This window comes from Alternaria atra (assembly GCF_907166805.1).
Source record: "Alternaria atra isolate CS162 genome assembly, contig: 17, whole genome shotgun sequence".
NCBI lineage: Eukaryota > Fungi > Ascomycota > Dothideomycetes > Pleosporales > Pleosporaceae > Alternaria > Alternaria atra.
The window spans coordinates 1-109,201 of record NW_025091314.1 but is presented as its reverse complement, the minus strand read 5'-3'; the positions used below and the strand labels follow the sequence as shown (position 1 = coordinate 109,201).

The 109,201-nt window shown below is 50.8% G+C and overlaps 21 protein-coding genes across 21 annotated transcripts; 12 read left to right on the top strand and 9 right to left on the bottom strand.

The window, feature by feature from the left end:
- Positions 1-539: 539 nt before the first annotated feature.
- ALTATR162_LOCUS138 (uncharacterized protein) lies at positions 540-1,025 on the bottom strand (the record flags this gene model as incomplete). The annotated part of the gene is made up of 1 exon (XM_043307731.1): positions 540-1,025. One exon carries the CDS (start codon positions 1,023-1,025, stop codon positions 540-542), a length of 486 nt encoding a protein of 161 aa, XP_043163666.1.
- Positions 1,026-2,891: 1,866 nt separating this feature from the next.
- On the bottom strand, positions 2,892-3,686 carry ALTATR162_LOCUS137 (uncharacterized protein; the record flags this gene model as incomplete). The annotated part of the gene is made up of 1 exon (XM_043307730.1): positions 2,892-3,686. The coding sequence occupies one exon, from the start codon at positions 3,684-3,686 to the stop codon at positions 2,892-2,894; it is 795 nt and encodes a 264-aa protein (XP_043163665.1).
- A 3,276-nt stretch (positions 3,687-6,962) lies between these two features.
- On the top strand, positions 6,963-12,883 carry ALTATR162_LOCUS136 (uncharacterized protein; the record flags this gene model as incomplete). Its single annotated transcript, XM_043307729.1, has 8 exons — positions 6,963-7,931; positions 7,996-8,197; positions 8,258-8,655; positions 8,730-9,181; positions 11,405-11,755; positions 11,809-12,298; positions 12,353-12,433; positions 12,674-12,883. The coding sequence occupies 8 exons, from the start codon at positions 6,963-6,965 to the stop codon at positions 12,881-12,883; spliced, it is 3,153 nt and encodes a 1,050-aa protein (XP_043163664.1).
- A 912-nt stretch (positions 12,884-13,795) lies between these two features.
- ALTATR162_LOCUS135 (uncharacterized protein) lies at positions 13,796-17,238 on the top strand (the record flags this gene model as incomplete). The annotated part of the gene is made up of 4 exons (XM_043307728.1): positions 13,796-14,224; positions 14,284-14,476; positions 14,530-14,869; positions 14,931-17,238. The coding sequence occupies 4 exons, from the start codon at positions 13,796-13,798 to the stop codon at positions 17,236-17,238; spliced, it is 3,270 nt and encodes a 1,089-aa protein (XP_043163663.1).
- A 30,733-nt stretch (positions 17,239-47,971) lies between these two features.
- ALTATR162_LOCUS134 (uncharacterized protein) lies at positions 47,972-48,538 on the top strand (the record flags this gene model as incomplete). Its single annotated transcript, XM_043307727.1, has 1 exon — positions 47,972-48,538. One exon carries the CDS (start codon positions 47,972-47,974, stop codon positions 48,536-48,538), a length of 567 nt encoding a protein of 188 aa, XP_043163662.1.
- Positions 48,539-48,661: 123 nt separating this feature from the next.
- ALTATR162_LOCUS133 (uncharacterized protein) lies at positions 48,662-48,877 on the top strand (the record flags this gene model as incomplete). The annotated part of the gene is made up of 1 exon (XM_043307726.1): positions 48,662-48,877. The coding sequence occupies one exon, from the start codon at positions 48,662-48,664 to the stop codon at positions 48,875-48,877; it is 216 nt and encodes a 71-aa protein (XP_043163661.1).
- A 683-nt stretch (positions 48,878-49,560) lies between these two features.
- Positions 49,561-50,181, bottom strand: ALTATR162_LOCUS132 (uncharacterized protein; the record flags this gene model as incomplete). Its single annotated transcript, XM_043307725.1, has 3 exons — positions 49,561-49,595; positions 49,641-50,125; positions 50,174-50,181. The coding sequence occupies 3 exons, from the start codon at positions 50,179-50,181 to the stop codon at positions 49,561-49,563; spliced, it is 528 nt and encodes a 175-aa protein (XP_043163660.1).
- A 508-nt stretch (positions 50,182-50,689) lies between these two features.
- ALTATR162_LOCUS131 (uncharacterized protein) lies at positions 50,690-52,105 on the bottom strand (the record flags this gene model as incomplete). Its single annotated transcript, XM_043307724.1, has 1 exon — positions 50,690-52,105. The coding sequence occupies one exon, from the start codon at positions 52,103-52,105 to the stop codon at positions 50,690-50,692; it is 1,416 nt and encodes a 471-aa protein (XP_043163659.1).
- Positions 52,106-53,032: 927 nt separating this feature from the next.
- ALTATR162_LOCUS130 (uncharacterized protein) lies at positions 53,033-54,696 on the top strand (the record flags this gene model as incomplete). The annotated part of the gene is made up of 3 exons (XM_043307723.1): positions 53,033-53,521; positions 53,568-54,449; positions 54,496-54,696. 3 exons carry the CDS (start codon positions 53,033-53,035, stop codon positions 54,694-54,696), a joined length of 1,572 nt encoding a protein of 523 aa, XP_043163658.1.
- Positions 54,697-54,913: 217 nt separating this feature from the next.
- Positions 54,914-55,378, bottom strand: ALTATR162_LOCUS129 (uncharacterized protein; the record flags this gene model as incomplete). The annotated part of the gene is made up of 1 exon (XM_043307722.1): positions 54,914-55,378. One exon carries the CDS (start codon positions 55,376-55,378, stop codon positions 54,914-54,916), a length of 465 nt encoding a protein of 154 aa, XP_043163657.1.
- Positions 55,379-55,503: 125 nt separating this feature from the next.
- ALTATR162_LOCUS128 (uncharacterized protein) lies at positions 55,504-56,584 on the top strand (the record flags this gene model as incomplete). Its single annotated transcript, XM_043307721.1, has 4 exons — positions 55,504-56,019; positions 56,067-56,215; positions 56,270-56,396; positions 56,444-56,584. The coding sequence occupies 4 exons, from the start codon at positions 55,504-55,506 to the stop codon at positions 56,582-56,584; spliced, it is 933 nt and encodes a 310-aa protein (XP_043163656.1).
- Positions 56,585-56,634: 50 nt separating this feature from the next.
- ALTATR162_LOCUS127 (uncharacterized protein) lies at positions 56,635-57,240 on the bottom strand (the record flags this gene model as incomplete). Its single annotated transcript, XM_043307720.1, has 1 exon — positions 56,635-57,240. The coding sequence occupies one exon, from the start codon at positions 57,238-57,240 to the stop codon at positions 56,635-56,637; it is 606 nt and encodes a 201-aa protein (XP_043163655.1).
- A 1,049-nt stretch (positions 57,241-58,289) lies between these two features.
- ALTATR162_LOCUS126 (uncharacterized protein) lies at positions 58,290-58,766 on the top strand (the record flags this gene model as incomplete). The annotated part of the gene is made up of 1 exon (XM_043307719.1): positions 58,290-58,766. One exon carries the CDS (start codon positions 58,290-58,292, stop codon positions 58,764-58,766), a length of 477 nt encoding a protein of 158 aa, XP_043163654.1.
- Positions 58,767-59,415: 649 nt separating this feature from the next.
- ALTATR162_LOCUS125 (uncharacterized protein) lies at positions 59,416-62,504 on the bottom strand (the record flags this gene model as incomplete). The annotated part of the gene is made up of 7 exons (XM_043307718.1): positions 59,416-60,084; positions 60,163-60,367; positions 60,414-60,468; positions 60,519-60,694; positions 60,737-60,869; positions 60,924-61,481; positions 61,529-62,504. The coding sequence occupies 7 exons, from the start codon at positions 62,502-62,504 to the stop codon at positions 59,416-59,418; spliced, it is 2,772 nt and encodes a 923-aa protein (XP_043163653.1).
- A 485-nt stretch (positions 62,505-62,989) lies between these two features.
- Positions 62,990-64,209, top strand: ALTATR162_LOCUS124 (uncharacterized protein; the record flags this gene model as incomplete). The annotated part of the gene is made up of 2 exons (XM_043307717.1): positions 62,990-63,376; positions 63,424-64,209. The coding sequence occupies 2 exons, from the start codon at positions 62,990-62,992 to the stop codon at positions 64,207-64,209; spliced, it is 1,173 nt and encodes a 390-aa protein (XP_043163652.1).
- A 39-nt stretch (positions 64,210-64,248) lies between these two features.
- Positions 64,249-64,815, top strand: ALTATR162_LOCUS123 (uncharacterized protein; the record flags this gene model as incomplete). Its single annotated transcript, XM_043307716.1, has 1 exon — positions 64,249-64,815. One exon carries the CDS (start codon positions 64,249-64,251, stop codon positions 64,813-64,815), a length of 567 nt encoding a protein of 188 aa, XP_043163651.1.
- Positions 64,816-65,466: 651 nt separating this feature from the next.
- On the top strand, positions 65,467-65,943 carry ALTATR162_LOCUS122 (uncharacterized protein; the record flags this gene model as incomplete). Its single annotated transcript, XM_043307715.1, has 1 exon — positions 65,467-65,943. The coding sequence occupies one exon, from the start codon at positions 65,467-65,469 to the stop codon at positions 65,941-65,943; it is 477 nt and encodes a 158-aa protein (XP_043163650.1).
- A 140-nt stretch (positions 65,944-66,083) lies between these two features.
- Positions 66,084-70,335, bottom strand: ALTATR162_LOCUS121 (uncharacterized protein; the record flags this gene model as incomplete). Its single annotated transcript, XM_043307714.1, has 5 exons — positions 66,084-66,625; positions 66,674-67,207; positions 67,958-68,509; positions 68,560-70,136; positions 70,181-70,335. The coding sequence occupies 5 exons, from the start codon at positions 70,333-70,335 to the stop codon at positions 66,084-66,086; spliced, it is 3,360 nt and encodes a 1,119-aa protein (XP_043163649.1).
- Positions 70,336-70,734: 399 nt separating this feature from the next.
- On the top strand, positions 70,735-75,199 carry ALTATR162_LOCUS120 (uncharacterized protein; the record flags this gene model as incomplete). The annotated part of the gene is made up of 6 exons (XM_043307713.1): positions 70,735-70,782; positions 70,838-72,241; positions 72,281-73,092; positions 73,640-74,264; positions 74,758-74,868; positions 74,927-75,199. 6 exons carry the CDS (start codon positions 70,735-70,737, stop codon positions 75,197-75,199), a joined length of 3,273 nt encoding a protein of 1,090 aa, XP_043163648.1.
- A 5,095-nt stretch (positions 75,200-80,294) lies between these two features.
- Positions 80,295-81,443, bottom strand: ALTATR162_LOCUS119 (uncharacterized protein; the record flags this gene model as incomplete). Its single annotated transcript, XM_043307712.1, has 1 exon — positions 80,295-81,443. The coding sequence occupies one exon, from the start codon at positions 81,441-81,443 to the stop codon at positions 80,295-80,297; it is 1,149 nt and encodes a 382-aa protein (XP_043163647.1).
- A 272-nt stretch (positions 81,444-81,715) lies between these two features.
- On the top strand, positions 81,716-100,789 carry ALTATR162_LOCUS118 (uncharacterized protein; the record flags this gene model as incomplete). The annotated part of the gene is made up of 5 exons (XM_043307711.1): positions 81,716-81,963; positions 82,019-82,270; positions 82,318-82,700; positions 98,352-99,204; positions 99,256-100,789. 5 exons carry the CDS (start codon positions 81,716-81,718, stop codon positions 100,787-100,789), a joined length of 3,270 nt encoding a protein of 1,089 aa, XP_043163646.1.
- Positions 100,790-109,201: the final 8,412 nt, after the last annotated feature.

Genomic DNA, 109,201 nt, shown 5'->3' with positions numbered 1-109,201 from the left:
CTGCAGGGCTGCAAATTCGTGTTAACGTGCAACTTAGCGCTCTAATTAACATATCTAAATTTTAGAGCTATTGGCCTGCGGGAACCTAACTGGACTAGCCTGCGAAGTTTACTGGAATCAGCCTACGTGATGTCGCCTACGCAGGGAAATGTGTACATCTCAGCACCGAAATAACTGGAGTCAGCCCTGACTCCAGTTAGCGCCCTAGGATAGAGTTGTAGCCGACCTGCAACCCTTGGTTCCTTGGGCCTGTGAACGTGGTCGTGACGCTGGGGAAAGCCATTGTGCTGTATGTGACAGCGGCTGGGTTTGCGTGTTGTGGTAGGCTTTGCGAAGCGGCACAGCTGCCCCTACGCATGAGGCTGAGCTATGGAGGCTGAGGTTGGCGCATCAGCTGAACCATCATGGCGAACTATTACGGTCATCAGCGTATGACATACTAACACGAGCACCAATTCATATATATCTATCGCGAGACTGTCTTTCGGTACATGATCGGTTTTATGGTATTTATTGTCTAATAATGTTACATCAATACATTAATACATCGTCGCCACTGGTGCCCTCCATGGCGCTGGCTCCTGGACCCTGCTCTTTTTCGACGCTTTTTCCCTTGGCCTTGACGGGCCCGATTCTGTCTCTGGAGGTATCGGTACTTCCTCTTCTTCTTGTGCAGGTGTCTTGCGCTTTCGACCGCGCTTTCCTTTGCCCTTCTGATTTGCAGCCGTCTCTCTAGCAGCGCGTTCCGCTCGCACCCTCTGAAGGTCCTCCCAGCGCATCACCTTTCCCTCTCCCTTTCCGTCGCTGAGAACTAAGGAGCGCGTCGTTCGGCGGACCGTGGCTTCGTTGTTGATGTTGCATAGCAGGCGATTGTGGTCCTGGAGGAGGCTCTGTTTGGCAACAGATATCTTGGCGGCACTCACCAGCTTCTGTACACGCCTCTCCAGGCGCTGTTTGCTCGCCTCGTCAGGCGCACCAGCATCGCGTTGGATCAGGTCATGTAGCAATGTCAAGCCCTCTGCCATCACCGGTGTCACAGGAGTTACGGGTGTCAGCGGTACGTCGCTCTGGGAGGAGGATCCCACCTCATTAGCGGTCGAGACAACGAGGTCTGCAGGCGGCTTTGGTGTGTTACGAAGCACTCTCTCCGGGTTAAAGGGAAACAAGCCCGTAGCAGCCCATCCGGCAACGATGTTCCTCTTGGTTAATGCCCTTTCCCTTGCTGGCGCATACAGGTAAGTGAAATGCTCCTTGGCTATTGTGTGCATGCCGCCGCGGTTCAGTCGCTCAACCTGATCACGGTAGGCTGTCTTCAGGGGCGCAAAGACGGAGACATCACAGGGCTGCAGTTTGTGAGAGGTATGGGAAGGCAGACGGCACAGGACGTTGTTGTTCTCAAAGCAAAACTCCAGGACCTCCAGCGTCTCGTGGGTCCCGAAGCAGTTGAATTTAGCAGGCTTAATTGAATAAAGCTAGCTACTCTACGAGTATAAGTACTTGTAGACACGTGACATGTTACATATATGAAACAATGATCGTGAGATCTAACTAAAGCCGTCACAGATCAGTACTCGTGGCTTACCATTGGCTCGGGCTCTAGTTTCGACATCAAAAACACGCTTTAGCCATTCGAGACTTATCTTGGAATCGTTGTACCCATTCTTGGAAACTCCATAGTGCCACCCTGGGGTTGGGTGCGTGGTCCAGTTACTCCGGTGTGTCGCGGCCGGCCAGATAATTGGAGGTGGTAGCAACCTACCATCAGCACTAATGCACTCTATACCGGTAACCATGGTCCGCTTGACGCCCGCGCCTCTATGCCCCCGTACGTCATCTCTACCTACAAGAACCTTGACAGAGCCCAGCATGCTTAGCACGACACCTGTCTTATCTATGTTGTATACGTTTTCCGGCAGAATAGCCAGATCCTGTAGCACCTTGCCGATAACGTCGAACCACTCCGTGATCTTATCATATATGTGTATCTCATGGCGCCTCCAGTCTATGGATCTCACTCTCTTCGATTTGAGCTCGGGATGGCGTTTCCCGTAGGCTTGAGCCCAGTTCTTACCGGGAGGCTTATTCGGTCTACTCGCGGGGGATCGACGTCGGGCGATGCTGAAGGCTAGCGTTGGTATGTACTTGATGCGGACAGGCTGTCCAAAACTAGACATTAGTAGCAGGAACGCAACAAGAGCTTTCTCCTCTTCTACGGTAAGGTACTGTTGGCCTTCAGCCTTTTTCTGAATCGAGGGCCGCCCTCGCCAACGGTTGTATAGTGTGGTAATCGCGATGCCGCTGGAATCGGCCCGGGCAGCCCAGGTTCTATCGTCGTTTGGGGGAGCCTCTGCCAGTGCCTTGCTGGCAGCATCCATCTCGACGATCGTGGTGGTACCATAGTCACGAACGGACAACGAGCGAGGATGCCCTCCGCACCCCGCTCGAATGCTAAAAATAGCCCTCTGTCCGTAGATGCTTCTAGAAGAGCACCGCGCTTGTATTGCTTTGAAAATAGTTTAGAATACAGTACAGCGCAGCTAAGATTTCAGTGTCGCGCGGGCCGCCTCCACAGTTGGAAGGTCTGCATCGCAGCGGAACGGAGCGAAGCAAGAGGTTGTGGAGGATCAGGTCGCGGAGCGCGGTTACGGTAATTAGAGCAGCGTCGATCAGGGCAGACGCGGGAGGGCATGGCTGCCAGCCTGTTCCATCGATAGCGCGCTGCCCCACCCGCGCTCTACCTAGCGTAGAGTGTCCGTCCCTCATACAGTTGTTGTGAACGGCAAGAGTGTGTTCTCTATTGTTTTCTTATCGACAAGCATAGAGTGTTATTCTTCTATAGTTTATAAACCCTACATCACCCGATTACCATCCTGTGCCGCCCTTCACCAGCTTCAGCTGCCTCTCCCAAATGTAAACCCTGACATTGTACCAGAGTTGTGGCCCAGCTGAAGGCCCGTGTTTCCACTGCCCGAAAAGACGATGTGGTGCGACTTGCCAGCACTCTCCGCAGCCTTCGTGATAGCCTGCTCTAACAACTTGTCCTGGGCGGCGGCAATTTCTCTCAACACAGAGATGTCTTGACCTTCTCCCATGGTAGAGACTTCGATGTCGCAGAGCTCACGCTGGGACTGCTGAGTGGCGGGGAAAAGGTTGTCCAAGTCGTTGACCAACTCGGTGATGTCCTCAATCAGTCGTCTAAACTGCTTCTCTTGATACAATGCCCACTTGGCCTTTTGCCGTACGCCAGACCGGTTCTGGCGCTCGATGGCTAGCTGGCGCATTTTCTCGTGGAGCTTCGCCATCGCCGGATCCAGGTCGGTTTGCGGATCGTATACGGCAAGGCTGCCGTCCTGAGGCTCTGTCCGGCCCCTGTATCTATTCGACACGCCTTCAGCTTCCGCAAACAGTTCTACGATCTGGCCCAGCAAGGCTTCGGCGTGCTTTACGTTTGCCTCGGACCCAAAACGCCCATGAAGCGATACCGCATCTCGGACATCATTGTCCAGACTCAGAGACTTGCCCCACCGTGACAGGCGGAGTCTTGTGCTGTCGAGCTTGAGCTGACTTGTCTGGAAGTCTTTTCCAAATGTGCGGCCGAGCTGGACGAACTCGAAGCACTCGACTGTGTTGTTGAAGAGGCCAGCAAGGGCGACGACACCAACAACAAGACCGGCTGCCTCTGCCATGTCGTTCGCCAGAAATAGAGTGAGCTAGGAACGTCGGATTGTGGAAGATAGAAAGCGGATATCAGTACTGTATTTGACGTTGGAGGCAGCAGTGCCAGAGCATGAGAGATAAACGCAGCGCTATACTGTACTGTACATAGAATGTGCGGGAAGCTCAGCTGAAGCGCCTGCCCAGCCTTGACGACCCAGCCGTGACGGCTAAGCGTCGCGCGCCAGAGCAGCTGCCCGTTTGCACAAGGCTCTCCCTCTTACACAAACCAGATCGCTAATGTGTACGATGGCCTTACCTAGCACCAACATCACGTTCGCAGGTGATGGCAACCAGGGGCTGCAGATAGGACACAACTCGGGCGCTATCCACCTTGCTGCACCCGGCAAGTGCCCGCTCCCGCCTTGACCAGCGCTGCGCTAACTGTGCTTTGTCTCTGCAGAACGTCCGGAGACCCCACCACAGCCCTCGTGCTTCGTGCCGTTTCGCCGCGACCCTGACTTTGTTGCTCGTGGAACGCTGCTCGACCAGATCCGCGATCGATGCGCTGCGCCAGCATCGCGAGTAGCGCTGGTGGGCCTCGGCGGGGTGGGGTAAGTGCAGCGAAAGGGGCTAAGGTCGGCGCTCGCATCTAACGCAAGCACAGCAAGTCGCAGCTGGCCATCGAGCACTGCTACCGCACCGCTGAGCAGTCGCCGGACACGTGGGTGTTCTGGGCGCACGCCAGCAATACGGCGCGCCTTGAGCAGAGCTTCCGCGAGATAGCTGAGCAGGTCAAGGTTCGTGGGCGGAAGGACCCGCAAGCGGATGTGTTTAAGCTGGTGCACGACTGGCTGCGCGACGAGAAGAACAGGCCGTGGTTCTTAGTGCTGGACAACGCCGACGATGCTGCCGTTCTTTCCCCAACAGACGGCAGCGCTCTCCAACAGCATCTATCGAGATACATCCCCTCAAGCAGGCATGGCTCCGTCCTAGTGACGAGCCGGACAAAGCGCGCGGCGATGCAGGTCGTAGAGGACAGCGACATCATACCGATTGAGCCGATGCACGATGCAGCTGCACGCGCTCTACTCCGCAAGAAGCTGGGAGGCATAGACGAGGAAGACGACAGCATCGCCAAGCTAGCGACGACGCTCGATCACATGCCGCTTGCTCTCGTGCAGGCGGCGGCCTACATTCGCGAGCGAGCGCCGCGATGCTCGGTGCAGCAGTACCTCGAGGAGTACCGGCAGAGCGACAGCAGAAAGACAAGTCTGCTGAACCGGGAGGCGGGTCACCTTCGCCGAGATGCAGCAGCCAGCAACTCGGTCCTGATAACGTGGCAGATCACGTTCGACTATATACGGAGCACAAGACAGTCAGCAGCAGGCCTGCTGTCGCTGATGAGCTTCTTCGACCGACAGGGGATCCAAGAAGCTCTGCTCCGCCGCCCGAGCAGCACAGCGGACGACGGATTTGAGGACGACGTGGTGGCCCTCCGAGACTACTCGTTTGTTACTGTTACTAGAGATGCGAGCACGTTTGAGATGCACAGCCTGGTGCAGCTAGCGACGCGCACGTGGCTAGAGAGCGAAGGGCAGCTGGACAAGTGGAGAGAGCAGTTTATCTCGAACCTGTGCGCAGAGCTGCCGACGGGAGAACACGAGAACTGGGAGAAGTGCCAGGCGCTGTTTCCACACGCACAGGCGGCATTAGCGCAGCGGCCAAGGGATAGAGAGTCACTGAAAACGTGGGCGCTGTTGCTGTACAAGGCGGCATGGTACGCGTGGCAACGAGGGAGAGCCGGCGAGGCAGAAGAGATGGCGATGATGTCGATGGAGGTTAGGAGTGAGGTGCTTGGAGAAGACAATGCGGAGATGCTGAGCAGCATGGGGATGGTAGGGTTAGCTAGAGAGCTTGGGGGCAAGTATGAAGAGGCAGAGGCGATGCACAGACAGACGCTGGCGCGGTACGAGAATGTGCTCGGGCATGAGCATCCCGACACGCTGGCGAGCATGAACAACTTGGCGCAAGTGCTCAACAGCCAGGGCAAGTACGAAGAGGCGGAGGTGATGAACCGGCAGGAGCTAGAATGCACGAAGAAGGTGCTTGGACCTGAGCATCCCTTTACGCTGACGAGCATGAACAACTTGGCGGAAGTGCTTAACAGCCAGGGCAAGTACGAAGTGGCTGAGGCGATGCACAGACAGACACTGGCGCGGAGTGAGAAGGTGCTTGGGCATAAGCATCCACACACGCTGATGAGCATGAACAACTTGGCGGAAGTGCTCAACAGCCAGCGCAAGTACGAAGAGGCCGAGGCGATGCTCAGACAGACGCTGGCGCGCAGGGAGAAGGTGCTCGGGCATGAGCATCCGCACACGCTGACGAGCATGAACAACTTGGCGGAAGTGCTCAACAGCCAGCGCAAGTACGAAGAGGCGGAGGCGATGCACAAGCAGGAGCTAGCGATATGCGAGAAGGTGCTCGGGCACGAGCATCCCTCTACGCTGACGAGCATGAACAACTTGGCGCTAGTGCTCAACAGTCAGGGCAAGTACGAGGAGACGGAAGGGATGCACAGACAGACGCTGGCGCGCAGGGAGAAGGTGCTCGGGCATGAGCATCCTTCCACGCTGACGAGCATGAACAACTTGGCGCTAGTGCTCACCAGCCAGGGCAAGCACGAAGAGGCAGAGGTGATGCTCAGACAGATGCTGGCGCGGAGGGAGAAGGTGCTCGGGTATCAGCATCCTTCCACGCTGACGAGCATAAACAACTTGGCGCTAGTGCTCACCAGCCAGAGCAAGCACGAAGAGGCAGAGGCGATGCACAGACAGACGCTGGCGCGCAGGGAGAAGGTGCTCGGGCATCAGCATCCCTCTACGCTGGGGAGCATGAACAACTTGGCGCAAGTGCTCAACAGCCAGGGCAAGCACGAAGAGGCGGAGGCGATGCACAGACAGACGCTGGCGCGGTACGAGAAGGTGCTCGGGCATGAGCATCCTTCCACGCTGACGAGCATGAACAACTTGGCGCTAGTGCTGAACCGCCAGGGCAAGTACGAAGAGGCGGAGGCGATGCACAGACAGACACTGGCGCGGAGGGAGAAGGTGCTCGGGCATCAGCATCCAGACACGCTGATGAGCATGGCCAACCTGGCATTGACGTTACGGAACCAAGGTCGATTGAAGGAAGCCGAAGCGCTCGATGAAGCCAAAACAGCATCTACAGAACTTCAAAGCGCCTTCTGGTCAGATCAAACACGTTCCACAAATCCGTCTTCACTGTCACGAATTGCTGTGGATATGGAACAAATAACCGACAATCATTCGCCTACGATTTTCTACAGGTACAAGCCATCAGCAGATAATTTTGACCCTGACGAAAGAGATGGCGAAATACAGTCCGTCAGGTCTGTACCTGATGACATTGATTCCCTGGCAGAATCTGTTCAAGAGATGAGGGATTATCGACAGGCTGCCGTAAGTTACATCGTCAAGACATTCGTCGATGACTCGGAGCTCTTGTCTCTATATCAGGAGGCAATTCACTGCATGGACGAAGCAAGATTTGTGAATAATAATCGACGCTTGCTGAAGAGATTCTTTCTGGACCTACGCGATGAGGGACGTGCTGCTTCTCAAGAGCTTGCGATCCAATTCTTGAGGTCACGAAGCACGAGAACCCATATCTCATCGGAGATTCACCGTCTCCTTATGCCTTCAGGCCAAACTCTCGGTGAGAAAGTCAACCTCATGCTAAAGCAAGAACAAGGGAATATCTCTATGCTTGAACGTTTCATGAACGAAAAGGACCTGGTGGCGCAGCAAGCACCACAGATCGCTAGGGAAGAACTTAGTGAAAAAAGCGAAGACAGCGAAGATGATGAGGATCTGAGCGGTGATGAATCTAACTTCAAAATTGGGGATGATACCATGCAACCGAGATTGGCAGATAATGCTAGATTCCTCATCTCTGGGCGACCGTTTCGCCTATATAAACAGAATGTGCGCACTTTCATCCAACCTGTGCATCCTACGGCCGACACACAGAAGAGTTCGCACGACAGTATCCGCGCAAATGGAACGATGGGAAGTGACTTACCTGGCCTTGACTACGATATCGACTTTCCGAGGGGATTCAGCGCTTCCGTCCAGGATATGTGCAAAAGAGGCGTTGAGCATGTTGCCGGTTGCCGGTTGTCCTGGTGGCCTCTAACAGAACCAGAAGACACGTTAGAACCACATCACATTCGAGTATACTCTATGCCTTTCGTAAGTTCAAGCACCCTTTCAAGCCTAAGCACTGGGTCAGGTCAGTCCACTAATAGATTATTAGCGAGGTCGGCGTTTTTATGACGATGTTCCAATATATCTTGCGGAGTCACTGTTTCCTAAACTTTCTAATGAACTCGTCTCTAGGCCAGAATACAAGGGGAGATTCCTACGTCGCAAAGCCGTTCTTCTCCATAATACAACTCTGATGCGCCTTCTCCTCAGTCACTACGCGTCAAAGCCCAACACGGACCCCGCTAATCAAAGTAAGCAACCTGGCAAATAGTATAGAATGGGTTGCAAGGCCCAAAGCTAAGGCATGATAGATATGTTTGGAACACGGAGGCACACCCACTCGGTTACTGAACCGTCATATAGCGGCAGCATCAGCTCACAAGTCGAGGTCTCTCAAACGACAGGAGGGAAGAGTGCTACAAGCCAGTCTAGTATGCATACCGGCCGCTCGAACAAGAAGCCGAGGAAGAGAAAGCTACGCAAAGCAGCCATTGATAGCGGTATGACTGATACTCCTCGCGATGATGTCGGTCAAGAAAGCCCTGTTCTATTCCTCATTCTTTATACTGGGTTGAATGAGTCAATCGCACAGACAGTCGTACCAGGCACAACTGATCAGACGACTTTCGAATGCCTTTTTGAGACTTATCGAAGCATTTCTTCGGGTTGGTTCAAATGGAAGCGTGTGACCGGAATCAAATTTTTCCGCGTACGTTTCAAAGGAATCTCATTTCCTATCGCTTGAATTCTCACACGATAGAATGCTCAGCTAATCTTGTTCAGTTCCACAGTTTTCTATTCAAAGAGGCGCTGAACGTCTATTACGTCGACATACACCAGGACAAGGAGCGATATCCCGAAGCAAGCGACCCTGAATTTGAAGAATATCGCTATAATCCTCGACCATGGCCATCAGGGACCCCATATCCCAGCCACGAGGTCTGGCACTATTTTATGCACCCAGAAGATTGCGGGACCTCTACAGAACTAAAAGACATGCTCCCCACACGATCCAAGGGTCCCATCAAAGCTCGTAGCAGAGCTTTTGGGTTGCATATTGAGGAGCGATACTCTGCCCTAGCCATTCTTATCCCATCGTCTATCATGTTCTTGATTACTCTCAGTGCTACACTCTGGTTCATACCATCATGGTTAAAGGAGCATCCTGAAGATCTACAGAATGCAACAATTCCATTAATGGTTGCCTTTACAGTCGTGGGGGTTTTCGTTCAATTGTTAGTCTCAGTCTCTGTATTTAGATTGACCAACGTTTGAACTGCGTTGAAAATGAGAAGAGATCTGAAGAAAGGAGCTCTCGCCGGCTTATGCAATATTGCTTTCTCTATTCTTTAGCGATGGAAGATCTAGCTTCACTTAAGCTACATCCGACTGTCGACCAGGAGAGGCAGAGGCGCTGGATGCATGGGCACCGATGCTGCTTAAAGCAACGTGGTATGCAAGCGAGGTGGGCAGTATGAAATAGTGATGGAAATAGGCTCGAAGCCTTCTAGAGATTCTGGAGGTAAAAGAAAAGGTGCTTGCTCGTAAGCATTCAGACACGCTAGAGAGCATGAACAACTTGGCGGAAGGAGAAGGTGCTCGGGCATGAACACCCAGATACGCTGACGAGCATATACTGTCTTGCCCATCTCTTCACGCACTGGCGCCGCTACAACGAATCCCTTGCTCTGTACGAGAGAGCATGCGCTGGGTACGAAGCTGTACTTGGGAAAGACCACCCGACTACACGTGCGTGTCGCCAGCATTACGCTGACGCGCTTGCATCGCACGAGCAGCACCAGCTTGCTGTTTCTCCTACAATAGCGGGTAGCACCCAAAGTGCATGCACAGGCAAAGGGTCGAAGCTGCTGCGCGGGCTAGCAAAGATAGGCATTAGAAGCTCAAAGTCGTCAGTTAGATGAGGATGAAAGGTTCTGTATATTTGTACTTATTACTCTAAGTCAATTTCGACGTTGCAGGAGGACTGTATATAAGCCTCTACCTCTACTAATTTACTATCCGCTCCCAAAACAGGCGTGCGTAGAGTCTAGTGCGGCGTTTGAGCATGTATTCGAGCACGAGCGAGTCATGCTTAGCCTTAGCCTTAGCCGCTAGCCGCTAGCCGGGGGGCTCTGTCTAAGCTACGCTTGCGGAACAAGGGTCTGACATTAGCGCGGATAGAATACCGCTAAGCTACTTGCGGCTTTTCCGTACGACCTGCTGGTAGCGCGCTATAATTGTCGATTCTGCTTCGTAGAGCAATAGACTTGCACAACAGCGCCACGACTAAGGATGCCGCAGTAGTTCGCTCGGGATACACTCTTTATATATATAGGTATAGCTTGACAGATTCTTAGATACATGCGTTGAATCTTTAGCACGTCCGAGGCTGTCCGAGGCGAGGCTGCAGTGTATACCGGCAGCGAATTGTGGTATTGCTAGCCACGCAGTAGTTTGTTGCTAACAATACGTAACTTAGAGAAAGCGCTATAGTCAAGCTGTCTATCCCGAGATTCTCTACGTCTCTCCGCTGCGGTTGGCTTTGTTGCGGTGGGGAGCACTGCCGGCATGCCGCCACGCAGGTTTTTCCGCTACACATGGAGGGATAGTAGTCTGGTAACGCACTTCCGGGTCATTTTGGATAAGATACTGGCTGAGTCAGATATCGACGTAAGCATGGTGATCTTGATGAACGTACCTGTAAGCCCTGAAAGATGAAGCTGAAAGCTTACACAGTCCAGCAGGCCCCTCAACCAAAAGTTCCACATGTTCAGGACGTGCCTCCTTTAGGCCATCATGGAACTGTCAGCACCATCAGCCATGCAATATTCAGTATGACCGACTTCTCGCTCGATGAACATTTCACGCTCGAAGGAACGCGGCGAGTAGGCGGAGTGAATACCGTCCACGCATCCAAAGCTAATGCTGAACCTTTTTCACGTTCCAACTCGCTGCGATTGGGCTAGACATTGTCGAGGCCATCAACTCGTCTCCGTTTCGGGCTATCGCTGCAACTCGAGCCGAAGCGGGCGGACTCTTGGGGAAGACTAGGTACGGTTCTTGATCGTGATTGATAGGCGGGGGAGTCGAGGAAAACAGATCTCATGTCCAGAGGCGAGCCGTGAGTTTATGCGCTCGTGCGACCGTCGTTGAAAGCAAGAGCTACTCCGCTCAGGAAGCTTGGACGCTTCGGCCATTCTTAGCCGAATCAGCGACGATCTCCCGCTAACTTTCTTAGCTGCTCACGTGGATCATAGTACAAAGGGTCCGCTGGCCCACATCTACTTGCATGCTTAATTACTCAAACCCCGAAACTACGTCCTCTCCGAATCGGAAGCTAGATTTAGCGCTATTGGAACGCGGGAACGGCAACTGTCTCAGGTCTGGTGTTGTTGCGCTATCAAGCTCACCGCGCTAGCTACGGTCACGCCGCTTGGCATTGTTGCTGAGTCAACCAGAGCGGAGAAAGTGTTGCAGCTGCCTAACTGCATCCTGACATCCCTTGCACCACGTCGCGATGCCGTGCGACACACTGTTATGGCTCCGTCGCGAAACCTCGAGGAAACAAACGAAAAGATCACTCCGCCCTCGAGTTTCATACGCTCACCATTGACGCCGCCATCGACGGATGAGAAACCGTTCGCGCAAGCCCCTCGAGTTATCGCCCTCTTCCACGAGATCCGAGCTGGAAAGCATAGCGATCGACGCCCGTGGACAGAATTCTTGCTTGTACCAGGGGAGTTTGGCAGGGTGCAGTGTCTGCTCGACAGAGACGAGGAGCTGCGGGGGTTTGTGAAAGACAAGATACGGTGGGTGCACTTGATGCATGATAGGCATGGCGGCTAATGTGAGAGGCGGGTAGATATGATTACGACGCCGAAAACTACCTGCTTTTCGTTCGCATGCCTACAGCTGTACACGAACTGTTCATTGCTCGCGTCGAGGACGCCATACTAAGCCAGCTGAAATCGATCCGGGAGAGATCTGACGGTACAGCGACGTTCGCGCAGAAAGTGAACCCTGCTCGATCTACGGAAATACGTTTTCCGGCCGAAAGCAACCCGTCCGACAGAAGATCGAAGCACGAGCCAGACACGTCCTTCTGGCATGACGATGCGCAATACCCTGGGGTTGTCATAGAGGTGGCATACTCACAGAAGAGGGAACGGTTGGCCCGGCTAGCTGAAGTCTATCTCTTGGACTCGGACGCTAATGTACAGGCTATCGTTGGGCTAGATATTGAATACGGCAAGAAAGGGTCACACAAGGCTACATTAACAGTGTGGCGAACGCGAGAGCGCGATACTTCTACAGGAAAGGAGCTATATGTAGAGAAAGAGGTCAAAGATGAAGTGGGTCGCTAATGCAGTTCTCTGCTGTCGCTTACATTCTGACATTGATAATAGGTGTTTCGTGACGATGTAGGCAACGCCACTGACTACCCAGGCTTGCAGCTCCGCCTTCGCGAGTTCGCGTACGAAGAGCTGGTGCAGGAGCAGCTTGGAGACCAAGATGCAGAAATTCACATCTCAAGCTGTCAGGCACCAGGCTACTCCGGGCCTGTTCGGGCCGTTATGCCAAGCAATCGCAGTATATTAGCCTACCTTACCGCTGTTGTGGCTCGACAGCGGTTCGTCTCTAGTCTTACAAGGCAATATACCTCTACTTCCACTATCGCGGTGCATCTCGTATCTATAAAGACTCTATTGCTTGACACAAGCCGGCAGCTTTGCCAATTTCTCGATGCAGCAGAGCGCAAGGAACAGCAGTCTGGATCACTGGGCAAGCATATCATCTCTCCCAGCATTAAGAAAAGGAAACGATCAAAAACACCTCCAGAGGAAATCGGCTTGGGAGATGAAGCGCAATATATCCAGCAAGAAAGGAAAGTGGCAAAGCGCTCGGAAGACGACGACTGCGATTATGAGGATCAATGACCCATGACGCGCTAGCCCGAGTGAAAGAGAAAGACTTTCACGACTGCTAGCGAACACTGTGAAGTCACCGTGTTGAGATATGTTGAGTCGGAGATCTTATCATTGGAACAAGCTAACAGGGTATTCATACTGTGTAGATAGTTTATACAATCCAATCTTTGCCTTGTGTAATCTCACCAAATCGATGCTTTTGTTACACCTGGGAAATCTGTTGTAGTCTGTGAAATAGGTATTCAACCTGAATAGCAATTACTACTGTAGTGGTGCGTAGCCTGGCATAAGCCTAGCTCGATCATCGTGGTGTATTTCAATTCGGGCGCCTCGTCAGATTCGCCCATAAACTCGCCCAGTAGGCATCTTATCACACACGGGCCTATGTCTACATGGAAAGGGCTATGCGTCTTCTGACAACTATACAGTAGACACGATGAGGGCACCATTTCACAGACCCCCCCAGGCGCGCTACGGGACACCTGAGTTTCAGGACCTCTCGGCACCCTTGATATCCGACAATTATCTTGTTTACGCTATTACAGATAGGATCTTTTCGTAAGAGCTTAATTAGGCTATACCTACAATGGCTAATTCAAGCGACCTAGTAGCGTAAAGTAATATAGGTGTGGGGCTAAAGGCGTTTTAGTGGATGCGCGCATTTAGTGTTTCCGCGTGTTTGGTGCGCGTTGGTCAGATGCACATGCAGCTGGAAAATGACCAGCTTTTCAAGGTACTACCTTATCGCTGCAGAAGTTACCTGCAACTCATGATTGGGTATCCTGACACCCTCCACGTCACTTGGAGTATCACTAGTGGCAAAGTGCGACCCGGCGCAGGTTCCGGTGAGCACAAGGCGGGGTCATACCTAGCCGCACTTTCCCACCAGAATCGCACCTTGTCATCAACAATCCCTTCATCATGGACCTAGGTCGACTCAGGATGAGTTCGTCGCCACAATCGATGATCTCAGCAAGTACAACATTAGTGGAGTCATCTCTTGCCAATGAAAGCTCAAAGCTACATTCCCCGAACGAAAAGCCACCGAACGACTACACCTACGAAAAGAATATACAAGATGCTTGGAAAACTGCCAAAGAAACTGTGGAGAGCAAATGCACGCCTGAACAGCGAAAGCTATTTACCGGTGCGGCGACAGCAGATGATGTTCTTACAACGTTAAGAACATTGGAAACCCGCCAAAAATCACGTTTGTCTTTTCGTTGGGTCAAGAAGCTTACTCCGTTTCTTGATTCTGTCAAACTGTACGATGGGGCGATGAAAACGTACTGCAACACCGGCGTTGGAGAGTTGGCCTTGCTTTGGGGATCTATCACTTTGGTTTTGGACGTAAGCCCCATGATCTCTCATATCCTAGTGAATTGCTATCTAATGACTCTCCATCGTAGATCGCAGGTAGATTCGTTGGGTGCTTCGACCGTTTTCTCGATACGTTGTCTCTCCTTGGCGAGAATCTTCCTCGTATCAATGAGTACACAGCGCTGTTTGAGAACCACAAACGCTTACGTGACGTTCTTTCGTACATATATGTCGACTTACTGAATTTCTGTGTCTTTGTAGTGACCTTCTTTCGCAGGAAAGGTAAGAGCCACGTCCGTGTCTTTGTCACCAACTGTCTCGCTTACGCCCGACAGGTATAAGCATGTTCTGGAGGGTTCTGTGGAGCGACATGGAAAGTCGAACCAAACACATTGTGGAGAGTATTATCCGTCACAAAACCTTAGCTGACGTCGAGGCCAATGCAGTGGCCATTATGGAAGCTAAGATCGGAAGGGAGGAGGCTATTGTTCAACACCTCGCCTTCAAAGTCAGGGAGTTGGTCAAGTGGCTTGCTCCTGCCGATGTTGAAGGTACCCTGGAGCTGTTGGCGAAGACAAGACTACCTGATAGTGGTGACTGGTTTGTGCAAGGCGATACTGTCCAGTCTTGGATCTTGGGTAAAACCAAAGTTTTGTGGATTCGTGGCATTCCCGGGTACGTTGTCTGAGCTGCTTGTCTATTGAACTCCATGCTAACAACAAGTTCCATATCACAGTTGCGGCAAGAGCACATTGTGTTCCAGTCTCATTGATCAGCTGAGATCTGACGAGGTTACTACCCAAAACGGACCGGCCACAGTTGGATTCTTCTGTGACGGAAGTTCGCCAACGAAACGGTCCTCTCTGGCCGTCGTAAAGTCTCTACTTGCCCAGATCATATCGAAGTTCCCCGAGTGCGTTGACCTAGCCTTCGACTCTATGGTACAAAGTGGACAAGAGAGGGCTACTTCACTGCGGCAGTTATCGGAACTTCTCCAGACCATTCTGACATGTCGACCGAATGGTCTTAGCTTCCGGATCATCATTGATGCATGGGACGAGTGTGAGGATGGTGAGACGACTGCGTTTTTGGACACGCTCCTCACCTTGGCAAAGGAACACTCGTCTGTTGGGCTACTACTCAGCAGCCGCAATGAGACGCACATTCGATCAAAGCTCAAGTACTATAACAGTATCGAGGTCACCCCCAGCCTCATCCAGAACGATCTAGATCGTTACATACAGGTGGCTCTCGCCCAACCGCCCTTATCGACTCTACACAACAATCCTCTGCAAGCAAAGATCACAACTGTACTCAGGGACAAAGCAGACGGTCAGTTCCTCTGGGTGCGCTTAATGATCGATAACTTGAGAAGGGCAACCCACCTGTGGAATCTCGAGGACATCATCAACTCCTTACCAAAAGGCTTGGAACGTGCTTATGGGCGTGTACTTGAGAGACTTCTCACCCAGGATACTGTCAGACAGGAGACAGCTCATCGTCTGTTCATGCTGTTGACTTCCTCCGAGCGGCCTCTCTCTATGGCGGAGTTAAGTGCAGCTTTGTGTATTCGCGACAAGGCAACAACGCTAAGTGCGCTTGATCAGTTCCTTGACTTTGACATGTTTCTGGACGAAGTATGCGGCTGCTTGGTCCAAGTGGTGAGAGATGGAGAAGATCGGGAAGCCAGGGTCAATTTTGTGCACATAACGGTGAAACAGTTCCTTACTGGCCCGGATGAAGTTTGGGATTTTCAGGCCAAAGAAATCGCAAAATTTCGGGTACGCGAACAGGACTCGCATGACTTCCTTGCCGGGATCTGCATTGGACAAATGTCCTACTCAAAATTAGGAGCAAACGAAGTTGCAAAGAAGTCCACAAAACAACTGCATAACGAATACCCCTTCCTACAATACGCCTCAACGCAATGGGCGACGCATCTCACCAAAGCTGGACCACCTACACAAGCAAAACTGAGTTGGATACTCGAGTTCCTACAGTCACAAAATATGAAACTTCACCTGGAACGTTCAGCACAAGAGAAAACGTCAACCCAAAGCTTGACTATCACGCAAAGCCAGCTTAACATGTGGATTGCATCATCAAAAACCAACGAACCTGAGGTCAGCGAGCTACGAAACTGCTTCCGGACTCAGTACGAACGCATGATACTGGAATGCGAAAACGAGCTTGGCATAGGCCATCCTCAAACACTCGAAACCATGCACCAATTTGCGATGCTTCTGCACTATGAAGGTAGATGGTCGGATGCAGAGCCTTTGTACCGCAAAGTCCTCGTCAATCGAAGGAGTCTGTACGGAATAGGAAGTCTATCAGCTTTAGATACAGCGTACGAACTTGCCATTGTCCTCAGGCGTCTGGGAAACACAGAGGACTCAAAGGAGCTACAGACCGAAGTTCTTGAAGGTCGCACGGCGCTCCTTGGCGAGAACGATCCAGCCACACTGCTTTCTGAAGACGAACTGGGGCAAGCCCTGAAAGAGCTGAGGCTTCTCGACGAATCCGTAGCGATGAGCCGACAAACATTGACCAGGAAGATAGCGATGTTCGGAAAAAATGACGTACGTACACTTCGAACTGCGAACCTCCTCGCGGCGATCTTGAAAGATGTTGGCATAAAACTCCGCGAAGAAGGGTCAGATTCTGCAGCACAAGAGACATTCGAAGAATGCGAATCACTGTGCCTGACGTGTCTGAAAGGACGGGAGGCGATCTATGGGCCCGGTCATCCTGAGGTGTGCGCAGTAACCAACATGCTCGGTATTGTCTCGATGTTGCAGAATAAATTGGTGGAAAGTGAGCATTGGCATCAGCAAACGCTGGAAGGGCGTATTAAGGTGTTCGGTCCGCACAGTCCGCCTACGCAACAAACGATGCGAAATTTGATTCGTTTATTGGTGGCTCAACTCAAGACGGTCGAAGCCGCTGAACTACAGGCTAAGCTCCGCGCTAGCCTTGGGATCAACGGGACACTGCTTCGGCGAGCCAGTTGGGCATCGTACAAGTCTCTTACTCAGGCTTGAATTTCCTAGGAAAACAGTCCTGGAGGCGCATGTTCTTAGTTAACAATGTACTCAATTCACACATTTTTTGAGAAACCTTTGTGACGTGAGAAGTTCAAAGTTGCAGGCCCTCCGTGATCTCCATGTTTGATCAATGAACCGCTCCATGTCGTCTGTTGTGTCAGTGAATTACTCTCAACCGACTTGGGTAAGGCCGACGTACATTGTGTAATGTGAGTAGCGCCCAAAAATGTATTAGAGTCGCGCCCATATCCATGAGTACCAGGGCGCAAAGGTTCTTTATCGAGAATGTGTTTTGCGAAAAGATAGCTCCATATTGCAGCACAGACAAGATCACCCATATCGTTAGAAGTTGCACACTGACACGTTAGCATATCTTTTTGTACTAATGCTTGAGGTAACTTGCTCACCGTGATGCTGATGATTCGAGTTCCAGGACACAAATGCCAACGAAGAAGCCGATCCAAAATAGTGGACGCAATAGTGCATCGACCATCTCAAACACAAGGTAAGGGTAGCTTTCCACAAGCTCGAATTAGCTCGAATTCGCGAAATGCAGAATGAATGATTTACATACCTTTTGATGTAACAACCATCGGATATATACCTCAAAAAGGAAGAAATTGCAGTCCTCGTCCATCTGACCCGTTGCAGAAGAAATGCAGAGGAATCAAAGGCTAGGGTTGTAACCTCTGCCTCGGGAGCTGTCTGTAAAACTGCTTTCCAGCCCAAGCTCTGAATCCAACGTGTGATGAAAGTATCATCGCCAACATCCAAATGATACTGGCCTCGCCAAAAGTCATTCAACAGCGCATGCAGGAAATTAGGGTCTTGTAATATGTGCGTGCGATATGCGACAGTTCGGCCGGATAGACAAGACATACCCCCATCAACATAATTGGTAGCAGCAACGTGGCGGAACCGAAGCGAAAAGCGAGCATTTGCTAAGAAGTGCCATACGGATTGCGTACCTGAAGCGGATAGGTGAACTCTAGCTTTAGAACCAACGCCCCCAATACCCTCGTCTTCGAACCCAGCGAGCAAATGCTCAAGCAGTCGTGGTGGCCAGTATACATCAGCATCCACGAGCACAACGATGCGACCTTTGGTATACGGGAGGCAATGTGCTATCTGCTTTCTCTTGCTCGCGTTTGGTACAGTGCAGATGCGTACTGTCACATCATCCCTCAAGTGTTCAGTCCCAATAGATTCAAGCCATCTCAGGTTTTCGTCTGTCGTGACAATGAAAATCTCCCTGGGATTGTTCTCAAGTATGGAGTTGATCGCGGCGAGGAAGAGTGCTGAATCTCTACGCAATGTAGGAATGATGATGGAAACTTGATCTGGCGTATACGAAGGACTCTGTGACAATGAAATGGGTCGGAGGCGGCTCGCAAACCACATTGTCGTCAAGAACCGTAGCAGGCGATATATTCTGGGTTATTCTAATTAATTTCGTAGCAAAGATTGGATCTCAGACACGTACAAATGCATATGCAGCAATAGCGAAGCCAAAGAAACGTAAGCATGACGCGTCATGTTCGCGAGGCTGTCTCCAATTGTAGTTATAATAATCAGAGGTTATGTTCGCGGTGCCTTAAATATGTAGCCTAATGCGTAAGTATGTAGGGTACGGTCTAGATGTGTTGATACACGTTAGATTGTCGGCCGGGATTATTAATACACGTTAGGTTGTCGGCCGGGATTGTCAATACACGTTAGATTGTGGGCCGGGATTAAAGTCACGTCAGCCCAAATCTAGCGTCTAATAACATTGTAAAGTAGGTTAGGGTAATCGATACAGTACATACAGTGAGCTGTAACCAATAACACTTAAGATAGTATAACCCTAACTGTTATAGTCCCTCCGCATACTTAGTCACGTGACGCTTGTGGCGCCAGGACGCTAGTGCGCACGGACCATCTTTGAACTTTAAGACCGCGTTTTGCCCCTCTGGCAGAACTTTGTACTTATTCTCTTGTAAGTTAATACAGCTCAAGCTACTTAATCACCTTAATACGTCCCTGACATAAAATAAGCACCGCACATACAGAATTCCCAGCGAGGAAACCCGCACTACGACAAACCCTAGTAGTTGTGCGAAAAGCAAGTGTGTAGTGCGACAAGCGCAAGCGAAGCGATTGCACGCCATCCTATCTACGGTTTTAGCCTTCTTCCCCCACTAAACCGATACAGACACCGACAGGCTTCATCCCCCACCTGTCCCACTAGCTAGCCCGCGCAAGTTAAGCCCTTGTACGAACGATCAAGCGATGCCTAATGAGCGCAATCCTCCAATTGAGAAGACCAGTAATATCTTCCCGCAGATCCCTCCGTTCGCAATGGCCGGCGGTAAGGGTAAGGGCGGCGCTCCTAGCGCCTTTGGTACGCTCGGTCAACCCCACCCGAACACGCGCTCGCAGAGTCGCGAGGCGCAGGCACACACGCAGGACTCCACCAAAATAATAGGTTGGTTCCAACAGAAGCGCAATTACAACGCCTAAGAAAGCGGGCCCGATCGCACATGCAGCCACTACGTTGCTATAGCTCCAGCTCAAAGTTAGCACATGTTGGGCCGCAACCTGCGATCCACTGTCCCGCCTGTAGCCGCTGCTTGCAGCAAATGCGCATTTCTCTCTTTCATCTATGTTTCTGCGTTCGAGACCACGATGCCCTTATCACACCCTTGGGTAGACATAAGCCGTGCCTAGCAAGCTCCAAACACTGTGTACCTTTTCCATCTCTAGCTCGCAGTTCGTACGAGGGATCCCTCGCATTCAAACAAGTACAGTGAATAAATTTGGTAGACAACTGACGGATACCGTTACCCATATGCAGAGGTCTAAGAACAAACCCACTTGCACTGCAATCGCAACGCCGCCTACTTGCGCTATGCGGGATTTAGGATCCCAATATAACTTAGCAGTACTACAGTATGCGACAAACCTATAAGTATGTCTTAGAAGTATGTGTATCTCTTCAGATATCTAAACCAAATTCCGCAGATATAACTTTCTTCCTAGCCTTTCGTCGACTTCTCCAAATGTCCATGTCGACCCTATAAAAACTTCGCAGAAAACTTTTTCCAACTAGTACAATACAAAAACACGACACCTTATCTAGCGTTAAGTCATAGGACTGCCGAGGTAATGTAATGTGCTTACTATGTAGATCTAAAGAACTAACAATAGGGTACACATAGGTCTCTAAGCACATGACACACGACCTGCTATATATCCCTACTTGCAATACATCACCCTTCTCTAGCATGATCGCCTGTGACTCCTGAACCTTCGTACTCCAAAACACCGCTCGTGACTGCTACGTTAACAACCTTCTCACGCGCCTGCACAAAGTCAGCGGGTTCGTGCTAGTAATATAAGGAACAGACCTCAGGTTCTAATGCCACCCGGGAAGCCAGATTAACAGAATTGAAGACGTAAAAACGCCCATCAATACAAATCAACATATAAATTTTAGATTCTGCTACATAGCAAAGTTAACTCGCTTTGCGAACTAGGGTGTTGAAACAGGATTAATAGTTCGTAGCCAGCAAGTATGCATGTGGAACAGGTCTTCTGGAATTCTACAAAGTTAATAAGCTTCGTTAAAAGATAAAAGCAAAATAAGTGAACATACCAGCTCGAGCATGACCCTGTTATTATCCACTACAATCCTGTTGTCGTCCGCTACAACCCTACTGCCATCGGCTGCAGTCCTGTTGTAATGCGCTACAGTCCTGCTGCTATCTGCCGTAACCCTGATGGGCGCGAATGCTTCGTCCGGGTGCTAAGGACAAGGGCTTAGTAGATCGTCTGACAATTAGAGAATGTCACGCGCTTGCGATTCAAGCCGCGTGGAGAGGAAGCCAGGCCCAGCTTCGTCCAGTTGTTTGAGAGTGCTGTGCAGTTGTAACTCAAGTAGTGAGCGCTCGGCTTGTTTAGTGGGCGGAGGAAATCGTTCGGAGGACTGCGGTGGATGTGAGGGGCTGTAAAGGAGGGGACTTTGCTGCCTTGATCGTTCAAAATCGAGGTTGAGCTGCGCTTGTTGCTCAAGTTCTAGTTGTAGCGGGGATGGTAGGACCAAGGGTGATGTGGAGCGCGATGGCACGAACAAGGGTGATAGAGAACGCGATGGAGGCGTCATAGGAAATGGCGATGGATTCCGGCCTGTGCGCTTTCTAAGCTTGGCATGGCGACGCTCAGACCTCTCAATAACATTCATCGTGTATAACCTTAGAGCTGGATCAAGGAATCAGGCAATATATGCATGTATTCAACGATACTATTTAGGTATTCCCAGGTTCGCATGTGTGCCTTATGCTGTAAAGCCTGTCACCAAAGCGCCCACGTCTACGGTATCATCCCCACCAAAACTATTCTTACCGTTAGTACCGCCACGTTCTAAGCGCCAGAAGTCGCTCCCGCCGCAATCCCACCTAATGCATCATCATCACCATTGTGCGAGTCGTCTCGCACGCTATCGTCGTCCGTGCCTTCTCCTAGATCCTCTAGCTCTTCTTGCGCTTTGCGCTTTCCTGTCGATCGGCGAGGGCCGAAGGGCAGCATGCCATAGACGGTTTCTGCATAACTCTAAAACTTGCCTTCAGAGCTAAGCATGTCTTAGCAGTAAGGGTGTGGACAGACAGATAGGGGTCCCTCTAGGGCTAGATGCTCCTTCATGTGCTTGTGCAAGTTAAAAGCGTTGTTAAATTGCAGAAAGCAAACCTGCAGGGGCGCGTGGCTGTTGCCTAGGCATAAGACGCAATGTGCGGCCACTACAACCACACTAACTTTTATTAAGTCGAATTAATCCGCAGAAATTGTTAAGTTCTAGAAGATAGTGTAGCTTAAGATGTTGTACCCACTGCTGTTCCGACTGGCACTATCCATCGTGCTCATAGCAGTAGTGCATCCTTGTGTGAAGGTCGTCCGGGGACGGCCTGTGGGACTCTGATGCTGAGTGGGTTCGGTGAACGGTGGGGTGCTAGCACGATTGGAAGATAGATGTAGTAGCGGGGATACAAGAGATGAGGGTAGTCAATTGTATTGTACTTTGCACTGTACGAAGTAATACGAAGTTAAACACAACGATCCATAAGGGCTCGTTGTCTGCTATCTATATACTGAGTGGACATCAGAGCCAAGGTTGGCGTCAGTGATGTTCCGACCGTCAGTGATGTTACGTCCATCAGTGATGTCGCGGCCATCAGCGATGTCGCGGCTTGGCATGATGGCGCGTCACGTGACTTTGGTGGAACAAAGAGCCATGCCCCGCATGCCTTTGTTGCCAGTCATCTCTTGCTATCGTAACACCTTGTCAGCAAGGTCCACTCGTTAGGGACTCGGTGTTTGTTTAAGACATGATAGGCAAGCTCCTCGTGACTCTTAAAGGTCTAATAGCAACTATCCTATAGGCATTAGTAAGTACGTATATCTCAGAGATGCCTTGTTACGTAGAGAGAGTTTTTACCGTAAGATTTTCCGCGGAAGCTAGAATTGCAGTCGTTCCAAGCACAACAGTAAATAAGGTTGAATTAGTTCGTTATGTGTTGTCGTGTTCCCCGTATGTGTTGTTTGCGGGCACATTGGAGCAAGTGCTTATTTATGCAGTCTGGCCTTGTTCTGTCTTAGTACAGTATCAAACAGCAAAGCGGGGAACGCACTTCTTGTCATTGTTGATAAATTGTTTCCCGCACACAGTGCAGCACCTGTCCTTAGTGGGAGAAGCAGACGCGTATGTGTATCGCTTCTTCTCTAGGTTAGATAGATTCACCATTAGCTTAAGGATATTTCTAAGTGGGATTTCGACCTTAGTTGCACTGTCAATACCCGTATCCTCAGTATCCTTGGCTCCTGTGTCGCAATCAGGGTACATTAAATTCGCGATGGCTTTCCGTTCCAGTTCAAACTTCCACAGGGCTTGCAGATATCGCGATAGGGAGCGTAAGGGTTTCGGTGTGGCTTGCGCAGAAACCGATACCGCGGCACGTTAAGGCGTAGTGGTCTTCCCTTCGAAAAAGTCCTCGCGCTGTTTACGATACGCGACCGTCCGCGATTGCCGTCGTAGGGCATATTCTTCCTTTGGAGTGTGCTCCGATAATGTTACCACTAAGACGGGATTATTGGGTTCGATGGCTCTTGCTATGCTACCACGATTAGTAAGCTGAGAGCCGGGAGGCATTAGTGCAAGAAGGTTTTTTTCAACATCATAGAAGTGTTTTCCTCGATAAGTTCCCTCCTTTGGTCTCTCCTATAAACCATTGATTGGCTGTCGATCCTAACAAGACCAGAAATGTAGTACATGACCGTATCGTCGTTGGAATGCCCCATTAACAATCTCCTCTAAGCTGAAGTTGCCGTTTCTATTGAATGGTAAGCTGAGAACGAAGCATTAGAGTTTACTACGCAATATACTCTCAACCGCTTTAGCATAAGCCTGACGGAAGCAGTATGCACTCAGTCTATCTTCGTACCCAGCCCGTTGTCCAATCCCCTTAAGCATGTTGTTAAAGCGGTTGTAAGTAAGGATGTTGTCTTCAGATACTAAGCCGTCGTTGCTAATACTTCAAAGGATAGGCTTCCGCTTCGCTTCTGACTTGTAGCGGTATTTGTACAACAAACTGCCTAGTGGCAGCTCCTTCGCTTCGATGTCTTAGAAAGAGTTACATTCTTCAAACACACCGTCTGCTAGAGCTAACGCCATAAAATGTGTAACTGGGCACATAGATCGCATAGTTGTTTCCTCGTATAGAAGCATAACAGGCCTATCCTTCTTAGTTTTCTTGTTTGTGCATTTGCGGGAGTTCCTATCTACGAGTGTTTTGTATTGTTTCAGTGACCCTTCTGGTTCCGCAACCGCAGATGCAGAAGGAAGCCTGCGTACGTGCCATTCTTGTAGCGTACAAGATCTATGTCACCGTAGAGAAGTCCTTTGTTGCTGTGTTTCCAGGCTGCTAATTCAATGATTTCGCTAGGGCGACTGCCCAATAGAGTCATGAGAACAACAGAGAATGCCAGCTGCAGGCGTGCGCGCGGATGTGGGAACTGATATTCGTCACACGCCCACATAAACTGTATTAAGTCTTCAGCAACTGGCAATAGGGCTACTAGCTTAGTATAAGCGCCCGTTGCGATCTTTCCGTTCTTCGCTAGGTCTTTCTCGATGAAGGTCTGCAGTTCTTTGTTCTCCGTTGAGTTATACTGGCGACTAGTGAACAACTTAATGTATCGTTTGAGTGACGACAAGCGGTTTTGGATGGTAGTATCCGTGATGTTTTCCTCTGGCTGACCAGTCCTGGTTTCGGCGAGCCAGCTAAGAAACAACTTGATTCGATACACACTTGGTGCTTGCCTAAAGTTAGGCTCTACGGGTTCGTTGAGGACGGATTCGGTGAACCTAACCCGTTAGTACATTTATGATGGGAAAACATTTACGGTCGCCCCCAGCCACTATTCGGTCGCCCCCTATCTAACTTTCTTAGATTAAGAGATATAGCTTAACTTCATATTATAGAGTTAGAGATATAACTACTTCAAAGGGCTTTATAATAGAAACCTAGTTAGTCACTCTCATATTAATAGAGTTATAGCTAAAGGAAAGCTAGATTTTAGTAGGAAGAATCTTAGATTTCTTTTTCTTTCCATAACCTCCTTAATATAAGAGCTAGTAACTAACCTTCTATACTAAAGTTATAGATCACATAAAGATCTATAACTTTATAATATGAATTTAAGCTAACGTGGTTTACAAGCGAGTGACGCACCCAAGCGAGTGACGCACTTTTGCCAAGACCTCACCAAACTTCAATCAAGTCGTAATGCCTCAACGCAACAGCGTGAAAATAATCTCAAACGAAGCAGATATACAGCTTGCGATACAGGCTATCCAAAGAGACGCGACACTAACGACGCGACGCGCTGGAGCTATCTATAGCGTCTCTGAAGCAACACTACGAAGGCGACTCGCTAGGACGCCTCAACGACGCGATCGCGCGCCTAACTCAATAGCTCTTCGAGGATCTAAAGAGGTAGCGATTGTTAGGCATGTTCTCAAGCTAGTAGAGCAAGGATATCCGCCTAGGCTCGCTGACGTTGAAGAGATAGCCAATTCTTTGCTTAAGATCCGCAATTAGAAGCTAGTTGGCAAGAAGTGGGCTGCAAACTTCGTAAAGCGTCGCCCTGAGCTTAAAGTCAAGTTTAATCGAAAGTACGACTATAGTAGAGCCCTCTGCGAGGATCCTAAGGTTATACAAGGCTGGTTCCGCCTAGTACAGAATACGAAGGCCAAGTACGGCATCCAGGACGAAGACACGTACAACTTTGATGAGACTGGCTTTATGATAGGCGTGATATCGACTGGCTCGGTAGTCACAGCAGCAAACCGTCGAGGACGGCCAAAGACAGTGCAGCAGGGCAACCGGGAGTAGGTTACAGCTATCTAGGGCATGAACGCGACGGGGTGGGCGATTCCACCCTTCATCATCTTCTAAGGCAAGCACTACCTCTCCGCCTAGTACAAGGAGGAGAGCCTGCCTCAAGACTAGGTAATTGCAGTCTCTGAGAACGGCTGGACGACAAACAAGCTTGGTATTAAGTGGCTAGAGCACTTTGACAGGCATACAAAGGGGAGGGTTGTTAGCAGCTACCGCCTGCTAGTTCTCGACGGTCACGAGAGCCACAGCTCGATCGATTTCCACCAGCTCTGCGAGGAGAAGAAGATTATCACCCTCTGCATGCCTCCACACTCCTCGCACCTACTGCAGCCGCTTGACGTTAGCTGTTTTGCGCCGCTAAAGAAGGCGTATGGGTGCTAAGCTGAGAAGCTGATGCGCAACAAGATCACCCACATCACGAAAACAGAGTTCTTACCGTGCTTTATTACCGCCTACAAGGCCTCTATTACAAGGAGCAATATCCTAGGAGGCTTTCGAGGCGCTAGCTTAGTTCTATTCGATCCAGAGGCTGTTATATCGATGCTCGACGTCCGCCTGCGTACTCTACCGTTACCCACGGTTGAGGACGGTCCCTAGCAGTCGCAAACCCCAAGCAATACCGTAGAACTAGGGTCTCAAACGAAGCTAGTTCTCGAGAGGTTTCAGAGGCATGTAGATAGCTCGCCTACTTCGATGGTTGAGGCGGTGAAAAGCCTCTCTAAAGGCGCAGAGATGATGGCGCATGCTTTAGTGTTGTCGCAAAAGCGTATCGCTGAGCTTGAAGCAGCTAACGAGGCTGCTACGCGACGTAAATCGTATAAAAGAAAGCGAGTACAGAAGGAGGGGACCCTTGTAGTAGAGGAAGGTCTTCGACTAACGACTCTAAAGGAGTTTGGCGCGCGCAGCGATAGGAAGAAGGCAAAGAAGAAGGCGCGCGTTAAAGTAGGCGAATCGTCTCAAAGACGCTGTGGACGCTGCGGCGAGGTAGGACACAACTCGCGCACATGTAAGCAGGATGCAGAAGTAGATTCTGAGTAGAATAGTGTATTACGATTTCTAATTACTATTGTTAACGGTGCTGTACAGTCGTGTGTAGTCGTGGTTTTGGTGAGGTCTTGGCAAAAGTGCGTCACTCGCTTGGGTGCGTCACTCGCTTGTAAACCACGTTATATCTCTTAAAGCCTAAGATAACCTCTTTATTTTCGTAATTTGTTAGCTATCTCTACTAGAATAAGATATATAGGCTGACTTTATATTACAGAATTATAGATCTATATTTAACTAGAAACTTTATAGTAGAAAGTTAGTCAATAGCTCTAATATTAAAGAAGTTATAGTAGGTTCTATCTCTATTTTAGGGGCGACCAAATAGTGGCTGGGGGCGACCGTAAATGTTTTCCCTTTATGATTATGTATCAGCGCTCAACTTACTCCGCCCAGAGAGCCATGGTGTACTCGTATGACTTGAAGCTTGAGGGGATTAACATAGCTTTGACATCCTCCTTTGTAAGCGGCGTTGGTCCTTTCTCTAGCTGAACAAGGGCGCGCAGGTGCGAAAGATCGACTCTGCTTTTCTTCTTGGGCGCCATGAGTGAGCGAGATAACTGGAAAGGACCGCAAAATGACTATGGTGCGTTGAAGAGGGAAGAGAAAATGTAGAAGGAAAACCTTGGGAGGGTGGTAAAAAGCTCCTGAGCTGACGGCAGGCATGTTAAAACAGCGCACCTCTAGTGCAGTGGGCGCAACCGGAAAACCGAATCGTAGCATGATGAATGACCGTTAATGGTCGTTCGGGGCTGTGGTGATGGGGGTCGCGAGAACAGAGTCGCGATGACTGAAAAGGGTAACCGAAGAGGAACACCAGTTAATCGACCTCAATACAGCACCCTGACTTTTGACGGATCGCGAGGGAGACGCTGATTTCAGTGTCCTGTGGTCGTATGTGGAGTGAATCTGTTTAAAAAGCATTATTAACAGCTATCGTAATGTTGATATTCGACCGGGTCCCTGAGGAGATAATATCACGAACTAGAGGTATTCCGATCTGATCTGACTCATATGATGTGGAGCCACTAGGCTATATATGTAGACAAGACATCAGATTGCGACCATAGCAAGCTCAGTAATTACGAGCTGTTTGGGATCTACGATATATGCGGCTGTGATCAGACGCTTAGTTATCAGTACTAGAGCTAAGTGTAAGAGGCTGAAGCCTTAGTTAGTAGTACTTGGCCTGTGGCCTTCGTTATAGCTGGTTGGGATAGGCTGCAACCCTCAGAGCGTTGTCGGGGCTTCATCGGCGCTCCACGGACCCTTAGAAGTTTCTCGAACCTAGCACTACGTGATACATAGACTCAGCGCAAGCGTAGTGTAGCTTCTCTATCGAATTCATTACTGTTATACCTTGCACTTATGGTCAACCCATCGCACCCTTACACCTCTAAATCTGCCTTTCCTCAAATATTACTGTTGCTCAAATCCTACCGTTGCTGTGAATACCTCGCTCCTGTAAACGTTCCATTCCTACAAGGGATCTATTGCTAGGAATTCTCTGCTGCCAGAAATGCTCTGCTGTCAGAAACGCCCTGCTCCTTCAAATCTACTGCTCATAAGAGCAATCTGCGTCTGCAAACGTTCGGCTTCTGCAAACGGCTGTTCCAAGGAACGCTCCAAACTAGAGATTTTAGATATTTTCGATGCTTTGAAACCCACAGGTGCCAAGTTTATGAGATGATCACTTCTAGAGTGCACACATGATGGGAATAGCGTCAGAAAATCGAAGTCACGATAGTTCAAGAAGTATCCTCCTGCAAACCCCTGCATGACTAGAAGATTAACTTGGATGCTGCTACACAAAGACGACACCAAGAAAACTTGCTGGCCGATCTACCGATCTCCAAGCACTTTTGAGCTCGGTTGTGAATTTTCCGTGTTTTTGACTACTGATGACACAAAAGGATTTTCGCCGTTCTCGAGTCAAGAGGCTCACGAAAGGATGGACGCCGATGTGGAAGAAAGCCTTGGACATCTCACTGAACTCGGCATCGACAGCATCACGAATGCTTGTACCAGGCGCTCTGATAACTGAGAGAGGCGGTTTGGAGGCTCAGAGAGAGAAGTCGATGCTTTGTAGATTGGATGTAGACAATTCGGTAGCTGCCAGGAGTCCGCACAGTAACGAGTATCTGATCGCCAGTGTATGAGGGGGCAAATTTCCTTGGATAAAGGTAAGGCTATCGTCCTCCACAGTTGCAAGGAAGGACAGGAAGGATTTTCCCACGCAAAGCAACCGACCAGTGTCAGTTTAGCCAGGTTCGTCTTGACCGTTCCAACATACCTCTTCTTCCACTTCTTGTATCCTGGTCCATGCATAGTCCAACAGAGCGTTTTCATCAACAGCACACTAACCAACTTTACAAATAGTCAATGGAAAGGGTTTCTGTGTATATGTGCCAGGAGTAGGGAACGTATGATACAGGAAGATGAGGTGTAATATAGCGCTTGGTGTAGTAAGGATATCGTAGCGATATGAAAATATAGAGAAGTGCATAGAAAAGCAGGGGGCTGCTGAAAAGGGATCCCCAGCATGCAGAGTCAATTCTTCGCTATGAGATGTTCTTGTACCTGATTGCATGACTTATGGAGCCACTCGAAACGTATAGCATACCGTAGAGAGTGTGTATGGTACTGCATATCGCAGATCAATGCAAATATGATCAGATCGCTGCGAAGAATCAAAAGGCAAGTGTTACGACTAGCAATCTTGCTGCTCTTCGTACCGGGAGCGGCAACGAAGTTCGGATTGCCGTTAGTCGGAAACATCACACGACAAGCTAGCCCGTACGTAGCCTTCATTATAAGTAGCTCATGATAGCCCCAGTAACGGATCCAAATAGATTCGTAAAGAGTTATCGCTCACGTAGTTGCCATTCGTCCAACATGCCAGTAAGCTGGAGACCTGAGAAGCGATTTCAAGCGTTCATTAGAGAAAATGGTTATGTACGCCAGATGGAGCGGAAACGCTATTATGAAGGCAGAATCTTCAACGACAAAGGCTGGCTTACAGAACAGATCAACAAAGATGATCCGCGCGAGTTACACGATGTTGAAGGAACTTTGGAAGTTCAAAGGCAGCTCTTGTCTAAGCTAGCAGTGCACGAGAATCAGGCGATAGCAGAACCTGGAACCGACATATACCACAGACGTCTTGAAGCCTTGAAGGCAGACACAGTCCAAGCAGTACAAAAGACGTGGAACCAGAGTAGCAAATCTACTATATACCGACGATCGATCTATATTTAGCATTAAAACGAGTATGATTTCATCATATGTTCGCCATCTAACGTACATCTACGCGCAGCGGAAGAAGTCACACTCTGACTCTTCATCACAAGTACGTCATGCCACCAGAGCTTCGTAAAGAGAATTCCCTTGGAAGAGCATTAGTCCTGTGACCCTGAAACTCGGAGATGTGCTATCCTCCGTAACTTGGCTAGCGCAAGCAGGTGAGATGCGAATGCCAAGACTGGCTTATCTATCAATGCACCATGTACATACTCTCATGCAATCGTACTGGAACCTTTTAGATACTAGAAAAGAGCACATTGTTCTGATTTCGCGCTTGCTCCATTGCTCGTGGACGATCGGCGTTGGTGAGGCTATCGCGTGTTTTGAGGACGGATGTTGGATTCTTGTTCTGGTGTTCCTTGGCTCGCCCAGCGCCCTGACTGGCACGCGTTCGCGCATGGCATGTTATGCAAAGTCGCGCCCACAACCGCTACCTGCCAACACCATTATAGTTAAGGTTTGTATTTGGGGTGATTTTTATGTCACCAAATCTGAGGAACCGAAGATTGATTACTCATGATCACAAGTCATCCAACACCCTACAACCACTTACGAGCTGTTCATTGCTAGCTTCCACAATGCATTGCTTCTCTATTCCGCTATTCGTGGGCACATCCCCCGCCTTCTTCAGCTCCATCGTTGTTTCGAACACAAGATAAGCAAATCCCAACAACTCTCATCTGTGCTTCGTCCGCCTTCTTGGACAGCAAGTCGAGACTTGTTGCCAGCGGGCAGTAGCTGTCTGCTTCGCAAGTGTGTCTCGCGTCCCTTTTAGCGCGAGCGAACCTTAGTGAGATGTCCGAAATAGAGCACGTCGCAAATGGACCTAGGGTTGGCCACAATTCCGCTCTCTGCAGAGCCAGAAAATATCCAGCAACCCTTGTCTCACTTGTGCAGTATTTTGTAGGGAGTTCGGCGTTGCGACATGGATGACACTTCTTGGCGTTTCCGGGAAGCTCACGACCACATTGGGTACAAAAGAGCTGCCAGGTATCGTAACATCTGGAACTGTGGCGCAAATACTGCACCGTGTTCTGCAACTCAGTTTCTAACTCGTCTAAGATCTGCTGAATTTGCCGAGCTATTGACTCTGGATAACTTAGTAACATCACAGTAAATCGAAATCTCTTGTAACTTACCGATTACACAGAGGGGAAGTGTTGAGCACAGTTCTTCCTTCTCCTACTCTGCTGAGAACTTCGGGGTCAGTTGGAGGATGGCTTTCCGAGATATTGCCTTAAACTCCGTAGGGTCGTTGAACATGTATGCAGCCAAAATCAAGAACCCAAGCTCGTATGTAGGATGTCCTACTCCCATCGCATGTCGGAACCAAGCTGGTATCTATGGACCCAGGGCCCCTGTACAATCGTACTTATCGCAGAGAATTGACAGGCGGGCTAGTTCCTCCGCATTCATCGTGTAATTTGAGGGGTTGCCCCGATAATGAAGGATGCTAAGTAAGACGCCCATAAGCTGAGCATCATCATCTTCGAGTTCGAACTCGGGGCAATCTTCGTGCAGTAGTCGCTGTCCTTCGTGAAATGAAGGTTTGAACATGTTCGAGAAGACGGAAGACGCGAGTCGAAGAACCGTAGTTGAGACTCGAAACTGAATCTTGATCTCACTGCTCGAGCCCACGCAACTCAGTAAGGCATCTCCTTCGGAGTCGAGTAGCGTAGCATGGTTCGGATCGTTCTCAGTAGAGGATGATGCCTCATCGGCCTGTCGCGGTTATAACAGCGCACTTAGGTGTTTCATCAAGCGGACATACTTGCTACATGGCTGTTCTTCCAGCTTGTTTACTATACGATCGTCAGCAAATGCTCTTTGAATGATAGGAGACCAATCTATATCAGGGTACTTGTTTCGTACTATATCATTGTTCGCCATCGTGATCCCGCGATCTTGCCGAATAGAATTGTTTTCTTTCTCCAGCAGCTAGTACGTAATCTACCAACGTCATTCGATACCTCATAATCCATGGATGGTTCATGGACGACTAGATCTTCATCTTATTGGTCATTTTGCCTAGTGCTAGCCCATGGGATGTCAGGATCAAGTGTCATATACCTCTACGTCGAAGAACATCAAGGGAGGGAATAGGGCATAATTGCCGCAGTCTCCCGATTTGGTCGTATTGATTGTTGCTTTGGTTCTGTCGTGACACGACTATTCCAGCATGGCTAGGGCCGCGCGGCCTCTTGGCTCCCGAAACCTCATTGTGTGAGCCGCCAACAGGATTACTGTAGTCTTTTACTGTACGTCTGTGATTATGCAATAACGACATTTGATGACAGGAACAGTCTTGCAACAAGCGAACACAACCTCGGTAGTCTCTTTTCTAGGTCAAAACAAACCTAAGTTATGGATCATGCGTTGCGCTCCGACTTACCTGTCGTACACTATACCGCAAAGTCGACGATCCCGACCGACACACGAATGGTACCTATTCTAACGCCTCAACCCGCGTTGGTTCAACAGTCCGAAACTACGACATGAGAGATCTCCTCGAGATTGAGATGTGGCCCGAGTACAACTCAGCTTACTACCGGCCGGCCGAGTTGAAGCAGGCAATCCGTGGGCTCGATTTCTTCGCCTGCTATATTTGTCGTAAGATCCGCTGTGCGAGCAAGTTTTCCAACGCCATGATGAAAGGCAAACGAGGGAAATTAGGCAATGGTACTGCGGCAGAGAAAGCCGGACGTTTCTGCATTCCATGTGGAATGAAGGTGGGAACATACACGCGAGGTAGCTGGCTTCAGTATGGAGGGGCTGCGGGTAGCTACGGATTTATATGTCACAGATGTGGAACTTTCCAAGAAGCAGGATTCGAATATGTAGCAGCGGATGCAAGGTTTTGTGCTAGTTGTAGGGCACAATGATTTAGAAGAGTCATCATCGGCCAGCATATCGCCCTTTTGACATTAAGCAACTTGATGAGACTGGAGATATTGGTTTACACTACGTCTCCCCGTAAGACGGGCAGCATCGCATCTTTCAGATCACAGTCATGATACAACCACACAACTCGAGTTGTAAACACCGCCTCTTCCAGAAACTCGCTCCATCGCGCCATTCCCTCCCGTTTGCGGTATAATGTCTTTTCCTACGCAATGAACACCTTGCGCCGTAGTGAACTCGGAGAAACCTGTCAGACCCAGTCTCGGTACTGTAGCTAATGCAAGTGAACAGAGGCTATCAGTTGGTTCTGCGTAAAGCTGCACTACCAGTTACTCTGGCCTTGTTGGAATTACTCAGGGATATTGATAGAAAGAGGCCAGTCGACGACTTCTAGTGTTGAGATGAACGCGTTCACCAGTATGTCCTTCCGAGTGTATCTGTGATTGATATCTCTAAAGACAAGCACCGTCTTAATACGTCAGGAGTAAGTTGGCAATAGGAAGATGACTCCAGTGATTGTAACACTCAGAAGTCTCGTTCAGGGAAGACTACGTTGTGACGCCGATGATATCATCTGCAGACGTCCGAGAAAAGGCCATGTCGAACGAATGCTTCTGCCTGGGTCCAAACATAGCGATAAATGCTTAAGCGACGTCGAAGACTCACGAACAGGACTTCGGACAGTCTAGAGACGCTGACAAATACTATTATACCACCCTGTGTGGTGGTGCTAGGGTTATAAAGTGATGCTGATTCTTTGCTATGGCACGTGAACATATCGGTAGGAGCAAGCGCTGAGGATGCGCACGGATTACAACGCGATTCGGATCTCTTATGGCTCGTGCACGCGAGATGCGAGACGCGTTTGTTGTGCGAAGCACTGACCCCACTGACCCCAACATCTGTTCCGCTTACTCCGCACGGCCAAGGCCCACGAGTGCGACTCATGAAGCTGGCGCAGAGCGTCATTCGCGTGTCTGTTGGAGCAGCGTTGTGCGCTTGACAAAATTAAGGTTGCGACGTAATAGTATGAGTTGCGAAGTTGGTGGGGGTCGCTCTGCGGAGCCTGTCAGAGGTGTCGTGAATTCAAGGTAAGCCATCGCCTTGTTGTAACAAGCGATACGGATTGTCGTAGGTTCCGCAGCGAGACACAGCTTCTCTTGTGCAAAAGACTGGGTTGTTAAGGCTAGGCTGCCCACGCGTTCTTTTCATAACACGCTGCGTCTGGCAAACGTCACGCGCCATTTGTTGAGTTTGGTTGGTAAAAGAACAAAGGACACTTATCGCTCGCATATCTATCGGTTATCGCTACGAGTCTGCAACGAACGGCCCTACCTTGCTTAATCTCAAGAGTCTGACGACAAAAGACGCATCCCTCCAAGTCCCCACTGCCCCAGACGCCGCTGGATAAACTCAATACAATGCAAGAATGTCGGCTTCAGACATGCCATCAATCAAGTCAATCAATCTGAGGCAGCCGATTGAGCTTGATTGAAGTTTTATAAGGTCGCGATTGAGATTGACTTGATTGAAGCTGTTTTAGAGTCGTAATTGATTGAAGATTGATGCTCTTGATCATGTTTGGTATGCGATCTAGAGCGATCTTATATAGCTACCTCTAGTCATTGTTCTCCTACTTACATATGTTGTAGATACTGATCATCTCCTGGTTAGTAAGACTATCTTCCTGGTTATAAGGAGGCTTAAAACCTGCTCTTCTCTAACTCTAGGTACATTGGATAGCCGCTAGCAGCTGAGATCTGATCTTCCGCCTGCGAGGCTCTAATAGGTCGCTAAGCTCGCTGAACAGGCGCTCACATTGACAGCTGCTAGCTGGTATAGTGAGCAGATCGATGGCTAATCGCGATAGATTTGGATATCGCGATCGCAGGCTGATCCAATACTTGATTGGATTGCCCTCCTGCTTAAACTGCTCTTTTGTCTATGGTAGCTTATATCGCCGCTAGCGATCAAGCTTATCTATCTTTGATATATCTACCTCGTTTGCGGGCTCGACGTTAACAAGCGCAGCAATTGCGTTGTTAATACCGCCTAATCGCGGCGGCCTTGGGCGCGTGATTGGCTGCGATATAGGCTTGTATTGTGCCCACAGTTGCTGCAACTCTGCCTCGTTTGAGACAATCTAGTGAGGCTTGTCACGCTAGCTGTTTGAGCAGTAGTTCTTGTAGTATAGGTGAAGGCAAGTTGCGCTATAGTAGGCGGGCGAGGCATCGAGCTTAGTGTAGTAATCGTTGGCCTTGCGCTAGGCAGCATTGAGGTTGATCGCGAGGTGATCTTCTGGAGCCTCAGGATGAGCGTTAAAGTTAACATGATCGTAGGTCCTGAGTATCGCCTTGTAAGCTCTAATTACGTATTCAAATACTGGGATGACATCATATATAGCTCCAAAGCTTCCTTGTTTGCCGCGCGCCTTAAGGCGTTTTGTGGCCTCCTTGAGCGGCTTCAACACCTTAATATACTTAGTTATTACCGCCTAATCTGCTGCTTTTAGTCCGTTAGATCGCATCTAGGAGGGCGCGTCAGGCAGCTTGTTATCGCGCGATTGCGTATATGCGTTATCGCGCGCGATGCGATTAATATGAGTGTTGGCGTATAGGTTGAAGGTTTCTGATAACTGAACTGCGCGCTTAAAGGCGTTGTGATAGCTGTTCTATCGCGTGACAATAGGCTTAATTGGCTCTAGTGTTGTTTCTGTGTGCGATTGATTGTTAACTGAGCGCTGAAGCGATGCGAACAGATCGTGTTGCTGAGGCGTTTTGATGTAGTTGATGATATCGACTAGTACTCCTAGCGGGCCGTCTCTTCGCTAGTCTCGCAAGTATCGCGCCTCTGTATCTTGCTCGTCACTGCTATCGCTGTTGTACGCCTCCTTGTCGAGTCTAAACATAATTGTCTGGCCTATAAGATTAAGCGTGTGAGGCGCGCAGCGGAGGCGGCGAAAAGGAGCTTCGAAGTCGTATAACTCGCTAAGCTTGGCGACAGCTCGATTGTTCGAGGATGCGTTATTAAGGACGAAGTAGCCTAGCTTAGAACGATTAATACTGAACTGCTGCAGCGTCTTCGCAACTATATTAGCAATCCTATCACTACTATGAGCGCCTGTAAGCTGCGGTAAGGCAATAGGCAGGTCCCTAACGTTACTACAGGCGTTAGCGTAATGAGCAACAATACTAAAGAACCCTCGTTTGCTACCCCTTGTCGTCCACCCGTTAAAGCTAATATGGATTTGACTTATAGATTGCGATAAGTCGTTGACAACCTGCGGCTTAAGGTGGCGATAAAGCCTTATAACAAAGCTCGCGACGCTGGTACGACTTACCTATAAAGCTTCTGCTGCCTCTGGATTGGCGTATGCTATCATCTTACGGAAAGCTGGAGTCTTAAACTTACGGAGAGCGTGGTTGTTATTAACTAACCAGCTAACAGCAGCGTATCGAAAGCCTTGTACATTGAAGTTTCCAATCTTATTAGCGACCTCCTGCAATACAACAACACCGCTATCGCTTAATAATCGCAGGGACGTCTGACCTTGAGGTAGCGCAGCCTTAGCAAGCTGGCCCTGACGGTTAAGGCGGTGGCTAACTCTGTTCTGTGCTATATAAGTTATCGCAGCAGTTGTTGATAGCGTTACCTCTAACGCTTGCTTCCCCTCTAATCTCTGATGTTTATAGCAATGCCTGCAGATCTAGAAAGTCCTCTGCGGATTACCTATTAAGGCGACGCGATAACCGTGCTTAAAGACCTAGCTTTTCCTGCCCTTAAGCGTCCTCAGCGGCTTTATAAAGCGCGATATATGAGCCTAATTAAGGCTATCGTATTTATCCTTAAACTGACTATTAAGCTCGCCTCTATCGTAGCTATCAGACGCCTTGGTTGAAGCCTGTCACGAGATGCTACGAGCACGTGTTTAAGAGCTTACTAGAAGCGTTAATTGTGGCTACGTACGATATCTGGTGTAATACAAGACGTTGCGTAAGGAAACAGAATCAGCATGTACAGGCGGTGAGAAGTTATCGATGGGGGCCGTGCGCATGGCGCTAGGCCCGGCCGGCCAATCAGCAGAATCCTGGTGCTTGGCGGAGCACTCGGATTCTGTAGCGCGTTCAGTGTCAAGGGAACCACGGTGGTTACCGTGACAGTACCCCCCTCTTATTCTCGAGCTCCTGCGAGCGTCGATCGTGACGATAAAGGTTCAGGGATATCAGGAAATCTTTCGTGGAGAGCAGCCACAGCTGCGTTATCCTTCAGGTTCAAGGCGGGTTCCCAGGTCAACTCATTGTAACCAGTCTATTTTACATAGTACTCGTGTCTCTTTCTACGCTTGTTAAAGCGGAGACCTTCGACGCTATCTACAAAGTATTCTTCTTCGTTATCTACAACGACAGGTTCGGGTGGCGGTGCATTCTGGCCAGGTATGTGATCGTCTTCTTTGGCTGCTAGACGAAGGAGGGATACATGAAATACAGGGTGTATCTTTATAGATTTAGGTAGATGGAGGCGGTACGCATGGGAGGAGACCTTCTTGGTTATTCGGTAGGGTCCCAGGTTCTTCCAGTCGAGCTTCTTTGATGGTTGTTGTGTTTGGATGTTACGCGCATCTAGCTATACCTCGTCGCCAGCTTCGTAAGCTGGTGCAGGTAGGCGTTTACGGTTCGCGTATTCTTGCTGCAGGGCTTGCGCCTATGTCATTTCTTCGCGGATAAACTCAGTGATATTACGCATCTTATCGATCATCACATTCACATCCTGGGCTTGTAGGGCCTGGTAGGCGGGACGTGTCTTGTTCGTGGGCGGTTCAAAACCCATTCGGGGGTTCTGGCCGTAGCAGGCCATCATCGGAGATACTCCTGTGGATTCCGAAACGGTGTTGTTAGCTTTGAATTGAGCGATAGGGAGCTACTGGACCTAGTCGTCTTGCTGGTAGTTCGTGTACGCGCGTAGGACTTGTTCCATCGCAGCGTTAGCGTTCTCGGTTTGCCCGTTAGTTTCGGGATGATAGCTAGTTGAAAAGCGTGGGTCAATCTTTAGCTGGCTACATAGTTCGTTATGGAAGGCAGAGACGAACTGTCTGCCTCTATCGGAGACAATCGTGTTGGGAAGGCCGTGGTTGCACTAGACGTGGCGAAGAAACATGCGCGCTACGTCGGGTGCTTCTATCTTGCTACATGGTATTAGGTAGCGGTATTTGGACAAACGGTCCACTACCACCATCACGTTCTTGTATCCTTCTGACTTAGGTAGGTCGACCACGAAGTCGACGGAGATATCTGCCCAACGTCGTTCAGGAACGGGTAATGGCTTTAATAACCCGTGGTACTTCTCTCGCGACGCTTTAGAGCGGCGGCAGGTGTGGCAGCAGGATACGTATCGTTGGACGGTCTCGAACAGCCGAGGCCAGTAGTATTCCCGTTGGATAAGTTCGAGTGTCTTTCCTTGGCCTGGGTGGCCGCTAGAGGGAGCATCATGGACTGCACGGAGGATCTTGATTTTTAGTTCGTCGTCGTCAGGAATAACGAGCTTGTTCCGGTAGTATAGACGGCCGTCGCGGTTCTCACAGTCGCTTAGGGTGACGGTCTTTGACCGTCGTCTACCGTCGTGCAGCAGTTGCAGAGTTTCTTGTATAAACGGGTCCTTGGGGTAACTGTTAGGTGCTAACTGGTATCCTTCTTCGATAATCTGTTGGATAGATCTATCGGTCTCTACTAACCCAATTATGGGAGGATTCTGAAAGAGTTCTGGGCGCAGCAACGTTTGCTTGCGAGCTTCTTGGGCTTCCTCTTGTGCAAGCTGGTCTTGCGAACGTTGGGTTAAGGCATTAGGCTTCTCGCCATGCTTGCCTGGTTGGTACGTAATCGTAAACTGGAATCGGGAGAGGTATTCGGACCATCGAGCCTGACGGTGGCTTAGTTGCTTCGTAGTTGCAAAGTACTGTAGGTTCTTGTGATCGCTAAGTACAGCAATTGGGAAGGACGCGCCCTCTAGCTCAGGTCTCCACTGTTCAAAGCAACGGACGATAGCGAGTAGTTCCTTATCGTAGATTTCGTAGTTGTTTTCCGCAGGGTTTATCCTCTTCGAGTAGTAGGCTACAGGGCGAAGCGTACCGTCGGGTTCTGTCTGGGAGAGGACACCTGCCGTGACGTAGTCGGAAGCGTCTGCTTCTACGATGATCGGGAGGTCAGGATCAAAGTGTCGCAGTATCGGTGCAGTAGTGAAGGCGCGTTTTAAGGCATTAAAGGCCTTCTGGCAGTCGTCGTTAAAGAGAAACTTAGCGTCCTTCTTAGTTAATGCTACAAGCGGAGCGGCTAGGTAGGAGAAGCTATCTATAAACCGTCGATAGAAGTTCGCAAATCCTAGAAAGGCTCTAACGTCCTTGACGTTGTTTGGGTATTCCTAATCTACGATGGCTTGAACCTTCTTTGGGTCTATTTGTATTCTATCTACTCTAACTACGTAGCCAAGGTAAGTGACTTCAGTTTGGTGGAACTCGCACTTGTCTACGTCTAGTTGGAGCCCAGCTTCCTTAAGAGCGTTTAGAACAGATCTAACGTGCTCCTTGTGTTCGTGGAGGGTCTCGCTATAGATTAGGATATCGTCGAGGTAAGCGGTGCAGAATATGTCTAAGAACGGGCGTAGCACGTCGTTCACGAAGTGCTGGAACGTACTTGGCGCGTTGGCTAGTCCAAAGGGCATTACGAGATATTCAAATAGCCCATATCGGGTACGGAAGGCTGTCAGCCATTCGTCTCCTTTAGCGATGCGGAGTCGGTTGAAGGCAGCGATAATGTCAAGCTTTGTGTAGTACTTAGCCTTGCTTAGTCGGCTTAGGGTCTCTTGGATTAGCGGGATTGGGTAACGGTTCTTGACGGTAACTGCGTTCAAGGCACGGTAGTCGACGCAGAAGCGTAATCCGCCTCTAGGTTTCTTGACAAAGATAACAGGAGAAGCGACTGGAGAGGAGCTTGCTCGGATAAACCCCTTCGACAGGTGGTCTTTGAGGTACTTGCGCAGTACCTTTAGCTCGTCTTGGGACATGCCGTATAACGGGCCGAACCCGTGTTGCTTGCCTTTTATTAGTTCGATCTTGTGGTCGTATGGTCGTCGTACGGGCAATTTGTTGGAGTTCTCTCGCGAGAAGACGTCTATTAGGTCGTGGTACTTAGGAGGGACTTTCGTGAGTGGATCGGTGTGCTTCTTTACAGCTAGTGCCTTATCAATGTCAGCAATACTAACAGCACAGATTTCGTAGCCTCTTCTACGCGCCAGGCTCATGAATGGGGCCGCGCCTATGCAATAGATATTAAGTTTCGGCTGTGACTTTAACGAGTCGTCCTGGTCGTTGGTTAAAAGAGTGCAGTCAGAGTCGGAGTCGTAGGTGGGTTCGTGTATAGGTTCGTTTAATTGGCGCTTCATCTTAGGTAGCCAATGATCGTGTCGTTGTCGTAGTACGTGTTTGAGTTTTGGGGTTCGGGAGTGAGTTCTATTAGAGCTGTTGTTGCCCTACTGTCCTTGGGGAGTAGGAGCAGAGGTACGGCTAACTCTAAGGCATCGTTCGGTGCATCTTTGGGCAGTAAAAAGCAGCTTCTCATTAGCATAGTCTAAGTTTACTCGATGCTTGTTCATCCATGGTTGGCCAAGTATTATCTCGTGGCGGCTAGTGTTAGTAACGTAGAGTCGTATAATCTCTACGTGGTTGTCGTATTGTAATCTTAGAGTGACGGTGTGAGACACTTCTCCACCGTCAAGTACGGTTCCGGTAAATCTAGTGGGATAGATAACGTAGGGCAGCAGGGTTTGACGAAGGTTCAGGTTGCGCGCGAGGTCTCTGTGAATGTATCTAATACTAGTAGCTCTAGTATTAACTAAGGCCTTAAGATTACTTCTAGTGTTGCCTTGTTGGACTGTGCAGGGTATCACGATACAGCGTTTCCATGTGTCGGTTTGGGATTTAGACCAGAGTTTAGCAGAGATTCGGTGTATGCGCGGTCCCGGGGAGCGACTTATCCTCGGGACGAGGCTTTTCCCTTTCGGGACCGGTTGCGAGAGCGTCTCTCTCGAGATCCTGAGGATCGGGAAGATCTTGAGGTATTGGATCCTGCGGAGCGAGTACGGATCTGGTTATTCGTGCTATGCGATCGGATATGCTGAGCAGGTAAGGGGACACTGCAGTTGCTGGATATATGGCCTTTCTGGTTACATTTAAAGCAGCGGCCTTCCTTAATTCTCTTCTGGCGTTTAGCCGAGCCAGCGGGTGCGTAGTTTATCACGTCTATATCTATTACGTTAGGGTGTGCTACAGGGAGACGGCGTGGGCGGTCTGGTAGGAAGCGGAGGTTGTTGTTGTAAGTAGATATGAGATTGGCGTAGTCGTTTAGATCGTTAGGCAGGGCTTCTCCAACCATTGCGCGTTGCAATTTGTGGGACAGGGAGTTTCGGAGGGAAGCAATGAGACCGATCTCATTTAATCCAGTATTAGCGGCTAGTCGTCGGAACTCGGCGAAGTGGGAAGTAAAGCTGCGCTTCCCTTGACGTAATCTGCTTAGTCGGCTAAGTGCTGTTAGCTCTTTGTTCGGGTCTCTGTAGGTGGCTTTAAGGAAGGTAACAAGCTGGTCTACAGTATGGACGTCCTTGTCTATAAGCGGGTCAATAAGGGCTACAGCGTCCTTCTCTAGTCGAGAGTGGGCATATAGCAGGCGGGATCTCTCGTTCGGGTATCGGTCAGCGTTACCCTCGAGCTTGTACCTTAGCTTGCGGACGAAGGCGGGGAGGTCCTTTCGTCGGCCATTGAACAAAGGCGGGTCAGGCAGGCGGTCGGTTCGGGGCAGGTCCTTGAGGCTCGCAGTTGGCGGCGTCACAGGCTTCAAGCCACTTCTAGATGGCTCCTCGAAACGAACTTGCCCAGCTTCAGTGTCGGTACGGGTAAGAGCTGGGGTAGTAACAGGAGCAGACCTAGTCTTAATAGTCTCTATCTCTTGACGGAGCTCTAATATCTGTTGCGCGTGTCGATTCTCTTGCTCGGCTAGGTTAGCAAGGAGTGCTTCGTTGCTAGCCTTCAACGCAGCCGAGTCCGCTTGAATTGCGTTTAGCTGACGCAAGATTAGCTGCAACGCGTCAGGTTGTTCGTGGGTAGTTATAGTAGGTTGACGCAACGTAATGTCACGAGATGCTACGAGCACGTGTTTAAGAGCTTACTAGAAGCGTTAGTTGTGGCTACGTACGATATCTGGTGTAATACAAGACGTTGCGTAAGGAAACAGAATCAGCATGTACAGGCGGTGAGAAGTTATCGATGGGGGCCGTGCGCATGGCGCTAGGCCCGGCCGGCCAATCAGCAGAATCCTGGTGCTTGGCGGAGCACTCGGATTCTGTAGCGCGTTCAGTGTCAAGGGAACCACGGTGGTTACCGTGACAGTCTCTGTAAATGTATCTAATACTAGTAGCTCTAGTATTAACTAAGGCCTTAAGATTACTTCTAGTGTTGCCTTGTTAGACTGTGCAGGGTATCACGATACAGCGTTTCTATGTGTCGGTTTAGGATTTAGACTAGAGTTTAGCAGAGATTTAGTGTATGCGCGGTCCTAGGGAGCGACTTATCCTTAGGACAAGGCTTTTCCCTTTCAGGACTAGTTGCAAGAGCGTCTCTCTTAAGATCCTAAGGATCGGGAAGATCTTAAGGTATTGGATCCTGCAGAGCGAGTACAGATCTAGTTATTCGTGCTATGCGATTAGATATGCTGAGCAGGTAAAGGGACACTACAGTTGCTGGATATATAGCCTTTCTAGTTACATTTAAAGTAGCAGCCTTCCTTAATTCTCTTCTAGCGTTCAGCTAAGCTAGCAGGTGCGTAGTTTATCACGTCTATATCTATTACGTTAGGGTGTGCTACAGGGAGACGGCGTGGGCGGTCTGGTAGGAAGCGGAGGTTGTTGTTGTAAGTAGATATGAGATTGGCGTAGTCGTTTAGATCGTTAGGCAGGGCTTCTCCAACCATTGCGCGTTGCAATTTGTGGGACAGGGAGTTTCGGAGGGAAGCAATAAGACCGATCTTATTTAATCTAGTATCAGCGGCTAGTTGTTAGAACTTAGCAAAGTAGGAAGTAAAGCTGCGCTTCCCTTAACGTAATCCGCTTAGTTAGCTAAGTGCTGTTAGCTCTTTATTTGGGTCTCTGTAGGTAGCTTTAAGGAAGGTAACAAGCTAGTCTACAGTATGGACGTCCTTGTCTATAAGCGGGTCAATAAGGGCTACAGCGTCCTTCTCTAGTCAAGAGTAGGCATATAGCAGGCAGGATCTCTTGTTCGGGTATCGGTCAGCGTTACCCTCGAGCTTGTACCTTAGCTTGCGGACGAAGGTAGGGAGGTCCTTTCGTTAGCTATTGAACAAAGGCAGGTTAGGCAGGCGGTCGGTTCGGGGCAGGTCCTTAAGGCTCGCAGTTAGCGGCGTCACAGGCTTTAAGCTACTTCTAGATGGCTCCTCGAAACGAACTTGCCTAGCTTTAGTGTCGGTACGGGTAAGAGCTAGGGTAGTAACAAGAGCAGACCTAGTCTTAATAGTCTCTATCTCTTAACAGAGCTCTAATATCTGTTGCGCGTGTCGATTCTCTTACTTGGCTAGGTTAGCAAGGAGTGCTTCGTTGCTAGCCTTCAACGCAGCTGAGTCTGCTTAAATTACGTTTAGCTAACGCAAGATTAGCTGCAACGCGTTAGGTTGTTCGTAGGTAGTTATAGTAGGTTGACGCAACGTAATGTCACGAGATGCTACGAGCACGTGTTTAAGAGCTTACTAGAAGCGTTAATTGTGGCTACGTACGATATCTGGTGTAATACAAGACGTTGCGTAAGGAAACAGAATCAGCATGTACAGGCGGTAAGAAGTTATCGATGGGGGCCGTGCGCATGGCGCTAGGCCCGGCCGGCCAATCAGCAGAATCCTGGTGCTTGGCGGAGCACTCGGATTCTGTAGCGCGTTCAGTGTCAAGGGAACCACGGTGGTTACCGTGACAAAGCCTCTGTAGCAGCTCGTGAGCCCTCGGTTGGCGGATCGATCGCGTTGTCGGGCAGCAGGTCGCGCAGCTGCGATTCGAACGGAGCCTTCTCTGTAGCTTGACTAGCTGCAACCTTAAGGGCTTTGCGTGGTGAGGTTCGTACAGGCAGCTTAGACTGCGATTGAGAGTTTCGTTGACTTTGACGCGTTTATTTGACGCAGCAGCGCGATCAGCAGCGCGTTTGAAGGCCTTCGGAGGCATAACAGATAGTAATAGCGCGTAAGGAGCCTTAGAGATAACAACAATAGGCGCTAATATAAGATATAGGCTAATGTTAAATGTTGATACTACGTCGCAGAGTAAGCTAGTTAGATCAGAAGGTTGCTTACTAATCGAAACTTAACACCACTAATATGTCACCCTATTAATATTATCTACTGCCTAGCAACCTTATTAACTACCTTGGAAATCGCCCTAGTATTAGTACCTGATTAATCTGATCAATCAATTCAATCAAAAAGAGGGCTTTAATTTGTTCTTGATTGGAAAAACGCTATGGGCGAATTGATCTTGACTTGATTGAGCTTTTGATCAAGAATCAATCAAGTCAATCAAAAAACTTGCTTGTTGGCATGTCTGGTCGGCTTGCCACCATAACATGCCCCACTCTCTAGATGTTGAGCTAACCCACTTAGAGTTGTGAATCGCTTTTCCTTTCCTCGCTTTATTCTGACCCTGCTAGAGTCTACTGGGAGGAGGTTACTCGGGCAGTGGTAGACCTTGTCGCAGTGTGCTGGAGAGATTATGTGCTGCTGAAGAGCCTGCACTGTAGCAAAGGCTCTGCGCTTCCTCGGACAAAGGGGACAACGGAGTTCGGGCTCGGTTTTGTCGAGCGAGAGAAGACTATCTCTAAGCAGCGACTAATCTACTAAACTACCCTCCGCACTTGCCCAAGAGTGTGTGGGAGTGATTAGCGACCCGCTATCTGCACTATCGAGAGACGCTGTCGGCGTTCCGGGCTGAAGAGATAGACGGTGTGCTGAGAGGTGGGTAGAGCTCGAAGGCGTGAGTGTGGGGAGGCTGTGAATTATACGATCCTTGTCGTACAGCTGAACGATGTCGTAGATGTCATCTCGGTCCATGCCTAAGCAGCACCTTCCACTTTCTAGATGGTGCAGCAGAGCTGACGGGGCACTGAACTTTCCTCTGCACCCCTCTCCTACAGGACAACGTAGCGCACTAAGTGGCTTGTGCTTTATTGACTTGAGATGCTGTTGGAGAGACTGGGAAGAGGAAAAGGTTCGCTGACATCTCTTGCATGTCTGATCATCCACACTCGCTATAGTGACTTGTCTAGCCTTTCTTGCGTTGCCGTGAGGCTTTTCCTGCAAAGGCTTCCGATGCGCACGGCTCGCTATGTGTGCGTTTAAGGCATGGATGTCTTTGAAAGAGATGTCACAGTTGCAGCACCGGTATTTAGAAGCATGGAGTTCTACCTCGCGGTGAGCCCTCCAAGCGCTCTGGCTTTCGAAGGACAGGTCGCATTCCGAACAGAAACAGTGTCCCGTAGCGATGCGGTGGTCTTTAAGGATATCTAGGCGCTCACATAGCTTGCCGCAATAGCTGCATTTGCGAATGGCAAAGTTGTACTGAGCCACTGGAGGATGTTTGCAGAGATAGCTGCAGACATGTGAAGGAAAGTGCCCTCGCGCTCTTCGATGTTCTTCTAGGTTAATCGCATGCGTATAGGTGCGGCTACAGAAACATTCAAGACGATTGGCTGAGCGAAGGGTCATTTTGACGATTAGATCGATGGCGAGCGAATCAGTTACAATTAGGCGCAATGAGAAAGATAGTGGATAGCGAGGAGAGGGATGGGAAAATGACGGATAAATAGTTGCTAGTCTTTTGTCTACTCTACGAGCTTGTTTGTCGTGATGTTGGAGCACTAAGTACCAACCCCGCTCTAGGAGCGAATGAAAGCTTCTTATCCGTTGATGCTGTCTGAATCACGAGAGTGAAGGTGATAGGACCGATGTGATCAGAAGCTTACCAGCAAGTCTACCTTGGCCGTAACTTTATCTCTGTATCTACCCCGCACTACCTTGATAGCGCAGTGCACGAATTAACCTAGCAGGTATTACGTGAGATGAGAGCGATTACGGAAGACAAACCAACGAACTTGCTCTATTATATATCCGTACAGAATTAGCTAACTTAAACATAGCGGCGTTAGTCGTAAGAAGAAAGTATTAACAACGAGTACAAGAAGTGTGGAAAATCTGCTGGTCTACAATAGTGCTAGAGATATCGCGGTAGAGCTGTACTCGAACTACCAAAGGAGATTAGAAGCACGTGCTTGTGATATTGTGAAAGAGCGTGAGAAGAGGGAGCTGCGACTGCAAACTTGAAACTCTAAATCTGAAACTACATACCTGAGGACACTGCGCCTGAAAAGACTGCGAAGGCACATAAGCTTGAGACGGCTAAGGAGAAGCGCATAGCGTGTGATGTAGACAAGGTAGTGCTGGAGAGAAGAACGTCTGGAGATGTCTGCATTTGAGATTTGCGCTGCTATGCCTCCAGGCTACTGGGTTGGAGTGATTTGGCATAAGTTCGAGTGTCGCATGATACTACAGAGGCGGTCAGACGCCTTAGCAACACGAGTAAAACTTTGACCGACGCTTCTGTTAGACATCAGCTGCATCCTGATATAGAAAACAAAATTTCCTCACGATCTTCCTCTAGCGAGAACCTGGAGTCTGAGACGGATCTTAGCGTCTTTAGGATGGTCTTCCATTGCGGCTAGCGGAGACGCCGCCAATGCTGATACTGGCTTGACACGTTCTTTCCTTCTTTTAATGTTGCCTGGCGATCTGGCCTGCATCGTGTGTAGCGATGTAAAGGCAGAAGAGACCGCTGAGCTGAGTGTGCTGATACGGCGGAAGTACTTGTAATGTAGAAGACGGTGACTGTGAGTTTGGCCTGGAGTTGGAGCCAATTCTCTCCCTCACAAGCACGAGCAGGGCTTCTTATAGAACTAAGGGTTTGTAATTAGGTCTCCCGTCTGTGTTTATAAGAACAAGCCCAAACATGCATAGACAAAGATTAGCACGAAAGCAGACGAAGCTTAACGAGGAAAAGAGCTGCCTCCTGCATAGAGTGCCGTGAATGTACAGGTGCAACAAGACATTGTAAACAAGGATGCTTAGCGCTAGGCAGTTGATCTATCCTCACGTAGGCTGCTCTAGAGTGCGAACTATCTACGGTAACTGTGGAACACGAAGTAGGGTGCTGGCTAAAGAGGACTAGCGTGACAAGCACGAGAGAACAAATGTCTGGTGCTTGCCACGCTAGGCCCGAAACGCCACCAGCAGAAAAGTACCAGGCAGCATCTCATGCTACTCCGTAAACATCCCTACTTAGAGCATTAAGGCTACAGGAAGTATGGAGACAGCTATGACGAGCAGAGTCTTGTACATTAGCATCTCTCTTGCGCTATCTTTCTAGCTTGATGTGGCGGAGAAAGGAACGCTGGGCGCGGAGGGCGCGGAGAAGTTTCGGGTCGCATTGGTCCTGTTGTCCTAGTAGGGTAGTGGCAGGCGGAGGGACGGGCTGGTTGGGAAGAGAAGAGGCCGCGAGCCTGTCGCATCTGCGGCGCTCAGCGCGCTCGTAACAGCAGTCGTCGTCGTCGTCGTCTTGCAGGTCTGGTTAGTAGTGTTTGCAACAGTGGCGCTACCCTCTTGTCGCTCGAACGACGCAGTCGACAGCCCGACGAGTACCAAAAAGTACAAGAGTCTCATTGCGAAAGGCGGCATGTTCCCGTTCAATACCGGGAATGCTCCTCAAGTACATTGTACATTGACTAAGAGCCAGATTAATGTAGACGATCCTCTAACTCTATGCGCAACACTTTTGTCGAGGCCAGCACAAAGATGCGGGCCAGTACATTCTTCACGCGCATCCACTGCACCTACAAATACCGTCGGAGCCACGCAACCCAGAAACAACATCTCACCGCTGTCTTTATCATACTATAGACCACAAACATGGAGTCCATCGTCTCTAAAGTGCACACCTCGCTCGTTGACCTCGCAGCGACATATGCAGACGCCGGGCGTGAGAACGTCACGCTCAGTCTGATGGCAGACTTCCAGCGCGCTGTGTTCCCGCTGCTCGATGAGCGCATTCGCATCAAGGACCTCGAGCAGTCCGAGGAGCTTAGGGACGAGATGGTACAGCTGCTTGGAGACGAGCATCCCACGAAGCCTGCATGGCCCTACCTCAACCAGCTGGATAAGCAGGACAGGTGCTTCGCCAAGATGGGCTGTAAGTTTCAGCTCGGAGCAGGACTCTACAGGTCGCCGTCATGCGAAGAGCACTTTGTGTGCAAAAACCACCAGTCGAGCCCTTGCATTGCAAAGCACGAGCAGGCATCGGACTATATTAGCAAGACTAAGCACGATGGGAAGGAAACAGCTGCAAGCCCAGAGAAGCCGGAAAACGAGCCTAGAGTGAGGGCAGATCTGGCAAAAAGTATGTTTGGGGATGATAAAATAGACAGAGCAGATGCAGTAGAGAAGTCTGCGGGTAAAAGAGACGCGGACGACGACTGATTGTCCGAGCCTTAGGCGGAAGAGATTCCCGAGAAGGAAAAGCCAACTAAAGAAGCAGCGGCCAAAAGGGCGGCGGACGCAAGGGCTTTAGTTTCTTTCGCCGACAAACTAGGAGATTTAAAAATGGCTGACGAGGGCAGTGAGAAGCCGACAGCTCCTTCCATGGCAACGGAATCTACTGCGGTAATGGAAGAAAACCCAAAGCGCGGTGACAAAAAGGCGGAAAAGAAAGCTGTCGACGAAGAGCACCGCCCTGCGAAGTTCAAGGTTGAAGACGCGCAGTACCTTTCCGTGGACGACTTTAGCTACGACCGCGGCAGCTTGATGAGCGAGGTCTAGGTGTGCTAGCTGCGAACAAAATCTGGGGCGCTTGTGTGGGTTCCGATGGAAGACTACCTTCGGCTCAAACACGAGTACGTTAGGCTAGCCTCTAGCGACGAGAGCGAGTGGGACGACGGGATCGTGAAGGGAGAGGACATAAATCGGCAGAATGCGGATGTTGGAAAGTAGACATGGCGGCAAGAGGTCAACATCGAACATGCGCAACCACACGTAGGCTTTCTACGGTTTTCTTAGCTAGAGGTGTCTTTGCGTTACTGCTATCTGTACGAGAAGATGCAAATCTAGATTCGTGCCTCTACAATGAATAGATCGAAACAAATATAAGAAGTCTTCTGCAACAACCTCTTCTTCTAATCATATCTTAGTGTTAGCGCAATCTTCTCAAGAGGCTAAGTTGGCTGCAAGACGAGTGGATTTGGGGAGCTAATTGTTAGAGCACAGCCACTGGGCTACACTCTAACGCCCATGCGCACAAGCCTATTCTCTCTGCTTTACAAAGTAATGTTACTACAGAGACCCGGCTGAGGTCTAAGACAGCTCTCGTTGGCAATCGCTGCTGGCGGTGGCAGAATGCATTGGGCTGCTTGATCTGGAGACTGCAGCGAAAAGACAGAGCAGTCTTCGATTAGCCCCGACGAGTTCGTGCAGCTGCCGATCGCCTGCTGTAGTATGTCTACCTTCTACCCATTCTGAAAGTCTCTGTGGTAGCTTGAGCCTAAAACTGCGTGAGACAAGGCTCTTAGGAAGCGGGCGCTCTTACCTGTCCGATCGCCGTTGCTGAGCAGAAAGTGCCTAGAAACATTTCTGAAGACAGCGGTGTTCCAGATGGTCTCGTAGAACAGGGCCGGAATGCAAGCGTCGTAGTGTTCGGGACACGCGCCCTCTATGACTAGATCTGGATAGGCTACGTGAGACTTGTGGTCAGCAGTGCTAGGAGCAACACCGTCCCAGCACGACGGAAACATCAGCTCAAGGCGAAGGCCGTTCGCGCAGTTTGCATCGATGAACGTCTTGTTCAGAAGCATATAACGCGTGAGGGCGCCTTCGGAATGGCCACGGTAGTTTAGGCAAGTGAACCTAGTAGCCTTTTCTGCGAGCGCTTCTAGCGTCTTGTCGTCTAGGCCCCACAGCGACTGCGGGATGTTTGGAGTGCGCACAGGCACATTCCGCCTGTTTGCGTCGCCGGCAACTATCGCGAACCCTGGGGGGAAAGCCGTAATCTTCTCCCTGAAGAGAAAGTAGTAGCTGTAGCGGCATTAGCCTTGGCTGTCAGACTGGATCTCCTGTGCCTACACTACCATTCCGCTAACTTGGGGGACGATCTTAATGCTACCGTTCGCGTGGGAGAACATCAGCGGCGGTGTCTAGTAAGCAGACATGTCCTTGAGGACCGCGCACGTGGTGCAGCTGGACTGCAGTAGGGCATCGTAGGAGGAGGAGAAACCCAGGTCTAGGCTAAAAGTCAGGCACCGATCTTTGACGCTCACACCACACGTACTCTGTCCCCCGTGCAGCGTGTGCGCGTGTTGCGACGGGCGTCCTTTCGAGACGATGGGATCGATTCAAAAGACGCCTAATCGAGCATAGCACGGGAGCCGCCAGAACGCGCTGGCGACTGAGGAAAGCACGTTCATATGCAGGATCAGCCTAAGGACTATACTTGAGCTACAGACGCGAAGCATGGGATTTATTTGTTGATTTGTTTCTACGGACTTGCACACTAACGCCTTGATATACATTCTTCTGCGACTACAAAATGAGGGCGCTTCTTTTCTTAGTTCACGTTAGTTATTATGCATTGATCTTCTTCTAATTTGCGAACTGCGCAGGGTAGAGAAGCTGCTGCTGTTTGTCCAAGTCCGTATACGTTGTATCGTCGGGTAGGTCAAACAGCTCTAGGAAGTCTGCGTGAAAGCGTTGCCTGAGCGACTTCCTGGACTGTGGTCTAGCAGGAGTCTGCTTAAGTCGCATGTTTGGTGGGGGCGCAGAGCGACGCGGCGAGATTGGAGGTTTCACGGGCGCGGGGCTTACTGCCGGTTTAGCAGTAGCGTACCGCGATCCGCTCCTGCGGGAGGCCGCCTTTCTCTCGTGAACTAACTCACGGAGCGGCTTAGGCCTGTCCGGCGCCCCGCTCATACACTTTTCCTCGAACTTGTTCTCTAGTCTGACTGCGATGTTGTAGAATGTAATCGACTTTTGCTGGTCGTTATTCCCTTCCATGAGAAGTTTCATCGTAGATCTAGTTTCGTGGCTGTAGCTAGTCTTGTTCTCGATGTCGTATGTCGACGCGTAGAGCGCGGGATCTAGATAGACGAAGCAGCGGGTGTGGGGCCGTCTTCCTGCAAAGTCGGGAGCTAGCACGTCAACCTCGGCGTCGTGTCCAACGCCCATCTTGGAGTCCCAGTACACCACCAGCACCTTTACTTTGCTCAGTATGTCCATCGGAAGCGTTAGCTTATTATCTTTGTGGTGCTGCACGATCCTCTCGACGATGCGGTTGCTGCGCTGGGTGACGTCTCTGGTTTCCCGGTACCTGGACCCGGCTGGGAGGGTCGACTCGAAGCGAGCGCTGTACGCATCGGCCGACCCATACCTGATACAGTAGCGAGTCTGGGAGTTTCTCATGATGTGACCGAAGGCCTCTCTGTTGTGGTTCTGCAGCGAGGGCTCGATGTGTCTATCGTCGACGTCGACGTTCCACGCCATGTCGAGGTCGTCGACGAGTCTGTTAGTGGATGCTTTTGGTTCTTCCCGTGGCTCACGTTTGACGTTTCGATCTTTCGAAAGAGCTCCGAGAATGTTCGCGTGTGTCGGTTCGGGGTCTGGCGTATTGACCGTAGCACGTTGTCCTGTCACATCTAGTCCTCCCGTGTCTGGTTCCGTCGCTTCCTGTTGCATCGCATCCTGTGTTGTAGTACCCTGGATCACGGTGTCACTGTCTGACGTTGCACCAGCCTCTGGACTGGCTACTGTGCCAGGGTTCGTGTTTGCTTGCGCCATGGCGCTATCGTACCCGGCTAGTGCCCTCTCTATCTCCTTCAGTCTCTGGTCGTCGTCGTCGGTAAACATGTCCTGTTTCTGTGCCTCTAGCAGTTTCGCTTGTTCTGCTTCTAGCTTCCTGTACCTGTCGTCATGGTGAGCTATTGCCGATTGCTTCTGACCCCGGGTCTTTGGCTCTCGGTTGGTGCTGGATTTATTGATTTTGCTGATAGGACTCATGCTCATGTGTGCCTCTTGTCTGTTTCGAAGACAGCCTGCATCGAGGCGCTTCTACTTATACAGTGGGCAGAGCTAGTGGCATAACATCAACAAGAGGGCGCCGCTAGATTTGCGCACCCCATCCTCTTCAAGCACTTTTTGTGTATTCGAATGAGCACCAAGTCAGATTTTCCGTTCGTTAGTAACTTGGTGCATATTTTAACCCTATAGGCCAAGTCACATCTCAGTAGACCGAAGCGAATCCTTCTACCTACTAAACTGCATGCTATTCTAGGAGCTCATGCAAGAGAACACTGAAATCGGATCTTAACAATAGCTGGCTCTTTTTGTTATGTTGAAGAGTGTTTGCACATTATGCTGAACTACACACATATATTCACTACGCCCCTCCGTCCCTGCGTCTTTCTAGCAGCCGACCCGAGAAGACCTCCTCCTGAGCATACTCGGGAATGGGAGGTCTAGACAGATATCCAGGCAGAGAAGCGTTCTTTGTAGCTGGTGGTGATTTCTTGGGGGGTGGCGCCTTGGAGAGGAAGTCCTCGCTCGTCTTTATGATAGGCACTGGATATGTTGTTTCCTGTGATGTCAAACAAGGACATGTGGCAAGAGTCCCGGCAACCTACAAGCTGTGTGGAGGACGGCGGCTAGTCTCGCCGTGCTGGATCTGAATTGTAGATGTACAGCTGGCCGTTGCTCTTCTGGATGCACAGCCAGACCCCTACGTTGTACTGGTCGCTTATCTCATGTCCGCGACGGAGGAAGTTGTTCTTCCGCTTTCGGAAGGACTCCTGCTGCAACCTTTTCGAGGCCATAACAATCTTGTCGAACGCTAGTTGCAGGACGTTGGGCCTCTTATTTATATGTGGCAAGCGCGCACTGACCACCGTTGTACTATATCAGCATGCCTAGACGTTGCACCTAGCCTGTCCGGACATGGATCGCCCGCTCAGCCCTTTCATCTGGTACGCTGTTCTGTTCGCAGGGCTCGTAGCCTTCCTTGTTCTCTGTTTCAGCATTCGCCTAGCCCTCCGATGGCTGGCTGCACCTGTAACAGATGCCATGCTCAGGTATCTGGTGTACTCTACGACGAGCGTCTTCGGGCTATCTAGCTGGCGCGTCTCAGCAAAAGATGTGCTGTTCGCTGTGCTGTATGTGAGCGCCAACGGAGTTTGCATGGGCTGGGGCGTGAACGCCGCCGAAGAGCTAAGCCGCCGGTCCGCTTCGATGCCCGCGACGAATCTCATCCTCCTGCTCCCCGGCGCCAGCATAGCCGCCGATATCTTGTACGTCTCGTTGAGAACATACCATCAGACTCACAGCATAGTCGGCCTGGTCGCTCTGATCGAAGCTTCTATCCACGCCGGTCGTGAACTCACCGCACGCAGGTGGACTGGCGATGTCAACACAATAAGCGGGACGGCGGTACGTGTGTATGTGTCTTTTTAGTGCGGCGATCTTACACAACCAGATATTCGGATGCCTCGTGCTGACGAGTGTCGCTTCTCTGCCCGCCTTCCGTCGCCGTGCGTACGAGATATTCCGGATGATTCACTTTGGCTGCTCTACATCGATATGCATATTGCTATGGCTCCATGTCCCCAAAGCAAACAAAGCTGGGCGAGCTCAAGTCATCGTGGGGACATGTATCTGGGCAGCGACCTACGCGCACAGAAACATCCTCCTCGTCTATCGCAACTTCTCAGTGAGCAAACCCAGCACCCGCATCCAGGTGGAGAGCGTGCACAACAGTCTCCAAGTCAAGGTCAGGCTCCCTAGGCCCTGGAAGGTCAGGCCCCGTCAGTATGTCTACCTTACCATGATGAGGCCTGGATTCTTCTCGGTCCTCCAGCGCCACCCGTTCATGGTGGCAGGGTCGGAGGCGCAGGACCACGACTTCCAGCTGCGCATCCAGCCGAGGGCTGGCTTCACGAGTCGACTCTTGACGCGGACCCTTGGCGGAACGAGGGAGTTTAGCGCTTTCGTAGAAGGGCCCTACGGACACGGATTCGACTTGCAGAACTTTGGCACGGTAGTTCTGTTTGCGAGCGGGATTGGAATCGTCGGCCATCTTGCGTACATCCAGAAGCTCGTGCTCGACTACCGGCAGTCCAAGACCAAGACCCGAGATCTTCTCGTGGTCTGGCACGTGGACAACAAGTACCAGCTGGACCTGGTGTGGGAGGTCATGAACAACGTGCTGAGGAGAGACGATCTTCCGGCGACTGCGATGCGCCGAGATGCACGCGCTCCCTACGGAAGCGGAAAGATGGACCGACACTTGGGCAGCAGCAGTAGCAGCAGCAGCGAAAGCCCAGGCTTACGGCCTGCGCCGCACGGAGAGAATGCAAGTGTTGCAGCATGGCGACCTAATGTCACCAAGCGCTAATGCTTTCCAGATTATCGACGTCTACATCTACGGCGACTACGAGATACTAGACGAGGCAGGACAGGCAGTGCCCTACAAACGTGCGGGCAGCCGCATTGCTGAGGTGCAAGGAAAGCCAGACGTGCGGCAAATCACCAGCGACGTGCTCGAAACGGGCGTGGGAAGAATCGCAATCTGCGGTAAGCTTTGTGATTTTCTATTGCTACAGTAGTTCCATTCATTAACCCAAGCAGTATGCGCACACCGGCAGATGAGGCACCAGGCGCGAGACGTGGTTGCCCGCACGAGCCGTAAGCGGGTGAGGTACCGGGAGCTAGACTTCCAGCCGTTTGAAGTGAGGAGGTCTACTAGAGGAAAGAGGTCCTTGCCGATCAAGTGTCGCGGGATCGAAGCAGCTTAGATAGAAAACAATGCACCCCAGATTCACCTCAAATCCACCCGTCCGTCGACATGGCAGCCGTTTTGGGGCTCTTGGCTGCTCGGTAGGGCGCTATGAAGGCGTCAAAGGCTTCCTCCTGGTCGTGGCGAAGCTGGTCTACCGCGTCCACGACTGCCTTGGAGAGGTCTCGAACTTCGTCGAAAGCTGTTTCGTCGAGTAAACCGACAATGCATGCGTGAAGCAGATCCTGGGAGATGGTGCCAATCTTGTCCTTGAACTTCTCTGCGTGCCGATAGCACTCTCGGTAGAAAGTAAGCTCTAGCCTCAGCTCTCCGTTTCTGCGATTGAGGAAGTCAATGTACTGGACCACGTCGCGGGGCTGCTTGGACTTTTGCATGTAGCGGGGCTCCATCTCTATGGCGATGGTCTGGCCTCCGTAACATCTCACCACGTGATCGATGGCATTGGCTTCAAGAGGCCTTGCTCGAGGCGGTTGTCTCACAGCCGGATCCATGGTGAGGAGCGACGATCTTTGGGGAGCGCGTCTTAAGTCTCGTAGACGACCGTGGGCAAGAAAGTGCGGCCGGGTTTGTTTTATAAGCCTGCTGCACGAGCATCGCCCACCGATCATCCGCCGATATGGATTCTCGACGACTGACTGTCTTTCCGAGAACAGGAAATGGCTCAGACAACGCCAGATTTGCCGGCCGCAACGGTGACACTCATCCGCCCCAAGCTCCAAAGCGAAAAGTTCAAAGCGGCAAAGAGCCGGCAGACCCCAAGCTTCCAAAGCTTGCGCCAACGCTCCGAGTCAAACGCAAAACGTTCACGCCAATCGACAGAGATCCCGAGCAACGCTATCGGTGCATACACAGCGTGGATCCAGAAGGAGAGAGACCCTACTGCCTAGCCCAGGAGATTGCTTCAGACGCCGCCGAGCATGCCTATCAGGTCGTGATGATCCGACGCAGCCCAGACAAGCCCGTTGTGGGCCTGGACAAGCCGGATCCGAATCTCCTCAACATCGTGTCTGTCTTTCGGTTTCGAGATTCTCTGTTCACCGTGTTCGACAGACCCGGCCTTCCCCTGTCTGAGATTGCCGTGTCTCACTCTCCTCAGCTGGGGCTAGCCGAGGTGAAGACGATAAGCACAGAGGTAGGACTGTCGGATGTGCAACTGTTCTCGTCGTAACAGTAGAGCAGGCGCTTTCTGGTATCTGCGCTCTGAGCGCAGCAGGCCTTCATCTGCCGTCGATCGATGTAGAAGACATCACGGTCTCTGCAAGCGATGGCCAAGTCAAAGTCGGTGAGTACAACTCGTGTCTTAGAGGACTGCTGACCGCTGAACGACAGTGAGCATTCGACCGGGCACCGCTGCACGAGACAGCAGTAGACGACAAGTCCAGTGCTTTTGGGGTCATGCTAGAAGATCTAGTGTCCCGTGTCCCGAGTCCTTCGGCGCTGCAGCAAAGCGACGACCTCCAAGCTTTTGTCCGACATGCCGACCAGGCAACATATCGAGAGCTACAGAAGGTAGACATGCTTCTTGCAAGTGACAAAACGAAACTAAGATACTGCAGGACGGCTTTCTGGAAGACTCGCTGCCCGCGCCGTCGCTGGTTCCTTTTGTGGTAAATGCCCAGATCATAGTGTTTCCAGTCGAGCATGTTGCAGAGGCTCGCATTACCGAGTTGGCGATGTCACAGCCACTGATGAAGTAGTTACAGTACATGATTAACGACACTCAGATGCATTATTGTCAGAGATTTGCTCAGCCCTTGCTTGCCGACATCTTCCCCCGTCGTGGTTTCTTTCGCCGCCCGCCTTCAGCAGCGAGCTCGAGAGCCTTGTTCAGACTTGCCAGCTCATTCTTCCCCTCCTCGACTTGCTGGGACAGTGTCTCAATCTGCTTCGAGAGCGCCATGTTGCGCTGCTGCAGCTCCACGTTTTGGTCCATGACGTGCTTCAACTTGGTGAAATGCTCGTCTTCCGAATGCTGGCCAGATACTGCCTCTACAAGCAGTGCATTTTTGGCCGACTCTAGAATCATCGCACTGATGCTTTGGGCATTGTCTGACTCCCCTGCTTCACCTCTAGTCAGCCTGGTCTGAGGGCTATTCACCAGGCCTTCGACGCGCCGGGCGACCTCGTCAGCAAATGTCTTTGAGTCTTGCGCAGATCTATGGAGATCTTTACAAAGCCTCTCGGAGTCCTCGTATTCTTTCAGAAGCTTGAAGTGACATTCTTGCAGCTCTGCGAATTGCTGGTGGAGCAGCTCGTGACCCTGCCGCTCGCGTTGTAGCTCCTGCTCGGTCGCAGCGACTTGGCGCTGTGTGTTGCTAATCTCGTTCTGAGCCGCTTGGAGGTGGCGATGCATGCTGTGCAGCTGAGCCTGGCCGTGATGATACAAGTTGCTCATCTGTAGCGCAGCCTCGACACAGCATGTCGGGTGGCGGGGCTCGATGCTTCCCTGATGCTTAGAGTCAAAACCAAGCACACCGACGGAGCGAGTAGCCTACCTCTGAGGGTTGTCTTGGTGATGTCTGACGTGGCTTTGGGTGGCTCATCTCAGCAGATTCAGCGAAATGTTCTGTTAGATGTAGGGTCACCAGAGCGAGAAGCGGTCTAGATATTGTACTGACATACAGCTTTGCCGTTCTATCACAGTACCACAGTAGCAGCATAGCGGTAAGAGTAAGGGCGGGCAAGATATCGAAGACTGTGCGAGAGCAACAACGCGGCATTGCGTCAAGATGCTGCTTCATGCCACAGGCTAGTGTTCCAGGTAGAACGTGCTGCCGTTGTGATCCGGCTGGATATCTGTTGCCGACAGACGAGGGAGCCGTCACCTCTGCGCATGAAGATGGCTACTATGCGCTTCTAGGTAAAAGAGCTCAGTGCTCGTCATGGTATATCCTCCACCGCCGCGCTAATCCAGGTTCAGCGTATGGGATTGACACTGCACAATCTGGCGTCGTAAGTGGAAGACACCGACCCACACAAAGATCAACAAGGTTCTGCACTTGGAGCTTTCTGGCTTGGGTGAGACCTTCCTAGCCAGTGGATGTATGCTACTCCAACAAAGCGGTACGGCTCCACCGGCTCGGAACGGTACGGTTGAGGGCACTGGGCTGGTGGAGATGACACTTTGAGAGCAGTATCTAGCTACAGTAGCTACTGAATTTCTGACAGCCGCAGTTCGAGAAGCTATGGCTATGGAGTCGATGTCTCACAGGGTCGGCATCGTACTGTACAGCACTCTACTGACCCGGAGTACGACTACCGGCTACACTCGGAAGCGGCGGACCTTGCTTTCTGCTGTCAAGACATGCTAGAACAAAGTTGCTGCTCGCGGCTTCTTTGTCGCACTGTGCCACCCACTATAAGGACTTGCACCTTTCGCTAGGTCTTCGGCTAGCATCTAACATGGCTTCGAGCGATCAGAATGCGTGGTTCTCTGAACGACCCGCCCTGTTCTCATCTTTGGACGCACTCATGGCCCCTGGGCCATCCAACACTTTCAGCTCTCGCCTGCCGCCCATCCCAGAGAAAGATTGGGATCGTGGATGGGAAGGAAACATGTTTTCCTTACCAGAGCCGTACGAGGGCTTCGAACAGGCCTCCACTGCGGCCGTCGAGTCTGCTGCCCACGAAAGCGCACCGCCCCAGACACACGAGGAGCTGGCCAAGCTGCAAGAAGAGGTTCGACAGCTACGGCACGATATCTCAGAGCTTCACGGCATGTTCTGCAAGCGGCTGGACAGCATGGAAACAAGCATTGGCGTGGCGCAACGCTACGTCAACAACTTGGTGCCTTGGTCGATGGAAGTTCACGAGAAGTATTCGAAACTACTGGCGGTGGCAACGAAGCAGGAGAAGCGAGCGACAGACGGTGCTGTATGATCTGGTCGATAGAGATGTCCTACTGTAGTCTAATTTTCTTACACTTTCGCTTGTAAATGCTTGGTGTCTGTGCTCACGTCTTCGCTCACATCTTCTACTGCTAAGTGAACTCATTACGGGTGTGGTGATGGAGCGCAATCTGGGACTTGCTCAGCACCTGAATGGCAAATAATAATTATAATAATAAAATCTAACGACAATAAAGCAGAAAGTAGGTCTTACTCGACCTACGGAGATTGTGCGGCCATGTCAGCCTGTCTGTTCCTGCAGTAGCGACTTGGATATCAGTACCCCACGCCTACACGGTTCTTGCCCGTCTCCGGCGTGCTTGGTCGTATCGCGTGCGCTCGGCGATGTTATCTTGAGTGAGATGATCATAGCTTTTCCGGTCCCCGCGCCTCCGTTGCAGCTTTGATGGCATTGTCCGCAGGCATTGAAGAAGTGTTTGTACTAGCGCACAGGTTCTCATGGCTTGGCGCCAACCTCAGGTTCCCAGAAGTCGAATAAGTCAATCAACAAGAAGAGATAAGCGAGTCAGGCTAGGAGATCAGGTGTGCGTCTTTGCACGAGCTTCTCCACTGTACGAGGGTCGAGTTTCGCTGCGTTACTGTGTAGCCGAGAGCTATATACTTTCCAGTCCTACTCCGAGTCAATCCAGGCGCACCCTTTTGGAGGGCTTCGTTTTCAAGGTCACGACTCTCTTTCTTTTCCTGCTGGCGTTGCACTGGCAGCTACTCACACCTGCGACGTTAGTGGTTTGGTGGTCTGGTCTGCCAAAGTCAGCGTCTAGCAGCTGAAGCGTCGTGAGTTGTGTCATAGACTGCGGAAATCCGCTTATTCTATGCTGGCTTAGCTGATTGAACTGCAGGTAGATGGACGTGCGCTGGTCGAGATGGTGGACCTTGAGATCCACGTCCTTGTGATAGCGACCACAGGCAGCACAAAGACTGGGGCCGCCGACATGGCCTAGGCTAGTCCCATCTTCCGTGGTGAAGCAGGCAGCTGGGTACTCCTGCAGGATTCTCTCCACCAACTCGCGCGTGTTGGGGCTGCGGCTGCGGATGGAACCTGAGCATACTACTGGGTTCCTCTTCACGACCGGCTTCTGGCGAAGTTCGAAGAAGAAAGAGGCAGCAAAGAGCGCCCGCGTGAGGCTGGAGAAGTCATGACCACGGAGAAAGTCTGCCGCTAAGTCTTCCAGCTCTGGCATCTTGCCAACATCGTCGAGCGGGGGCTCCTTACGTAGCGCTATGTTGATGCGGAAGTACTTGTGCCGCTCAGCTCTAGGCACTCGATTTACGTGGTCGTCCCAGCCGCTCTAGGCGTTCAGCACGGCGTTGAAGAGCCGGAAAAAGCGTGGAAAGAAGCGGTCTCGAAAGCCCAGTCTTCGAGAGACGATCTGTGGCGACTCTGGATCTCGGGCGAACCCAGTACCTATGGAGACAGCTAGATCAGGCGCAATGCCCCAGATTGTCCGGGACTCCCACTCGGCAGGATCGATAGGGTTGTTGTGTTTCCCGGCGCCGCCGTCTTGCAAGAATCCTAGCCCCCGGATGAACTTTGCCGGGAAGTAGGACGGAGCAGCGGACGTAGCCCTGGCTCTGCCTAGCATGAGTTTGAAAGTTAGAAGCAAGAGAAAGAACGTACGCATCACAGATGAGGGTCTCGTCTTCTATGTGAGAAGCTCGATAGTGTTTGTAGCCTGCCGTCGTATGTTAGTCTTATCTCCAGAGGTGGGGTCTGTGTTTTCACCCTGCCTGACGCCGGCTCCGTTGTAGTTGGAGAGAATGCAGAGCCTCGCACTCGACACAGTCATCGTCGTGACTGCGACCTTCGCTCCTGACATACGCGCGCCCGACTCTGTGAAGCCAAAAAGAGTGGCGTCGGACCCAAAGGCTTCTTTCACGCATGCTTCCATCTCGGCAGCGCTGTACAAGCTGTCAGTCAGCAGGCAAGACAGAAAGCCGTACGCTTTCGCGAGCGGGCTGCTTCCGAATGGCTGGCGAGGACGGAAGACGCGCTGGGCCAGCTGCTTGAAGACGGCAATGCACTCGTCCAGGTTGCGGCGCAGAAGGAACATGAGCGCGATGAGGCCACCTGCGTCTGGCGATCAGCGATCAGTGTGCTCGTGAATATGACAGAACGAGCGATACTCACCTGTACTGGTCCCCAGCGTCAAGTCAAACTCGTCGTAGACAGGATACGGGAGCTTCCGATGCTGATCGAGCGCGCGTAGGATTTGCAGCGTGAATATCCCCCGGATGCCACCCCCGTCGAGCACAAGCAGCCGGCTTCCTGCTGTTGGTGGCTTGAGACGTACTACAAGCTCGCTCTTGGACTGACACAAGAGGCACTGGGAGACGGAGTATGAATGTTCCATCTGCTGTCTTTTGGCCCCGAACTTGCAGATGCACGACTCACAGAGCGCGTGTCCACAGCGCAAGCTATGCTCAGGCTTACGAAAGAGACAGTAAAGACATAGCTGAGAGCTTTGAACGGTGTTCCAGTCTATGGGGATGGTCTGGAGGTTTCTCTTGTGCAGTCCCACTGCTGTCAGCGTCTCCTTGTCGAGCTTGGCGCAGAAGCGGCTGAAGATGGCTTTCAACTGTGCACACAAAGCTGCTGGCGAGAGGCCTTGCTCAGACGGCAGCGACGAAAAGGCTTTGTAGCAATGAGATTGGTACAAGGACTCGAAGACTGCCGACGGTTGGAAGCCTGTCGGTCAGAATGGAAGCATGACGGCTCGAGTGTAGGATACTTACGATGCATGCCGGGCGGAAGGCTGTCTAGCATGAGCGCAGACGCCATGTACTCCAACGCAGCTTCCTGGCTTGTGTGGTTAGCGGCGCACAGCCGTAGAAAGTCGCGTAGGCAGAGCCAGAGACGGTCTTGTATTTGGTTGCATTCGCGCGTCGCGAGGATGAAGCTGAACGGCGAGGAGGCGCATGTCGCAACGTGCCGCAATGCTGACTCGAAAAAGGCGTTGAGATGGTAGGCCGAGTAGAGCGTCTTGGAGGCACTTCTGCGTTTTCTCACTGTCTTCACACTAGTAAGTATGGTGTTTTTCAGAGCGCGGAACCTGGAAGAAGACAGGGTCTTGCGGCCATCTGCCGGCAGCACTACGCGCTGGATACTACCAAACATGGGTAGGCCCAGACTGCCCTTGTGCCTGTACGTGCTGCTGCTGGCAAGGATCACCTGCGGCCTCCAGCCCAGCGAGAGGCGGCTATGACGTCCACACCTCTGGAGGAACCGGATGCCCGCCTCACGGGTAGAGAAGTCATCCAGGAAAAGACAGACGACGTCGACAAACGGCAGGAGCAACTTGCCGACGACATTCTCCACGAACGAGTCGGCCTCTGCCGTAGGCGAGTGTCCTGACAGCCACGCGACTTTGTAACGCGAACGCGCATTGTGCTTTGGCGGCGGCTTCTGCGTCGTGCAAACATTGTCCATATCTAGGCTGGCCACTAGCAGCGGATGCTCATCGTCGAGCGTCGAACCATCCGCCTGTAGTTGTGCGATACCGCGCGATCTCGACTGGCTGCGCCCCGGCAACAGCGCCTGGCGTGCGGCTTCTCCCTCACGCGTACCTACCAGCAACATGGTAGAGGGCGACTGCGCATGTGGGTCGCAGAGGCTAGCAGTGGCCTGTTCCAAGCCGTTTCCACACGCTAAGAACCAATCGGCTCCCGTCTGGAAGCCGTGCAGCCAGTCTGAGCTGTTCTGTGGCGGCATGTGTAACTGTCTGAGATAGGCGAAATAGAGTCTACTCATGCGTAAGAACTCACTAGTGTCTATATAAGTACTCTTGAGAGAAGAGCAGATTCCTGCGAGACGCACTTTCACGGTGGGCACCCGCCGTGACACAATATCTATAGTCAAGGCGGACCCGTGCTGTCATGCAAAAACAAACTCTAACATGAGTTCTAAGCTCGAGAGATGTCGATATTACCTTGGAACTGCGCAGATACGACTACTGCACTTGCGCTACCGTGCATCTAGCACAGAACCCGACGACTGCGTTAGCTGCTGCACGTCTGATCTAGAACACAACTTGCCCGCTCTCATTACTTCTGCTGAGTACTGGCACTGTTTAGCGGGCGCAGGCGTATCTGCGAATGCATTGTATGCTGTCAGAAAGTCTCCACGGCTTGCTCTTCCGAGCGGTGTTGAGCTGCCATGTCTTCACGGACGGTTTCGGCTAGACGCCGCCAAACGAGATGGGTCGCAAAGTCAGGAGGACTGGTGGCTCGTCGATCTCTACAGCTCAGGTAAGAGTGTTGTCCTCTTGTCCACCACCGGTTGTTGAGCGGCACACAGACGCGCCCACAGCTACCTTGGCTCAGATCCGTCAGTTCTACAGCCGACATGCGCCTCTGTGCGACGGGGAGAAGTTCCTGCACATCCGGTTCTTCGAATGCCAAAAGGACTACGCGGTCGCCTCACGGTGGACGAGGCTGCTGGGAGCCAAGGCGAAGACCCTGCGTCAAGTTGTGCGCAGCGAGTGGCTGCGCGACTGCCTCGAGAAGCTAGAGCCGTTCCGCGCTCTATGGGCAGGCTTTCAGCTCGGCTCGTTTCCGCTCATCCTCAGCTGGCGGTGCAGACAGGTAGGGCTCCATGAAGCTAGAGCGGGCCGGGTCGTTTACTCTTGTAGGAGGTCGAATACTACCTCAGCCAGATGTACGAGATCTGGAATGCGATCACAGGCGGCGACGCTCATCTCTGTGACGAGTACACTGTCGAGAAGCTCGGTGGTCTTGCGCCTCTGTGGAGTTCTCGCGACCGCTCGAAGATCGAAACCTGGTTCGCCACACGTCAGATCTTTCCCCGCGCACGTGATCCTGGGGTACGCGCTCAGATCCTCGAAAGGGTCCTTGCTGTCCAGGGGCTTATCCTTACTTTCCAGACCTTCTTCAAGCATGTCAAGATACTCGGACCTGTGATGCTTCCTTTGAGAGCGCTGTTCTCAGCAGGCGAGCTGTGTCCTCCGAGAGACGAGTTCAGCGCAGTGCCCAGACGCTTTCCCTCGGTGAGAGACATCCTGCTGCAGCATCGGCACGAGCAGCCTGCGTACAACGACCGACAGTGTCTACTGCAATACAGCGAACACGACGAGCACTTCTTTGAGTGTAGCAACCCCGGCCTGTACGCGTACTGGCAGCTCTGCCTCTATCTGCTCCGCCACGCACACGACCCGTGGAAGCGTCCAAAGGAAACATGCGACCAGGCAGCGTCGTCGGAGCGTCCTGGGTGGGTGATTCGGCTCGGCCAGTTTGCGCACAGGCTTGGATTTGAGTCTGACCAGATCTCGTCCCTCTGCAGTCAAGATCCCGACCTTTCGCAGATCCGCATGCACATGCTCGAAGAACGGCCCAGCGTCCTCTTCTCGGCACCTGTCGACAGGTTCAACGCAGAAGCTGACTCGCGCCAAAAAGGCTAGGCGATCTTCGAGCCTCGCCCGCCTGCGCTCACTCCTCTGATGACGACCGACAGCGCGACTGCAGTCCGGGCGCCCAGGAACCACCCAGAACTGTTTCTTCCTACGATATGGAGCGCGCTTGCGCAAGAGCGAAGACACACTCTGACGGAGTATGGAGTGCTTGTGCTGACGTCTATGGCTTTCTTTGAGGACTTCGGATCGAGCTCTGTCGGCGACGTTCGCGAGGGCGCTCAACAGGCTCGGGCGCTGCTGCGCTCTTCCTCTGTCTACTCTGTGCCCGTGTATCCCGACCGTCTAGCGAGATCCCATGGCGCCAGCATTACCTTCTGGCATCTGCCCCGGCGTCGCGCCATGCATCCGATCGCAGAACATAGATGCGACGCGACCAAGGAGGACGTCAAGAAAGCTGTTCGCAGTGTTCGCGCGCAGGGCGTGGCGCCTCTGTTCGCTCTGGTGGACAGCGACGGGCGACTCAGGCTGTGCGACCCCTCGCAGATCATGCATGGCCGCAAAAGATCCAAGCAGCCGAACGATGTGTACTATGTGTTTGGCGATGAAGACAGCAAGATCTGGGTCATGAAGAAGTTCAACAGCCACCGAACGTAGACTTTGTCACCTGACACGCGGCAACGGAAGCGCTTGGGGTGGAACAAGGTGACGGTCACCACATCGTTTTCCTCTTCGTTTTCCCTGATAAAGATCGTCATTTCCCCGCCCCCTGGAAGCGATTCATTGTCACACTAATTGAGCCGACATTTGGCCGTAGCATAGTGTTAGGGACAGCCAGCCTTCACACCAACTGTGGCACAGTAGCGTTCACTTGAGGAAGCACGCAACCTGAGTTCTTACAAAGCCCTTAGCCGAACGGCTATGGCACAGCACCGACATGCAGGTATTAAGGGCAAAGATCCGTTCAGTGGGCGTCTGCTGCATCCTGCGGAACATCCTGTAGATTAGAGGCTATGCACCGATCAACGACCCCAGTCGCGATGCAAAAGACCAAGCAGCGAGTGAAGCAAGCATGCAACTGGTGCCGAGTGAAGAAGACAAAGGTAAGTGGTCTCGTTCCGGATGTAGTCGATCATGCTTCTGACCTTGGTATTGTGCGATAGGGAACATCCGTGCGATAGATGTCGAGCGGAAAACGCGTTGTGTGACTACAGCCAAAACGTGGGTCACTTGCGGAATAGAACCTCTCCGTAAGCGTTCCTTGGAGTAGAAAGATAGTCGCTGCTTTCCGCTCACGTCGTCCGCAGGATGGCGCTCCTCGAGGAACAGAACAGGCAGCTCCGGGACACGGTACAAAAGCTGTATGAACACGTCCGGGCTGGTCACAGCTTGCCAGCACTGCCAGCATCGAGCACGGGAGAAGGCCGCCCGCTCTTGCACGACATCGTAGCCTACGTGAGAGCGCTGCCTATGGGTGTCACGAGCGGACATGAACAGATTCAATGCCAGATCCCGGGGCCGGATGCAGCCGCCGCTGTGTCCTTCTCGCAACCGCAGCCAGAAGTCTCGCCGTATCCAGACTTCACCGCAGCAGCCACGCAGCTGAACACCATCACGGCCTCGTCGATGCAACAAGACCCGTTACTGACAGGGTACGACCCAGCGCAAGCGGAGTATGAGTCTCTCGAAAGTAGACTGGATCTGCAGGAGCTTTGGACACTCATAGAGGTGGATCCGGCCGAGGCTGCAAGACTGGACGACTGGCTACTGAACTACACAGCATAACAGATATAGATACACGGCTGTTGGGCTGAATGGAAACACTGCAGGACCTTCTTTTGTAGAATTAATAATCGATCACATTAGTTCTAAGCTAGGTTGGTTCTTTGCATCCTAAGATGCCTCCCTGCTTGCAATCGATGCCCTCACACCGTCTTGGCAGAAGCCACGGAAACGTCGTCCTCGATGTCCAGATAGTCACCCAACAGGGTCTCTACCGGTTCGCTGTAGGCTTCGATATCCTCGAACGCTGTGCTGCTCGAAGAGACACGCTCCAAGTCCAGATCATCAACATCTACCGAGTTCTCCGACATTTGCCCGTCCTCTGCAACCTGGATCTCTAGACGCTTTACCCCGTGGCACACGTCTAGCTTCACGACGTCGTCTGCGCCGTCATCCACCCTCTCCCGAGTATCTTCTATGGTAGTGCGGACATAACGGTGGATGTCTGCCGTCGCTTCCTTGATCGCTCCACTAGCATCCAGCAGCTGCTCTCTCTGGAGATCTACAGCGCTCCTCATACTTCGAAGGCGAGCCTCTATCTCTTGCAGGCTGGGGCTGTCTTTCAGGATCCACACGGCTACGTCGCTTTTCTCCTGCAGATGGAGAGTTTCATCGCTACCCGGCGGACTCAGCAGTGTGCTTGCCACTTCTGCGCGACACGCAGCCCCCCGCAGCATCAGATTTGCTGTGAGAGTCAGCAAATCTCGTCAAGTTTGTGGAGCACGCTTCCTACCTAAGAGCAGAGCACATTCTGCATTCCAACCACCCGCGGTCTGCTTCGTGGGCAACGCCTCCAGCTGCAGCGGATGAAGGAGAAACACGTCTCGGATCAGCTGTTCGTATTTGGCGGAGCCTAGCACCCGTGCAACACGAAAAAGCATGACAAGCATGACCGTGGAAAGCGTCTCTAGCCGTAGTGTTTGTACGATGAAACTGAAGGCCACGGTGTTGTGCACGCGAGATGTGGCGGGGATCTTGTATCGTCGGATGGCCTCGGCCATGTTGACGAGCGTTTCCAGCGATATGTGAGCTTGCGGTATGAAGGAGCCATGGGCCGACTGGCAGACCAGGTGAAACGCCACAGGATCTTCGTCTGGCAGCTCGATGCTCTCACGCAGCAAGCCGTGTCTGGTGGTGAAGAGCCTGTGGAATTCTGGTGACAGCTGAGACATGACCGAGGCGGAGACGAGAAAGCGAGCGTGCTGGATCCGAACTTCGACGTCGCCGTTCTGATACGGAATCATGCCGAGGTCGCTTGAGCGGATTGCTGTCTAGTAGGAGGGAGGGGTGGTCAGTATATAGCCCGCATCACAGCCATTTATAGAGTCGCGCGATTGTAGATGTCTGTGTTGGCAACACAGGCGGGAGAGCCCTTTCACATCAGGCAGCGATCTGTCCAGCCACAGTGTCTTCGCTCTTGTCGGCCGCATCCAGCTGTTCGCGTCAGATTTCGACAGGCTGCTAGTTGCTGGACAGCTATGCGGTCGTCGGGCCATCTCGGATGTCTGCGTGTGCGACCCTGACACCACTGCTGACGTCCGCTGTTGGAGACCAACATCTATCTCGCCATTTCCACCCACTCGGTTGTAGCACGACCTCAAGCCCAGTAGCGTCGGCACTGCCGGCTCTGCTCTCTGCGCTACGGAGTTTGGCGCTTGCAACGCCAATAAGAGTGACACCCGGTTCTCCGGGCCCATGCACGGCACTCAGCGTTCACTCGTGCCTGGTCTTCCGCCCGGGCCGCCGTGTTCCGAGCGTCTACAACAGTTCCTAGGTTGCGAACATGTTCAAGCATGACTCGGACGCATCCCAGCTTGTCGAGCATCCATGCACGATATCTAAAAGCTCAACCAGGAACCATCGCACAAGGATTAAATTGGTCGGCTATACTACGCGTCGGCAATAGCTGCATAAACCATGTTGCTAGCTGCTGCATTCTTACATAAAAGAATGATAGCAGATCCCAGGGTTCTGGTTTCGCAAACTCTGTTGTAACTCTATCGTAGCTCTATCTTACCTGATCCGGTGACAACTGCATCCGTGTCGGATACAGTAACACCTTTCAGTTCCTCCCTGAGCTGCAGCGCTCGAGCAGAACCGAGTCCGTGATCGTCGCTGGGAATGCGAACCACCGGGGTGGACGTAAGCGCCTCGTGCAGAAACACAGGGGACGGCGTTACATCCTTGGCCGGCGTGTCCTTGGCCAACGTGTCTCGGGCCAGCGCGTCCTTGAGCGCGGTGGGAGAGAAGCTCAGCAACGGATTGAACGCTCTGCAAAGCAAGCGATGGTAGATGGCAGTCAGTCCGGTAGCAAGCACCATAACACACGCCTGTCCGATACATCTGGCACTGCCCTGCGAGTCTCGTACCAGAAAAAACAGCGCTGCCAGACAGACTTGCATCAGGTAGAGGCCTGCCAAGAGATGCTTGAGTGCTTTGGGATAGAAGAGGCCGCCATGATCGTGCTCAGTAAGGAGTACTCTCGAATGGGAATAGATGACCCAGAACAAGCCGATGGCGAGGACCTGAAAGGGGAGGATGATCGGGGAGATGATCGCGTAGAGGAGTCCTGTGTCTTTCAGTGTGGGCTACGTCAGTGCTTCTGGCGTTTAGACGTACTAATGCAAGAGAGGTTTGTGAAGACAGGTACAAAGGTGCCCCACTGGAGATCCGGACCTCTCCTACGCATCACCATCTGCGTGACTGACTTGTCGAACATGGGACCAAGCACGAACTTCCCGAGCAGACGGTCTGTCCGCAGCAGAGAGCCAGCGCTTACCGACAGAGCTTGCAAGAGAAGGTAGGAGAGAAAGTAGTTGCTTGCTTTCGGCAGGTTCTTCGCCAGCGTCGCAGCGAGCGAAGCTCCCTGTGCGATCTCGTTCGCAATGGCAGTAAGCCCTGCAGCCAGAGACACCACGAGGGTGACCTGGACAAAGAGGAAGCAGAAGTAGTAGTCTTGGATCTTGAGATCGATCTGGCTCTTGGAGCAGATGCCCTGCTTTCGGACGAGGTATTCTGCCACGCAAACGAACCCTTTCATCAGAACAGCTACCAGCACAGGGGGGAGCACACCTTGTAGTAGACCCAGGAGGGACTCGGGAAGCTCGCTGATCCAGCTCAGCCAAGACACGGCCTGGGTGATGTAGATGATCTGGGAGAGGAGCCCTGCCAGCGCTACCGGTACGACGCACGCAATCGCCGTGATGAGAATGAGCGCGTTGGAAAACACGGTGCGTAGGGTCCTATCCCGCCACGTGATATCTGTGTTGCTCCACACCACGTCATCTACGGACAACGGCATCGTGCGAGGCGTCATGTAGCCCGCGCTGGTGTGGATCACTGTCTGGCACGCGATGTGGGCGGCGAGGGGATTGGCGAAGGTGACGAAGGCGGACCGCAGCGGCGGAAACTCGCTTCGTGTTTTGCGATAGAAGTCCATCGTCTCGCCAGTCGCACGAAGCTCCTCCCGACACAACAGGGCAGTGTCGACCTTTTCGAATGCCAACCAGGCAAGAAGATTCAAGAGGCGCCGCGATTGGCAGTCCAAGCTCCGACGCGTTTTAGTGGTACTTGACCTTCTAGCCCGCTTCTGTACGCCAGCTCTGAAAGCCTTCCTTAAGTTGGCAGTCTCAGCCGCCTCGAGGGCTGCCGCCAGACGTTCCCGCCGCGCTGCCAGCCGGGAAACTGTGCTGTAGTCACGGTTGAAGGAAACAGCAGTGATCTGGCCAGGGAAGATCTGGAGTTGGGACGTGAGTATCTTCTCAGACATCCAGTCGTCGGGTATAGAGTCAAAGAGCACTGTGCGCAACGTCGCGCTAGGTGCTTGCCGCCGAGCTGCGACATAGAAGCCAAGCTCGCTCCAGATGACCCAGCAAACGTAGGCGGTAAAGAGCAAAGCCAGCACGAGATGAACCCAGTACCGGTCTGCTTGGTCGAGGCCGACGTTAGACCACCCGAGGGCATCGAGCCCACTCACGCCACGCACCGCCATCTTCCCATGCGTGTAGTTCAAGGGGACTAGGATCGGCGTTATGAGGAGAGAAGCGGGAGCGAAGATCAGAAGCAGCGACCGCAGGTAACGGCGAAAGAAGTATCTATCGAGATGTTCGTGGCAGCGCTCGAACCGAAGAAGGTTGGTCGCAATGTATCCTCTCCAGGTGGTGGAAGTGCTGTCTAGGTGATCTGGAACAGTAGAGCTGCAGTCGTCAGCACACGACTAGGTAGAATACTGTGAGCTTACTAGAGATCGGGGAAACGTTTGCGGATAGCGAGAAACACAAGGACTTCTATAGCGAACATCACCGCAGAGAGGGAGACCGAAGCTATGAACGAGCTCAAGGAAACACCGTAAAGCTGCTGCGCTTTCGCAAACGACTTCCCGAAAGCTTCTTCCATGGTGGTAGTCTGATGTCCAGTTCTCACGATGTGAGTTTTCGCACGTAGCGAATGGATGCAGAACGACGAAGACACCTTCGAATGAGTTCTGTAGCCCACTCTGCTCTCAAAACAGACTAGCCTGATAAGCACGAGGACTTTAAAGTCTGGTGCTAGCTACGCTAGGCCGGATGGGGTTGTGCTGGAGAAAGTGGAGGTCACCCGTCGACGAGCAGGCGCATCCGCGACGGACCGCACTAGCGTGACGGAAGACAGGCGTTGGTTTGACAGCGTTGGTTTGACAGCGTTGGCTTGACAGGCTCTGGCTCCTGTTGGTAGTACATATCTTATGTAGCCTGCTTGACTCAGAGCGTCTGCTGTTGAGCCTGCTTGGAGCATCCGCCTGTTCACCCTGCCGACATGGTAGTGCCAAACGGCTCTTTGTCTTCTGCCCTAAACCTAGTCAAGGTGCGTGCATACCGATGAACGAAATGCCATAGTTGATACTTATTATAAGCTAAAGCGGTTTGCGGATAGTTGGCTGCAAGCAAGCGACGCGATCGACTGCGACGACCTTGCAGCCCTGGTAGATGCGCTTGACTGCTTGAAGAAGGACGCTCAGCAGAAGCTGTCTCTCAAGAAAGCCACCCGCGCAGGCATGACAGTAGATTCGCGGTCTGTAGGCTCAAGTGGCGCTAACCAAGGGGTGCGAAGATCCTCCCGCCTCAAAGCGTCCACTCCCCGGCCGGCTTCCTCAGCCTCGCTCTTCGTCGTCAAACACGAGACGGAGTCGGAGTTTAGTGGTGAAGACGATGAGACACTTCCAGCCGTACTCGAGGAGACAAACTCCGGCGACTACACGGGGGTGATGGCAACGGCGCCCTCAGAAATCCCGTTTGGAGATCTTCCATGGGCGAGCGAAACACCGATAGAGAACATTCACGAGATTGAGGTGGTACAGAGCAGACATGCCTTGGAGCCAGAGTCATCCTCGCCGATGCTCTACAGAGTAACACCCGCTATTGACGAGCAGGACGAACTTGCATATGTACAGCCAGCTCGAGTTTTTAGCGAGGCCTCAGCTTCTCATCAATCTCATTGGGACAACACCCAGTCTGGAGTGGACACACTGCATCAGACAGCACAAGATGTGCGAACTGGTAGATTACACTCAGAAGCTGAATCCTCACGTCAAGTCTCGTTGCATCAGCCATTTTCAGATCCAGCAGAGTCAGACGTATCCGTCTCGCCAGACCGTGACATGGAAGTCGAGAACAGCAACAGCGAAGAGATGGTCATGCAAGATGCATCCACGCCACAGTTCTTCAACGAAGCATTCGAAGACCTGTATGGCAGCCCGTTGCAGCACGAGTCGCAGATAGGTGGCGAGGAAGTCACTGTCCCATGCCAGAAGCAATATCCGACTGACCCAACTCACACGCCAAGCTTAGGCAATGATCCAATGTTCCAAAGCTACCTAGATCTTGCTTGCCGTGCGAGCTTTTGTCTTCCACACGAATCTGTAGAAGACGCAGATAGCACAAGAACCCGAGAGCTCCTTTCCCCTCTGGTGGATGGGACACCTCTCACGCCAAGGCTCCTTCACGGCCTGATCTACTCGTTGATTCCGGGTCCACTCCATATACTGGAAGTTGATCCGATTGCGAGCGATGGGGGAATGTTGGCAGACGAGAGCCTGGCCGAAAACTTCGCGATCATCTTGCGCGAAAGCGAAGAGGCTCTGCCGTTGCTCGTGCTAGGAGCTGCGAATAGGAAGACGCTGTTTGTTCTTAGCAGCGGCGCAGTGAACCTTCCGTTTCTGGGCGCATTGTATCGAACGCTCCCTGAGTGGAAGACGGAGTACATTGAGGTAGCAAACCCGTTCGCCTTCGTCTTTGCGTCGACTGACTTTCTGCAGCCCCACGATGTCAGCCCACATGTAGAGAGCACGCTTCTGTCTGTCTAGATAGCTGAGGCTTGCTTCCAAGGACGGCCGCTACGGGATGCTCCGTCTTCTCGAGAACTGCGCCTACGTTTCTTAGAAGAGCTGGTGGCCCCTGTCCAACGCGACTCTGTTCTGGAGCAATATGGCATCTCCAGCAAACTAGCAGTCTCGCAACAGATCAACATCAGGCTGGCCGAGACAATTTCTGAGGCGCAACTGCAATCACAACCGCAGAGCAACGAGGTCTTTGTGTCGAAGATCAAGACCTTCGATCTCGAAGCGCTGCACGAAGCGCTTCTCCAGAAGCCAGCTGACATCTCCCGCGGACGCTGTCTGAGGATCTTGCAGTGTGTGTATGAGATCGGATCGCCATGCATTCTCGACTCACTCAAACCGGCTCTCACTGCAAAACGCGAAAATCAGGCACATCAAGCGATGGAGCAACCCGTTGTCGAGAAGCTCTTCCGCATCCACCTCTACTTGGACAGCCAGGAGAGCGAGAGCCACCTCCTGGTTGCCAGAAGTCGATACGTCAAGTACTGCTACTTCGAGACATATCTGCTGGCCGTCGCAGCGCTCCAAAGAGAGAAGCGCAGCAGCAGTCGAGAGAAGCGGAGAATACACGCGCGGAAACTAACCGCCAGCTTCAAGCAGGGCCTCTATAACGAGCTGCCACCCACGCCACACGACGACGAGATCCATCGCATCTACGAAGATCTCAGTCCCTCCGAGAAGAAGCGGCGGGCTCAGGACATAGTGAAGAATGAGATTTCGAGAAAGGTTGCCAAGGAACACGGGATCAACGAGAAGCGCGTCCGACGCAACATCAACAGGTACATCAGACAAGGGAGAGTGCTGCACTGTGTTCTGCAAGGTGGGGTATCACTGAATCCAGGGCTGCTTGTCCTGTTTCCAAGTTCTGGGACCCATGCGCCTTCTCTAAGCGCGGCCGAGTTTGGGGTCGAGCTCTCAGAGCCTGAGGAAAAGAGTCTCAGCAGATCCATTGAGATCAAAGAGTAAGACGCAGTTGCTTCTGTGATTAGAGTGCTACTAGTGACAGCGAACAGTATAGAGGGGTTGACGCAAGCGGAGGCGGTCTGGTTCGGCAAGGTTTTGCAGGCCAGGCCGGGGCTGCTAGAACAGGTGCCCAAGACGGTCCTCGACCTGCTCTCAGATAGCCTGTTCGAGGCGGTAGATCTTCGCGAGCGTGATGCAAGTAGCTTCAGAGATAGGCCGCTTCGTTTCTTTGCGTAATGAGATGCAGCCTGGCCCGCACTCGGATTGGCTTGCCATCATACCGAAGCCTCTGACGCTAGCCGAAGGTATCGGCTGGGTTATCTCGCTGCTTATATAGTCCCTTTCTCCTCGCCCAGACAGCAGACACAAGTTTCCCCCTGAGATCTCACATAACCTTCCCTCCGATTCAACCACTGCGCTGTCGCCAGGCATGTCCCACGTTGCGAGCATGAAGACCGAGCCGGAGAGCCGCGCGAACAGCGAAGATCTGTGGTCTTGCTTGGGCGCCATCAATCTCGATCGCCACAACCTGCTTGTGTTCTGGGAAAGCTCGTGGCACTCGGCAGACGAGTACCATGCTCTCTGTACAGGCGGGAACCGAGGGTGGCTCGTCCATGCGCGAGGCGACGACCAGCTGCTCATCGCCTGGGAACCCACAATCGAAAGCAAGTCAGTCCAGGCCTCTCCTCGCAGCCTTGTGTATGATCCTGTTATAGAAGTCCGGAGAGACCGGCCTGGTCTGCTTGGGTACGTCGCGTCCAAGACCCTGCGCGGCTCTGGAAAAGCAGGAAGCCGTCGCCTTGCTTTCTTAGCCTACTGGAAGGTGGCTCCGATGACCAGAGGACTCTTTTTCTATCTGCAGAAAACCTTTTCCAGCCACAGAGGTTGCATCGTGCACGCGGAGGAAGACAGAGTTTGGGTACAGTGGGAGCCGACATGGGTGTTGTACGAAGATCTGAACCAGGCGAAGAAGAAGCAGCTCCTGAAAGTATGCCATGATCCTGAAGCACTCTTACGCCGCTTCCACAGGACGGTTGTGCACTACTCTACGCGCCTAGCGGTCGAGAAGCGAATTGGGTAGAGACAAATAGGCCAAAGAATAGAATTCACAGTGTCGCTGTCTTGATGTGTGTGTGTTTGCATGTGAATGTGTTGATGGATAGATACTGCTTGCAGAAAAACACTCGTTTCATCGCTGTAGGTTGTCTGCATCAAGTTAGCCCAGCACAGTGTTGCCTGTTGACTATAGTAGCCGAGATCAACAAGTTGTATCTTCACGCTCCCTCACTGCTTGCGCTCTGCTACTCCAAAAAAATGCAATCAGGTAGGTTAGAAAGTGATAACGTCGACATCTGTGCCTGAGCTCACTAGAACAGCTTCGATTTCACCGAAGAAACGGGTCTTGTATGAACGAGACGCCGTCGAAGCAGTCAGTATGCTCCACCTGCGGTAACTACATAATCAAGACCTGAAGCTCGCAGGAGCCAGCCAGCGCTCTCGAGAATATATTCAACAGCCATCTTGACGTTCGAGCCCCAGACTCCAAGTTCGCAGCCATCTTTGAGCGCTTAAAAGCCAAAGAAGAGCTCTGGGTAAGTTGGCGTCTACAAATCTGCAGTTCTGTCGAGCTCTGCTGATGTTCCGACGTAGATCGGCTACGAGCCGGGAAAAGAGTACTGCCCTATTGCACGCCTGAACTTCAGCAAGTCAAGACAGTATAAGCAGGGTGCTGTAGGCTACTATTACATCTTGAGATGCAAGTGTGAAGATCTGGGCAGCGGCTTCTGGATTGTTGCACACCAGACCTTTGTCAAAAGAGCCTGGCGTCGATACCTCCGATATTCATGCTCTGGCAGCTGCACACGGCAAACCATAGCAACAAGCTTCTTCCACGCAGCATACTTGGAGGAGGACGGTTGGTAATGTCAATCCACGCGTGCCGGGACGCACGGTGTAACGGGACACATTCCCTTCCGGGCCTCCGGGTTGCTCGCAGCGTACTTGTATGCAAAAAAACGTTATACGCATCTATTTTGCAGCTCTCGTCCTCCTAACACATTAGTCTCCGACGCCAAAAAGCGCGTGGTGAACTGTGCTGTCGCTCGTTCTGTTGATGCTGTCTCCGACTCTCCGCTAATACCCCCCTGTTTATTCACGATAGTATACCTCTGTAGAGAGCTCGGTGGGCTAGGAAACAAGCTAAGATAGCAAAGATTAAGACTGCAGCCTTGAAAGGTCGATTTAGGGTAAGAAGGATACATCCCAGCAGTTTCTCCGCGCAGACGGCAAGATCGTTGGAACGCGTTGATCAGGCCGTGCGTCTTTAGCAGCTCTTAGCATGCAGTAGCTTGTAGTAGCGTGCTGAGATATCTATGCGCCTGCCCCGCGCGCTGTGGCTGGAAACTGCAGCTTTAAGCACCCCGCCCCAGGAAGCCTTTATTGCCGACTTTGCAGGCAGATGTTGGTCCAGTAGTGCAACAAGAACGTATCTTTATGCCTACACGACCTACGTCCCTATGTGCCCTTTCTCGCTAACATGAGTGTCGTCAGACACTACGATGGCAGTCTAACAAGAAATATCCTTCCACTGGCACCTGCCTATGTGTGCAGTAGCCCAGCGCAAGTTGTGAAGCGGCGCAGCGCAGAATGCTCGATGTGCCCAGCATCCGCTCAGCCTCGTCGCATGCACTGCCTCTACAGGCAGCCTTCACACCAGCCTAGCGTAAGCTTCATCTGCCTGCCTCGCTCTGTCGCAACTATGTCTTTCTGCTCTCGACACCTTTTAAGTCGCTCACGCCTCGCTGTCCCTAGACTAAGCTAAGATTGCAAACGCCATGCGGCTTCTCCACTATAACGCGCTGGGAAGGCTTGTCTTAACAGACTTCTGCGGCAAGTCGATTCCGCCCTACGCCATTCTGTCGCACAGATGGAGCGACTCTGAGATCCTTATCGAAGACATATCGAACGACACCTACAAGGAGAAGGAAGAAGGCTATCGAAAGCTCCAGTTCTGCGCTGAACGGGCGGCGCAGGACGAGCTGCAGTACTTCTGGATCGACACATGCTGCATCGACAGGTGGAACAACAATGAGCGCTCGAAGGCGATCAACTCGATGTTTCAGTGGTATAAGAATGCGGCGCGGTGCTACGTATTCTTGTCAGACGTATCAGTGTTGACTGCAACAGAGCTGGTCCAACGCAGCGACTGGGAGGCGTCGTTCCGTGCAAGCGCGTGGTTCACGCGGGGATGGACTCTCCAAGAGCTAATCGCGCCAGTGTCAGTCGAGTTCTTCTCGTGTAAAGGACATCGCATAGGCGACAAAGCATCGCTTGATCAGCTGCTACACGACATCACCGGCATCCCCCTTGCGGCACTGCGCAACTGTCCTTTACACGAGTTTAGCACATCTGAGCGAAGGCGATGGGTCGAAAACCGCAGAACAAAAGAAGAAGAAGACATTGTATACTGCCTGCTTGGGATTCTTGGTGTCTCTATGCCCACCGCGTATGGCGAAGGAGAGGAGAGTGCACGAAGCAGACTGCAGGCTGAACTGGAGGGAACTAGTGATGCACCGTCGATCATTCCGTTCTCACGAAACCCCCGCTTCGTGGGCCGAGAGTCGCAGCTCGCCGAGCTAGAAGCAAAGCTCTTCACTAATGAACGGACCACTACCACGCTAGCGATCGTTGGACCTGGCGGAACTGGCAAGTCGCAGCTCGCGCTCGAGGTTGCACACAGAACAAGGCAGAACAACAAAAGCTGCTCGGTCTTTTGGATGGACGCAACCGACAAAGAAAGTCTCTACCAGTCGTATGCAATTATTGCGCAGAAGCTCAGTATTCCTGGGTGGGACGATGACCAGGCCGACAGGAAGCAGCTTGCGAAACGTTGTGTAGTAAAGATTAGTGCGCAGCAGTGTTTATTGATCTTTGACAACGCAGACGACACCACTTTGCGATCTAGCGGTTTGTCCACAACAGAAGCTGCAGACCTAGTCGACTTTCTGCCACAGTCTAAGCTATGTTCTGTCATCTTTACAACAACCAACAGCGACATATCTATGGCGCTTGCTTTACAGAGCATTATAGTGCTGCGGGAACTGACATTAGACGCGGCGCTGAGGATGCTGCAAGCCCGCTTAGCGAGGCCACTCGCGAACACTGAGCAGCAGGAAGCTGAGCACTTGCTAAGAGAGCTATCGTACCTTCCTCTAGCAGTCATGCAAGCAGCGGCTTGTATGAAGGCTAGCGGTATGACGGTACAAAAGTATCGATCCCGACTAGACGATCACAAAGAGCTAGCTATTGAACACAGCGGTGACTCGTCTAAGGATAGGCTACGAGGTTCTGGCGTGAAAGACCCTATAGCTGCTACACTGTTTCTCTCTATAGACGAGATCAGTCGTAATAATGCGTTTGCCGCAGACTGTTTGTTTCTTGCTGCCTGCGTAGACCGAAAAGACATCTCGATCGACCTTCTAGAGGCAGCCTCGATGCAAGCAAGAGAAGATGCTATTAGGTTGCTTGACAAGTATGCGCTCGTTACTAGGAGATCTGCTGAGTCTGCACTCGATGTTCATCGACTAGTCCACCAAGCTCTACGCAAGCGGCTGCAAGTGCAGGGACGACTTGGACAGTGGACTCAACACACGATCATACAGCTGCTGCGAGTGTTTCCAGACGACGATCACAGCAACAGAAGCAAGTGGAGACGACTACTTCCGCATGCCCAGTATGCTCTGTCGCATAGTCTAGCAGATAATGACAACGAAGAAAGATTACAGCTTGCATCAAAATGTGCTGCGACTCTGTTTAGCGACGGGCGGTATGAGGAGGCTGAAGAGCTAGAGGTGCAAGTGATGCAGACGAGCAAGAGAGTGCTTAGCGACGAGCACCCTGACACGCTAGCCAGCATGGCCGACTTAGCGGCGACGTACACCAAGCAAGGGCGATGGGAGGAGGCCGAAGAGCTGCAGGTGCAAGTAATGGAGACGAGGATGAGAGTGCTCACCGATGAGCATCCTGACACGCTGAGCAGCATGAACAACCTAGCGGCGACATACAGCAACCAGGGGCGATGGGAGGAGGCCGAAGAGCTGCAGGTGCAAGTGATGCAGACGAGGATGAGAGTGCTCACCAACGAGCATCCTGACACGCTAGCTAGCATGAACAACCTCGCGTCGACATACAGTAAACAAGGGCGATGGGAGGAGGCCGAAGAGCTGGAGGTACATGTGATGCAGGCGAGCAAGAAAGTGCTTAGCGACGAGCATCCTAATATGCTGGCTAGCATAGGCAATCTGGCGTCGACATACAGAAACCAAGGGCGATGGGAGGAGGCCGAAGAGCTGGAGGTACATGTGATGCAGACGAGCAAGAAAGTGCTTAGCGACGAGCATCCTGACACGCTGACTAGCATAAACAACCTGGCGTCAACATACAGCAAGCAAGAGCGATGGAAGGAGGCTGAAGAGCTGCAGGTGCAAGTGATGCAGACGAGCAAGAGAGTGCTTACTGACGAGCACCCTAACACACTGACTAGCATGGCTAACCTGGCGTTGACGTACAATAATCAAGGGCGATGGGAGGAGGCCGAAGAGCTAGAGGTGCAAGTGATGCAGACGAGGATGAGAGTGCTCACCGATGAGCATCCTGACACGCTAAGCAGCATAAACAACCTAGCGGCGACGTACAGCAAGCAAGAGCGATGGAAGGAGGCCGAAGAGCTGCAGGTGCAAGTAATGCAGACGAGCAAGAGAGTGCTTACTGACGAGCATCCTAACACGCTGACTAGCATGAACAACCTAGCGTTGACGTACAGAAACCAAGGGCGATGGGAGGAGGCCGAAGAGTTGCAGGTACACGTGGTGCAGATGATAAAGAGAGTGCTTACCGAGGAGCACCCTTACACGCTGAGCAGCATATATAATCTCGCCTTTACGCTGCAGTCACAATCTCGTTACGAGGAGGCTCTTGCACTAATGGAGAGATGCTTTCAGCTACGTAAGCGGGTACTTGGCGAGCAACACCCTGATACACATTCTTCGCTCATCACGTTAAGTAACTGGCGAGCGGAATGTGAATAGATGTATAGTGAGACAACTTCATGATGTTACCGCTATCTGCAGATCGTACAGTTGGGTATTAGAGACCGCATAAGCATGACTTTCAACGGTATAGTATAATGCAGCGATGACTTCTACTAATTACGATGCTTCAGCTTCAACCCACTTTACACGGCATATCTACGCAATGTGATAATACTCCTAATTATGTAAGAAGCGAGTCTGGAGGGTGGCCGTCTGCAATGCGCATGTGCACGCCAGGAACAAAAGCTGCCCGCTATCCGGGAACAAGAGTTGTCTGAGGCAATGAGCTTAGCTCAGGATCGCAGTTCTCAGCCACAGTGCGCAGTGCGGCACGCATACATCTCAGCACGCTACTGCAAGTTGCCGCATACCAAGAGCTGCTAAAGACGCACGGCCTCTTGGACGCGTTTCCACAAATTTGCTATCTGCGAGGAGGAACTGCTGGACGTATCCTCGTTAGCTTTAATTGAACTTTCAAGAGTGCAGTCCTAATCTCTAGTATCTTAGCTTGCTTCCTAGCCCACTAATCTCTCCTTAGATATGTGCTGCCACAAATAAACAGGAGAGTGTTAGAGGAGGGTTAGGAGGCGGCGTTAATAGAACGAGCGACAGCACAGTTAACAACACGTTTTTTAGCGTCGGAGACTAACTTGCTAAGAGAACAAGAGCTGCAGAATAGATGCGCATTGCACTTGTCTGTATTTAAGAGCGCTGGGGGCATTCCGAGGGTCCAGAAGAGAAAGCGTCCCGTTACACCGGGCGTCCCGGCACGCGTGGATCGACATTATACCGTAAGAGAAGTCAGTGGCATTGGAAACTACAAAAACTATGTAACTATACGACAACTATAATCCACAGCCACGCGCATAGCACATCGTTTTGATGTCACGTGTTCTTGCTGTGTTCGAATATTACGCACACCAGGTCACCTATTCCGAGCTAGGGTCTACCGAGCCAAGCAGCATTGTGCGCACAAGCTTACTAGTCACGACAACTGGAGAGATGGTAGCGGGCAGCTCTACATACTTACAAAAGCCCCCGTTGCTGTAGCTGCGGTGGCTTAGTCTGCGCCAGACATCGCCATCTCCCGTATCAGGCAGACTGGCAAAGCAGATGCCATGAGCATGTGGCCCTTGTGACTTGCTGCTCTTCTTGTCCTTTTGGATGGCCTTGTGAGCCTCTGCGCTTGCGCTCGAGAGACGGTCGATGTGCGCTTGCGGTACTGTGCCCTTGACGACGATGATGCTGACCTTTGAGCCAAGCCCACCTCGAGCAGACTCCTTAATATCAGTCAATGCCTGGAGTGCGACATTGGCCAAGGCAATGCCAGTCTCCGCGTCGTACGATGTCTTCATGAGGTTCTCGTAGTTGTGAACTGCAAAGTCGAGGGGAACGGGTTCCATGTAGCGGGGGAGGAGGTCTCTCGCTTTCTGGCTAATTCTGTCTTTTAGCGCTTCATGAGAACAGTCCTGTACCGAGCTGTAGCTGCTGTAGACATCTTCGATCGTCTTGGTTATCTCTTCGGTGGCGCTTCTTTTGTGCTGGCTAGGGCGCAGCTCTGGCGAGAGCACAGAATCATCGTGACGGCGGACACTACTTTCAGCCGGCGTCAAGTTAAAGCGATAGCCTTCGCGCGTCTGCTTGAATGCGGTGTGCCAATCCTCTTCTTCAACGCGCAGGCTGCCAGTATGTATAAGATATTCTGTCCATAGCTGGACCCCTTCCTGCAGGCTCTTGATACTGGTGAGCCTCAACAAGGCCTCTGTGTCTCTATAGGGATAGCGGAGTGGCCGATTCGGAAAGATCACAGTAGCACTTCTCGGCCTGATGCGATTAAAAACGAACTTGAAGACAAGCAGGAGATCGAACTGCAGTTTCCAGTAGTCGGGCAGGTCTTCGTGTAGGAAGATCTGGAAGACTCTTTCTGCGATCTGCGCCTGGAACTCGCCATTGTCGACCAGGTCCCATAGAGAATCGCTTGTGTGTTTTCGAGCGGTGCCTGGAAGCCGGGTGTGCAGCGGCACGTCAGCAGTAGATTCGTGTTCCATCGGAAAGAGTCTAGAGTTGGCGCAGCCCATGCTTGGGAAAGCTGACTAGGAAAGAGTGGTTGTTCACAACAAGAACGTTACAGCGACGCTCAGGCCTTTTGAGCTAGCTGATAGCCGACAGGGCAGGACGATTATGCACGCCTCACAAAGGTGCGCGCTAGGTTCTGAGAACTTTATGGCCCGTCGTTCGCGCTAGCTGTCTCATGCGTGGTCGAGAGGATCGTATAAAACTGAACACACTATCTGCTTCCAACGCATGAGCAGGTTAAGACGTTCGTCTTCATCATCTTGCGACGTCCAGCATGCATCCGATATCTCTCTGGGCCCTCATTCCAACCGTACTAGTCAGTCCGCATGTATTCGTCGGAGAACCTGCACCCTTCCAGTGGGATCTCTTAGTGGAAAAGCTGATCATGCCAATGAACGGCGACCCCAACTACCAAGGACCAGAATGGAGCCAGCAACCCTTCCCATGCAAGGGTCACCATAGAGGGTCAACTCTTCCAGAGCCTCAGACGACCTGGCATGTCGGAAGCAGGGCCACGTTCCAGTACGTCAGCTTGAACCCGAGTGCTCACTCGAAGCGACTCACAGCATGCCCACAGGGTCTACGACTCGACCAACACGACAGGCTCTAGCATGCACGACCCTGGCGCGGCGCACTCTGGAGGCTCGTGCCAGGCATCGCTTTCCTACGATGGCGGAGAAACGTGGATCGTCGTTCAGAGCTGGGAAGGAAACTGCTTGCGCGTGCGAAAAGGTCAAGAAGGACAACTCACCAATTCTTACGACACCGATCAGAGCTACTCGTTCGACCTGCCTGGCTCGCTCCCAGGGGCAGACACAGCTATCTTTGCGTGGTGAGATCAGCGTCTCCAGCTACAAGGCATGACTGACTCAGCAGGACCTGGCTAAACGCATCCGGCAATCGCGAGTTCTACATGTCATGCTCGCCCGTAAAGCTGGTAGCATCACAGTCTTCGAACAGCCTCCCATCAGACTATCCGATGTACATCGCCAATCTCCAAGCGAGTCCAGAAACAGCGGGCTCGCAGCACTCGATGTGGTCTCAGTGCTACATTCCACAGAACGTGTGGATCCGCTACCCCCAACGGTACAAAGGCATCAATGCACCAGTCGTAGCGGAACCGCTTCCAAACAACAGCCAGGTTCAGTTTCTGCAGCTCGAAGACGATGGCGGAATGTGCGGATCAGACAACAAGGAAAGATTGGAGGCTCTCGGACTTCACTCTGGTTCGAACAGCCAAGAACCGAGTGCTCCGTCCTGTACGAGTGAGCTCGCAACAGACCGAGCGTCATCTGAAAGCAGGCAGATGTGGTCGGCTACGTGGTCAACCAGCACACCCTCTCCGTCAGACGTGTTGTGGGCTGTGCCATCCACAGAGAGATCTACATGGGCTTTGTGATCTGCATATGTTGATATCATGCACTGGCCGTGCTATAATCTTAGAGAACAAACATCTCTGCGCTTGTTTTTAGTACTCGTGACAGTTTTCCGTTGAGAACTTGTGAGCGAAACTTTCTTATTGTTTAGGGCGGGGTATTAACCTGGAGCAAGCGTCGGCAAACTCGAGAGATTTGGAGGGATGCGAAGAGACTTCAGCTTCAATCTTCAGGAGCTCGATCTACAGACAGGCCACCTGTACCGTGACAACATAGGGGTATATTCCAGATCCATCCGATCGCAGAACCTGGATATCTCTGCTATCTCGCTGAACGTACATTTGGAATGGGTCTCTGGATACCGACGAAATGACAGCTTATTTTCTCAAAGCTATATGAGCATTCTGCTGCTTGCTTAGAAGGATCAAATAACTCATCTCCGATACAATGTCTTCCAGTGTTATGTTTATCCACGACGTACTTTCGTACAATAAACACATTTCTGCCCGCCTAACTTACGCGCAATTTTGAGCCGGCCTAACAGCAGCCTCTTCTTACTTCTACCTTCCAAATGCAACGTGTCAGCCATTCACGCTGCCTTGGCAATGCCCCTGTTTATTCGGGCAGACCTAGGTAATGTAGACATCTGTGAGACTAACCCAAGATTGGCTGGTGACTGTACTCTAGGTATCAAAGCATCGTTCCTGCTGCCTGTGGAAATCTTTTCTAGCATCACCGCGTCTCCGAAATTGGTGCTGTTAGTTACAATATCGTTAGTTTTGTATATACCTTGAGCAGGGTCGCTCTAGAAACTCGCCGCCTTCGCACGACTACAAGGCAAGCGTTCCGCCAGCATGGGCCGTGTCAAAGAAGGGAGCCGCTGTTTGATCTGTGGAGAACGCCGGTCCGGCCGCACACGACGCATACAACAAGATCGAGGATTCATAGAGCAGATCTGCTCGAGGCGGACGTGCGCCGAAGTTAAACGCCGGCTGCAGAACGCTGTTAGCATGAGTAGTAAGGCTGGCAGCCTAATCATCGAGGTTCACCACTACCACCACGCCAGTCGCATAGATGAAGTTGGCTTCAACCGGACGCAAACCTCCTCCTCGGAGCTTCATGCTGATTCTCTTGCGAAGAGCGGTGGGGTGCTACCGGTCCGCGGCGAACCTCCTTGCGTCGAACCGCTTACTAAACCGTCCGAGGATGTTGTGAGGCAGCGACTCGACGACAGAGCTCGATAGGCCGTGACTAGGGTTTTCAGGCGTAAACGAGATGTTTTTTGTTCTTAGTCTCTAGAACTAGATCTACTAAATTAAAAAACTGTTCCACTCGATGAAGTGACAAGCATATCTCGAGATTGATCAAAACAGACGTAACTGTGGTATGAACCCAGTCGAATGGGTTCTTCAGCGATAATCCAGCAGAATCCATAGCCATCCAGCCAAACTCCGACGGCATTACTGCCTGTAAAAGCAAAATCATCCGCGCCAACGACGAAAGACCCTGCTATGTCTCTCTTGCTAGTACCACTAGAAAGCTGACTTAAACCCAGGGACAGCATTAGCACGTGCGTGATTATCTGCTTAGGGTTCGCATTCGGATCTACCTAATAACGTTAGCGCGACTATGCATCTCGAGACATATAACTTACGTCTTGATGCTAACGGCTTGCAGAAGGCTGTAGTTCCTGTGTATGCTGCGATGTCTCTCGTATCAACGACACTTCATATCGACCTGACTTCCGAAGTGGAAAACTGCGCTGTGTGCTCAACAGTCCTCAGAGAAGGAGGCGGGAAGGCGGGCCTTGTGTACGTGTTGAAGGATTGCCGCTGCGTGAGTTAGTCTATCCTAATGTCGTATCGCATTGTTGACAGTGAAAAGGTCATCTGCGGTCTCTGTGTACAGTTTCCTGGTACTCCGCCTTTTCTCCCCTGCCAACACACCGACCACCTGGACTTAGGGTAGCAAAGGCCGCTGCGACTCTACAATCTCAAGTGCGCTATCTGTCTAGATTTAGACGACGCTACACGCATTGCTCTAATATGCGGTACGTTTACGTGTTATGCAGAGGCACTAGCTAACAACTAAGGCCACGTGTTTTGTCGAGCCTGTATTCTCCAGTGGGCTAGATTGAACTCAGATTCGCATGAGACCAACTTGGCTTGTCCGAGCTGTAGGAATAGTAGGACCAAGCTGTGGCGGCTGTCAACACACGATCACGTTGTGATGCCTGCACAGCGAGGTGTGGAGATTGCGTCGCCATGTAGCAGTCTATAGATGTGTGCCCAGATGACTCTGCTTTCCTGTCTGCAGCTCTTGCAAGAACTTTTATGTAGATGGCTGCTTCGATAATGCGAAATATTGTGCAGAGACTAATCTCTTTGTAGTAGAGAAGTGTAGCATGGACTGATGTCTAGTAATTAGAAGAGTGACATCTGACCAAACCATGTTAGCTTTTGTAAACAAGCGTATGATCGACTGGGCACTCTATTTTCTGTTGCTTCTACAGTCCTAGTATGGAGCAGATATACACACGGTTACTTATCTTTGCTATTAGGTTTGTAGGCAAACTACTCTTAGTATTGCAAATGGGTGGATCACTATAGCATACAGACGCATACATAGTCTTGAATGCATCTTGTTATTAGTACGCCACTTTCGAATGACACTGTACAGTGTACAGTTCAAAACCTCTGTCGGAACATTCTAAACTAGACTAAGCTTAGCAATAGACAGGCGGTATTATAACCTCTACTGCACGCTTCACTTAGCGCTTACTTTAACCCATTTCTCAGTACTGCATTCAATAAACAACACCTGCACTGACATCTATCTGCGTCAGCTCAGCAAGCTTAAACTCGTCGAAGAAAAGGCCTTTCTATGGTTCTGTGAGCCATTGATCGCATTCGTACTACGCTACAGCATGCATGCAATATACGTTTTCCTAGCAGTGTTGGCGGTCGCGACTCGAGCCCACATGTCGCTGTGGTATCCGCCCCCTCTAGGTGGCAGTCTGGAAGCAAACCCCTTGACGACGCAGGTGGACAACGAACTCAACTTTCCCATCGGATGCTGTGATTCTGACGGCAGGCCAACACTACCCTCTCCCGGAGACTGCCGTGGCCATCTCGATCTTCTGGACACAGAAGAAGGCCGGCCGCAGGTAGCATGGGAACTAGGCCAGGACGCATACTTCCAGCTGTCTGATTACACGTACACCGCTGATGCTCTAGGATTGACGCACTATGGCGGAAGCTGTCAGATCGGCTTCTCCGTGGACAGAGGCCAGACTTAGAAAGTCGCAGCTTCGTACCATAGGAACTGCCCCTACCGACAGGAGAACGATCCCTAGGTCTTCTACTTTAAGGTTCCTCTAAACATGCCAAGCGGGCCAGCTGTCTTTGCTTAGATCTAGCTGAATTGAGAGCACGAGTCTTTCATGAACTGTGCCTCAGTTCAGATCGGTGCAGGCTCTGGCAGAAACACTACACCCGTTGATCCGAGTAGTATGGGTGATTCGATCATGTACTACACTGCACCCGCGACTCCTACGGGTGAAGTTTCGATAGAAAGAGAACGACATAGGTCGGGTGATTGCGATCAAAACTTGACTAGCCGCAACATTTCGGGCGATGCGAGTGTGACTGGAAGTCGGTCGAATCGCATCAAGCATCGCCACAGCAAAAAACACGCTTGATACTACTACTATGTGCGCAAAACTCATAGACATCTATCGTCTCGAGAGCACCGCCGCAGGCCAGACAGTCTGGCTTCTGATGCTTGCGATTGGAATGCCGCGCCCTGAATGGAAACTAGCTACTACTCCACGGGCGCTAGCTGCGCTCCCGACGCCAAGCTGAACAACCTAGAGAGCGATGACTTTGAGATTGGCTGGAGCGATGCTTGCGGCATCGTTAAGGGGGATGGAGAGTATACTATTCATAACATCGAGTGTTAAGCCTAGAGCACAGTAGATAGCTAGTTCGTGGCATAGAGATGTTGTGCTCCAGGAGGATTCTTTAGAGTTCGTCAGCAGCTCGAAGATCACTCTTCGGGCTTGATTGTCAATAAACGTATTCTCTCGATATACTGTACTCGGTTATCTCCTCTGAAACGCCGACAACACTCTTCATCCTTTCGCAGGGACGATCTCAAAACTTTTTGGACTGCCCTTACAGCCTCACTTTTGTGGAGTAATGTAACGGTTTGGGCCTTGCCCAGATCAACTCTAGTACGAGTTAGGATAGCTCATGTACGGTCATCTATATATGTAGCTTAGCCCACCTCAGATAGCCAATTCAGCGCAGTCCTCCCCTCTATCTTACACAGTCCGCAACAAGCAATCCAGATTGGTTTGCTTGCTTGACTTGCTTGACTTAATCAATTCAATCAAGTCAATCTGAGCTCACCTAAATTAGCAAGCAAGTCAAGCCGAGAAGTGATTTTTGATTAACTTGCTTGTCTTGCTTGTTAACTACAAGAGATTTATGAGGTTTCTAGAGTAGCTAGAGAGCCTATCTTACGATACCTTCTTGGTGTTGCAGTTAGCCTCTGAAGTCTATCCTAAATTAGACTAGACCTATCCGTGCACTCGTACTGTGCTACATCACACAACAACGTGCTATCGTCTGCAGTACGCTTTTAAAGCTTCTACTGTTATTATTATTGCCTATATTAACGCGTTTTTTTTTAGTGTTTTTAGTCGCTCGCAATGACTAAGCGCTCTTGAGCCCTCTCTACTAGCACCGCTGCTACGCCTCCTACGAAACGTACGCGCCTATTAAAGCCCTTATCTTAGCGCTCCTCTTAACAATTACTATTACTACGGCAAGCCCTAGCTACTGCGAGTTAGGCTACAACGTTTGAGTCGCAGTTCTTGGAGTCGCAGCTAGAGGCGGAGATCGTTGCGCCTACTAAGGGCAGTTACGCTAGGACGGCGGCAACAGCTAAAGCTGGCAGTGGCGATGGAGATAACGATAGTGATAGCGATAACTTTAACGGCATTAACTAGGAGCGGTTACGGCGCTTTATGAAGCCTCTTTTAACCTAGCGGCGCGTTAAAAGCTAGATATATTAACATAGCTATCGCGTTGTTAAGCGGAAGAACCTAAGTTGAGTATAGTTTGTATGTAAGTACTGCTATGCTCACAAGGCTATTGACGCTAGCGGCAGTGGCATGTTTGACGTCTTGAGGGCTACGACAGCTGCTGCTACTTATCTTAGCCTGCAGAGACAGGGCTATAGGCTTACAAAGAGCGGTATACAACAACAGCAACGGTCTAGTGGGCAGCTCTCTCTCTAGGAAACTCTAGAGGCTAGTGTTGAGGTCTCTTAAGAGGCCGCTAACGCGATGGGCAACTTTAATATACAACAGTTTCGACAAGCAGCTATACTCTGCCTACTTAATAACAACCTACTAATAGAGCTGCTTACAAAGCCCTCCTTCCGCGATATAATAAAGTTTTTAAATCTAAAGGCAGAGGCAGCGTTGTGGGTAAGTTCTCGCAGTGTTGCTACATACGCAATGCGCTTGTTCCGTTCTATACAGCCTAAAGTTGTCTAGGCCCTATTAGAAGCTGCTAGTAAAATACACGTAAGCTTTAACAGCTAGACGATAAAGGGTAGCAAGCGTAGGTTCTTTAGGGTCGTTGCGCACTTTGCTAACGCTTCTAGAGTAATACACGACTTGCCTATCGCTCTACTACAACTTGTAGGCTCTTATACAGGCGAAGCTATTGCACGTACGATAGCCTAAACGCTTGAGGTGTACGGCATTACTAGCGACAGGCTTAGTTACTTTGTACTCGACAACGCTACAAACAACGACACCGCTGTCGCTGCGCTTGCTCGCGTATACGACTTTGATGCTACTCATCGACGCCTCCGTTGTAGCCCTTACACGCTTAATCTTATTAGCTAGGCAATAATATTTAGTAAGGACTGCGAGGCTTACAACAACGCTACTAAACAGCTTAATACAGAGCAGTTATTGTTATGGGCGGAAAGAGGCCTGCTAACGAGTATGCATTTGCTCCTATGTACAGAAGAAGAAGGATAAGGAAAAGAAGAGTAGCGTCCTCCTCGTACGGTATTTATCCTCCGTACGCTAATACAAAGATAGATAAGCGGGAAGTTCTTCGGCGTAGCCTCTTGTGGTACTTAGGCGTAGCCCCTTACAATACCTCCCCTCTCCCTCTTCCTAGATTGTACGGCTAGTTAAGTTCTAAGTAAATCTAGTTTCTATCGTACGAGACCGGTAATCGGGTGGCTGCCTATTCCTAGCCTCGCGTTTTGTTTGCTCAGTTGTGGGGTTATCAGCGGTGAATTCGTCCTTTACCGTACGATTGTCGGCCTCGCTAATTCCGCTCGTGTAGTGAAGGTAGAATCTAGGGCTCCTCCTAAGGTATATAAGAGCCACACCTCTGCTCTTTCTTAGTCTTTTGTCTTGTTGCAACAACTCCTCGTACGGCAACTTGTTACAATGCCTCCAAAGAACGCTCCTGCTCCCCCTCCTGCCCGTGGCTCCTGGGCTGCTAGCGGCGTCAACTACCTCTCTTTCGCTCTTGGTGGTAACGCCAACAGCTCGTACGCTACGGCTGCCGCCGACATTCAGAATGTCGCTCATGGTCTGCTCACTCGTACCCACCCTGGTGCTGTAGTACCTGTTATTAACGTCGCCGGTCCTATCAACATGAACGACTACTAGGTCTGGTACATCCTCGACAGGGACGTTGCTAGCGAGCTTCGCCGTGTTCTTTCAATGGCCTCCGTACGTATTGCTTAACGTTTCCGCTCCTGTCCTTTTACTTACGTCTCTTAGCCTCCTATCCGCCGCGTCGCCGAGTTCTTCCTTCGTCCTGTAGGAAACTCGCCGTACGACGCTTATTGGGGCCCGGGCAACACCGACTGGTCTCCTCTCGTTGCTCGCGGCACTCTTCACGCTCGCCAAATCTTAACCGGACGCGACTCCTACCTCAAGGCCTTTGTCATCCATACCCGTGGTGCTCTTAACGCTTCCCCGTGCTCCAACAACTGCGCTCAGGCCGTACGTGGTGATAAGCCCTTTACCGCTTTCGCTGGCTGCGTATCTATTGCAGGGGAGTGGAATAGTGCTTGCTCTAACTGCGTTTGGTCTGAGCACGGTGCGCAGTGTCAGCTTCCCCGTCACGGAGTTACTAACGGCGGAGGAGCTCTTCTTGGTTCTCGTTCTCGTACGGGCGGTCGTGCTGTTTGCGCCCCTTCTGCTAATGCGGAGCAGTTTGTTGATGCTGACGACTAAGTTGGCGTGACTGCTGGTTCCGTTTTCTCCGATGAGATCCTGTAGGCAACCGTACAGCTTGCGTACAAGTTAGCTATGACTGCAGGGCTGCTGTATTGGCTAGGTTCTTCTCTAGTTCCTAAGTAGCTTCCTGAAATCCAACCCATTTCACTAGATACTGTCTTGCTCCTTAACGTGTCCTCTCATGTGTGATGGTCTCTACTTGCCATTCAAGGTGCTCCTCTTGTTCGCCCTCGTCTCGTACAACTACTGCTGCAGGGTTTAAGTCGTTGGTTTGTTGCGAAGGGAGGGGGTCTTCCGCTGCTAGCCTTAACTTGTCGACGTAGTAGGTCTTTGTTGCCCATAGGGTTGCTAACTCTACCTAGTACGGGTCTCGTACGCGCGATACTTGGAATTTCTCACATTTCCAGTCAAGTTTCTTACTCGTTCTTGTAGTCCGTACGTCGCGTAGGTCGAGCCACACCCAGTCTCCTACCTTGTAGGTAGGGGCTGGTTTTCTTGACTTATTCGCTTGCCTTTCTTGCTCTTGTTGTGCGTACGACATTGCGGAGATCGCCCAGTCAGCTGCCTTTGTAATAACTCTTACGATTTCCTTAGCTTTGTCCTGTGTGCTTATTGTCGTTGTGGCGTTCGCTGTCGTACGGTCTAATGCCTCAGCTTGCGAGAAGGGAGTGTTGTGATAGCCGTGTTGCAGGAAGAAGGGAGATACTCCAGTTGTCGAGTTTGTGCGGGAGTTTAGCATAAGCTCTAGGACTGGACATAGCGTTGCCCAATTATCCTGATCGTTGTTGCAGAATACCCGTACGACTACTTCGATATCGCTATTTGCTCGTTCTGTTGTACCATCAGTTTGTGGGTGGTATGCCGTAGACAGGTTCCTCTTAATGCCTAGTAGCGTACATATATCTCCCTATAAGGCACTCGCAAACTGGGGGCCGCGGTCGGATGTGATGGAGAGAGGGAAACTATGGTGACGGTACACTTCTCGTACGAAGGCCCATGCGACATCTGGCGTCTCTATCTTAGCCATAGGTATTAGCACAACTCCCTTGCTTAGGCGGTCTTTTACCACCATTAAGTTAGAGTTCCCTTGGGATAGCGGTAGGCCTGTAATGAAGTCCACAGTAAGGTGTTGCCACGTACGGCTAGGGACTGGCAGAGGACGTAGGTAGCCGTGTCTTCCGTCCCTCCATGGGGTGCTCTTCCTACAGAGCTCGCAGTTTCGTACGAAACGACGTATATCGTCGCTCATCTTTGGCCAGTACTATTCTCTAGCGACTATCCTGTAGGTTTCTTCTCGTCCAGGATGACCTGTTTGCAAGGATAGGTGGGCGATTTAGACTATGCCCGTACGGAGGGGCTCGGACTCAGGAACCCACACGCGGTTCCTCTACTTTAGTCGTCCTTCGTTGTTAACTAAGCAGTCGCTAAGGGACACAGCTATCTTTCTAGTCGTAGACAAGGACCGTTGCCCTTCCCGTACGGCGTGTAGCACTTCTTAATACGTAGTGTCTTCTGCTTGTGCTGTAGTCTAGTAGCGACTTAGGAGTTCCTCTTCGTTCGGGGGCTGGGGTAGTGTTGGCGATATTAACGGTTCCTGGTCTAGTTGCACAGGGAACATTCCTACGACTTCTTGTCGTTGTACGGGTGCGAGCATCACAAATTCTCTAGTAGTGATACGGTCGTCTAAATTATCCTGTGGCAAGTCCTGATCACGGCGGGATAGCGCATCAGCTCGTACGTTCTCTTTTCTGGGGCGATAATAGATACGCATATTGCCAAAGCGGGAAAGTTCCACAGACCAGCGTACGTGTCGTTCTGTCATCTTCTGCTTCTTAGTGAAGTACTCTAAGTTCTTGTGATCTGTGATAACCTCGAACTCTCGTACGCCTCGCAGTTCGGCATCCCATTCCTTCAAGCAGTAGATTACCGCTAGGAGTTCCTTATCGTGTATTGGGTAATTCGCTTCGTGACTTAGTAGTTTCTTTGACAGGTAAGCCACTGTACAGAGAACTCCGTTCTCGTCTTCTTGCGATAGCGTGCCGCCTATTGCATGGCCAGAGGAGTCGCATTCTAGAATCGTACGTCGTTCTGAGTTAAAGGGTACTAGGACTTCCTCCGAGAGGAAGGCGTCTTTTAGCGTGCAGAAACTCTTCTCTTGCTCTTGTCCCCAGGTGAACTTCGCGTCCTTCTTAGTTAGTTGCACAAGAGGTTCGGCGTGCTGAGCGAAGTGTGGGATAAACTTTCGATAGAAATTTGCGAAACCAAGGAATCCTCGTACGCCGCGCACTGTTGTAGGAGCTTGCCATTCTTGGATCGCCTCGACCTTTTCTGGGTCCATAGAGGTTCCTTTTCCCACTTCGACGATAAATCCAAGGTACTTCGTACGTGTGACATCGAACTCGCATTTCTTTAGCTCTAGCTGTAAGCCAGCCTCCTTTAGCCGGTCTAGGATTGTTCGTACGTGTGCGTGGTGTTGAGAGAGAGAGCCGTCTGTGAAGATAATAATGTCATCCAGGTATGCTGACACAAAGTCGTCTAGGAATTCACGTAGCGTCCAATTCACATAGCGCTGGAATGTGCTTGGTGCGTTTGCAAGACCAAAGGGTGTTACTAGCCACACGTACGAGCCAAACCGTGTACGGAAAGCGGTCATCCATTCTTGTCCTTCGGTGATCCGGATCTTGTGAAATGCAGCAGTAACGTCCAGCTTCGTGTACCACTTCGCCCGTCCAATTTGGTTCAGCGTCTCTCGTACGAGAGGGAGAGGGTAGCGATCCTTCTTCTAATGTTATGGGCGGAAAGAGGCCTGCTAACGAGTATGCATTTGCTCCTATGTACAGAAGAAGAAGGATAAGGAAAAGAAGAGTAGCGTCCTCCTCGTACGGTATTTATCCTCCGTACGCTAATACAAAGATAGATAAGCGGGAAGTTCTTCGGCGTAGCCTCTTGTGGTACTTAGGCGTAGCCCCTTACAGTTATACATGCGCGAGTGGCGTAAAGATAGGCCGTTAGGCGTACTAATCGACGTTATTAACTTTATCAAAACACTACAACAGTATAAGCTTTTTAGAGAATTTTAAAGCGCTGCTAACGCTGAATTGCCTGCTAGAGAGCGCCTCTAAACGCTCGAGCCGGTTAAGCCTGTTGTTACTCGCTAGAACTCGTATTACGTGTAAGGGGCTACGCTTAGGGAGCTATCGCACAGGTATACTAGAGTTGTATTCGATAGAGAAGAGAACTACAGGTAGCTAGGGTTCTGAAGGTCGTTTAGGGGGCGGCGGCTCGGGATAACCTTCCGCTAGGCTCGCTTGCACAGAATCCGGGTGCTTAGGGGGGGCACCCGGAATCTGTGGACAGTGCGCCTCGCGCACGTAACTGAGATATTATTAAGGACTCACTAACTAGGCTCCAGCCCATTACATTACGCCTCCTTTGCACGTGCAACTCGACTTTAAGCTGCTTATAACGCCTACGCTAAGCACTATATTAGTCGCATCTCTCTTAAAGATAGACGCGCAAATCAAGCTAGTAACAAGCCTTTAGACGCTCTAAGTTAGATAAGATTAGCTGGCCTTACAGCTGCTGATTAGGCAGTAATAACAGAGTACTAGGACTGCCTTAAGCCGCTTAAGGTTGCTACGGAGCGGCTTAAAGGTCGAGGCAAAGCAGGCAAATTTAGTGCTATATACGAAGTTATAACTATTTTTAAGTACGTACTCACCTTACTCGAAGCTCGTACGCGCTAATACGAGCAAGTTGATTTCAACTACACTGACGCGCTAGAGGACCACCTCAATATTAACCTACGCGCTGCTTGGCGTAAGGCTAACGAGTACTACGATAAGCTTGATCGATCGCCTGCCTACTACGCTGCTGCCTGCCTCTATCTATACTATAAGTACTACTGCAAGAACAGCTAGGTTGACAAGCCAGAGTGACTCACCGCCGCTAACGCTAGGTTTCAGCGACTCTAGCAGTCGTATAGACCTTAGCGTATACGCCCCCAACCTCCACCGACTTCAACAACGACTGCGCGTGGTATAGATGACGTAATCGGCGCCTTTGTACGCCGCAACAACACTATGCATAAAGCAGCTCACGACGACGAGTACGAGCGCTAGAGGACTCAAGAGCCAGAGTGGAGCAGAGAGCAGTACTTAGGTGATGGTCACCCTGTCGTTTACTGGATACAGATGCGCTCAAAATACCCGTGTTTAAGCTAGTTTGCGATCGATATACTAACAATTCTAGCATCAAGCTGCGAGTGTGAGAGGCTCTTTAGTAAGCTTAGCGACCTACTTAAGCCTAAGCGACGAGCTATTAGTAGTGAGTTGCTAGCTGCTCTTTAGTTAATACGATCGTAGACAAGAGCAGGCTTTAAGACTTATTATAACGACGGGGACGACGTACTAGATAAGGATATTATACAAGACTATAATATAGACGAGTGGGCTGATGAGTCACTGTAGCTGTATACAACTTGATCCTTTAGCGTCCAATCCAATCAATCTACCAATTAAGTCGCAATCAAGCTGCCCGAAAACACTAACAATCAAGCAACAATCAAGCGACGACGACGTCGCTAACAAGCAAGTCAATCGACGACCTCAAGATTGCTTGACTTGCTTGTTGCGGACTGTGCTAAAAGCACAGATACCTGCCTAGATCTAGAGTGTCGCATAACAATTGACGAAACATGCTAGATTTCTGAAGCTTGGTGATTTTGGTCCCTGCATACTAGAATATGTGAGCCCTTATAGGATCCTCTCTAACTCTCTCCGCGATTTCTGTACACGCAATCTGGAGTAGTTTACAAACGCTCTTATCTGAGATGAACGTGTCGCTACTTAGCGACTGGGCAAATCTCTAAAAAGAGTAGGCCTCGAATTTTGGTGCTATAAGGCGTTCTCCTATGGCATAGAGGCGCGCTAGCGTTACATATTCGGAGTAATGCTAGATGTCGCGGGAAAGAATTGATCGATCGCGGTAAAGGTATTCGGCAAAGAATCTGAAGAGTTCAGGATCTTCATCTACTAATTCGATGGCTTTTTCTTCTGCTTCCTTGAACCTGCCTGTTAGGCTGTTGGAGAAGCTATCTGACTTAGAGATGAGAAGGTCGAAATGGAGGTAGAACACTCGACTTAGCAACAGTGACGGTTATGACGGAAGAGGTAAGGAACCTACTTAAGATAAGCATAGCGCTGCACAGGAGGCGATGAATAACATACTGCGAGAACTTGGGCTTCGCAATCTCGACTGACAGCCCTTTAGGCACTAGTTCTGCTATGACGCATGTTGTATCTATGTAGCGGCAGCAGCGAAAGGATCGAGAAAGTGTTATGTAAGCATAGGGTGGTAGTAGTATAAGGTCACATGAATGAGTGTATTCTTCTGTGTATGTACAAATGTGTGATCTGAGCTCTTAAGTAGTCGAACGCATTAGTTATGCCTGCAGAGCAGTCATGTGATGCGGTCCTAGGCTTACATGTTAAGACGCTGGTCTTGGAAAGTTTAGACGGCAATTAAAACGATTATAATCGTAGTGCTGTTAATAATAGTAGCGATGTTTTTGTAATCTTGCAGGATTAATTATAAGCGCTGGCAACCCCGCAGAGGGGTACACATCGGCGCTACTTGTATCGTAGTGTCACGAGATGCTACGCGCACGTGTTTTAAGAGCTTGCTAGAAGCGTTAATTGTGGCTACGTACGATATCTGGTGTAATACAAGACGTTGCGTAAGGAAACAGAATCAGCATGTACAGGCGGTGAGAAGTTATCGATGGGGGCCGTGCGCATGGCGCTAGGCCCGGCCGGCCAATCAGCAGAATTCGGGTGCTTGGCGGAGCACTCGGATTCTGTAGCGCGTTCAGTGTCAAGGGAACCACGGTGGTTACCGTGACACTCAGTGCCGTTAGCAAATATTTTAGCACGCTACTGCAAGCTACTGTATGCTAAGAGCTGCTAGCTGCGCACGTCCGGCTGGACACGTTCTAACGATCTCACTATTCGCACGGAGAAACTGCTGGGATGCACGTTCGCTACCTCGAATTGACTTTTCAACACTGTAGTCTTGATCTTTACCATCTCCACTTCCTTTTTCGTCTACTGAGCTCTGTGTAGATATGGACTGTCGCGGATGAACAGGGGAATGACGGACGGGAGCTTAGAGACGGCATCAATAGAAGGAGCGACAGCACAGTCAACGGCGTGCTTTTCGGCGTCGAAGATGAATATAACAGGGAAGAGAGAGCTGCAGAACAGATGCGCATAGCACTTTTCTGTAAGGTGCGCCCCTAAGTGCAGAGACACACTGTGTCGCGAGACAGGTTCAAACTACGGACGTCCGGAAATGCTTCCTCTTGATCCTGTCGAGATGTAAATGACACCTAATCATTCCCCAGTTACTATTCCTTAAGTCGACTTATCTCTGATATAGATGGCTGTGGTGTTCGCTAGGCTATTGATCGTTGCGTTAACGTCGTTAATCGGCTCTTTAACGACACCCCCTATCCATTGACGGTCATGTAGAGTAATCAACCACTCAGAGGGTTGTAAAGAGAGCACGAAGAAGGAAGATCAATTCCTTTGGCTCGTGATCTTATTTCAGCGTAGGAGCGAGCATGCCGGGAGCCCCGTTGTGCGAAGCAGGAGATCTCGGGAAGCGAGCCCAAGCTGGCGGGATACGCTAATTTCGCTTGGCATGCATGAGCTTGCATTAGCGTTCTTGTCATCTGCTGTAACCCATCGTAAAGAATACAACGCTATGCCAATACCGTATACCTCTCAGAATAGGCGTGGCGCATGCTGCTGGCTTCTAGAAGCATCAATGACCGCGCGCGTACATGTACACAGCCGTTATGTTTTTGGGTGCTCTGTTCCCTGCTTGGGTTTTGGGTCGCAATTGAGTAGGCGAAGGCTACGTGAACATGACTTTCAGCATAATGCACGTTGATAGCATTTTGTTGTCCGCGTTAGAGCCGCTTGCTGGCGTTAAACAAATGCGTCGCTTGAGATGTTCTGGGTTGGTCTTGACGCTATCGTCGCTGCGTTGCGTTTCGAGCCCCATAATAGTTGGTGGCACAGATTCCCTGTAGCTAGTGTGTCCTTGCACGAACTAGCACGCGCTGCACAGAGATAGTAACATCCTCTTACAGTAAAAGACTGTCCATAACTCGCACTTTCTGCGCTATTAGATCGTGTCCTCAGGCAAAAACTGCTTCTCGGTTTGCAGCACGGTGGCTGTCGGGCTGTCGGGCTGTCATGCGTTGTCAGCCTTGCCCAGCCAGCCTTACGTCACGGTGCGGGCGGGCTGCGCCTCCTGCCCTGGATGTTGGAGATGCAGCCTGCCCCAACAACGAGGAGGGCAGTCTTCCTCACCTCTACCTTAGTAAACCGTCACTTAGCACTCGAAACAAACCCGATAGCTACGATCTCCACGCCCTACGCGAGCGAGCCGCCGTGCGCCGTCGATTCCGTCAGCCTGCTTCGAGGCTCCAAGACTTCCTCCTACCACTCGCGCATACGGACAGATACACAGCCCGATGCGACTGCTATACACTACAGGCGATGGGAGACTTGGGTGGACCGAAGACAAGATCGGGGACAAGATCCCCCCGTACGCGATCCTGTCGCACACCTGGAAGGAGGGGCAGGAGGTGACATTTGCCGATCTGAAAGATCTAGACAACGCAGTAGACGTAGAGACACAAAGCAAGGAGGGATACCAGAAGATTCGCTTCTGCGCGCAACAGGCTGAGCGGGACGGTCTGGACCACTTCTGGGTTGACACCTGCTGCATCGACAAGACGAACAGCCAAGAGCTTCAAGAAGCGATCAATTCGATGTTCTGCTGGTATCAGAAAGCGGAGAAGTGCTATGTCTTCCTTTCAGACGTTGAGAACAACTCCTTAGAAGGGAATGGCAGTTTGCGCCGAAGATGGAAGCTATCGTTTAGGAAGAGCAGGTGGTTCAACCGAGGCTGGACGCTTCAGGAACTACTAGCTCCTCGCTCCGTCGAGTTCTTCTCGAAAGAGGGAGATCTGCTAGGGGACAAGCAGTCTCTAAAAGATACAATCTATGAGATTACAGGAATACCTAGCGACGCTCTGTTAGGGAAGCAAGTGTCCGAGTTTAGCATTGCTGAGCGGTTCTCTTGGGCAAAAAATCGCCAGACGACACGCGATGAAGATGGAGCATATTGTTTGTTCGGCATATTCGGCATCCATCTACCGCTAATATATGGCGAAGGCAAAGAAAACGCGCGCGATCGGCTCAGAAGTGCGGTTATTCAGAAGCACAAAGGCCGCAGTCACGACCAAGAAGAGAGGCTTAGCAAGATCTTCAGCTGGCTTTCGGCGCCTGACCCGTCCACCAACTACCATAAAGCGCACAAGCAGCGGCAGGCTAAGACAGGTCTCTGGCTGCTGGAAAGCGCAAAGTTCACAGACTGGAAGAAAAGAGCAGCGTCGCGGCTGTGGCTGTACGGCATCCCAGGATGTGGAAAGACGATCCTGAGCTCCACTGTCATTGAGCATCTGCTGCAGCACTGCCATGATGACACTCGTATAGTGACGGCGTACTTCTACTTCGACTTCAACGATGCACAGAAACGGGATCCAGAGCTCATGCTGCGCTCGCTGCTCTGCCAGCTCTTGTGGCGTGCGGTCGTGATACCTAAGGGCGTTGACGCGTTGTTCTTATCTTGCGAGAACGGGCAACGAAAGCCATCGTTGCATGCACTCCTAGACGTGACACGGCAGGTAGCGCAAGATTTTGCGCACGTCTACGTCGTTCTCGATGCTCTTGATGAGTGTTCGCAGCGCTCGGAGCTGATAGACATGCTTGAAACGATGGCTGGGTGGCAGCTTGACAACCTGCATCTGCTCATGACTAGCCGGAAAGAGCGAGATATTGAGAGTTCCTTAGAGAGTTACGTCGAGGAAGAGAACACTGTGTGTCTTCAGAGGGACGTAGTGGACCAGGACATACAGCGATACGTTCAACAAAGGCTGCGTGACGACAAGTGCTTGGCTAAATGGAACAAAGATGCTGCTGTTAGGCAAGACATCGAGGAAGCACTGATGCACGGCGCTCGTGGGATGTAATTGTTTTTACTCAGGTCCCCGCAGAGTTATAGCTGACGATGGCGTAGGTTTCGATGGGCTGTATGCCAGCTGGACACACTAGGGAAGTGTTGCAATCGGGCGATGCTGCGCAAATCTCTTGCCACTCTGCCGCGAACGCTAGACCAGACATACGACCGCATTCTCTCCGCAATAAGCGAGGAATATTCTGAGTATGCGATGCGTATCTTACAGTGGCTGACGTTCTCTGCACGGCCGCTATCCATCGAAGAGGTAGCCGAAGTCGTAGCCATCGACGTAGCGTGCGATCCAGCGTTCGACCGTGACGAGGTGCTAGAAGACCCGCTAGAAGCACTGAACATCTGCTCGAGTCTAGTTACTATCACGAAGAACGAAGTGGATAGAAGATTAAGGCCTGCCCAACAGATCATCGCTCTAGCACACTACTCAGTGCAGGAGTACCTTGTGTCAGACAGAATCAGGCAAGGGCAGGCAAAGCAGTATAGCATGCAAGAGGTCAAATGCCATAACGCAATAACGATAGGCTCTCTTAAGTACCTGGCGCAGTTCCAGCAACCAATATCAAAGGAACTTCTGGAACGATCTGCGCTGGCAAGGTACTCAGCAGAGTTCTGGAGCAGCCATCTTCGAAATACAGGGGACGAGACAGGAGGAAGTCTACTAGCGATGAGTCTGATGTCAAAGGAAAAGTCCGCATATCTCACCTGGATCCAACTGTGCGATCCAGACAATCCATGGGACGAACCGGATTTGGAAAAAAGTCCAGATAGCGTAGCTGCGCCCCTCTACTACGCAGCACAGTTAGGCTTGGGCACGATTACAGGACTGCTGCTAGAGCAAAAGGCCGAGGTTAATGCGATGGGTGGACAGTACGGCAACGCACTGCAGGCAGCTTCAGCTAGAGGCCACGAGCAGGTGGTTAAGATGCTGCTTGACAAGGGCGCCGATGTTAACGCGCAGGGTGGGGAGTACGGCAACGCACTCTATGCAGCTTTCGATGAAGAACACGAGCAGGTAGTCAAGACGCTGCTCGACAAGGGCGCCGATGTTAACGCGCAGGGTGGGGAGTACGGCAATGCACTGCAGGCAGCTTCAGCTAGAGGCCACGAGCAGATGGTTAAGATGCTGCTTGACAGGGGCGCTAAGGTTAACGCGCAAGGTGGATACTACGGCAACGCGCTGCAGGCAGCTTCAGATGAAGGCCGCAAGCAGGTAGTTAAGACGCTGCTCGATGAGGGCGCAGATGCTAACGCGCAGGGTGGATTCTACGGCAACGCACTGCAGGCAGCTTCAAATGGAGGCCACGAGCAGGTGGTTGAGATGCTGCTTGACAAGGGCGCTAAGGTTAATGCGCAAGGTGGACAGTACGGCAACGCACTGCAGGCAGCTTCGGAAGAAGGCCGCAAGCAGGTAGTCAAGACACTGCTTGATAGGGGCGCGAATGTCAATGCGCAGGGTGGATACTACGGCAACGCACTCCAGGCAGCTTCAGCTAGAGGCCACGAGCAGGTGGTCAAGTTGCTGCTTGATGCGGGTGCTCATCAACATCAGGAAGGTAACACTGTCTCAGGATTCGAATAGCATCAATCAGGCTCTAAGCAATTGTGTTAAGGCGCACAGTGAGCATTTTTCAGTCAGCGCACAGAAGGACATAGGACGCGGTCCTCTGCATGCAGCGTAAGATGCTCTTGAAAAGCTGTCAGCATGCGCCACATTTATTTCGAGCGAACACAGTGTAGGCATAGCGCTTTATTTATTACGATAGATTACCTGTAGCTAGTGAGTACACTAATGCAGGCCAAGCTTGGCTGGCAAGTCCCGCCAGCCTGGGTCTCGCTGCAGTTCTCCTCCCCCACTCTTCGGGGCTTTCGGCGAGCTCACTACTAACACTTAAGTGATCTCTAAAGCTTAGGAACATAGTCTTCGTTAAACGCGCTCCCACTCAATGCCTCTGACGTTAACAGTATTCGATTACATCGCAAGTAGACAGGGGGTCGTCGCTGGAGGGTCGTTTGACAGCGTTGACGAAACAATCGACAGTACGACCAGCACTTTAGAGATCCTTATCAGACCCTGCTAGTCTAATAAGGAATTTGTCTATTAACATCGTATGTAAATGTCAGCGCTATAAACCTTTGCAGTAGACGTGCCGAAGGCCCGAACTGCCATCCTGTCTCGGGACATAGTGTGTCTCTCCACATAGGGACGCACCTTACTTGAGAACATTAGAGGTGGTCCGAGGGTCCGGAAGAAAAGAAGAAAAAGCGTCCAGGTACACTGTGCGACCCGGCTCACTTGGAATGACGTTAAGCTTAGCAATAGACAACGAATCTTATGGCCTCCAACGCACCTAATACTTATTTGAACCTATTTCTTAGTACTGCAGTTACTAAACGACACATGCGCTGGCATACGTTTGCGCCAGCCCAGCAAGCTTAGATTTCTCGAGAGACAAGCTTTTCCATGGTTCTGTGGGCTGTCGATCTCATTCGTACTAAGCTACAGTATGCATACAGTATACATTTCTCTAGCAGTGTTGACGGTTGCGACTCGAGCCCATATGTCGCTGTGGTATCCGCCCCCTCTGGGTGGCAGTCTGCAAGCAAACCCCTTGACAACCCAGGTGGACAACGAACTCAAGTTTCCCATCGGATGATGTGATTCTAAGATATATGACTTAATACAACGCTACAAGACTTTATTTATCAGCCAATAAGCAGCGTTAAAGTACAAGACCCCTGTCTAGCGCCTCGCCTTATTAAAATCCTCGGCTGCTCCTATCCTCATCAAGTCTCACTAAACAAACCTTAGCTTCTGCACATTCTATGCTAGGGCTAAAGGCCCGAAATGTAAGAACCGACATGCCGCCCTTATTGCGTCTTACGTTAGCCAAAGTCGCGTCGCGTCGCGTGTTAAATAGTAGTCGCGTCTTGTGTTATAGTATCTACTAACTTCTCTCACTTGCCTTTCCCTAAGATATCTTATTACGTCTTTGTTGCCCTGCGCTTTTTGACTAATTACCTATGCCTTGAATAATAATAGGTCTCTTCATATTCTATGCTAAGCACCAAGTCCTTGTGTGCAAGCCGTGCGCCCACGCTGTTGCGCCTCTGCATCTTGTTAACTATATTAGAAGCCTACACGCTTATGAGGCGTGTCGTGATGCAGGCCTTAACTTTGCCAAGTTTCGCGTACACAAAGCAGCCGAAACTATCGCTAAATGCCTGAAAGAGAAATACAGCCTGCTTAATCCACGGACTTAAGCGATTCCACGACTACTGCCCACAGACCTACCTCTTCTAGACCTAAAGCTATACTGTAGTTACTAGTGCAGTCGCTGCGACTATGCGATCTCTTGCTCTAAGTCTAGCTAAAAATTGCTAGAGAGGCACTTTAATCAGAAGCACCGGATCCTACCGCGAAAGAAAGGTTAGCTAGCAAAGTCGATCACTATACTAGAAGAAGACAAGGGACCAATGTATAGAGAGGTCTACTGCCAGCGCTTTTTTACTTCATGTCATCAGAGCTCTTTTTTTACAGTCTACGTACCTACTTAAGTACAAGAGCTAGTGAAGAGTAGACTAAGAGGGCATGACGACGCAGAGTTGTTAACAATCAATCAGATCGGCATAATTAGTTCTAATCTAAGTATAACACTTTCCTAATCAACGAAATACTAACCTAGGCAGGAACTAATTATGCCGATCTGATTAATTGTTAACAACTCTGTAACGACGTCTTCTAAGCCTTAATCTAGGAGCAGTTTACGGTAGGGACCTGCGAGCAAGATGCTAGAGCGAAGATCTATAACAGCCAGGTCTCTAAGACTAAAGTATCGCCTTAGCTTAAAATGACTAGATGGCCGCGCTACTTTAATGGCTTGCACATAGCTGACATTGCCCTACTAGCATATGCAGCGAATCCAATCACCAAGCCTAGCCTTATCTTTGTCTTAGAGAGCTTCGACCGACTTATTAAGCGCGCTCACTAATCTATCTGCAAGGACAAAATTAGCGTTTTTGACTAGGCACAAATTAACAGCTTTATTGCTGGCCGTTTAGGCAAGCACGACTGTATGCTTATGGTTAAACTGCAGAAGAGTACGTTCTGTGCGTACAAGAGTATCTAGACGCACCTTCTCTGCTTTGTGTACCGAACGAGTCAGCTAAGCTACAACGTTCCCTTATTACACAGGTTCACAAATGCTCAGCTGTTCCACCTAGATCGGGTTATACGCCTTGCGAAGGAGCTCTCGTCCCTCTAGCGCCTATTAGGATGTCCTAGGTTGCCTACAGAAAGAGTAGAAGAGGTAGTTTGCAACCTTAACAGAGCATGTCTGCAACTATACATTAATTTACTCTACTACACACTTTAAGGCGACCACTTCGAGAGCGTAGTTTTAAGCTTCCTTGCAGTTTTAGGCATTAACGAGAACCCTAGTGGCGTCTTTCGCGGCCCGCTTAGCTATTCGCCTAATTTATCTAAGTTTATTAAGATAGCGCAGATGCTTGTTGTACAGCGATTAGTAATCGCCGCGGAAGAGAGAGAAGTCGAACACCCGTTAGACATGCTAGACAAGATAAGAGAGCATTTTATAGTGCGGAGATCTCGGACAGCCTTCGACTAGGCATGCAGACTGCGATCGTACGCGAAAAAGGTAGTAAGTAACACAACATCGCTTAGCTACATCGCCTAGTTAGAGGATAGAAGCTCCGTCACTTACAAGGACTTAGGCTTTAGCATAGATGCATTGCGAAAGTTTATCGCAATACAAGTTAACAAGGCCTAACAAGAGCTTAAAGGATTATTCCTTCTGCATCCTAACGAGAGTCGCGACGATATAGTGCTACTAGTCTATCTCTATTAACTTTACGATAATTACAGCTGCGGGAAGAAAGGTTAGAATTTCCTTAAGAATCAGCGCAATGCAGACCGGCTTCGTAAGGGCGGCGACAGATAGCTACTTAACAGAGTACTTAAGAACGACTAGCTAAGGGACGAGATAGTTAATATAAGCCTAGAATCCTAGCTTTAGTAGAAGAAGAAGGCAGTGCAAGCGTACTTTAAGAAGGTAGACTAGTTCCTCGAGCGGTTGCTCCTGCTTATCTACATAACAGGTAGGCAGCTATTACGCAGCACGGAGCTTATAGGATTACAGCATAGCAATACCGCTTAGGGACAGCACCGCAGGATCTTCATTAAAGAAGGCTTAATTAGTACAGTTACCTTATACTATAAGGGCTACAATATTACTAGATTAACAAAGATAATCTATTAATACCTACTAAAAGAGGTAAGCGAGTTGCTAGTGTACTGTCACGATGTTCTATTACCACAGGATTCTAGCTACAGACTAGTAAGCTACTAGGAACCCTTCGGGGCACCGTCGGATTACACCAGCCACAATCACGTGACGTAGGTATATATTATCCCTCTAAGAGGCTTAATAGCTCCTTAAGGATTCGTCTTAATACAAGCCTATACTAATATCTTAGTGCCTACCTAACTACTCCTTACAATTTAAATCCTTCTTACTCCTTGTCAGACGGACAGTCGTTAAGATATCCTTTTCACTCTATTTTAAACACTTCGCTACAAGTGTTCCTATTAAAGCCGCGAAAAGATAAGCTCTTTACGCAATACACGAGGTAAGTAAGCTGCCTGTTGGGCAACTAACACCTCCCTAAACTAGGACTGCAGCGTTGCTAATTAATCTGCGACTAAGTAACAGGCTTAACGCGAAACTACCACGCAAGAGGATAAACTCCTCTAGCGTAAGACACCTAAGGGTGTTTACCGCAACGAGCCTAAGGGCCGTCGCGATAATAGCGAGGACTCCTCTAAGAGGGAAGCCTCTAACCCTAAAAACCCTTTAGGGACCCCTTAGAGCAAAGAAGGGCAGCCCTTACGCAACCCCTTACTTAACTACAGGAAGGCGCGCAGCACCTTACCTATTAGATCGCATTAATTAGCAGCAGGGGATCTATCCCTCTACCGCACCTAGTTAGCAACAGAGCTTCGTACTACGCATATGCACTACAATAATGCTGCAGCGTCTAGTACTACTATACCTTCCTATAATAGGATAGGCAACAACAACAACGGCGCAACCTATAGCTCCACCTATAGGCTGTCGTATACCTAGACACTAGCCGCTAGCACCTAAGATTAGGTAGCCTAAGTAACAAACGCCCTTTAGGAAGCCAAAGACAGAGGCGAACCTAAAGAGCGCCTAGCAAGACTCCGCGAAAGAGTAGCTACTGCTAACCTCCTCCTTACAGCTTAGGCAGTTGTTAGAGAGACAACAGGCAAACCTAGCAGCACTACAGATAACGCATCTAAACTGCTAAGGGCCCTAAATGCGGCTACTCCTTAGCCTAAACTAGGGGACACTAGCAAGTTAGCTACCCCCTAGCAGGTAGACTAATAGATTAGAGACGTTAAGGGCGTCTTTAAGATAGCTGCCGTTTACGAGGACAGCTATACTAGGACCCTTTAGGCCCTAGGTACTATCTCCTATTTAGTGCACTAAGAACTCCTTATGCAACAGTTTAGGGACAGACTACTAAAGGGATAGGATTAGGTTAAGAACAAGGAGCGCAACCTCGTTTAAGATCCCCTCCTTACAAAGTATAATAACTATACTAAGTTCTTTAACTTTGTCTAGAAGGACACTAATTTAGTAAACACTTTCTTGCTACAGCTTAGCAAGAGGGAGTCTTTACTCCTACACAGCTTCTTTAAAACACTAGATAATAAGGATAATAATAAAGCTAAGATCGCCTTTGTCTAAGCTAAGATCCTAGACATTATAAGGCGTAAAATGCAGCGGCACGGCGGGTTTGAGACCATTCACACCTAGGTAGACTTCGAGCGAGCACTACGCAACGCAGAGACGGTTAATCGTACCGTAATCGCCCTGTTACTATCCTAGGGTAGCTCTAATAGCTTTAGCGGACGTTAAGGTAAGCGTCTTAATGCCTAAACTAACTAAGGTAGCAAGAGGCAAGATCGTAAGCCTTCTACACAGCTAGGCCGAACCTCCCTAGGCTGCTCCAACAGTAGGCCAAAGGGTAACTGTCCCTTTACCCCCTAATATTCCTCTAACTAAGGGTATAGAGATCGTCGCTGTAACAGTAGTTACGATAGTAGACGCGACACTAATAAGCAAGAGGACTGTTAAGACAGTAAGCAACCTTAACCTTATTAGAAACAGCGCAACTAAGATAACTAAGGCAGATCTAATAAGCCCTAGGACTTAGGAAAAGCTAACCCCTAGTCGCAAATCTCTCCTAATTACTACTAGGGAAGAACTCTAACAGGAGGCAGCTTCGCATCGCCGTAGATGTAGAGGTACAACTCCCTAACGGCACCGCGGTGCCTCTCTAAGCTCTTTACGACTCTAGAGCTAAGATTAACATTATTAGCCTCTAAGCCGTACAACGCTATAAGATAGAACACTTACTATTTTATTCCCGCCTAACAGCAGGGTTCCTAGACAACTAAGAACTACAGCTTTAAAAACCGTACAATGTCACTGTTAAGTGCAGCGACGACAAAGGCACTCCTAAAACCGTAGGGCCCTAAAGATTCTAGTTAGCAGACTTTAAGGGGTATAACATAGTTTTAGGGTACCTATAGCTGCGCAATGCTAATCTGCAGATCTGTTTCTTAAAGGGGACGTTCTAATAGTAGCCTAAGGGCGACACAGACTAAATCTAAATTACTAACGCTAGCAACCTACTACACGACATTGCTAAGGGAGAACAAGCCTACGTGCTACACCCTAGGGGACTGTCGTGCTTAACAATCTTAGAATAAGTTAGGAAACTGCTTAAGGACGCTAAAAAGCAACATACGCCTAAAACTCCGACCCCGCAGCCGGGACTAAGCAGCAATAAGACTAGGGATAATAACTAGTACAACCGTTAAGGTATCCTCTAGGTCAAAACCTAGGTAGACAGGACAAAAGCCTACCTTAATAAGTGCATCGCTAACGCACTAGATCTAGCTAGCCTCCCTAAGGAGGCTACCTACTACCTTATAGCAGCGGTATTTAACAGAGACCCTTAGCGTGCTGTAGTGCCTCCGTACAAGGGCCGCTCTCTCCCTAATAGGGAGGAGAGTCTACTAGAATCCTACCTAGTAGACAATAAACTAGATCCTAAAGAACTAAAGCACGTCCTAAGCAAGCTACATTACAGATAGCTAGCCTTTAGCAAGCAGCAGACACGCATAGTCTACCTAAACAGCAAATACAATTACGCGATAAAGATTAAGGAGGGGAAGAAGATCCTAAACCTCCTAATATACAACCTCTCTAGTAGGGAGCTAGAGATACTACAGGAATACCTCGCCGCGGCGCAGGAGAAGGGATAGATTAGACCTAGCAAGTCGCTGGTTAGAGCACCTATCCTCTTCGTCCTAAAGTTAGATAGTATAATGCGATTATGCGTTAACTATTGTAGCTTTAATAAGGTTACAATTAAGGACTAGTACCCTATCCTGCTTGTTAGCGAGATGTTAGACTAGTTGTTAAAAGCTGCTATCTACACTAAGCTAGATCTTCGCGACGCCTATTATAGGCTCTAGATCTAGGAGGGGGATAAATAGAAGACAGCTTTTAAAACCCAATACAGGCATTACGAGTACAACGTAATGCCGTTCAGTCTAGCGAACGCCCTAGCAACGTTCTAGTCCTATGTCTACTAAGCCCTTAGAGGCCTAGTTAACCGTACCTGCGTAGTATACCTAGACGATATCCTTATCTACTTTAGAAATAAGGTAGAATACGACTAGCACGTTAAAGAGGTGCTAGATCAACTAGTCCAATAGGGGTTGTTTTGCAAGGCAAGCAAGTGCGCCTTCTTAACGAAGTTAGTAGAGTTCTTAGGCTTTATTATTACCCTAGGCGGCGTCGTAATAGACCTAGCGAGAGTGCAGATAATACAAGAATAGCTAGAACTAACAGGATATAAAGACATCTAAGTCTTCCTAGGGTTCTGCAACTTCTACAGACGGTTTATCTATAATTACTCCGCTATTGTCCGCCTACTAGTAGACCTTATAACACGCGCCTAATTACTGCTAACGCCCTGTACTAATCCTAAAGCAGGAGAAGTTTAGAAGAAAAAGGCGAAGAGTCGCAAAGGGCTAACTAAATAGTACCTCCCTTAGTTATAGCCTAAGGACGCCTAAGAGGCTTTTAGAACACTGCGACAGAAGTTTACAGAGGCCCCTGTACTCTAACACTTCGACCTAACTAAGCTAGTAATAGTGCTAACTAACGCATCTAACTTCGCTATAGCAGCGATCCTCCTCTAACCTACAGATACAGATGTCCCTACAGAGAAGCACTAGAAACTAGTAGCCTTCTAGAGCAAGAAGTTTACCGGCCCGTTACTAAGGTAGCACACCTACAACAAAGAACTATCCGCGATAGTTAAGTCGTTTAAGACGTAGCGGCACTACCTTAAACATGCCCTGTCTACGATCTAGGTACTCTCTAATTACAATAACCTAAGGTACTTTATAACTACAAAGGAACTCTCCCCTAAGCAAGCGCGCTAGGCGGAAGAACTAGCTAGGTTTAATTTTAAAATCGAATACAAACCTAGGGCTAACAACCCTGCGGACAGCCTATTAAGGAGACCTAACTACGCGCAAGGCCTCTAGGTTAGTAAGCAAAAAGCACTGCAAGATGCTATGCTGCTAACTGTTACGAACCTGAAGGAAGGGAACCTGCAATCTATGTATGAAAAGGATGACAGGAAACACCCAGGCGGGTCGGCCTGGAGGTCAGCACTTTGAGGGCCAATAGATGACGCCACCCCGCAGGGCACGTGATCCTACGGTCTTGGCGGAAAGCTACTGTAGGACAAAGTCACGTGTGTCCCACGATGTACCACGGAGTACTACAATGTACCACGCGTAGGACATGTAGGACATGTAGGACATGTAGAACATGTAGGACATGTAGAACATGTAGGACAT